This window comes from Scyliorhinus torazame, chromosome 17 (assembly GCF_047496885.1).
Source record: "Scyliorhinus torazame isolate Kashiwa2021f chromosome 17, sScyTor2.1, whole genome shotgun sequence".
NCBI lineage: Eukaryota > Metazoa > Chordata > Chondrichthyes > Carcharhiniformes > Scyliorhinidae > Scyliorhinus > Scyliorhinus torazame.
In genome coordinates, this window is record NC_092723.1 from 143,944,547 (window position 1) to 144,088,725 (window position 144,179).

The 144,179-nt window shown below is 51.0% G+C and overlaps 1 protein-coding gene across 1 annotated transcript; it reads left to right on the plus strand.

The window, feature by feature from the left end:
* Positions 1–22,633: 22,633 nt before the first annotated feature.
* LOC140394208 (uncharacterized) lies at positions 22,634–89,695 on the plus strand. Its single transcript, XM_072481197.1, has 10 exons — positions 22,634–22,994; positions 66,325–66,457; positions 69,909–70,050; positions 70,442–70,587; positions 72,449–72,597; positions 73,984–74,131; positions 75,465–75,555; positions 76,729–76,807; positions 80,897–80,976; positions 88,569–89,695. The coding sequence occupies exons 2-10, from the start codon at positions 66,400–66,402 to the stop codon at positions 89,605–89,607; spliced, it is 1,932 nt and encodes a 643-aa protein (XP_072337298.1). The 5' UTR covers positions 22,634–22,994; positions 66,325–66,399; the 3' UTR covers positions 89,608–89,695.
* The last annotated feature ends 54,484 nt before the right edge of the window (positions 89,696–144,179 follow it).

Below are 144,179 nucleotides of genomic sequence, written 5' to 3' on the forward strand. Positions count from 1 at the left end.
CGGTGGATTCCTTGGACTTTGGGGGGAGGGATGTTATAACCTGCCTGCTTACCACTGGCTGGGGACTGATGGCAATCCCACAATCCTTTGAGAGTATGAGCTTCCCCAATGAGGGGGGCGGAGAAATCATTAGCAGATTCCCTGCATAAATAAAGCTGGCCAGTTTGGAACCAGCTAGAGGAGAGTGAGCAGCAAGGAGTTGCTGCTGCTGTTGTGTATATATGTTATTGTAAATAAATGTTATTTCTTTCTATCCTTCAACTCGTGCTGGATTCTTCGTGGTCCTCACAAAATGGCCAGCGTATCAAACTTTGTTCTCTTAAATAAACGCATACCATGAGAACGTTTTTCAATTTACTAGCCTCCTCTAGACTTTCCCCATAATATTAATGCCAGATTGAAACATTCCATTGAATTTCACCCAATATACCAATTCCCATTTCCTGTTTTGGTTTCCTGTCTCAATTGGCTACCCTCAATTACTTAATCCTATTTCAACCATGAGCCCTGGAAAAATCTTACAGTCCAATAAAATATCTTTATGTTTAAAACAGAAATCGGGGCGGCACGGTGGCCCAGTGGTTAGCACTGCAGCCTATGACGCTGAGGACCCGGGTTCAATCCTGGCCCCAAGTCACTGTCCTTGTGGAGTTTGCACATTCTCCCCGTGTCTGCATGGGTTTCACCCCCACAACCCAAAGATGTGCACGTTAGGTGGATTGGCCACACTAAATTGCCCCTTTATTGGGAAAAAAATAATTGGATACTCTAAATGATTTTTTTTTTAATTTAAAAAAAACAAAAATTAAACACTTCCATTTGATTCCAAGCAGTAACATTTTGATTTATTGGTTGTAAACGTAATTTGCTAAATTACATTGCCTTTCTACATCCTGGGATTTCCCAAATTCAACCAACAGTGTTGTTGGCTTTCAGATTTTTATTAATGTCCAGTTCATCTCTTCTTTATCTTAAGTTGTAGAATCTCTTCTTCGAAAGAGGCTTTGTCCTTTTGTCCATGAACACCAGCTAACTGCAAATCTTTTACCACTTGCAGTTACCTGAAAAGTAAAACACAAAAATCCATTCTGCTTGGGGCATAAAGCGAAACATATCTGACAATTCAAACTTAAAATTTGTAATTCCCAATTCCTGTAAAAATATAAATACATCTTCAGCTGTTAATAGGCAAGGGTTGATCCTCGGCTCGTTGAAAAAGGCACAAAGTAAAAGTTTTCAACTGGTCATCACTACATTTCTCTCTTTGTTTCGACCTGAGGAGAAAACATGATCAGGGGACCCCTGATCTCAGAATTTTTCTGTCCTTCTTCTTGTGTCAGTTGTGTTAGGAATAATTCTTTTTTGAACATGACAAGAAGTTTTAACACAAGATCAATCCAACACATAATCATTTTGGAAAGCATCCGATATCACAGCCTGGTATGGCAACTGCTCAGCCCAAGACGACAAGAAACCTCAGAGAGTCATGAACCAGTCCATCACACGAACCTGCCTCCCATCCATTGACTCCATCTACACCTCTCGCTGCCTGGGGAAAGCGGGCAGTATAATCAAAGACCCCTCCCACCCGGCTTACTCACTCTTCCAACTTCTTCCATCGGGCAGGAGACACAAAAGTCAGAACACGCACAAACAGATTCAAAAACAGCTTCTTCCCCGCTGTTACTAGACTCCTAAACGACTCTCTTATGGACTGACCTGATTAATACTACACTCCTGTCTGCTTCACACGATGCCGGTGTGTATGTATTTATATTGTGTTCCTTGTGTTGCCCTATTATGTATTTTAAATGATCTGTTTGAGCTGCTCGCAGGAAAATACTTTTCACTGTACCTCGTTCCACCATGACAATAAACAAGTCCAAATCCAAATATCCCAAATTCCAATAAATCCCTTGAAATTAAAATTATCTCACTCTTACCAGTAACCCCACCCAACACTAAGGGCAATTTATCATGGCCAATCCACCTAACCTGCACATCTTTGGACTGTGGGAGGAAACCGGAGCACCCGGAGGAAACCCACGCACATATGGGGAGGATGTGCAGACTCTGCACAGATAGTGGCCCAAGCCGGAATCGAATCTGGGACCCTGGAGCTGTGAAGCAATTGTGCTATCCACAATGCTACTGTGCTGTTTGCTCAAAGATGACAATTTTGACAGAAAACGTCAACACTTGAAACAGACACACACAAATATCATTCACACACAAGTAGCAAAATATATAACATGCTTTAAAATAATGAATAAATTACATCAATGTCCTTTTGTTTCTATTGTAATATGCCATGAATGTCTGTAATTAAAAAAACTCCAGACATGGTTAATTCCCCTTAAAGTTAAACCTTAACAATAACATGGCAAAGGAAAGCATTAAACATAAAAGCATAAAAAAAGAAATCACAAACAAATAGATGATTCAGGAAGGCAGGAATTCATGAATGAAACTTTGACCACAAGGTCTTATTTTTCAGGGAATCCTTATCTATGGTCTAATTCCTCATTTACTTTCATTGGCTTCTAATTCTCATCTGATTTGTTCAAGTGGATGTCTGTTACTTAGAGGATGATTCAATAATTAAACATTGGCCATTACTTAAGATTGATGGATATCCATCAAGGTTAGTGCAGGGTAGTCTCATGAGAATAAGTTTCTCACGCCGCTGCTGACCACAGACCTTGATCTTACTAAATAATTGATACATTTTTATTACTAAGTGCACTGAATACAATAGTCCTTTCAGTTTATGAAACATTCACTGATACATTATACTGCAGTCAATTCATTATATGAGGCATTCATTAAAACAATGTCTGTATTTCTACAGACAGGTCCCTAAAGTTCAATAGTTTATTCATTATCTGAAACAATGACTATCTTTTCGCTGTCATGACCTATTGAACAACTTTATTCTCCAGCTATGCACTCAATCAGTACCTAAAGACATCAATAAATCAATAACCCATCAGCGAGGGAGCCGGTAATGTTGAGAATCTTGTAGGGGCTCATTTCTGGCACTAAGTGCTGTTGAATATAATCCACGATCTCGCCAACATGGCCATCATGAAACACCCCGCCAAATACACCCAAAACTGGACTTTAACTTTGGTCTGCTGAATCGCGCCGAATCAATCAAGGTTGTTTTTTAAGGACTTCCGGTGGTGGCATGTGAGAAGGGGGTCACACTCAAGATAGCTCCCTCCACAGGCCTTTGTTTTTAGCCCAGTTCCCGGGGTAATTTGTGGACAGACCCATTCCATTTGATAGTTCTTTACAAGAAAATGTCAAAGACCGCAAAGAGAATACTGTAAAGAAGGGTAACAGCGGTAGCCCGTCAGAGGAGCTGGGGAAAGTGCGGAGTCCATTGGGAACAAAGATGGGAGAGGCAAGCTCATCGGGTGGGGCTGCAACTATTACTGTGGCTAATCTGAAGGAGGTAATGGCGGCCGAATCTGAGAGACAAATCGGCAAGCGTTTTGAGAGGCCTGGGAGAGAGATGGTAGAGACCTCAGAAAGTCAGTGGAGGACCTGTTGGGCCCTATAAAGGGGGCATTGGAAAAATCTTCAGAGCAGTGCAGGAGCATGGTGAGGTGCTGAAGGAGGTGGAGGAGCCCCTGTCCGTGGTACAGTAACCCGTTAACCTCAAGGACCTGGAAAATAGGTTGAGGAGACAGAAACTCAGGATTGTGGGATTGCCAGAGGGGTGGAGGGCCCGAGGCCGACTGAGTACTTTGATGTGATGTTCGCAAAGCTGTTGGGGGAGGAGGACCAGGTCCCCCCCCGTCGAGAGGAGAGCCAGATTCCCCCTTCGGGCTGAATAGGACCCACAGGTTGCTCCGGGTGAAACCACGGGCGAATGAGTCACCACAAGCGGTGACAGTGTGCTTTCACAGCTATCGGACGAAGAAGAGGGTCCTGAAATGGGCCAAAGAGAATCGAGAGGTGCAGTGGGAAGGCAGCAGCATTCGAATGCACCAAGACGTCGTGGCAAAGTTGGCAAAGATGCATGCGGCCTTCAACAGGGCGAAGTCGGCACAGTATAAGAGCCGTGTGCGTTTTGGTGTGGTGTACCCTGCGAGGCTGAGAGTCAGGCACAATTCCAGAGATAATTTTTTCGAGACGGCAGAGGAAGCGGAGACTTTTGTTACAGCACAAGGACTTGGACTGAACTGAGGGGGTTTGAATGGGGCTTTTATGGTGGTTGGGACAGGGGTATTTGGGGATGTTACACTGTTTTTCCTTTTTGTACACAGAGACAGTTAATTAAAATTTTATGCTCTTGTATTGAGGTAGTATATGTTTTTGTGGGTGGAGGGGGGCCGAGGATGTTGGGGATATGGATATGGAATCCAAGTATTATGTGTCCCAAAATGGAGGATGGGGATGCTCGGGTTTGGGTTTTGGTTATTCCTTTGCAGCGTGAGGGAGCGGAGGAGCTTTGGTTCTTTACTGTGCCTCATTTGATGTGGGCCTGGCCAGGGGGGGGGAGGGGTACCTCACGAGCAGGCAGAGTTTAGCAAGTGAATGGGAGTGAGATGAGGGGGAGGGGCTGTGGCCTCTTGGACCTGTTTAGGCAGGTTTCAATGAGCCTAGAAGGTGTGAATGGAGGGGGAGAGTGAGGAGAGATAATTGTTTGAAAGGAAATAGTTGGGGTATTCCTGGGGTAGGGGGAGGTAGGGGGGAGGGTAGATTGCTGACGGTGACCAGGGATTTTTTCTTTGTCTCATCTTGCGGGTGGGGTTGGTGGCCATCGTGGGTGGGCCCCGGTTGATGTGCCATCAATTAACACAAGACGAGTAGTGAACGAAACTGTGGCTTTAATAAACTAAACAGAAAGCCTCCTGGCCACTGATCCCGAACTGGGGCAGGGCCGGAGGTCAGCCACCTTTATACCGAGCCCGAGGGGAGGCGGAGCCATCAGGCAATGGTTTACCACAGTACATGTAGTACAGTAACAGTTTACCACAATACATACAATACACTAACAGTGGTTTACCATATTCACCCTTGTTAAAAAAAAGAGTCCAGTGGGGGTGAAGTGGACTTAAAAGTCGAGTCTGTCGGGGGCTTTGACCTTCCGCCGTGATCGCCTCAGTCCCGGCTGTGGTGTGTGCACTGGTGTCAAGACCTGCGCGTCCGGGAGCGTGTTGTCTTCTTCTTCGCCCAGCAGTTGAGTCGGTGGAGGGGGAGGTGGTGTAGGGGCGGGGGTGGTAGTGATGGTCGCCGGTGGGCCTGTGGGTGCCAAATCTCGAAGTAGCCTGGTAGTGGTGGAGGGATACGGTGTAGGGTCGGGGGTGGTGGTGATGGTCGCTGGGGAACCTGCAGGCGCCAAATCCTGGAGGGAGACTGTGTCCTACCGCCCGTCATGATGTGCCACGTAGGCATATTGTGGGTTGGCATGGAGGAGCAGGACCTTCTCGACGAGGGGATCCGATTTATGTCTCCTCACATGCTTCCGGAGGAGGACGGGCCCTGGGACTGTCAGCCAGGACGGGAGCGAGACCCCTGAGGCGGACTTCCTAGGGAAGGCAAACATACGTTCGTGAGGGGTCTCATTGGTGGCAGTGCACAGGAGCGACAGGATGGAGTGGAGCGCATCGGGAAGGACCTCCTGCCAGCGGGAGACTTCTAGACTGTAGGGCCAGAAGGACGGCCTTCCAGACCGTCGCGTTCTTCCTCTCCACCAGTCCGTTTCCCTGGGGGTTGCAGCTGGTCGTCCTGCTGGAGGCAGTGAACTGGCTGAGCAGGAACTGACGCAACTCGTCGTTCATGAAGGAGGAACCCCGATCGCTATGGATGTAGGTGGGGAAACCGAACAAGATGAAGAGACTGTGCAGGGTCTTGATGACGGTGGCAGAGGTCATGTCAGGGCATGGGATGGCGAAGGGGAATCTTGAGTACTCGTCAACAACGTTGAGGAAGTACATGTTACTGTCAGTGGAGGGGAGGGGCCCTTTGAAGTTGATGCTGAGGCGCTCAAAGGGGCGGGAGGCCTTTACCAGATGTGCTCTGTCTGGCCGATGGAAGTGCGGTTTGCACTCCGCGCAGACCTGGCAGTCCCTGGTCATGATCCTGACCTCCTCGATGGAGTAAGGCAGGTTGCGAGCCTTGATAAAATGAAAAAAAAACAGGTAACCCCCGGGTGACAAAGGTCATTGTGGAGGTCCCGAAGTCGGTCTACTTGTGCTGCTGGCACATGTACCATGGGATAGGGCACCTGGGGGCTCATTGAGCTTCCCAGGACGATACAAGATATCGTAGTTGTAGGTGGAGAGTTCGATCCTCCACCTCAGAATCTTGTCGTTCTTGATTTTGCCCCGCTGTGTATTATTAAACATGAAGTAACCGACCGTTGGTCAGTGAAGTGAATCGCCTGCCGGCCAGGTAATGCCTCCAATGTTGCACAGCTTCTACAATGGCTTGGGCTTCCTTTTCAACGGAGGAGTGTCGAGTTTCGGAGGTATGGAGGGTACGGGAGAAGAAAGCCACGGGCCTGCCTGCCTGGTTGAGGGTAGTGGCCAGCGCAAAGTCCGACGCATCGCTCTCCAGCTGGAACGGGATGGACTCGTCCACAGCGTGCATCGCGGCTTTGGCAATATCTGCCTTGATGCGGTTGAAGGCCAGACGGGCTTCAGCCGTCAGGGGAAAAATGGTGGATTTAATGAGTGGATGGGCCTTGTCCACATAATTGGGAACCCACTGGGCATAATAAGAGAAGGACCCCAGGCTTCTGTTCAGGGCCTTGGGGCAGCGGGGGAGGGGCGCATGCGGTCGGGGTCGGGCCTTAGGACTCCGTTTTACACAACGTAGCCAAGGATGGCTAGGCGGGTTGTGCGGAAAACGCATTTCTCCTTATTGTATGTGAGGTTAAGGAGCTTAGTGATGTGGAGGAATTGCCGGAGTTTTGCGTCATGGTTCTGCTGGGCATGGCCGCAGATGGTGACATTATCTAGGTACGGGAACGTGACCCGCAGCCCGTACTGGTCAACCATTCGGTCCATTTCTCGCTAGAAGACCGAGACCCCATTGGTGACGCCGAAGAGAACCCTGAGGAAGTGGTAAAGGCGGCCATCTGCTTTGAAGGCAGTGTTTTGCGGTCCTCCGGGCAGATAGGGAGCTGGTGGTACACGGACTTCAAGTCAACTGTGGAGAAGACTCGGTACTGCGCAATCTGATTGACCATGTCAGATATGCAGGGGAGGGGGCACCATCGAGCTGCGTGTACCGGTTGATCGTCTGACTGTAGTCAATGTCCATCCGGTGCTTCTCCCCAGTCTTGACGACCACCACTTACTTGGGCTCTCCAGGGGCTGGTATTAGCCTCAATGATCCCCTCTCGTAGGAGTCGCTGGACCTCCGACCTGATGAAGGCCCAGTCCCAGGCACTGTATCATCTGCTCCTAGTGGCGACGGGCTTACAGTCCGGGGTGAGCTAGGCGAAGAACGAGGGTGGGGCGGCCTTAAGGGTCGCGAGGCTACAGACGGTGAGGGGGGGGCAGGGGTCCACCGAACTTTAAGGTAAGGCTTTGAAGGTGGCACTGAAGTCGAGCCCCAGTAATAGGGCAGCGCAGAGATGGGGGAGGCTGTAGAGCTTAAAGTTAGTGTATTCTACGCCTTGTACCGAAAGGGTCATGACACAGTACCCCCGGTTTTCAACGGAATGTGATCCAGAAGCCAGGGAGATTTTCTGGGTTGCGGGTAAAATTGGGACGGAGCAGCGCCTTACTGTATCTGGGTAGCTAAAGCTGCCTGTGCTCCCGGAATTGAAGAGGCAGGTCGTCTCATGCCCGTTGATCCGGATGGTCATCGTGGATTTCGTGAGATGATGAGGTCGAGACTGGTCGAGTGTGATGGAGGCGAGCTTCAGAAGGTGGTGGGTGGGCCGGTCAGAGGTAGCGGTGGCCAGCGTACGACCGGGTGAGCAGGGGTCCCGGGAGGCGGCAGAGTGGCTCCAAAATGGCGGCCCCCATGGTTCGTTCGTGGCGGGTGGAATCAAAGATGGTGGTGAAGATGGCGGCCCCCACGGGTCGCACATGGCGGGTGGCAGCGAAGCTGGCGGCGCCCATGGGTCGCACAGGGCGTGGTAGATGGGGGCGGTCCCGACAGACACCAGGCAGCGCTGCTGGGCCTAGGAACTTTAGGGATAGGTCGGGCTTGGCAGACTTTGGCGAAGTGGCCCTTCCTCCCACACCCGTTGCAAATCGCGTTCCGTGCAGGGCAGCGTTGTCTGGGTGCTTACCCTGGCCGCAAAAGTAGCATTTCGGGCTTCCGGCGTTGGCGGGGTGCTGAGCGGCACAGGCGTGCGCCGCACTCGAGTCGGGTGGTGGCGGCGCCCATGACGTCCACGAGGGTGCCGCGTGGTCGGAGGTGTAGGGCTTCCTGTTCTGGAAAGCCACTCCCAGCGAGTTTGAGAGCTGCACTGTCTCTGGGAGGCCGAGTGTACCCCCTTCTAGCAAGCGCTGGCGGATGTAATTGGATTTAATGCCCGCGACATAGGCGTCCCTGATCAGCAGCTCCGTGTGTTGGACAGCCAATACCGCCTGGCAAGCACAGTTTCGGCCGAGTACTCGCAAGACACGCAGGAATTCGGCTTGTGATTCTCCGGGGCGTTGTCGCCTCGTGGCAAGGAGCTGCCTGGCGTACACCTCGTTTACAGCCTGTACGTACAGTCCCTTCAGCAGCATTATCGCCTCCGTATACGAGGGGGCGTCTCTGATAAGGAGGAAAACTTGCGGGCTCACCCGTGCGTTGAGTATTTGAAGCTTTTGGAGGTCGGTGACATCGTCGGTGGAGGATCCGAGGTAAGCTTCGAAGCAGCTTAGCCAGTGCTCGAATGTCATAGTGGCATCAGCTGCTTGTGGGTCCAGCTCCAGGCGATCAGGCTTGAGTGATGAATGCATCTTAAACGTTTAGCTTATTAAATTGATGTGCCATCAATGAACACAAGACGAGTAGTGAACGAAACCGTGGCTTTAATAAGCTAAACAGAAAGCCTCCTGGCCACTGATCCCGAACTGGGGCAGGGCCGGAGGTCAGCCACCTTTATACCGAGCCCGAGGCGAGGCAGTGGTTTACCACAATACATGTAGTACAGTAAGTTTACCACAATATATATAATACACTAACAGTGGTTTACCACACTGGTATTACGTGTCTTGGAAATGGAGGGGATAATTCCTTGTGGTGGAAATGGTTGACTTGAGGGTGGGGTGGGGTGGTGAGAGACCCCCGATTAGATTGGTCACATGGAATGTTTGGGGTTTAGGGGGCACAGTGAAGCGAGCAAGAGTTTTCTCTCATTTGAAGAATTTAAGGGCCAATGTGGTGCTTTTGCGGGAGACCCACCTGCAGGTGAGGGACCAGATTTGGCTTCGGAAGGGTTGGGTGAGCCAGGTGTTCCATTCAGGTTTTGATAACAAGGCCCTGGGGTGGGGGGCCTGGGGGGGGGGGGGGGGGAGGAGGGAGGGTTAGCAATTTTAATTAATAAGAGTTTGGTTTCAGATGGGGAAGTTTGTAGTGGATCAGGGAAGTAGGTACGTGATAGTTACTGGGACATTGGAAGGTAAGTCAGTGGCATTGGTAAATGTGCACATTCCAAACTGGGGCACGTAGCATTTATGAAGAAGATGTTGGTCGCCAAACCAAACCTGGACATGCACCAGTTGATTTTGCAGGGATATGGAATTGTCTTTTGAATCCAAAGTTAGACCGGTCTAAGCTGAAGTCATGGCCCCTTTGGGGCTAGCAAAGGTATTGACAGCGTTTATGGAGGAGCTGGGTGGAGCGGATCCGCGGTGGTTTCTATACCTGGAGGTTAGGGAATTCTATTCTTTCCTCTGGTGCATAAAGTATGTTTGCAGATTGACTCCTGCATGATGGGGAGTTCTCTGTTGCCAGGGTTGAGGAAAGTGGAATATTCCACAATAGTTATTTTGGATCATGCGCCACATCTGGCAGATATGGTATTGGAGACGGGGCCGGTTCAGCGACCGGCATGGAGTTTAGATGTGGGGATGTTGGTATATCTGGGGTTTTGTGTCAGGATATCAAGGGTGATCGATGAGTCTGTGGGGTTTAATAAAAATGGAGAGGTTTCACCCTCGAGGCCCAGATGGCGGTGGTGAGGGGGAGATAATCTCGCAAAAGGTGCAGATAGATAGGGAGGCAAGGGAGGAATGCAAAAGGTTGATGGATGAGATCACAGAGGTAGATGGTAGTTACTCAAGTGATCGCACCCCAGAGATCCTGGCTAGCAGAAAGATGCTACAGATGCAGTTCTATTTACTCTCCACAGATAAGGTGGTTGGCCAGTTAAGGCACTTGAGCGGGGTAATGTATGAATATGGGGAGAAGGCCAGTTATCTCTTGGTTTGCCAGTTGAGGCAGCAGGCAGCCTCCCGAGAGATTATTCAGGTTCGAAACCCGGGTGGCAGGTTGGTGTCTGCATCAGATAAAGTTAATGGGGCGTTTGATGTTTTCTATAAGAATCTTTATCGGTCGGAGCCACCTGGGGAGTGATGTGTTGGATGTTCTGGATCACATACAGGTCACCAACACTTGAAGTAGTGCAACACTATTTTATTAAAAGGTTAACTATTGAAACATACTTGAACTGTGGGTAAATACGATACTAGCTTTAACTAAAGACCTTTGCCTTGTCCTAACCAGTTGATGCACTCAGCACATGGTGAATGTCTCTGTTGCAGGCTGTGAGCTCTGTGCTCCGAGCTAGCTGCTACTCGAATGAGCGGGAACTCTGATGCTCCCTGTTTTTATAGTGCATGTGCTCTCACTGGTGATTGGCTGCGGTGTTGTGTATGTTGATTGGTCCAACTGTGTGTCCATCAGTGTGTGTCTGCACCATGATATACTGGTGTATATTATGACAACCCCCCTTTTATATTAAAAAATGTGCCTGCGTGACAATAAATAGTGTGTGGTGAATGTTCCTGACTATGTGTGTGCGAAATATTTACGGGACTATGTACATATAACTAAGCTATTTACATGGGAAGGTGCCTGGTGCAGAAAAAACAGTGTGTCACACAAATAACGAGATGAACAGTATTTACAAACCACTTGAACGATTAAACGGAAGAACAGAACAGACATGAGAGTCCATTAGTGCACAAAGTTCACAAATTAAGTCTCTGAGGTGGGCGACGAATTCTGGTTGACTGCCTCAAGGGTGGGTCAGGAGCCACCGGCTGAGGAGCGGGCTGGACTGTGTCAGAGTGAGGAGGATGCAGAGTAACCGGAATCTCCGCATAGTCCAGGTCAGCGACAACAGGAGGGCGTGGCTCTGGCGGAGGATCACGTAGCGAGCATGGAACGAGACGAAGGGCACGACGAGTACGGCGCCGAATGGAACCATCCGGTAGACGAACCAGGAACGAGCGGGGAGCCACCTGCCGAAGAACCACAGCAGTTGCGAACCAGCCACCATCCGGAAGAGGGATGCGGACGTAGTCATCTGGAGCCAGAGCAGGGAGATCAGCTGCACGGGAGTCATGAGCCGCCTTGTGCTGTGCACGAGACAGTTGCATTCGTTGAAGGACCAGAACGTGGTCGAGGTCTGGGACGTGAATGGACGGCACAGTCGTCCTCAGGGTGCGACCCATGAGCAGCTGGGCTGGCGACAGGCCAGTGGACAGTGGGGCCGAGCGATAGGCCAGCAGGGCGAGGTAGAAGTCGGATCCCGCATCGGCAGAGTTGCAGAGGAGCCGTTTGACTATGTGGACACCCTTCTCCGCTTTGCCATTGGATTGGGGGTACAGGGGACTGGATGTCACATGCACAAAGTTGTACCTCCTGGCAAAGTTGGACCATTCCTGGCTTGCGAAGCAGAGGCTATTGTCCGACATCACAATGAGTGGGATGCCGTGACGAGCAAAGGTGTCCCTTACAGGCACGGATGACTGCAGACGATGTGATGTTGTGCAAACGTACCACCTCCGGGTAGTTTGAAAAATAGTCTACAATCAGAACACTGACCCTGCCCAACGCGTCGAACAGGTCGATGCCGACCTTGGACCAAGGGGACGTGACCAACTCATGGGGCTGTAGGGTCTCACGTGGTTGGGCCGGCTGGAACCGCTGACAGGTGGGGCAGTTGATTCACTGTGTTGGCGATGTTGTCATTGATGCCGGGCCAGTACACTGCCTCTTGGGCCCGTCGGCGGCACTTCTCCACGCCAAGATGGCCCTCGTGTAGCTGTTCCAAGACAAGCTGGCACATGCTGTGCGGGATAACAATGCGGTCCAGCTTCAGGAGGACACCATCGACTACCGCCAGATCGTCTCTGATGTTGTAGAACTGCGGGCATTGGCCCTTGAGCCACCCGTCTGTTCGATGGCGCATGACACGCTGTAGCAGGGGGTCAGCCGCAGTCTTGCGGCGAATTTGGACGAGACGTTCATCCGTGGCCGGTAGATTGGAGGCCCCAAAGGCCACATGGGCGTCAACCTGGCAGACGAAATCCCGCTGAGTCACACGGGGTGTTGACTGCCCTGGACAGAGCGTCGGCTGTGATCAGGTCTTTGCCCGGGGTGTATACGAGCTGGAAGTCATATCGCCGGAGTTTGAGCAGAATGCGCTGGAGGCGAGGCGTCATGTCGTTCAAGTCTTTTTGTATTATATTGACCAGCAGGCAATGGTCGGTCTCGACGGTGAATTGAGGAAGGCCGTACACAATCATGAAACTTGACGACACCGGTCAAAAGGCCCAAGCACTCCTTTTCTATCTGCACGTAGCGCTGTTCCGTGGGGGGCATGGCGTGTGACGCATATGCAACGGGAGCCCATGGTGTGGCCTCATCGCGTTGCAGGAGCACTGCCCCAATGCCAGATTGACTGGCATCGGTCTAAATTTTTGTCTCTTTCGCTGGATCAAAAAAGGCCAATACCGGGGCCGTGGTAAGTTTGGTTTTGAGTTCTCTCCATTCGCGCTCGTGTAGGGACCCATTGGAAGTCTGTCGTCTTCCTGACCAGGTTCCTGAGAGCCGTGGTATGAGAGGCGAGGTTAGGGATGAACTTCCCTAGGAAGTTGACCATGCCCAGAAATCGGAGGACCGCCTTCTTGTCCTCTGGCTTTTTCATGGCTGTGATGGCAGCCACCTTGTCCGCATCCGGCCGCACACCCAACTGGGAGATGTGGTCCAGAGGAACTTGAGTTCTGTCTGGCCGAAGGAGCATTTGGCTCTGTTGAGGCGTAGGCCCTGCTCCCGTATGCGTTTGAACACGCGCTGGAGGCGACTGATATGCTCCTGTGGACCAAATGATTATATCGTCGACATAAACGCGAACACCTTCAATGCCTTCCATCATTTGTTCCATGATCCTGTGGTACACTTCTGACGCCGATATGATCCCAAATGGCATCCTGTTGTAACAATGTCTGCCAAAAGGGGTGTTAAAGGTACACAGTTTACTGCTGGATCTGTCCAGTTGAATTTGCCAGAATCCTTTCGAGGCGTCAAGTTTGGTGAAGAGCTTGGCGTGAGCCATCTCGCATGTGATCTCTTTGCACTTGGGGGTTGGGTAATGCTCCCTCATTATGTTGCAATTCAGATCCTTTGGATCAATGCAGATTCTGAGCTCGCCGGAAGGCTTTTTTACGCACACCATGGAACTGACCCAGTCGGTTGGTTCCGTAACTCTGGAGATCACTCCTTGGTCTTGGAGGTCCTTCAGCTGCTGCTTGAGGCTGTCCTTGAGGGGTGCTGGGACTCTGCGAAGTGCATGCACCACAGGCTTGGCATTCTGTTTGAGTAGGATCGTGTAAGTATATGGGAGCGCGCTCAAGCCTTCGAAGACATCACGGTGCTGGCCGATGATGGCGTTGAGTTGCGCCCTGAAGTCAGCATCCTGGAAGGCAGACGTGTTATCAGGAGAGAGAGAGTGAACTCTTTGAACGAGGTTTAGCAGCTTGCACGCCTGTACGCCAAGCAGAGAGTCCTTCGAGGAGCCCATGATCTCGAAAGGAAGGATGGCTTTTCATGACTTGTGCATCACTTCGAGTTGGCATGAGCCGGTAGCAGGAATGATGTTGCCATTGTAGTCCAATAGCTGGCAGGCTGATGGAAGAATGGTTGGTTTGACACAAAAGCTTTGGAAAGCAGACCACGCCATGAGATTAGCGGAGGCACCAGTGTCCAGGCGGAATCGTATTTGGGACCGGTTGACCGTCAGGGTGGCACACCACTCATCGTCTGGATCAATGCTGTATACCGACAGTGGCTGGTGTCTTTGCTTCGGGGACAGCCTGTTTTTCGTTACGACACCGACTCGAAAAGGCGCCTTCGGGTCCTCGGTGTCACTGCTGTGCGGGAGGTTGGAATCAGACTCGGTGACCGTGGGTTGAATTGCCCGAACATTCCTGCGAGGCTGGCTGAAGCGATATGAATTGGAAGGCTGAGCTGCTCGACAGCAGGCAGCATAGTGGCCAAGTCTTCCACATCGTAGGCATTGTCGAGATTTTGCGGGGCATTGCTGCTTTAAATGGGCGGAGCCACAGTTGCCGCACGTCGTCACATCAGCAAGTTCACTGCGCCACCGCGCATGCGCGGTGCGGTCATGCATGGTGCACTCCTGCGCATTATGTTCCTCCACGTCGCCGTCCCCTCGTTTGGTGCGTACAAGCGCGGGAGTCCGCGAAAAGCGCGCAAAATGGCCGCCCTCATCCAGGCTGAGGCCCTGGAGGTGCTCAATCACTTGGACCTGTTCCACCTCGTGGGGACCTTGCAGCGCCGCTTCAGCCACTTGTATATGGGAGTACCGACTGGTGGCATTTTCATGTAGGACACAGGTCGCTAGGGTGAGTTGCTTTACTTTGAGGAGCTGCTGACGTAGGGGGTCCGACTGAACACCGAAAACGATCTGGTCGCGTATCATGGAGTCGGAGGTGGGCCCGTAGCTGCAAGATTGTGCAAGGATGCGGAGGTGCGTTAGAAAGGATTGGAAAGGTTCGTCCTTACCCTGCAAACGCTGCTGGAACACGTAGCGTTCAAAACTTTCATTCACCTCTACGCTGCAGTGAGTGTCAAATTTGAGGAGAACCATCTTGAACTTTGTTTTGTCTTCGTCATCTGCAAAGGTGAGAGAGTTGAAAATGTGGATGGCATGATCCCCGGTCGTGAAGAGGAGAAGAGCAATCTTTCTGGTGTCCGAGGTACCCTCCCTGTCCGTGGTTTCGAGGAAGAGCTGGAAGCGCTGTTTGAAAATCTTCCAGTTGGCCCCGAGGTTGCCAGCGATGCGGAGCGGCAGCGGCGGGCTGATGTTGTCCATGTTGCAGGATGACGGAATATTGGCAGAAGGCAGATCACTTGCAGGTAGGTCTAAGAAGTGCTAGTATGCAACCACTCCTGGTATCATGATGTGTTGGGTGTTCTGGATCACATACAGGTCACCAACACTATTTTATTAAAAGGTTAACTATTTAAACATACTTGAACTGTGGGTAAATACGATACTAGCTTTAACTAAAGACCTTTGCCTTGTCATAACCAGTTGATGCACTCATCACATGGTGAATGTTTGTGTTGCAGGCTGTGAGCTCTGTTCTCCTAGCTAGCTGCTACTCGAATAAGCGGGAACTCTGATGCCCCCTCTCTTTATAGTGTGTGTGCTCTCACTGGTGATTGGCTGCGGTGTTGTGTATGTTGATTGGTCCAACTGTGTGTCCATCAGTGTGTGTCTGCACCATGATATATTGGTGTATATCATGACATGGAGGGTTAGGTTATGGTGGAGTTTTTGGAAGGCTTGGAGTGTCCAAAGGTGGAAGAGGAAGATCGGGAAGGGTTGGAAGAGCCTTTGGGTGTGGAGGAGGTCCTGACAGCTATTGGGCGAATGCAGACTGATAAGGCCCTGGGGCCTGACGGGTTCCCGGTGGAATTTTGTAAAACGTTTGCAGGACGGTTGGTTCTGTTACTTGTTTTTTTAACGTATTTTATTACAAACATGCATCAAAGTAGGTTACAGCAAATAAACACCCCGGGAAACATACTTACCAACAATCAACTATACAGTCTGTACAGATTTTTCCCCTTTTTCATCCTCCCCTGTGACGAACAGCTCCTCAAGCACGGTCACAAGCATCCCTCACTTTTTTTCAAACTCATCTGCTGAGCCCCTTAACTCATACTTTATCTTCTCTGACTGCTAGAAATCGTACAGGTCACCCAACCAAGCCGCTACCCCAGGTGGTGATGCCGACCGCCACTCCAGTAAAATCCGCCGGCGTGCAATCAGAGAGGCAAAGGCCACGACATCGGCCTTCCTCCTCTCCATGAGCTCCGGCTTCTCTGAAACCCCAAACATCGCTACCAAGGGGTCCAGGTCCACCTCCTCCTCCACTATATGGCTAAGACCACGTACAACATGGCGCCGGCCACGCACAGCCCGGGCCCAGAATCTTCCCAATTTTTCGCAACCCCAAAGTATGTGTGCGTGATTCACTGGCTCCCGCCCACACCTCTCACACTCATCTGCTACCCCCTGAAAGAACTCACCCATTGGTCGGTACCATTACTGATGGAGATGTTTGAGGACTCAGTAACACGGGGTTCCCTGCCCGAGACGTTGATGCAAGCATCCATTTTGCATCTCTTGAAGAAGGATAAGGACTCAGTGGAGTGTGCTGCTGAGGTGCTTTGGCTCTTTTTCACGGTACAAATTGAACCTAAAGAAAAGTGAGTGTTTCGCGGTTAGTCTCCCGGGGACGGGAGTTAATTTGGGAGTATTGCCCTTCCACTTAGCGGGTTCTCATTTCAGATATTTGCGGGTTCAGGTGGCTCAGGATTGTGCCTGGCTCTGTACGTTTAACTATACGAGCCTGGTGGGAAGGGTCAGGACTGTTTTGCAGAGGTGGGATAATCTCCCTCTGTCCTTGGCGGGCAGGATTCAGTCGGTCAAGATGAATATTTTACCAAGATTTCTGTTCCTGTTCCTGTGTTTTCATGTTTTTCTTCTAAAGTCCATTTTTGGGGGAGTTGAGAAACTGATTTTGTCCTTTATTTGGCCAGCAAAGTGGCGAAGGTTCGGAGGACAATCCTTCAGAGGGGCCGACGATCAGGGGGCTTGGCATTGCTGGCGTTACTGGCCAGCAAATGCGGAGAAAGTGTTGGATTGTGTGGGGATCTGGAAGCTACTTGGGTATGAATGAAATGGAAATGATGTAGTGGGTCTGGGTTGAGGACACTAGCAATGGTCTCACTCCTGTTCTCACCGGTGAAATATTCGGCAAATCCGATGTTTGTCTCCACCCTGAAGATATGGAGGCAATTTCGACAACATTTTAAATTGGGGGAGAACATTGCAGTGTTGATGTAAGCCTACTTGTGACACTAATAAAGATTATTATTTTATTATCGAGGCTGGCTCCAATCTGCACGAATCATGGGTGGGATTCTCCGGTCGCCGACACCGAAATCACAATCGGCCGGAGAATCCCCGTTTGCGCCGAAATTGGGGGCAATGCTCCGCTCCCTCGAAAACAGTGCACTCGAGGAGTACGCCTCACACCGTATGGACGGCCTCAGGCTGTCACCTGAAGCCCTCTCCCGATGCTCCGTCCTCGTTGGGCCGAGTTCCCGAAGGCGTGAGTCACTCATGCTATTTTATTTCGGGAGCCTCGCATGGCAGCTGTGGCCTGTGTCCAGCGCTGCCACAGTCGGGGGGGGGGGGAGCCATTCCGCTGGCAGGGGAGCTTTGGCAGTGACTGGGGTCACTGGTGGGGGGTGGTCCGGGGGTGACAAGGCTGGTTACAGGGGAGCAGTTTTTGGCAGGCCAGTTCCGAGCACGGCTAGCACCATGTTGTACGGCACGGCCACAGACCCATCAATTCTCCGGCCATATCTGCAGGTAAAGCCGGGGGCTTTATGCTGCCCGGCTGCTGGCCCCCCACCAGAGGAAGGATCGGGCAACTTTTGCACCTTTCTTTCTGGCCTAAAACGCCACTGTTCACACGCCGGCGTCAGCATTTCATCTGCAAATCAGAGAATCCAGCCCCATATGTTTGAACCCGGGAAGTTAGATGCCACTTTCAGGGGATGGGAAGAAAAGAGGTGGGAAGGAAGGGGGGATCTGTTCTTGCAGGGACGGTTTGTGAGTTTGCAGGAGCTGTCGGAGAACTTTGAGCTCTCACGATCTGACTTGTTCAGATACCTTTCACAACTTTGCGAAACGGATCTTTCCAACATTCCATGTGACGCCGGCAACCTCGTTGATGGAGAGGGTTCTTCTGCTCGCAGGGTCGGAGGAGGGGAGTCCCTCAGGTACCTTATGGAAAGGATTATGCACTAACAGTGGAGGGGGTTAAGGCCAAGTGGGAGGATGAATTGGGGCTGATGTTGGAGGATGGGGTGTGGAGTAAGGCCCTGCGGAGGATGAATGCCACATCCTTGTGTGAGGCTAAGCTAAATACAGCTTAAAGTAGTGTATAGGCCTCATTTGACTTGGCCCAGGATGAGGAGGTTTTTTGCCAGAGTGGAGGACAAATGCGAACTTTGTGGGAGGGGTCCGGTCAATCATGTACACATGTTCTGGTCATGTTCTAAGGTCGTGGGGTTCTGGGTCTCCTTTTTTTTTTGTTATAAATTTAGAGTACCCAATTCATTTTTTCCAATTAAGGGGCAATTTAGCATGGCCAATCCACCTAGCCTGCACATCTTTGGGTTGTGGGGATGTGGTGAATACCACTAGTGGTATATTATATGTATTATGGCACTGCCCGTATATTAGAGGTACATTGGTAAATCCCTGCCTGCTGGCTCCGCCCGGCAGGCGGTGTATAAATGAGTGTGTTCGCCGGTGCTGCAGCCATTCTGGTTCCAGCTACAGGAGGCACAACATCTTGTTCAATAAAGCCTCGATTATTCCACGACTCTCGTCTTGTGGTAATTGACGGTGCATCAGGTGGCAAAACGCAGGCAGACACGGGGAGAATGTGCAAACTCCACACGGACAGTGACCCAGAGCCGGGATCGAACCTGGGACCTCGGCGCCGTGAGGCCGCAGTGCGAACTACTGCGCCACCGTGCTGCCCTCTGGATCTCCTTTTTGTCGGAGATTCTGAAAATTGAACTGGAGCCCTGTCCATTACTGGCCATATTTGGGGTGTCAGACTTAAGGAGCTGCAGGCGGCTGAGGGGGCCAATGTCCTGGTTTTTGCGTCGCTGATTGTTCGGAGGTGAGTGCTGACGGATTGGAGGTAAGCTTCTCCACTCAGTGCTTCAGTATGGCTGGGAGATTCAATGGAGTTTCTATACCTCGAGAAAGTCAATGACACTTTGAGGGGAGAAATTGAAGGGTTCTCCCAAAGATGGCAGTCCTTTACTCTGCATTTCTTCGAATAGTGCAGTGGGATCTTTTTTAACTTCCATCTCAGAGGGGAGAAGGGAACTCGGATTAACATTGCATCCAAACTCCTATGATGCAGAGTTTCCATCAATACTGCACAGAATGTCAGTCTACGTTATGTACTCAAATATCTGGTGTGGGAGTGTTAGTTGCTAAAGGGAGGTAGGAGGCAGAGTGTAGAGGGGATGAGTCCAGAGGGGTTGGTTTTTTTTCAGTGGGCGGGGAGGGGGGGGTTGTAGGGGTTCTTTGAGTGGGAGGTGTTATGGTGTTATGCATAAAATGGAATAAAAATATATATCTTTTAATTCTGTTTTTAAAATGAATCCTGTTCTTCCTCAACTTTCTCCAATCCTTTCATGTGGGCTTTGACCACTTACCAACTTATGACTCAGCTTCTTGTCTTTATCTGAACAAATCAAGTGATATAAAATTAATAGTTGTGTTTTTATTGCTGCATTCATTGAATGATACAGAAACACTGCAGTGATGTAAATGAAAAAGAAAAACTTGCATTCCCACAGCACCTCAGCCTTGAAACGTAGCAAAATGTTTTAAGGTCAATTAATGACTTGAAATTAGTCACTGTTACAAAGCAAGAAACTTGACAGCCAATTTGTACACAGCAAGCTCCCAGTAAACAGCGACATGTTAATGATCTGTATTCGTGACAATAGACCAAGAGACAAATATGGGTCAGGACACCATGCAGAACTCTGCTGCACTTCTTCAATAGTGCATTTTTTTTTAACTTCCATCTGACGGCACCTCCAACAATGCAGAGTTTCCATCAGTACTGCACCGAATGTCAGTCTGGGTTATGTACTCAAGTCTCTGGTGTGGGAGTGAACTCACCACCTATTGACCGACAGTGTGACTCTCTGAACCATACATAACAGGCAGGCATCTGGCTAATTTAATGTTGTTGATCTTTTTAAAAATGTGGCCAGTTCTTTTGATTTTGCGGTTATGATTTCATCTTTAAACACGAACTAAAATTAAATGTCAGTCAGCAAGCCAAAAAGATGCCTTTGTCTCTCACCAGCTGCGTTCCAGCTGTAAATTGTGTTTTTGAAATGCAGCTCTCATTCCGTTATGCTGCTGGAGTTTTTAAAGATTTAAGGAGATGCGATTTGCATTGCTGTCACACATTGTGATGTACATAGATGTCCTCATTCTATTAGTATCTTTATTTATTCCACTGACGTAACTGCTGGCATATTGGGTGTGGCTGAAGTTCACTAGCGGTATGTTCAATGCTTACCTTACTCCCATTGTTTCTTTGTTTTTACTTATCATATGAGAAGCTATTGGATTTCAGTTTCGATAGGAAAACAAACTGGATTGTGAAACATGATCTCAAAATGCAAAACAGATCTTGCAAATCCCAACCTAACTGAAAAGAGTTTAGCTAAACCAGTCGACTTGAACAGTCAGTTTGATCACAGGCCACAATTCAGGGCAATTATTCAGTCTCACTTTGCCTTTTGTGATTGGCATCCTTTCTGAAACTGTCCCAAATCAGCTGAATCTGTTGGTCAACTTTGCTGAGTTTGTATTGGCGAGTAAACATTCACAATTGACCCAATGACTAAATGTATGTTTGACAGGGATGCAGATGCATTATAATCTCCCAATGGTTCGGGTGGTCACAGGGACTATAAATAGGTTAAGTGAGTGGACACATTTTGGCAGATGTGGCAAAATGTGAGGTTGTCCATCCTGGCAGGAAGAATAGAAAAGCTGAATATTATTTAAATAGAAAGAGACTACGAAATCTGGGTGCCTTTGCACATGAATCACAAATAGCCAATATGGAGATACAGCAATTAATTAGGATGGTAAATGGAATTTACCTTTGGTCGTGGCGCGCATGCGCAGGAGCCCGGGAAAAGCGCGCGAAATGGCCGCCCTCATCCAGACTCATGCCCTGGAGTTGTTCTACGGCCTGCACCCGCTCTGCATCGTGGGGGCCTTGCCGCGCCATCTCTGCCGCCTTGATATGGGAGTACCGATTGTTAGCGTGCTCGAGGAGGACGCAGGTTTCGATGGCGATGGTATGGGTGAGCTGCTTAACTTTAAGGTGCTGCTGGCGAAGGGGATCGGAGTGGACCCTGAAAAAGATCTGGTCACGGATCATGGAGTCGGAAGTGGAGCCATAGTTGCAGGACTGCGCGAGGATACGGAGATGGGTTAAGAAGGACTGAAAAGGTTCATCTTTACCCTGAAGCCTCTGCTGGAACACATAGCGTTCAAAGCTCTCGTTGACTCGATGTCACAGTGGCTGTCGAACTTCAGCAGGACTGTTTTAAACTTTGTCTTGACCTCGCCTTCAGCAAAGGTGAGGGAGTTGAAGATGTGGATAGCGTGGTCCCCGGCTGTAGAGAGGAAGAGAGCGATCTTCCTGGCATCCGATGCAGTTTCGAGGTCGGTGGCGTCAAGATACAGCTGGAACTTCTGCTTGAAAATCTTCCAGTTAGCACCGAGGTTGCCGGCGATGCGGAGCTGCGGGGGAGGGCGGACGCTGTCCATGTTACCGGATGGCTGATCGCTGGTCAAAGGCAGACTATCTCAAGGTAGGTCCGTCAAACCCGAGCATAACTCACTGGTACCATGATGTGTTGGGTATGCCGGATGTGCGAGGACTGCGTTTACTGCAGCAGTGAGGGAGACAGGCTTCCAACACTTGAAGAAATGCAACTCGATTTTATTGAACTCTTAACTATCATACATACTTTAACTGTGGGTTGACACTATGCTGCCTTGACTGGAGACCTGAGGCTAACCTGACCAGACTATCTTACTACCACATGGTGTATGTTCTAGTTGCTGCTCACGGGCTCTGACTGTCTCAGAGGCTGGATCCCAAGAGAGCGGGAAAACTAGTGCTCTCTGGCTTTATAGTGGTCGTATCCTGTACATGGACAAACCCCTAATCCAGCTCCTTGCCTGCTCCAAAAACCAATTCAAATTCAAATTGAATCCAATCCATGGTCCCCACACGAGAGACATAACCAGATCTGAGCCAAAAGGCAGAGCAGATACTCCATTTGATCTTAACCAAAAGACCCAGGGGAAATAAAATTCTCATAATACAGGTCAGCCATGACACCCATTTCCAGGGATTTATTTATTTTTAAATCATGAAACAACTCGGCAAAAGCAGAAAATCTTGCAATGCAGAAGCCGGTCTGGTGTGCGTCTCCAGCTTCCAGTCAATGCTTTAATTATTTACGCAGGCAGAAAATTAGTCATTGAACTGTCAGAACAGGAGTGAATTTCGAAACCCACACACAGGCTCTGGGAAACTACCCCCATCATTCGTCTCCGTGACTGCTGGATCGGCCCCTTCGCAGTTTGATTGCTGCTCACAGAGGGGGGGCAAAGGAAAACAAAGGGCACAGCCTCCTGTCGTTGGGCGCACGTTTGTTGACTCGATCGCCAGGACGAGCTCGGCAACAGGATAAAGCTGTTGCCGGGGCAAAGTCCGTATGCAAATCTCGCAGGTTCAACTGGAACTCTTTTTTTTTACACTTTGGACTTCCTCAAAGCGAGAGGAGACTCGCTGGGCAGGGACACACCTGGAGGCTGAAGCAATCAGATATCCTCTCAGGTACTGGATTTAAACTTGTTTTCAGTCTGATGATGGGGGGGGGGGGGGGGGGTAGATTGGCAGCACCAGCTCCAACTGAGAGGAATGGGCTAAACAATGTGCCGGGTTCTGACCTGACAGTCACACCGGGCTGGCTGGGTTACCGGGAAAAGTCCCCACTGACACTGTGACCCTCACCCAGGAGCTGCTGTGTCCCCATCAGCTCCAGCACTTTCCAGACTGACCTTTCATTTCAGCCCCCCGGGTGTCTGTGACCCCGACCAGAATATTATGTCCTGTGGTAAGGAGGACGGTCTGGTCCTGTTGGAGCAGTCATTCCTCACAAGGTTGTGGTTTCAAATTCCACTCCAGTGAGGGAGAGGGGGGGAGGGGAGGGGGGGGGGCAGGGGGGAGGGAGGGGAGGGGGGGGGGGCAGGGGTGAGGGAGGGGAGGGGAGGGGGGGGGGCAGGGGTGAGGGAGGGGAGGGGGGGGGCAGGGGTGAGGGAGGGGAGGGGGGGGGCAGGGGTGAGGGAGGGGAGGGGGGGGGCAGGGGTGAGGGAGGGGAGGGGGGGGGGGCAGGGGTGAGGGAGGGGAGGGGGGGGGCAGGGGTGAGGGAGGGGAGGGGGGGGGCAGGGGTGAGGGAGGGGAGGGGGGGGGCAGGGGTGAGGGAGGGGAGGGGGGGGCAGGGGTGAGGGAGGGGAGGGGGGGGGCAGGGGTGAGGGAGGGGAGGGGGGGCAGGGGTGAGGGAGGGGAGGGGGGGCAGGGGTAGGGGAGGGGGGGCAGGGGTGAGGGAGGGGAGGGGGGGGCAGGGGTGAGGGAGGGGGGGCAGGGGTGAGGGAGGGGGGGCAGGGGTGAGGGGAGGGAGGGGGGGGCAGGGGTGAGGGAGGGGGGGCAGGGGTGAGGGAGGGGGGGCAGGGGTGAGGGAGGGGGGGCAGGGGTGAGGGAGGGGCGGCAGGGGTGAGGGAGGGGCGGCAGGGGTGAGGGAGGGGGGGCAGGGATGAGTGAGGGAGGGGGGGCAGGGGTGAGTGAGGGAGGGGGGGGCAGGGGTGAGGGGGGAGGGGGCAGGGGTAAGGGAGGGGGCAGGGGTGAGGGAGGGGGGGGAGGGGGCAGGGGTGAGGGAGGGGGGAGGGGGCAGGGGTGAGGGAGGGGGCAGGGGTGAGGGAGGGGGGCAGGGGTGAGGGGGGGGGCAGGGGTGAGGGAGGGGGGCAGGGGTGAGGGAGGGGGGAGGGAGGGGGGAGGGGGGCAGGGGTGAGGGAGGGGGGGCAGGGGTGAGGGAGGGGGGGCAGGGGTGAGGGAGGGGGGGCAGGGGTGAGGGAGGGGGGGGGCAGGGGTGAGGGGGGCAGGGGTAAGGGGGGGCAGGGGTGAGGGAGGGGAGGGGGAGCGGTGAGGGAGGGGGGGGCAGGGGTGAGGGAGGGGGTGCAGGGGTGGGTGAGGGAGGGGGGGCAGGGGTGAGTGAGGGAGGGGGGGCAGGGGTGAGTGAGGGAGGGGGGGCAGGGGTGAGTGAGGGAGGGGGGGGCAGGGGTGAGTGAGGGAGGGGGAGGCAGGGGTGAGTGAGTGAGGGAGGGGGGGCAGGGGTGAGTGAGGGAGGGGGGGGCAGGGGTGAGGGAGGGGGGAGGGGGCAGGGGTGAGGGAGGGGGCAGGGGTGAGGGAGGGGGGGAGGGGGCAGGGGTGAGGGAGGGGGCAGGGGTGAGGGAGGGGGCAGGGGTGAGGGAGGGGGGGCAGGGGTGAGGGAGGGGGGGCAGGGGTGAGGGAGGGGGGCAGGGGTGAGGGAGGGGGGGCAGGGGTGAGGGGGGGCAGGGGTGAGGGAGGGGAGGGGGGGCAGGGGTGAGGGACGGGAGGGGGGGGCAGGGGTGAGGGGGGGGCAGGGGTGAGGGGGGGGCAGGGGTGAGGGGGGGGCAGGGGTGAGGGAGGGGGGGCAGGGGTGAGGGAGGGGGGGGCAGGGGTAAGGGAGGGGGGGCAGGGGTGAGGGAGGGGGGGCAGGGGTGAGTGAGGGAGGGGGCAGGGGTGAGTGAGGGAGGGGGGGGCAGGGGTGAGGGAGGGGGCATGGGTGAGGGAGGGGGCAGGGGGGAGGGGGCAGGGGTGAGGGAGGGGGGGAGGGGGCAGGGGTGAGGGAGGGGGGGAGGGGTGAGGGAGGGGGGGAGGGGGCAGGGGTGAGGGGGGGGGCAGGGGTGAGGGAGGGGGGGGCAGGGGTGAGGGAGGGGGGGGCAGGGGTGAGGGAGGGGGGGCAGGGGTGAGGGAGGGGGGGGCAGGGGTGAGGGAGGGGGGGCAGGGGTGAGGGGGGGGGCAGGGGTGAGGGAGGGGGGGCAGGGGTGAGGGAGGGGGGGCAGGGGTGGGGGGGGCAGGGGTGAGGGAGGGGGGGCAGGGGTGAGGGAGGGGGGGGCAGGGGTGAGGGATGGGGGGGCAGGGGTGAGGGATGGGGGGGCAGGGGTGAGGGAGGGAGAGGGGCAGGAGGGAGAGGGGGCAGAATGGAGAGGGGCAGGAGGGAAAGGAGGCAGAAGGGAGGGGTGCAGGACGGAGAGGGGTGGGTAGGACGGAGAGGGGTGGGCAGGTGGGAGGGGGGATAGGAGGGAGTGGGGTGGGTAGGAGAGGCGAGGCAGATGGGAGGGGGCAGAAGGGAGAGAGGGCAGGAGGGAGAGGGGGCAGGAGGGAGAGGGGGCAGGAGGGAGAGGGGGCAGAAGGGAGGGGTGCAGAAGGTAGATGGGGTCAAGAGGGAGCAGAAGGGAGAGGGAGCAGAAGGGAAAGGGGGGCAGCAGGCAGAGGGGGGCAGAAGAGACGGAGGGCAGGAGGGAGAGGGGGGTAGGAGGGAGAGGGGAGGCAGAAGAGAGGGGGCAGGAGGGAGAGAGGGGGCAGGAGGGGGCAAGGGGGACAGGAGAGGCAGAGGGAGGGGGCAGGAGGAAGAAGGGGCAGGAGTGAGGGAGAGGGGTTCAGGAGTGAGGGGAGGGGGGTCAGGAGTGAGAGAGAGGGGGGCAGGACTGAGGGAGAGTGGTACAGGAGTGAGGAAGAGGGGGGGGCAAGAGTGAGGGAAAGGGGGTAGGATGTTGGGAGAGAGGGGCAGGATGGAGGGGGAAAGGGGGCAGGGTGGAGGGGGGGAGAGAGGACCGAAGGGGAGAGGGGCACGGCCAAAACGGGCAGGACCGAGGGGGGGAAGACTGAGGGGAAGAGGGGGGCAGACCGAGGGGAGATGGGGGCAGACCCGAGGGAGAGGGGACAGACTGAGGGGGCAAAGGGGGGCAGGACTGAGGAAGAGGCGGGCAGGACTGAGGAAGAGGTGGGGGCAGGACTGAGAGAGGGGGGGGGGCAGGACTGAGGAATTGGGGGGGAGGACTGAGAGAGAGGGGGCAGGACAGAGGGGGAAAGAGTGGGAAAGTGGTACAGGACTGAGGGAGAGGAGGGCAGGACTGAGAGTGAACCACAGTCTGTGCAAGTGCCAAATTCAATGACTGGTTGCTGTAGCATGGCTGTGTGTGGATATAAAAGATTATCCCACTATTAGGGGCACTACATGCTGATTAAGGGCAGGAGCATATCCCCCCGCTGGAGCAGGAAAAATAAAACAAATTTTATTGCACATAACATGGACCAAAGTATGAACCCAAAACTAACATCACAACCTTTGGAGAGGTGGTCACACTCTTGGGGGTGATGTGCATGTTCCATGTAATTCTGGTGTTGTGATTGCTATAGACTGTTTCAGTATTATGGTCGCTGTGGATTGTTCCCAGTACTCCCACTTACAGTGGACTGTTCCCAGTACTCCCATTTACTGTGGACTGTTCCCAGTACTCACACTTCCTATGGACTGTTCCCAGTACTCCCACTTACTGTGGATTGTTCCCAGTACTCCCACTTACCGTGGACTGTTCCCAGTACTCCCACTTACCGTGGACTGTTCCAGTACTCCCACTTCCTGTGGACTGTTCCCAGTACTCCCACTTACTGTGGACTGTTCCCAGTACTCCAACTTACTGTGGATTGTTCCCAGTACTCCCACTTACTGTGGACTGTTCCCAGTACACCCACTTACTGAGGATTGTTCCCAGTACTCCCAATTCCTGTGGACTGTTCCCAGTACTCCCACTTACTGTGGACTGTTACCAGTACTCCCACTTACTGTGGACTGTTCCCAGTGATGTGTTATGTACTCTGGGATAACACAGGCTGCAACTGGATGCAGCTTTAACCAATAGACACTCCAGACCTTGAAGCTAGTTCAATCTGATTTATTGAACCAGTAGCACAGTTAGCACAGTTCTCTATGAGTTTGACTCTCTGCTAACCTAAGTGTGGTTACTCTGTCTGACTGAACCAGACTAGCTCTTAGCCATGTGCTGGAGGTGTGATGCTGTACATACACCCTGACTCACTCTGTAGATGTTCATCAGTGGAAAGAGGCGGAGTGTGAGTGCCTCGTGCCTTTTATAGTGAGATACCGCCCCTGAGTGTCCTGCCTGCTCATTGGTCATGTCCTGTTCTCTGTGTTCATTAGCTGCCTGTCTGTATATCATTATCTGCAAGTCTGCAGATCATGACATCTCCCCTTTTCTTTTATGTTTTGTTGGCACATTGAACATACTTACATGTGGTGGCATATATGAACATATTTACAAGCGGTGGCATATGTGAACATATTTACATGTGAAGGAGGGAGAGGGGTGCAGGAGGGAGAGGGGTGCAGGAGGGAGAGGGGGGACAGGAGGGAGAGGGGGACAAGAGAGGGAGAGGGGGGCAGGAGTGAGGGAGAGGAGTTCAGGAGTGAGGGAGAGGGGGTTCGGGAGTGAGGGAAAGGGGGTCAGGAGTGAGGGAGAGAGGGCAGGACTGAGGGAGAGGGGGGCAGGAGTGAGGAAAAGGGGGGCAAGAGTGAGGGAGAGGGGGGTAGGACGTTGGGGGAGAGGGGCAGGATGGAGGGGGGGCAAGTCGGAGGAAGAGAGAGGGGCAGGACGGAGGGGGAGAGGGGGAAAGGGGGCAGGGTGGAGGGGGAGGGGAGAGGACGGAAGGGGAGAGGGGCACGACCGAAACGGGCAGGACCGAGGGGGGGAAGACCGAGAAGGAGAGGGGGGAAGACTGAGGTGAAGAGGGGGCAGACCGACGGGGAGAGGGGGGCAGACCCGAGGGAGAGGGGACAGACTGAGGGGGAAAGGGGGGCACGACTGAGGAAGAGACGGCAGGACTGAGGATGAGGGGGGCAGGACTGAGGAAGAGGGGGACAGGACTGAGGAAGGTGGGGGCAGGACTGTGAGAGAGGGGGGGCAGGACTGAGGAATTGGGGGGGGAGGACTGAGAGAGAAAGGGAAGGACAGATGGGGAGAGAGTGGGAAAGTGGTACAGGACTGAGGGAGAGGAGGGCAGGACTGAGGGAGAGCCACAGTCTGTGTGTGGTGATACACCACTGTACTTCCCTACCATTGTACATAGTATATAATAGTTGTGCGTAACGTGGCCCTGTAATACTGTGTATTGTACTGTAGCTCTGCAGAGGTTCGGTCACTGGTAGGTAACCCGACCTGGCCACGGAGAGCTCCGCCTTAGCCACTCCCCCGGGAGTTACGTATAAGAACCCTCTTCTGGGACCGGCCCCATTCTGTCTGGGGTCGTGTGTGTCGGGTAAGCCTCCCATGTAGTATATTAAAGCCTTAGTTAAAGTCTCACATGTCTTTGTGGTTCTTGACGCTTAGTGCATCACTGTGCAAGTGCCAAATTCAATGACTGGTTGCTGTATCATGGCTGTGTGTGGATATAAAAGATTATCCCAGTATTAGGGGCACTGCATGCTGATTAAGGGCAGGAGCATATCCCCCCGCTAGAGCAGTGAAAATAAAACAAATTTTATTGCACATAACATGGACCAAAGTATGAACCCAAAACTAACATCACAACCTTTGGAGAGGTGGTCACACTCTTGGGGGTGATGTGCATGTTCCATGTAATTCTGGTGTTGTGATTGCTATGGACTCTTTCAGTATTATGGTCGCTGTGGATTGTTCCCAGTACTCCCACTTACTGTGGACTGTTCCCAGTACTCCCACTTACTGTGGTCTGTTCCCAGTACTCCCACTTACTGTGGACTGTTCCCAGTACTCCCACTTACTGTGGACTGTTCCCAGTACTCCCACTTACTGTGGTCTGTTCCCAGTACTCCCACTTACTGTGGACTGTTCCCAGTACTCCCACTTACTGTGGACTGTTCCCAGTACTCCCACTTCCTGTGGACTGTTCCCAGTACTCCAACTTATTGTGGATTGTTCCCAGTACTCCCACTTCCTGTGGACTGTTCCCAGTACTCCCACTTACTGTGGACTGTTCCCAGTACTCCCACTTACTGTGGACTGTTCCCAATACTCCCATTTACTGTGGACTGTTCCCACTACTCACACTTCCTGTGGACTGTTCCGAGTACTCCCACTTCCTGTGGACTGTTCCCAGTACTCCAACTTACCGTGGACTGTTCCCAGTACTCCCACTTCCTGTGGACTGTTCCCAGTACTCCCACTTCCTGTGGACTGTTCCCAGTACTCCCACTTACTGTGGACGTTCCCAGTACTCCCACTTACTGTGGACGTTCCCAGTGATGTGTTATGTACTCTGGGATAACACAGGCTGCAACTGGATGCAGCTTTAACCAAAAGACACTCCAGACCTTGAAGTTAGTTCAATCTGATTTATTGAACCAGTAGCACAGTTAGCACAGTTCTCTATGAGTTTGACTCTCTGCTAACTTAAGTGTGGTTACTCTGTCCGACTGAACCAGACTAGCTCTCAGCCACGTGCTGGAGGTGTGATACTGTACATACACCCTGACTCACTCTGCAGATGTTCATCAGTGGAAAGAGGCAGAGTGTAAGTGCCTTGTGCCTTTTCTAGTGAGATACCACCCCTGAGTGTCCTGCCTGCTCATTGGTCATGTCCTGTTCTCTGTGTTCATTAGCTGCCTGTCTGTGTCTGTCTGTATATAATTATCTGCATGTCTGCATATCATGACATCTCCCCTTTTCTTTTATGTTTTTTGACACATGGGAACATACATGTGGTGGCATATATGAAAATATTTACAAGCGGTGGCATATCATAGAATTTACAGTGCGGAAGGAGGCCATTCGGCCCATCGAGTCTGCACTGGCTCTTGGAAAGAGCACCCTACCCAAGGTCAACACCTCCACCCTATCCCCATAACCCAGTAACCCCACCCAACACTAAGGGCAATTTTGGACACTAAGGGCAATTTATCATGGCCAATCCACCTAACCTGCACATCTTTGGACTGTGGGAGGAAACCGGAGCACCCGGAGGAAACCCACGCACACACGGGGAGGATGTGCAGACTCCGCACAGACAGTGACCCAAGCCGGAATCGAACCTGTGACCCTGGAGCTGTGAAGCAATTGTGCTATCCACAAGGCTACCGTGCTGCCCCTTATGTGAACGTATTTACATCTGAAGACAGCTGTCTAATGTGAGAAAACAGAACATAGCAAACAAAACAAATGTTCATAAGTCCAGTCTCTGGGGCTTGCGTCGGATCCTTGTCGACCGCCGGAGAGGTGGTGGTGGGGACGAAGGCGCCTTGGCAGGCGGGATGGAAGCCTGACTGGTGGCCTCGTAGTTCGAGGTATCAGGAGGTGGCAAAATAACGGACGGAAACGGAGAAGAAAGCGGTTGCGGGCAGGCGACTTTGCGCAGTGCCCTTCTGTTTCGTCGCACAATAGAACCATCAGCCATACGTACAACACACGAGCGGGGCGCAGCCTGTCGAACAACGACAGCTGGAGCAGACCAACCACCATCCGCTATCTTGATCCTGACAGTGTCTGCCGGGGATAACACGGGCAGATCGGTGGCATGAGCATCATAGCCCTGCTTTTGCTGGTTTCGGAGCTGCTGCACCTTCTGCAGCACCGGGAGGTGATCCAGGTTGGGCAAGTGTATGGCTGGAAGTGTTGTCCGCAGGTCCCTGTTCATCAGGAGTTGAGCCGGCAACATGCCGGTGGACAGTGGGGTCGCCCTGTACGCAAGCAGTGCGAGGTAGATGTCAGAAGCAGAATCCGCGACCTTGCAGATGAGCTGTTTCACAATGTGCACCCCTTTTCCAACCTATATGTGCAATAATGTGGACCAGAGGCCTATGATCTGTCTCGACAGTGAATGTCGGCAGGCCGTAGACGTAGTCGTGAAACTTGAGAATGCCAATGAGAAGACCCAGGCATTCCTTCTCTATTTGCGCATACCTTGTTTCGGTGGGCATCATGGCCCTCGATGCGTAGGCTACCGGTGCCCAGGATGAAATGTCATCACGTTGAAGCAGCACCCCACTGATGCCATCCTGGCTCGCATCTGTCGAGATCTTCGTCTCCCTGTCTGGGTCGAAAAATGCCAAGACGGGTGCAGTGGTGAGCTTGGCTTTCAGCTCCAACCACTCTGCCTGATGTGCTGTCTTCCACTCAAATGGCAGTGGACTTTTTCACCAGGTTTTGTAGGGCCGTGGTGTGTGAGGCCAGGTTTGGGATGAACTTGCCCAGAAATTTGACTATGCCCAGGATGCGCAACACCGCATTCTTGTCTTCAGGGACCTTCATGGCTTCGATGGCCTTGACCTTGTCTGTGTCCGGCCGCACACCCTGCTGAGAGATCTGGTCACCTAGGAACTTGAGTGTCGACATGCCAAAACAACATTTGGACCTGTTCAGCTTCAGGCCATTGGCATGGACACGGTGGAACACCTGCTGGAGACAGGAAACATGCTCTTCAGGGGTTGTGGACCATATGATGATGTCGTCCACGTACACACAAACCCCTTCAATGCCCTCCATCATCTGCTCCATGATGCGATGGAAGATCTCCGATGCCGAGACAATGCCAAACGGCATGCGATTATAGCAGAATCTGCCAAACGGTGTGTTGAAGGTGTAGAGCTGGATTTGCCAAAATCCATGTGACGCATCTAACTTGGTGAAAAAACGTGCGCGTGCCACCTCACTGGTTCCTCCCACTTCGGGATGGGGTAGTTTCAGGCATTATATTCTGATTGAGATCCTTGGGATCAATGCAGATGCGCAGGTCTCCCGAAGGCTTTCTAACACATACCATCGAGCTGACCCAGTCAGTCGGTTCGGTTACCTTGGAAATGATGCTCTGTTGCTGAAGATCCTTGAGTTGTGCCTTCAGGTGCTCCCTCAGCGAAGCCGGGACCCGGCGTGGTGCGTGGACCACTGGCTTGGCATCAGGTCGTAGCAGAATCTTGATCGATATGGCAGCATGCCCATCCCGTCGAACACATCCGGATACTGAGCGAGGATGTTGTCAATGCCGGCCTGAAGATCCACATTGGAGGATGTTGTGTAAACCCACTGCATGAGGTTCAGCTGCTTGCAGGCATGCGCGCCAAGTAGGGATGCCCTGTGTGGCTTGAGAATTTCAAAACGTAACCGTGCATGGGTGCTCCGGTTGGAGACGAGTAGATGGCAGGATCCCAGTGCCGTGATGGCATTTCCGTTGTAGTCCAGGAGCCTGCAGGCTGCTGGAAGGACCTTGGGGGGCTTCTTGATGCATTTGAAATCTGCCTGTGAGAGGAGGTTGGCAGAAGCACCTGTGTCCAGCTTAAACTGGATGGAGCAGTGGTTGACCTGCACCACCGCACGCCATTCATCCGCAGAATCCACAGCGAGGATGGATTGAATTTGTGATGAGTTGGATGTGGCATATTCACATTTGGTAATGATGCCCACACAGTAGGCGGAGTCCAGGCATTCTTCCTCTGGATCCGTTGTGCTGCCAGGATCAGAATCCTGTAATCGTTGTTGCACACTCTGAACGCGCCATCATCGGAATTGGGAGCGTTGGCCCCTGACTGGTGGTGCAGACCTGCACAAGGCTGCATAGTGTCCAGGCTTCCTGCAGTTTAAACATCGCCTGCCTCTTGCAGGGCAGTGTTTCTTGAAGTGGTTGCCGCAGTTCGAGCACGTCATGACGTCGGCGTCCTGACGCTCCGCGCATCGTTGCACATGCGCAGTGCGGGTGTCGGCCGCTTTGTTATCCCGTTCACATCGAGCATGCGTGGGGCCCCGGGAAAAGCGCGCAAAATGGCCGCTTTCATTAATGCTTGAGGCGCTGCATCCGGGAGATGGCCGGCACACTCTCTGCCTCGTGGCAGGCAAGTTTCTCATTTTCAGCCGATTTGTACTGGGCCAGCGGTTTTTGGCGTGCTCATGCACTGTGCATGTTCCAATCGCGACTGGCAGGGTCATATGCTTGATTTTCAGTAGCTGCTCTCTCAGAGGATCAGAGTGAACTCCAAAAACGATTTGGTCTCTGATCATGGAGTCAGCAATATCACCAAAGTTGCAAGACAGCGCTAGCAGGCGGAGGTTAGTTAAGAAGGAGATGAAAGATTCATCTTTACCTTGTAGACGCTGTTTGAACATGTAACGCTCGAAGATTTCATTGGTGTCCACTTCACAGTGACTGTCAAACTTGTACAGAATGGTCTGAAACTTTGTCTTGTCCTGGCCTTTGGTGAAGTACTTGAGAGGAAAAGCGCGATCTTCCTTGCATCAGACAAACTCTCGAGGTCTGAAGCTTCGATGTACAGCAGAAACTTTTGCTTGAATGTCCACCAGTTGGCACTGAGATTGCCGGAGGTCCTGAGCTGGGAGGAGCCTGAATCTCCGACATGATGCCGGGATACATTCGCTGGTCGTCATGGAACGGACTGAGGTAAACCACCTAGATTAAGCAGTCTCCTGGTAGCATGATGTGTTATGAAATCTGGGATAACACAGGCTGCAACTGGATGCAGCTTTAACCAAAAGATACTCCAGACCTTGAAATTAGTTCAATCTGATTTATTAAACCAGTAGCACAGTTCTCCGAGTTCTCTGCTAACCCAAGTGTGGTTACTCTGTCTGACTGAACCAGACTAGCTCTTAGCCACGTGTTGGAGGTGTGATACTATACATACACCCTGACTCATTCTGTAGATGTTCATCAGTGGAAAGAGGCAGAGTGTGAGTGCCTGGTGCCTTTTATAGTGAGCTCGCAGCCCTGAGTGTCCTGCCTGCTCATTGATCATGTCCTGTTCTCTGTGTTCATTAGCTGCTGTCTGTGCCTGTCAGTATATCATTATCTGCACGTCTGCATATCATGACACCCAGTACTCCCACTTGCTATGGACTGTTCCCAGCACTGTGATCACTGTGGAAAGTTCCCGGTACTGTGATCACTGTGCGCTGTTCCCAGTACTGTGAACACTGTGGACTGTTCCTGGTACTGCGATCACTGTGGAATGTTCCCGGTATTGTGGTCACTGTGGACTGTTCCCGGTACTGTGGTCACTTTGGACTGTTCCCAGTACTGTGGTCACAGTGGACTGTTCCCGGTACGGTGCTCACTATGGACTGTTCCCGGTACTGTGCTCACTGTGGACTGTTCCCGGTACTGTAATCACTGTGGAAAGTTCCCGGTACTGTGGTCACTGTGGAAAGTTCCCGGTACTGTGCTCACTATGGTCTGTTCCTGGTTCTGTGGTCACTGTGGACTGTTCCCGGTACTGTGGTCACTGAGGGCAGTTCCCGGTACTGTGGTCACAGAGGGCTGTTCCCGGTACTGTGGTCACTGCTGAATGTTCCCGGTACTGTGGTCACTGTGGACTGTTCCCGGTACTGTGGTCACTGTGGGCTGTTCCCAGTACTGTGGCCACTTTGGACTGTTCCCGGCACTGTTGTCACTGCGGACTGTTCCCAGTACTGTGGTCACTGTGGGCAGTTCCCGGTACTGTGGTCACTGTGGGCAGTTCCCGGTACTGTGGTCACTGTGGGCAGTTCCCGGTACTGTGGTCACTGTGGACTGTTCCTGGTACTGTGGTCACTGTGGACTGTTCCTGGTACTGTGGTCACTGTGGACTGTTCCTGGTACTGTGGTCACTGTGGGCAGTTCCCGGTACTGTGGTCACTGTGGCCTGTTCCTGGTACTGTGGTCACTGTGGACTGTTCCCGGTACCGTGGTCACTGTGGGCAGTTCCCGGTACTGTGGTCACTGCGGACTGTTCCCAGTACTGTGGTCACTGTGGGCAGTTCCCGGTACTGTGGTCACTGTGGGCATTTCCCAGTACTGTGCTCACTGAGGGCTGTTCCCGGTACTGTGGTCACTGCCGAATGTCCCCGGTACTGCGGTCACTGTGGACTGTTCCCAGTACTGTGGTCATTGCGGATTGTTCCCGGGACTGTGGTCACTGCGGACTTCTCCCGGTACTGTGGACTGTTCCCAGTACTGTGGTCACTGTGGACAGTTCCCGGTTCTGTGGTCACTGCGGACTTATCCCGGTACTGTGGTCACTGTGGGCAGTTCCCAGTACTGTGGTCATTCTGGATTGTTCCTGGTACTGTGGTAACTGTGGGCAGTTCCCGTAACTGTGGTCACTGTTGACCGTTCCCGGTACTGTGGTCACTGCGGAATGTTCCCAGTACTGTGGTCATTGCGGATTGTTCCCGGTACTGTGGTCACTGTGGGCAGTTCCCGGTACTGTGGTCACTGTGGGTTGTTCCCGGTACTGTGGTCACTGTGGACTTATCCCGGTACTGTGGTCACTGTGGACTGTTCCCAGTACTGTGGTCACTGCGGACTTATCCCGGTACTGTGGTCACTGTGGGCAGTTCCCAGTACTGTGGTCATTCTGGATTGTTCCTGGTACTGTGGTAACTGTGGGCAGTTCCCGTAACTGTGGTTACTGTTGACCGTTCCCGGTACTGTGGTCACTGCGGAATGTTCCCGGTACTGTGGTCACTGAGGGCAGTTCCCGGTACTGTGGTCACTGTGGACTGTTCCTGGTACTGTGGTTACTGTGGACTGTTCCCGGTACTGTGGTCACTGTGGGCAGTTCGCGGTACTGTGGTCACTGTGGACTGTTCCTGGTACTGTGGTCACTGTGGACTGTTCCTGGTACTGTGATCACTGTGGACTGTTCCCAGTACTGTGGTTACTGTGGACTGTTCCCGGTACTGTGGTCACTGTGGGCAGTTCGCGGCACTGTGGTCACTGTGGACTGTTCCTGGTACTGTGGTCACTGTGGACTGTTCCTGATACTGTGGTTACTGTGGACTGTTCCCGGTACTGTGGTCACTGTGGGTAGTTCCTGGTATTGTGGACACTGCAGACTGTTCCCGGTACTGTGGTCACTTTGGATTGTTCCCGGTACAGTGGTCACTGTGGGCTGTTGCCGTTACTGTGATCACTGTGGACTGTTCCCAGTACTGTGGTCACTGTGGACTGTTCCCGGTACTGTGGTCACTGCGGAATGTTCCCGGGACTGTGGTCACTTTGTACTGTTCCCGGTTCTGTGGTCACTGTGGACTGTTCCCGGTACTGCGGTCACCGTGGGCAGTTCCCGGTACTGTGGTCACTGTGGACTGTTCCCGGTACTGTGGTCACGCTGGACTGTTCCCGGTACTGTGGTCACGGTGGACTGCTCCCGGTACTGTGGTCACACTGGACAGTTCCCGGGAGATGGCCGGCACACTCTCTGCCTCGTGGCAGGCAAGTTTCTCATTTTCAGCCGATTTGTACTGGGCCAGCGGTTTTTGGCGTGCTCATGCACTGTGCATGTTCCAATCGCGACTGGCAGGGTCATATGCTTGATTTTCAGTAGCTGCTCTCTCAGAGGATCAGAGTGAACTCCAAAAACGATTTGGTCTCTGATCATGGAGTCAGCAATATCACCAAAGTTGCAAGACAGCGCTAGCAGGCGGAGGTTAGTTAAGAAGGAGATGAAAGATTCATCTTTACCTTGTAGACGCTGTTTGAACATGTAACGCTCGAAGATTTCATTGGTGTCCACTTCACAGTGACTGTCAAACTTGTACAGAATGGTCTGAAACTTTGTCTTGTCCTGGCCTTTGGTGAAGTACTTGAGAGGAAAAGCGCGATCTTCCTTGCATCAGACAAACTCTCGAGGTCTGAAGCTTCGATGTACAGCAGAAACTTTTGCTTGAATGTCCACCAGTTGGCACTGAGATTGCCGGAGGTCCTGAGCTGGGAGGAGCCTGAATCTCCGACATGATGCCGGGATACATTCGCTGGTCGTCATGGAACGGACTGAGGTAAACCACCTAGATTAAGCAGTTTCCTGGTAGCATGATGTGTTATGAAATCTGGGATAACACAGGCTGCAACTGGATGCAGCTTTAACCAAAAGATACTCCAGACCTTGAAATTAGTTCAATCTGATTTATTAAACCAGTAGCACAGTTCTCCGAGTTCTCTGCTAACCCAAGTGTGGTTACTCTGTCTGACTGAACCAGACTAGCTCTTAGCCACGTGTTGGAGGTGTGATACTATACATACACCCTGACTCATTCTGTAGATGTTCATCAGTGGAAAGAGGCAGAGTGTGAGTGCCTGGTGCCTTTTATAGTGAGCTCGCAGCCCTGAGTGTCCTGCCTGCTCATTGATCATGTCCTGTTCTCTGTGTTCATTAGCTGCTGTCTGTGCCTGTCAGTATATCATTATCTGCACGTCTGCATATCATGACACCCAGTACTCCCACTTGCTATGGACTGTTCCCAGCACTGTGATCACTGTGGAAAGTTCCCGGTACTGTGATCACTGTGCGCTGTTCCCAGTACTGTGAACACTGTGGACTGTTCCTGGTACTGCGATCACTGTGGAATGTTCCCGGTATTGTGGTCACTGTGGACTGTTCCCGGTACTGTGGTCACTTTGGACTGTTCCCAGTACTGTGGTCACAGTGGACTGTTCCCGGTACGGTGCTCACTATGGACTGTTCCCGGTACTGTGCTCACTGTGGACTGTTCCCGGTACTGTAATCACTGTGGAAAGTTCCCGGTACTGTGGTCACTGTGGAAAGTTCCCGGTACTGTGCTCACTATGGTCTGTTCCTGGTTCTGTGGTCACTGTGGACTGTTCCCGGTACTGTGGTCACTGAGGGCAGTTCCCGGTACTGTGGTCACAGAGGGCTGTTCCCGGTACTGTGGTCACTGCTGAATGTTCCCGGTACTGTGGTCACTGTGGACTGTTCCCGGTACTGTGGTCACTGTGGGCTGTTCCCAGTACTGTGGCCACTTTGGACTGTTCCCGGCACTGTTGTCACTGCGGACTGTTCCCAGTACTGTGGTCACTGTGGGCAGTTCCCGGTACTGTGGTCACTGTGGGCAGTTCCCGGTACTGTGGTCACTGTGGGCAGTTCCCGGTACTGTGGTCACTGTGGACTGTTCCTGGTACTGTGGTCACTGTGGACTGTTCCTGGTACTGTGGTCACTGTGGACTGTTCCTGGTACTGTGGTCACTGTGGGCAGTTCCCGGTACTGTGGTCACTGTGGCCTGTTCCTGGTACTGTGGTCACTGTGGACTGTTCCCGGTACCGTGGTCACTGTGGGCAGTTCCCGGTACTGTGGTCACTGCGGACTGTTCCCAGTACTGTGGTCACTGTGGGCAGTTCCCAGTACTGTGCTCACTGAGGGCTGTTCCCGGTACTGTGGTCACTGCCGAATGTCCCCGGTACTGCGGTCACTGTGGACTGTTCCCAGTACTGTGGTCATTGCGGATTGTTCCCGGGACTGTGGTCACTGCGGACTTCTCCCGGTACTGTGGTCACTGTGGACTGTTCCCAGTACTGTGGTCACTGTGGACAGTTCCCGGTTCTGTGGTCACTGCGGACTTATCCCGGTACTGTGGTCACTGTGGGCAGTTCCCAGTACTGTGGTCATTCTGGATTGTTCCTGGTACTGTGGTAACTGTGGGCAGTTCCCGTAACTGTGGTCACTGTTGACCGTTCCCGGTACTGTGGTCACTGCGGAATGTTCCCAGTACTGTGGTCATTGCGGATTGTTCCCGGTACTGTGGTCACTGTGGGCAGTTCCCGGTACTGTGGTCACTGTGGGTTGTTCCCGGTACTGTGGTCACTGTGGACTTATCCCGGTACTGTGGTCACTGTGGACTGTTCCCAGTACTGTGGTCACTGCGGACTTATCCCGGTACTGTGGTCACTGTGGGCAGTTCCCAGTACTGTGGTCATTCTGGATTGTTCCTGGTACTGTGGTAACTGTGGGCAGTTCCCGTAACTGTGGTTACTGTTGACCGTTCCCGGTACTGTGGTCACTGCGGAATGTTCCCGGTACTGTGGTCACTGAGGGCAGTTCCCGGTACTGTGGTCACTGTGGACTGTTCCTGGTACTGTGGTTACTGTGGACTGTTCCCGGTACTGTGGTCACTGTGGGCAGTTCGCGGTACTGTGGTCACTGTGGACTGTTCCTGGTACTGTGGTCACTGTGGACTGTTCCTGGTACTGTGATCACTGTGGACTGTTCCCAGTACTGTGGTTACTGTGGACTGTTCCCGGTACTGTGGTCACTGTGGGCAGTTCGCGGTACTGTGGTCACTGTGGACTGTTCCTGGTACTGTGGTCACTGTGGACTGTTCCTGGTACTGTGGTTACTGTGGACTGTTCCCGGTACTGTGGTCACTGTGGGTAGTTCCTGGTATTGTGGACACTGCAGACTGTTCCCGGTACTGTGGTCACTTTGGATTGTTCCCGGTACAGTGGTCACTGTGGGCTGTTGCCGTTACTGTGATCACTGTGGACTGTTCCCAGTACTGTGGTCACTGTGGACTGTTCCCGGTACTGTGGTCACTGCGGAATGTTCCCGGGACTGTGGTCACTTTGTACTGTTCCCGGTTCTGTGGTCACTGTGGACTGTTCCCGGTACTGCGGTCACCGTGGGCAGTTCCCGGTACTGTGGTCACTGTGGACTGTTCCCGGTACTGTGGTCACGCTGGACTGTTCCCGGTACTGTGGTCACGGTGGACTGCTCCCGGTACTGTGGTCACACTGGACAGTTCCCGGAACTGTGGTCACGCTGGACTGTTCCCGGTACTGTGGTCACGGTGAGCATTTCCCGGTACTGTGGTCACTGTGGGCAGTTCCCAGTACTGTGGTCACTGTGGACTGTTCCCGGTACTGTGGTCACTGAGGGCAGTTCCCGGTACTGTGGTCACTGTGGACTGTTCCCGGTACTATCGTCACTGTGGGCTGTTCCCGGGACTGTGGTCATTGCGGACTGTTCCCGGTACTGTTGTCACTGCGGAATGTTCCCGGAACTGTGGTCACTGAGGGCAGTTCCCGCTACTGTAATCAGTGCTGATTGTTCCCGGTACTGTGGTCACTTTGGACTGTTCCCGGTTCTGTGGTCACTGTGGGCAGTTTCCGGTATTGTGGTCACTGCGGACTGTTCCCTGTACTGTGATCACTGTGGACTGTTCCCGGTATTGTGGTCACTGTGGGCAGTTTCCGGTACTGTGGTCACTGCGGACTGTTCCCGGTACTGTGGTCACTGTGGGCAGTTCCCGGTACTGTCGTCACTGTGGGCTGTTCCCAGTACAGTGGTCACTGTGGACTGTTCCCGGCACTGTGGTCACTGTGGGTTGTTCCCGGTACTGTGGTCACTGTGGACTGTTCCCAGTCCAGTGGTCACTGTGGACTGTTCCCGGTACTGTGGTCACTGTGGGCAGTTCACGGTACTGTGGTCACTGTGGGCTGTTTCCGGTACTGTGGTCACTTTGGACTGTTCCCAGTACTGTGGTCACTTTGGACTGTTCCCGGTACCGTTGTCACTTTCGACTGTTCCCTGTCATGTGGTCACTGTGGGCAGTTCCCGGTACTGTGGGCAGTTCCTGGTATTGTGGTCACCGCGGACTGTTCCCGGTACTGTGGTCACTTTGGCCTGTTCCCGGTACTGTGGTCACTGTGGACTGTTCCCCGTACTGTGCTCACTGTGGGCAGTTCCCGGTACTGTGGTCACTGCGGACTGTTCCCGGTACTGTGGTCACTCTGGTCTGTTCCTGGTACTGTGGTCACTGTGGACTCTTCCCAGTACTGTGGGTAATTTAGGACTGTTCACGGGAGTGTGGTCATTGCGGTCTGTTCCCGGCACTGTGGTCACTGTGGGCAGATCCCGGTACTGTGGTCACTGCGGACTGTTCCCGGCAGTGTGGTCACTGCGGAATGTTCCCGGTACTGTAATCACTGCTGATTGTTCCCGGTACTGTGCTCACTGTGACGGTTCCCGGTACTGTGGTCACTGTGGAAAGTTCCCGGTACTGTGCTCACTGTGGACTGTTCCCGGTTCTGTGGTCACTTTGGACTGTTGCCTGTCATGTGGTCACTGTGGGCAGTTCCCGGTACTGTGGGCAGTTCCTGGTATTGTGGTCACTGCGGATTGTTCCCGGTACTGTGGTCACTGTGAACTGTTCCCAGTACTGTGGTCACTGCGGAATGTTCCCGGTACTGTGGTCACTTTGGAATGTTGCCGGTACTGTGGTCACTGCGGACATGTCCCGGTACTGTGGTCACTGCGGGCAGTTCCCGGTACTGTGGTCACTTTGGACTGTTCCCGGTTCTGTGGTCACTGTGGACTGTTGCCGGTACTGTGCTCACTGTGGGCAGTTCCCGGTACTGTGGTCACTGTGGACTGTTGCCGGTACTGTGCTCACTGTGGGCAGTTCCCGGTACTGTGCTCACTGTGGGCAGTTCCCGGTACTGTGGTCATTGTGGGGAGTTCCCGGTACTGTGTCACTGTGGGCATTTCCCAGTACTGTGGTCACTGTGGACTGTTCCCGGTACTGTGGTCACTGTGGGCATTTCCCAGTACTGTGGTCACTGTGGACTGTTCCTGGTACTGTGGTCACTGCGGACTGCTCCCGGTACTGTGGTCACTGCGGACTGTTCCTGGTACTGGGGTCACAGTGAGCAGTTCCCGGGACTGTGGTCACTGTGGGCTGTTCCCAGTACTGTGGTCACTTTGGACTGTTCCCGGTACTGTGGTCATTGTGGGGAGTTCCCGGTACTATCGTCACTGTGGGTGTTCCCGGGACTGTGGTCATTAAGATCTGTTCCCGGCACCGTGGTCACTGCGGAATGTTCCCGGTACTGTGGTCACTGAGGGCAGTTCCCGGTACTGTGGTCACTGAGGGCTGTTCCCGGTACTGTAATCACTGCTGATTGTTCCCGGTACTGTGTCCACTGTGGACTGTCCCTGCTACTGTGGACTGTTCCCGGTGCTGTGGTCACTGCGGACTGGTCCCGGTACTGTGGTCACTGTGGGCAGTTCCCGGTACTGTGGTCACTGTGGACTGTCCCTGCTACTGTGGACTGTTCCCGGTGCTGTGGTCACTGTGGGCTGTTTCCGGTACTGTGGTCACTGCGGACTGTTCCCGGTACTGTGGTCACTGTGGGCAGTTCCCGGTACTGTGGTCACTGTGGACTGTCCCTGCTACTGTGGACTGTTCCCGGTGCTGTGGTCACTGTGGGCTGTTTCCGGTACTGTGGTCACTTTGGACTGTTCCCGGTCATGTGGTCACTGTGGGCAGTTCCCGGTCATGTGGTCACTGTGGGCAGTTCCGGGTATTGTGGTCACTGTGGCCTGTTGCCGGTACTGTGATCACTGTGGACTGTTCCCGGTACTGTGGTCACTTTGGACTGTTACCGGTACTGTGGTCACTGTGGCCTGTTGCCGGTACTGTGATCACTGTGGACTGTTCCCGGTACTGTGGTGACTGTGGGCATTTCCCAGTACTGTGGTCACTGTGGACTGTTCCTGGTACTGTGGTCACTGTGGGCATTTCCCAGTCCTGTGGTTACTGTGGACTGTTCCTGGTACTGTGGTCACTGCGGACTGCTCCCGGTACTGTGGTCACTGTGGACTGTTCCCGGTACTGGGGTCACAGTGGGCAGTTCCCGGTACTGTGGTCACTAAGGGCAGTTCCCGGTACTGTAATCACTGCTGATTGTTCCCGGTACTGTGCTCAGTGTGGACTGTTCCTGGTACTGTGGTCACTGTGGAAGGTTCCCGGTACTGTGCTCACTGTGGACTGTTCCCGCTACTGTCGTCACTGTGTGCAGTTCCCGGTACTGTGGTCACTGCGGACTGTTCCCGGTACTGTGGTCACTGTGGGCAGTTCCCGGTACTGTGGTCACAATGGGCAGTTCCCGGTACTGTGGTCACTGTGGACTGTTCCCGGTATTGTGGTCACTGTGGACTGTTCCCGGTGCTGTGGTCACTGTGGGCTGTTTCCGGTACTGTGGTCACTTTGGACTGTTCCCAGTACTGTGGTCACTTTGGACTGTTCCCGGTCATGTGGTCACTGTGGGCAGTTCCTGGTACTGTGGTCACTGTGGGCAGTTCCTGGGATAGTGGTCACTGCGGACTGCTCCCGGGACTGTGGTCAGTTTGTACTGTTCCCGGTTCTGTGGTCACTGTGGGCAGTTCCGGGTACTGTGGTCACTGTGGTCAGTTCCTGGTATTGTGGTCACTGCGGACTGTTCCTGGTACTGTGGTCACTTTGGACTGTTCCTGGTATTGTGGTCACTGCGGACTGTTCCTGGTACTGTGGTCACTGTGGGCAGTTTCCGGTACTGTGGTCACTGCGGACTGTTCCCGGTACTGTGGTCACTGTGGTCAGTTCCTGGTATTGTGGTCACTGCGGACTGTTCCTGGTACTGTGGTCACTTTGGACTGTTCCTGGTATTGTGGTCACTGCGGACTGTTCCTGGTACTGTGGTCACTGTGGGCAGTTCCCGGTACTGTGCTCACTGTGGGCAGTTCCCGTAACTGTGGTCACTGTGGGCAGTTCCCGGTACTGTCGTCACAGTGGACTGTTCCCAGTACAGTGGTCACTGTGGACAGTTCCCGGTACTGTGGTCACTGCGGGCAGTTCACGGTACTGTGGTCACTGTGGGCTGTTTCCGGTACTGTGGTCACTTTGGACTGTTCCCAGTACTGTGGTCACTTTGGACTGTTGCCTGTCATGTGGTCACTGTGGGCAGTTCCCGGTACTGTGGGCAGTTCCTGGTATTGTGGTCACTGCGGATTGTTCCTGGTACTGTGGTCACTTTGGCCTGTTCCCGGTACTGTGGTCACTGTGGGCTGTTGCCGGTTCCCAGTACTGTGGTCACTGTGAACTGTTCCCGGTACTGTGGTCACTGCGGAATGTTCCCGGTACTGTGGTCACTTCGGAATGTTGCCGGTACTGTGGTCACTGCGGACATGTCCCGGTACTGTGGTCACTGCGGACATGTCCCGGTACTGTGGTCACTGTGGGCAGTTCCCGGGACTGTGGTCACTTTGGACTGTTCCCGGTTCTGTGGTCACTTTGGACTGTTCCCGGTTCTGTGGTCACTGTGGACTGTTGCCGGTACTGTGCTCACTGTGGGCATTTCCCAGTACTGTGGTCACTGTGGACTGTTCCCGGTACTGTGGTCACTGTGGGCATTTCCCAGTACTGTGGTCACTGTGGACTGTTCCTGGTACTGTGGTCACTGCGGACTGCTCCCGGTACTGTGGTCACTGCGGACTGTTCCTGGTACTGGGGTCACAGTGAGCTGTTCCCGGGACTGTGGTCACTGTGGGCTGTTCCCAGTACTGTGGTCACTTTGGACTGTTCCCGGTACTGGGGTCACTGTGGGCAGTTCCCGGTACTGTGGTCATTGTGGGGAGCTCCCGGTACTATCGTCACTGTGGGTGTTCCCGGGACTGTGGTCATTAAGATCTGTTCCCGGCACCGTGGTCACTGCGGAATGTTCCCGGTACTGTGGTCACTGAGGGCAGTTCCCGGTACTGTGGTCACTGAGGGCTGTTCCCGGTACTGTAATCACTGCTGATTGTTCCCGGTACTGTGTCCACTGTGGACTGTTCCAGGTACTGTGGTCACTGTGGACTGTTCCTGGTACTGTGGTCACTGTGGAAAGTTCCCGGTACTGTGCTCACTGTGGACTGTTCCCGGTACTGTGGTCACTGCGGACTGTTCCCGATACTGTGGTCACTGTGGGCAGTTCCCGGTACTGTGGTCACTGTGGACTGTCCCTGCTACTGTGGACTGTTCCCGGTGCTGTGGTCACTGTGGGCTGTTTCCGGTACTGTGGTCACTTTGGACTGTTCCCGGTCATGTGGTCACTGTGGGCAGTTCCCGGTCATGTGGTCACTGTGGGCAGTTCCGGTTATTGTGGTCACTGTGGCCTGTTGCCGGTACTGTGATCACTGTGGACTGTTCCCGGTACTGTGGTCACTTTGGACTGTTACCGGTACTGTGGTCACTGTGGCCTGTTGCCGGTACTGTGATCACTGTGGACTGTTCCCGGTACTGTGGTCACTGTGGGCATTTCCCAGTACTGTGGTCACTGTGGACTGTTCCCGGTACTGTGGTCACTGTGGGCTGTTCCCAGTACTGTGGTCACTTTGGACTGTTCCCGGTACTGGGGTCACTGTGGGCAGTTCCCGGTACTGTGGTCATTGTGGGGAGCTCCCGGTACTATCGTCACTGTGGGTGTTCCCGGGACTGTGGTCATTAAGATCTGTTCCCGGCACCGTGGTCACTGCGGAATGTTCCCGGTACTGTGGTCACTGAGGGCAGTTCCCGGTACTGTGGTCACTGAGGGCTGTTCCCGGTACTGTAATCACTGCTGATTGTTCCCGGTACTGTGTCCACTGTGGACTGTTCCAGGTACTGTGGTCACTGTGGACTGTTCCTGGTACTGTGGTCACTGTGGAAAGTTCCCGGTACTGTGCTCACTGTGGACTGTTCCCGGTACTGTGGTCACTGCGGACTGTTCCCGATACTGTGGTCACTGTGGGCAGTTCCCGGTACTGTGGTCACTGTGGACTGTCCCTGCTACTGTGGACTGTTCCCGGTGCTGTGGTCACTGTGGGCTGTTTCCGGTACTGTGGTCACTTTGGACTGTTCCCGGTCATGTGGTCACTGTGGGCAGTTCCCGGTCATGTGGTCACTGTGGGCAGTTCCGGTTATTGTGGTCACTGTGGCCTGTTGCCGGTACTGTGATCACTGTGGACTGTTCCCGGTACTGTGGTCACTTTGGACTGTTACCGGTACTGTGGTCACTGTGGCCTGTTGCCGGTACTGTGATCACTGTGGACTGTTCCCGGTACTGTGGTCACTGTGGGCATTTCCCAGTACTGTGGTCACTGTGGACTGTTCCCGGTACTGTGGTCACTGTGGGCATTTCCCAGTCCTGTGGTCACTGTGGACTGTTCCTGGTACTGTGGTCACTGCGGACTGCTCCCGGTACTGTGGTCACTGCGGACTGTTCCCGGTACTGGGGTCACAGTGGGCAGTTCCCGGTACTGTGGTCACTGTGGGCTGTTCCCAGTACTGTGGTCACTTTGGACTGTTCCCGGTACTGTGGTCACTGTGGGCTGTTCCCAGTACTGTGGTCACTGAGGGCAGTTCCCGGTACTGTAATCACTGCTGATTGTTCCCGGTACTGTGCTCAGTGTGGACTGTTCCTGGTACTGTGGTCACTGTGGAAGGTTCCCGGTACTGTGCTCACTGTGGACTGTTCCCGCTACTGTCGTCACTGTGTGCAGTTCTCGGTACTGTGGTCACTGCGGACTGTTCCCGGTATTGTGGTCACTGTGGACTGTTCCCGGTGCTGTGGTCACTGTGGGCTGTTTCCGGTACTGTGGTCACTTTGGACTGTTCCCAGCACTGTGGTCACTTTGCACTGTTCCCGGTCATGTGGTCACTGTGGGCAGTTCCTGGTACTGTGGTCACTGTGGGCAGTTCCTGGGATAGTGGTCACTGCGGACTGCTCCCGGGACTGTGGTCAGTTTGTACTGTTCCCGGTTCTGTGGTCACTGTGGGCAGTTCCGGGTACTGTGGTCACTGTGGTCAGTTCCTGGTATTGTGGTCACTGTGGTCAGTTCCTGGTATTGTGGTCACTGCGGACTGTTCCTGGTACTGTGGTCACTTTGGACTGTTCCTGGTATTGTGGTCACTGCGGACTGTTCCTGGTACTGTGGTCACTTTAACTGTTCCCGGTACTGTGGTCACTGTGGCCTGTTGCCGGTACTGTGATCACTGTGGACTGTTCCCGGTACTGTGGTCACTGCGAATGTTCCCGGTACTGTGGTCACTGTGGGCATTTCCCGGTGCCGTGGTCACATTGGACTGTTACCGGTACTGTGGTCACTGCGGACAGTACCCGGTACTGTGGTCACTGTGGGCAGTTCCCGGTACTGTGGTCGCTTTGGACTGTTCCCGGTTCTGTGGTCACTGTGGACTGTTGCCGGTTCTGTGGTCACTGTGGACTGTTCCCGGTACTGTGGTCACTCTGGACTGCTCCTGATACTGTGGTCACTGTGGACTGTTCCCGGTACTGTGGTCACTGCGGACTGTTCCTGGTACTGTGGTCACTGTGGGCAGTTCCCGGTACTGTGGTCACTGTTGACTGTTCCCGGTACTGTGGTCACTGTGGGCTGGTCCCAGTACTGTGGTCACTTTGGACTGTTCCCGGTACTGTGGTCACTGTGGGGCAGTTCCCGTTACTGTGGTCACTGTGGGGAGTTCCCGGTACTATCGTCACTGTGGACTGTTCCCGGCACTGTGGTCACTGTGGGCAGTTCCCGGGACTGTGGTCATTGCGGACTGTTCCCGGCACTGTGGTCACTGTGGGCAGTTCCCGGTACTGTGGTCACTGCGGACTGTTCCCGGTACTGTTGTCACTGCGGAATGTTCCCGGAACTGTGGTCACTGAGGGCAGTTCCCGGTACTGTAATCAGTGCTGATTGTTCCCGGTACTGTGGTCACTTTGGACTGTTCCCGGTTCTGTGGTCACTGTGGGCAGTTCCCGGTACTGTGGTCACAGCGGACTGTTCCCAATACTGTGGTCACTGCGGAATGTTCCCGGTACTGTTGTCACTCTGGGCAGTTCCCGGTACTGTGGTCGCTCTGTGCAGTTCGCGGTACTGTGGTCACTGCGGAATGTTCCCGGTTCTGTGGTCACTGTGGACTGTTCCTGGTACTGTGGTCACTGTGAACAGTTGCTGGTACTGTGGTCACTGTGGAAAGTTCCCGGTACTGTGGTCACTCTGGGCAGTTCCCGGTACTGTGGTCACTCTTTGCAGTTCCCGGTACTGTGGTCACTGTGGACTGTTCCCGGTACTTTGGTCACTGTGAACTGTTCCCGGTACTGTGGTCACTTTGGACTGTTCCCGGTACTGTGAGCTGTTCCCAGTACTGTGGTCACTTTGGACTATTCCCGGTACTGTGATCACTGTGGGCAGTTCCTGGTATTGTGGTCACTGCGGACTGTTCCCGGTACTGTGGTCACTGTGGGCAGTTCCCGGATCTGTGATCACTGTGGACTGTTCCTGGTATTGTGGTCACTGCGGACTGTTCCTGGTACTGTGGTCACTTTAACTGTTCCCGGTACTGTGGTCACTGTGGCCTGTTGCCGGTACTGTGATCACTGTGGACTGTTCCCGGTACTGTGGTCACTGCGAATGTTCCCGGTACTGTGGTCACTGTGGGCATCTCCCGGTGCCGTGGTCACTTTGGACTGTTACCGGTACTGTGGTCACTGCGGACAGTACCCGGTACTGTGGTCACTGTGGGCAGTTCCCGGTACTGTGGTCGCTTTGGACTGTTCCTGGTTCTGTGGTCACTGTGGACTGTTGCCGGTTCTGTGGTCACTGTGGACTGTTCCCGGTACTGTGGTCACTCTGGACTGCTCCTGATACTGTGGTCACTGTGGACTGTTCCCGGTACTGTGGTCACTGCGGACAGTACCCGGTACTGTGGTCACTGTGGGCAGTTCCCGGTACTGTGGTCGCTTTGGACTGTTCCCGGTTCTGTGGTCACTGTGGACTGTTGCCGGTTCTGTGGTCACTGTGGACTGTTCCCGGTACTGTGGTCACTCTGGACTGCTCCTGATACTGTGGTCACTGTGGACTGTTCCCGGTACTGTGGTCACTGCGGACTGTTCCTGGTACTGTGGTCACTGTGGGCAGTTCCCGGTACTGTGGTCACTGTTGACTGTTCCCGGTACTGTGGTCACTGTGGGCTGGTCCCAGTACTGTGGTCACTTTGGACTGTTCCCGGTACTGTGGTCACTGTGGGGCAGTTCCCGTTACTGTGGTCACTGTGGGGAGTTCCCGGTACTATCGTCACTGTGGACTGTTCCCGGCACTGTGGTCACTGTGGGCAGTTCCCGGGACTGTGGTCATTGCGGACTGTTCCCGGCACTGTGGTCACTGTGGGCAGTTCCCGGTACTGTGGTCACTGCGGACTGTTCCCGGTACTGTTGTCACTGCGGAATGTTCCCGGAACTGTGGTCACTGAGGGCAGTTCCCGGTACTGTAATCAGTGCTGATTGTTCCCGGTACTGTGGTCACTTTGGACTGTTCCCGGTTCTGTGGTCACTGTGGGCAGTTCCCGGTACTGTGGTCACAGCGGACTGTTCCCAATACTGTGGTCACTGCGGAATGTTCCCGGTACTGTTGTCACTCTGGGCAGTTCCCGGTACTGTGGTCGCTCTGTGCAGTTCGCGGTACTGTGGTCACTGCGGAATGTTCCCGGTTCTGTGGTCACTGTGGACTGTTCCTGGTACTGTGGTCACTGTGAACAGTTGCTGGTACTGTGGTCACTGTGGAAAGTTCCCGGTACTGTGGTCACTCTGGGCAGTTCCCGGTACTGTGGTCACTCTTTGCAGTTCCCGGTACTGTGGTCACTGTGGACTGTTCCCGGTACTTTGGTCACTGTGGGCAGTTCCCGGTACTGTGGTCACTCTGGACTGTTCCTGGTACTGTGGTCACTCTGGACTGTTCCCGGTACTGTGGTCACTGTCGGCTGTTCCCAGTACTGTGGTCACTGTGGGCTGTTCCCAGTACTGTGGTCACTTTGGACTGTTCCCGGTACTGTGAGCTGTTCCCAGTACTGTGGTCACTTTGGACTATTCCCGGTACTGTGATCACTGTGGGCAGTTCCTGGTATTGTGGTCACTGCGGACTGTTCCCGGTACTGTGGTCACTGTGGGCAGTTCCCGGATCTGTGATCACTGTGGACTGTTCCCGGTACTGTTGTCACTGCGGGCAGTTCCCGGTACTGTGGTCACTGCGGACTGTTCCCGGTACTGTGGTCACTTTGGTCTGTTCCCGGTCATGTGGTCACTGCGGACTGTTCCCAGTACTGTGGTCACTGTGGGCAGTTCCCGGATCTGTGATCACTGTGGACTGTTCCCGGTACTGTGGTCACTGCGGGCAGTTCCCGGTACTGTGGTCACTGCGGACTGTTCCCGGTACTGTGGTCACTGTGGTGTGTTCCCGGTACTGTGGTCACTGTGGGCAGTTCCCGGTACTGGGGTCACAGTGGGCAGTTCCCGGTACTGTGGTCATTGTGGACTCTTCCCGGTACTGTGGTCACTGCGGACTGTTCCTGGTACGGTGGTCACTGTGGGCAGTTCCCGGTACTGTGGTCACTGTGGGCAGTTCCCGGTACTGTGGTCACTGTGGACTGTTCCCCGTACTGTGCTCACTGTGGGCAGTTCCCGGTACTGTGGTCACTGCGGACTGTTCCCGGTACTGTGGTCACTCTGGTCTGTTCCTGGTACTGTGGTCACTGTGGACTCTTCCCAGTACTGTGGTTAATTTAGGACTGTTCCCGGAACTGTGATGACCGTTGGCCCTTCCCGGTACTGTGGTCACTGTGGGGAGATCCCGGTACTATCGTCACTGTGGGCTGTTCCCGGGAGTGTGGTCGTTGCGGTCTGTTCCCGGCACTGTGGTCACTGTGGGCAGTTCCCGGTACTGTGGTCACTGCGGACTGTTCCCGGCAGTGTGGTCACTGCGGAATGTTCCCGGTACTGTAATCACTGCTGATTGTTCCCGGTACTGTGCTCACTGTGACGGTTCCTGGTACTGTGGTCACTGTGGAAAGTTCCCGGTACTGTGCTCACTGTGGACTGTTCCCGGTTCTGTGGTCACTGTGGACTGTTCCCGGTATTGTGGTCACTGTGGGCAGTTTCCGGTACTGTGCTCACTGTGGGCAGTTCCCGGTACTGTGATCACTGTGGGCAGTTTCCGGTATTGTGGTCACTGTGGACTGTTGCCGGTACTGTGTCACTGTGGGCATTTCCCAGTACTGTGGTCACTGTGGACTGTTCCCGGTACTGTGGTCACTGTGGGCATTTCCCAGTACTGTGGTCACTGTGGACTGTTCCTGGTACTGTGGTCACTGCGGACTGCTCCCGGTACTGTGGTCACTGTGGACTGTTCCCGGTACTGCGGGCACAGTGAGCAGTTCCCGGTACTGTGGTCACTGTGGGCTGTTCCCAGTATTGTGGTCACTTTCGACTGTTCCCGGTACTGTGGTCACTGTGGGCAGTTCCCGGTACTGTGGTCATTGTGGGGAGTTCCCGGTACTATCGTCACTGTGGGTGTTCCCGGGACTGTGGTCATTAAGATCTGTTCCCGGCACCGTGGTCACTGCGGAATGTTCCCGGTACTGTGGTCACTGAGGGCAGTTCCCGGTTCTGTGGTCACTGAGGGCTGTTCCCGGTACTGTGCTCACTGTGGACTGTTCCTGGTACTGTGGTCACTGTAGACTGTTCCTGGTACTGTGGTTATTGTCGTCAGTTCCTGGTATTTTGGTCACTGCGGACTGTTCCCGCTACTGTGGTCACTCTGGACTGTTCCCGGTTCTGTGGTCACTGTGGACTGTTCCCAGTAATGTGTTCACTGTGGACTGTTCCCAGTTCTGTGGTCACTGCGGAATAGTCCCGGTACTGTTGTCACTGTGGGCAGTTCCCGGTACCGTGGTCACTTTGGACTGTTCCCGGTTCTGTGGTCACTGTGGACTGTTGCCGTTACTGTGGTCACTGTGAGCATTTCCCAGTATTGTGCTCACTGTGAGCATTTCCCAGTATTGTGCTCACTGTGAGCATTTCCCAGTATTGTGCTCACTGTGGACTATTCCTGGTACTGTGGTCACTGTGGACTGTTCCCGGTACTGTGGTCACTGTGGGCATTTCCCAGTACTGTGGTCACTGTGGGCAGTTCCCGGTACTGTGGTCACTGTGGGCTGTTCCCAGTACTGTGGTCACTTTGGACTGTTCCCGGTACTGTGGGCAGTTCCCGGGACTGTGGTCATTTTGATCTGTTCTCGGCACCGTGGTCACTGCGGAATGTTCCCGGTACTGTGGTCACTGAGGGCAGTTCCCGGTACTGTAATCACTGCTGATTGTTCCCGCTACTGTGCTCACTGTGGACTGTTCCTGGTACTGTGGTCACTGTGGGCAGTTCACGGTACTGTGGTCACTGTGGGCTGTTTCCGGAACTGTGGTCACTTTGGACTGTTCCCAGTACTGTGGTCACTGTGGGCTGTTTCCGGTACTGTGCTCACTGTGGACTGTTCCCAGTACTGTAGTCACTTTGGACTGTTTCCTGTCATGTGGTCACTGTGGGCAGTTCCCGGTACTGTGGGCAGTTCCTGGTATTGTGGTCACTGCGGACTGTTCCCGGTACTGTGGTCACTTTGGCCTGTTCCCGGTACTGTGGTCACTGTGGGCTGTTGCCGGTTCCCAGTACTGTGGTCACTGTGAACTGTTCCCGGTACTGTGGTCACTGCGGAATGTTCCCGGTACTGTTGTCACTGTGGACTGTTCCTGGTACTGTGGTCACTGTGGGTAGTTCCCGGTACTGTGGTCACTTTGGACTGTTGCCGGTACTGTGGTCACTGCGGACAGTTCCCGGTACTGTGGTCACTGTGGGCAGTTCCCGGTACTGTGGTCACTTTGGACGTTCCCGGTTCTGTGGTCACTGTGGACTGTTGCCGGTACTGTGCTCACTGTGGGCAGTTCCCGGTACTGTGGTCACTGCGGACTGTTCCCGGTACTGTGGTCACTTTGGACGTTCCCGGTTCTGTAGTCACTGTGGACTGTTGCCGGTACTGTGGTCACTGTGGGCATTTCCCAGTACTGTGGTCACTGTGAACTGTTCCCGGTACTGTGGTCACTGCGGAATGTTCCCGGTACTGTTGTCACTGTGGACTGTTCCTGGTACTGTGGTCACTGTGGGTAGTTCCCGGTACTGTGGTCACTTTGGACTGTTGCCGGTACTGTGGTCACTGCGGACAGTTCCCGGTACTGTGGTCACTGTGGGCAGTTCCCGGTACTGTGGTCACTTTGGACGTTCCCAGTACTGTGGTCACTGTGGACTGTTGCCGGTACTGTGCTCACTGTGGGCAGTTCCCGGTACTGTGGTCACTGCGGACTGTTCCCGGTACTGTGGTCACTTTGGACGTTCCCGGTTCTGTGGTCACTGTGGACTGTTGCCGGTACTGTGCTCACTGTGGGCAGTTCCCGGTACTGTGGTCACTGCGGACTGTTCCCGGTACTGTGGTCACTTTGGACGTTCCCGGTTCTGTGGTCACTGTGGACTGTTGCCGGTACTGTGCTCACTGTGGGCAGTTCCCGGTACTGTGGTCACTGTGGGCAGTTCCCGGTACTGTGCTCACTGTGGACAGTTGCTGATACTGTGCTCACTGTGGGCAGTTCCCGGTACTGTGGTCACTGTGGGCTGTTCCCGGTACTGTGGTGTCAGCGGGTCCAGCGGGTGCCAGATCCCGGAGGGAACCCGTATCTTGCCTGCCGTCGGGATACTCAACGTAGGCGTAACTGGGGTTGGCGTGGAGCAGCCGGACCCTTTCGACCAGGGGGTCCGTTTTATGGCTCCTCGCGTGCCTCCGGAGAAGAACAGGTCCCGGAGCCATCAGCCAAGGTGGGAGCGAGACCCCGGAGGTAGACCTCCTGGGGAAGACAAACAATCGGTTGTGAGGGGTCTCATTCGTGGCCGTGCAGAGGAGTGACCTAATGGAGTGTAGGGCATCGGGTAGGACCTCCTGCCAGCAGGTGGTTGGGAGACTTCTCGACCGCAGGGCCAGAAGGATAGCCTTCCACACTGTCACGTTCTCCCTCTCCACCTGCCCGTTTCCCCGTGGGTAGTAACTGGTTGTTCGGCTCGAGGCGATGCCTTTGCTGAGCAGATACTGACGCAGTTCATCGCTCATGAATGATGTACCCCGGTCGCTGTGGATATAAGCGTGGGCTATGGTTTGGGATGCGGGATGGGTGCGTGGGGAGCAGCGCCTTACCGTTTCAGGGTTGATAAAGCTCTCCGTGCACCCGGAGTCGAAGAGGCATGCAGTGTCGCGCCCGTTGACCTGGACCTGCATCATGGAGTTCTGCAGGTGTTTTGGCCGAGTTTGGTCGAGGCTGATCGCACCCACTCGCAGGTAGTCAGAGTCCTCAGCCGAGTCAAAATCATAAAATGGCCGCCGCCGTTGGTCGCACGTGTCGGGTCGAGAAGGTGGCCGCTGACAAGATGGCCACTCCCATGATTCGCACGAGGCTGATGACGCATCAGAAGGGGGCGTGTCGGGTCGGTGCGCAGCAGCATTGCGAGGCCTGAGAGCCTGATTTTCTGGCCGGCTGTTCTTTGTTTTTCTGGCCCCTGGGTCTGGCCAGGCAGACCCTCTCAAAATGCCCTTTTTTCCCGCAGTCGCTGCAGATCGCGGAGCGGGCTGGGTAGCGTGGGCGTGGGTACTGGCCCTGTCCGCAGAAGTAGCACGGTGTGCCCCCATGGTGAGCGGGTCGCCGAGTGGCGCAGGTCTGTAATACGGCTGAGTCGGAGGAAGTCCGGGGGGGCTCGCAGAGTCCGCGGGGTACGTACCCAAGTTATGTCGGGCCACCTCCAGCGAGGAGGCGAGCGGTAGCGTGTCCTGGAGGTCATTTGCCCCGTTTTCGAGCAGCCGCTGCCGGATGTAGGTCGAGCGGATGCCGGACACGAAAGCGTCTCTGATGTGCAGGTTCATATGGACTTCCGCTGTCACATACTGATGGTCACAGTCCCTGGCAAGTGCGGTGAGTTTCTCAACAAACTCGTCTAGCGATTCCCCCGAGCGCTGCCGGCAGGTCAAGAGCAGATGCCGGGCGTGCATCTCATTGATGGGTTTGACAAACCGCTTGCGGAGTAACTCGACCGCCTCATCATAAGTCGTCGCCTTTTCGAGCATGGCGGAGATTCTGTGACTCACCTGGGCATGGAGTAGACGCAGCTTGCGTGGCCCCAGGATGGGAGTCTCTGCGGAGTCCAGGTAGGCCTCGAAGCTCCGCAGCCAGTATTTAAAAATTTCCTTCGCCTCCGGTGTTCGTGCTTCCAGATTGAGCTTCTCTGGTTTTAGGCCTGCGTCCACCTGAATCTAGTTTAGTCTAATAAATTGAGGTACCCTCAATAACAAAGCTTAGAGATTAAACTGTAAAGAAGGCTTTGTTATACTAAGAACTATGTTAGAGCTGAGACAAGTGCTGATTGCTACACAGCCCATGAGGCAGCCCTTTATATATGGCTCACAGATGGGCAGAGCCAGAGGCGGATCCCCCAGGGTTCCAAGCCCTGTCTTAAAGGGGACATCACCTTATATGATGATAAGGCAGTAACCGTTCATCACAAAGCCTACTTGTGACAATAAGCGATTGTTATTATTATTACTCGGTGGAGCAGATATGTGAAGAGATCAGATCAGCCCATAAGAGAGTTGTTTAGGAGTCTGGTAACAGCGGGGAAGAAGCTGTTTTTGAATCTGTTAGTGCGTGTTCTCAGATTTTTGTATCTCCTGCCCGATGGAAGAAGTTGGAAGAGTGAGTAAGCCGGGTGGGAGGGGTCTTTGATTATGCAGCCCGCTTTCTCTAGGCAGCGGGAGGTGTAGACTGAGTCAATGGGTGGGAGGCGGTTTCGTGTGATGGACTGGGCGGTGTTCACGACTCTCTGAAGTTTCTTGTGGTCTTGGGCCGAACAGTTGCCATACCAGGCTGTGATGCAGCCTGATAGGATGCCTTCTATGGCGCACCTGTAAAGGCTGGTAACAGTCAATGTGAGCATGCCGAATTTCCTTAGTTTCCTGAGGATGTATCGGCACTATTGTGCTTTCTTGGTCATAGTGTTGACGTGGGTGGACCAGGACAGATTTTTGCCATGATGCTGACAGGGGTGTGTACAATACTTTGCTTCCTGAAGTCAATGACCAGCTTTTTCGTTTTGCTGACATTGGGGGAGAGATTGTTGTCATTACACCACTCCACTAGGTCCTCTATCTCCTTCCTGCATTCTGACTCATCATTGTTCGAGATCCGACCCACAATGGCCGTGTCATTAGCAAACTTGGAGAAGGAATTGGAGCCAAATTTGTCCACACAGTCATGGGTGTACTGGGGGTATAATAGAGGACTAAGTACGCAGCCTTGCCGGGCCCCGGTATTGATGACTATCGTGGAGGAGGTGTTGTTGTTTATCCTTACTGATTGTAGTCAGAAAGTCAAGGATCCAGTTGCAGAGTGAGGAGCCAAGTCCTAGGTATTGGAGCTTTGATATGTGCTTGGCTGGGATTATGGTGTTGATGGTGGAGCTTTAGCCAATAAATAGGAGTCTGATGTAGGAGTCCCTGTTATCGAGATTCTCCAGGGATGAGTGCAGGGTCAGGGAGATGGCGTCTCCTCTGAAACGGTTGTGGCGGTATGCGAATTGCAGTGGATCTAGGCATCCTGGGAGTATGGAGTTGATGTGCCTCATTACCAACCTCTCGAAGCACTTCATTACGATCGATGTCAAGGCCACCGGACAATAGTAATTGAGGCACATTGCCTGGTTCTTCTTTGGCAACGGTATGATGGTGGTCTTCTTGAAGGTAGGTGGGGACCTCATAGCGGAGTAGGTACAGGTTAAAGATGTCAGCAAGCACATCTGCCAGCTGGCCCGCACACGATCTGAGTGCACAACCAGGGACCCTGTTCAGACCCGTCACCTTCCAAGGGTTCACTTTCAAGAAGGCCAATCTGACTTCGGAAGCTGTATGGGTGTGTCCGGAGCTGCTGGGGCAATCAAGAGCGGTTTGATGGTTTCCCGCTCAAACTGAGCATAGAATGCATTGAATCCATTGGGGCGGGGTGCGCTACTACCGGGGATTCTGCTCGGCTTCGCTTTGTAGCCCGTTGTGTTGTTTACGCCTTGCCACAACTGACGAGAGTCTGTAGCGCTAGTCTGTGACTCTAGCTTGGTCTGATATTGTCTCCTGGCATCCCTGGTGACTTTGCGGAGGTCGTACCCGGATTTCTTGAAAAGGTCAGGGTTGCCGGACTTGAACGCCTCAGACCTGTCCTTCAGTAGGGAGTCAATCTCCCGATTAAGCCACGATTTCCGGTTGGAGAACGTACGTACTACTTTCTTTGGCATGCAGTCATCGACGCATTTGCTGATGACGTCTGTAACGGTGGTGGCATACTCGTTTAGGTTGGTCGCTGAGTTCTTAAATATGGACCAGTCCACTGACTCCAAGCAGTCATGCTTCTGTTGCCTCGGACCAGCAATACATGACCTTCTTAACCGGATTCTCCCGCTTAAGTTTCTGCACATATGCCAGGAGAAGGAGCATCGTCTTTATGGTCCGATTTTCTGAAGTACGGACGGGGGATGATCGGTAGGCGTTGGGAAGAATGTTTCCCAGGGTGTTTATTTGCTGTAACCTACTTTGATACAAATTTGAATAAAATGCGTTAAAACATTTTTTTTTTATAACTGTGTACAATTCGCGCAGCACCTTCTTCACTTCTGCCTGGGGTGGGATGCAGACCGCCGTGATAATGGCTGAAGTGAACTCACACAGAAGGTAGTATGGGCGGCACTTCACAGTCAGGTATTCCAGGTCTGGGGAGCAGCAGTTTGCCAGGGTTGCCACGTCCAAGCATCAGGAGGAGTTGATGGGGAGGCAAACCCCTCCACCCTTCGCTTTGCCCGATGATGCCGTGCAGTCCACCCGATGTATTGAGAAACCATCAGGTTGTATGGCGCAGTCCGGTGAGGCAGGAGTGGGCCATGTCTCTGTGAAACCGAACACTCAGCAGTCTCTCACTTCCCTGTGAGAGGTAAGTCTAATGTTGTGTTTGTGAGAATGTCAAGGGGCGATGGTTAGATCCTCTCTTGTAGGAGAGGCCTGGCACTTGTGTGTCACAAATGGAACTTGCCACTTGTCAGCCCAATCATGGATATTGTCCAGATCTTGCTGCATTAGGGCAAGGACTGCTTCATTATCTGAGGAGTCGCAAATGGTGCAGTCATCTGCGAACATCCCCACTTCTGACCTTATGATGGATGGGAGATCATTGATGAAGCAACTGAAGATGATTGGGCCTAGGTCATTACCCTGAGGAACTCCTGCAATGATGTTCTGGAGCTGATATAATTTTCCTCCAAGTACCACGGCCATCTTCCTTTGTGCCAGGTATGACTCCAAACAGCGGAGAGTTTCCCCCCAGATTCCCATGACTCCAGTTTTTCTAGGGCTCCTTGATGCCATACTCATGCAAATGCTGCCTTGATGTTCCTGATAATCTGGTCATTATGGACTCTTTCCACTATCAGATGTTTTGGGGACTCTGCTCATTATGGTCTATTGCTTGTGACCTGTGCCGTACCAGACGAGCTTGTCCACATCCATTAACTCCAATCTAGCAGGGAGAAACATCGGCTACAGCTCCATTTGAACCCTTCCTGAAATGTGTGTGGTTATAAGGAGAATAACCAGGGTTGGTTGTGATGCCTCCCAAGGTTAGATACCTGGATGGAAGGGCAGCACGGTGGCGCAGTGGGTTAGCCCTGGCGCCGAGGTCCTAGGTTCGATCCCGGCTCAAGTCAGTGTCCGTGTGGAGTTTGCACATTCTCCCCGTGTTTGCGTGGGTTTCGCCCCCACAACACAAAGTGCAGGCTAGGTGGACCGGCCACGCTAAATGGCCCCTTAATTGGAAAAATAAATTGGGTACTCTAAATTTAAAAAACAAAGGAAAAAAGAAAAGATACCTGGATACATTAATCCAGCGCTCCTATTCATACATTTTAATGTAAAAAGTGGTGATCGCTGAGGGTCCCAAGTTTGAATCGGTGGTCTGCCGAGAGTTTGTTGACTTCAGTTGCTGTGGAAGAGATCTGTCTGTATGTGACACTTATACATGATCTGTAAGAAGCATTAAATCACTGATCAGTTACTGTTATAATTTAAGATAAATCAAGAGTTAATGTATAGTGAAGCATGAGAAGATGATTTTTGATTAAGGCAATTCAGGAAAAGGTCTCAATGAGTGAGTGAGTGTGGACCAACACCAAGTTGGGGCTGTAAACAAGATTTTCAACTTTTTAAAAATAAATTTAGAATGCGCAATTATTTTTTTCCAATTAGGGAGCAATATAGCGTGGCCAATCCACCTACCCTGCACATCTTTTTGGGTTGTGGAGGTGACACCCTCGCAGACACGAGGAGAAAGTGCAAACTCCACACGGACAGTGACCAACTAAGTTTTCAACTAGACAGGAAGAAACTTTCCCCCTTGGTGGGGGGATCAATGACCAGGGGCATAGATTTAAGGTAAGGGGCAGGAGGTTTAAAGGGGATGTGAGGTAAAACATTTCCACCCAGCGGGTGGTGGTTGTTTGGAATTCGCTGCCTGAAATGGTGGTGGAGGCAGAGACTCTCATAACATTCAATAAGCATTTGGACGTGCACTTGCGATGCCAAGGCACACAAGGTTATGGGCCAAGTGCTAAAAAATGTGATAAGAATGCTAAGGTGATTGTTTTGGTTGGTGTGTACACGATGGCCCAAGGTCAGCACAGGTAGCACAGTGGTTCGCACTGTTGCCTCACAGCTCCAAGGTCCCGGTTCGATTCACGGCTTGAGTCACTGTGCAAAGTTTGCACTTTCTCCCCATGTCTGCGTCGGTTTCCTCCGGTTTAATCCCACTGTCCAAAGATGTGCAGGCTAGGTGGATTGCAAATGCCCTTGGTGTCCAAAAAGGTTAGGTGGGGTTACTGGTTTAGGGTGGAGGCGTGGGCTTCTGTAGAAGGTTCTTTCCAAGGGCCGGTGCAGACTCGATGGGCCGAATGGCCTCCTTCTGCACTGTAAATCCTATGATAGAATTCTATGGTAGAAGGGCCTTTTCTTGGCGCAGTGGTTAGTGCTGCTGCCTCACAGCGCCGAGGTCCCAGGTTCGATCCTGGCTCTGGGTCACTGTCTGTGTGGAGTTTGCACATACTCCCCATGTTTGCGTGGGTTTCACCCCCACAACCAAAAGATGTGCAGGCTCGGTGGATTGGCCACACTAAATTGTCCCTTAATTGGAAAAAATGAATTGGGCACTCTAAATTTATTTTTTAAAAAGGGTCTTTTCTGTGCTGTAGATCTCTCGGACTCTTAAGGTAAGGAATTATTCCAGATGGCTGTGTTAGTATGGGGCTTACAAGGGTCTGTGTGCCTGACACACCATTTGGTAGATGCCAGTCCTCAATTCATCTTCATTCTTGTTCTGACGTTCCCTGAGGAACCCACCCTGGTGTCTGTGTGGGTTTCCTCCTGTGCTCCGGTTTCCTCCCACAGTCCAAAGATCATAGTGTGGTGATGTGCATCAATGTAAATGCATGTAGGCTAGCTAGACACTAGAGGGAGCACCAGAGACATCACACACACACACTCGACCAATAGATCAGTTAGATAGGACACGACCAATGGACATTCACGATACACACACAGGTGACACGACCACAGGAGGGCATTACACCAACCCATATATAAAGGACACCACACACATGATCTGCCTCTTTCCAGTGGAGACAGTCAGTGAATACAGACACAGGGTTGATTCAATATCAATCCCACCACGTGGATTGCAGCAACTGGTTAGTCAGTCTGGGTAGCTATAGTAGGATTAGCAGTAGTGTCGAACCCGAGTAATAGAAGTGTAAATAGTTTAATAAACGTGTTGAAGTTATCTCCATGTCTGAACCTTCCTTTGTCAAGTGCACCACAAGGAAGCCGCTTATGTTACACCTAGAACATAACAAATCATGGCACCAGCAGTGAACTGTTTCAATCCATATAGCCATAGCTCAGCGTACAGTGATATCCAGCAATGATACCCAGGCAAGATGTTCGAGATCTGAGTTCCGCAGCAGCTCCAGTGCCACGGCGATCTCCGCGAAAACTGGTGGGTATTCCGGCAAATGTTTGAAATCTTCCTGGTAGCAGCCGACCTACAAGACGTAGCCGATGCTGAAAAGACAGAGCTTCTCCTCACCATCGCCGGTGCCAGAGCAGAAGAAATCTTTTAAAAATTCAAGTTCTCCAAAGGGGAAAACAGGAGTGACTTCCAGGCAGTCCTGGACAAATTCGGCAAATACTGTGAGGAAAACACACTCCAACCAGCAAGAAAAGGTAAGAGAAACGCCAGTACTCACCACGAGGCCGAGATCCCGGAGCAGAGAACGATTTTGATCGGCGGCCATCTTTCTACAGGGACTGCACTTGCGCAGTTGCGCGAGAAGCGCACAGAACGGGAAGGTCCGTTTGCGCATGCGCGAGACGCCGCGCATGCGCAATCATGAAAACGACCCCGGTACGGGAACAGCGATTTGCGCATGCGCAAACGCTTCTTACGTATGATGTCACATGCGTCATGACGTCAGAGGCCCCGGACCACGCCCATTTAAAGGGGAAACATGCCAAATCAAAGAAAAAATCTTTTATAGCCGTAAAACAACCTTCCTTCACCTGGAATGACAGCACAATGCCTCAATTTAAACCAGGAAATGAAATTAACCTCCAAAGAACCCTGCAACAAGCAGTTACCTACGCCCAAACCAATTATTTCGACCTTGAATACTTCGAAACCGACCTTCACATTTTCTCTGGACCTCGCGAGCCCAATGCCAGCTCTGACGCAAACAGTGGTGATATGGTCCTAGAAGACAACGACTCAGATAAACCTTTCACCTTGGGAGGCTACCCCAGTACCAAATCCGAACCGCAACTAGACGTGTTGCACATTGGCGACCCCCGTATTGAATCCGATGCAGACGCGGATTCGTTCTTCGGATTTGAGGATCTTCAGCCCAGCAGACATGACATCCCGACTCGTGAGTGCAGGATTATGCTGCAGCCTGACACCAAGGGACAGAGAGCGGTACAAGCCCACAAAGAGCAGCCTGCTGCCACACAGAGCGTGGTCCACGCACCGCTCAGGGTTCCCGGCTCAACGATAGAAGACATGCAAGACTCCACACCGCAGTCCTTGCATGAACAAGAAGTGACTCCAGTGTCACAAGCCTCCACAGCGAGCTCGTGGACAGACTCTACATAGGAGAAACGCAAGACTCCAGAGCGCAGTCCTTGCACGAACAAGAAGTGACTCCAGTGTCACAAGTCTCCACAGCGAGCTCGTGGACAGTCTCCACGATAGAAGCAATGCAAGACTCCGACGCGCAGTCCTTGCAGGAACAAGACCATGAGGGTCTAGCAACCTCCTCTGACCAACTAGCGGCAGATGATGCAAGTCTACCATGCTCAAGTAAACAGCAAGAAGACTATGACAGTCTACCACGCTCCAGTGCACAGCAGGATGACCATGAAGGTCTATCATGCTCCAGTGAAGAACAAAGCGACGATGACAGTCCAAGCCCAAATGAACAACACATCGACTATGACACCCACCCACATTGTCTGAGCCACAAGGAGAAGACTGACAGTATACCCAGCCCAAGTGAACAACAAGCAGCTACTGAGGATCTATCCACGGTATGTGAGACGAGTGACAACAGCATCCTACTTCCCATGCAAGATGTGCAAAGTGACAGACCTCAGCTAGTGCGTACAGAGGCACTCGACGATCACTGTGAGACCACTGGTGACTCCGGTGACACCATGATACTTTCACCCTCATTCGCTCGAACCTCTCCACAAGTCAATGCTTTCCTGCATGTTCCAACTCCAGACGTGCAGCTTCCAGAAATCTCAGCTGACTCCAGTGAACCTGCTAAGACTCCGGACGGGGAGCATCAACAAACCAACACTGACTCAGTTAAAACAGACCAGACTCCAGATGGGGAGTAACCAAACGCCGACTCTGATTCACGTAAGCCGGACTTTACTCCAGACAGAGAGTGCCGCAACCTCAGTGATGGCACGCTCAGGGTGACAGCAGTAAAGTAAGGGCCCATGGTATTCGAGGCAAGGTACTAACATGGATTGACGATTGGCTGTCAGGCAGAAGGCAGAGAGTTGGGATAAAAGGTTCTTTTTCGGAATGGCAACCGGTGACGAGTGGTGTCCCGCAGGGCTCAGTGCTGGGGCCACAGCTGTTCTCTTTATATATTAACGATCTAGATAACGGGACTGAGGGCATTCTGGCTAAGTTTGCCGATGATACGAAGATAGGTGGGGGGGCAGGTAGTATGGAGGAGGTGGGGAGGCTTCAGAAAGATTTAGACAGTTTAGGAGAGTGGTCCAAGAAATGGCTGATGAAATTCAACGTGGGCAAGTTCGAGGTCTTGCACTTTGGAAAAAAGAATAGAGGCGTGGACTATTTTCTAAACGGTGACAAAATTCATAATGCTGAAGTGCAAAGGGACTTGGGAGTCCTAGTCCAGGATTCTCTAAAGGTAAACTTGCAGGTTGAGTCCGTAATTGAGAAAGCAAATGCAATGTTGTCATTCATCTCAAGAGGCTTGGAATATAAAAGCAGGGATGTACTTCTGAAGCTTCATAAAGCATTAGTTAGGCCCCATTTAGAATACTGTGAGCAATTTTGGGCTCCACACCTCAGGAAGGATATACTGGCACTGGAGCGGGTCCAGCGGAGATTCACACTGATGATCCCAGGAATGGTAGGCCTAACATACGATGGACGTCTGAGGATCCTGGGATTATATTCATTGGAGTTTAGGAGGTTGAGGGGAGATCTAATAGAAACTTACAAGATAATGAACGGCTTAGATAGGGTGGATGTAGGGAAGTTGTTTCCATTAGCAGGGGAGACTAGGACCCGGGGGCACAGCCTTAGAATAAAAGGGAGTCACTTTAGAACAGAGATGAGGAGAAATTTCTTCAGCCAGAGAGTGGTGGGTATGTGGAATTCATTGCCACAGAGGGCGGTGGAGGCCAGGACGTTGAGTGTCTTTAAGACAGAAGTTGATAAATTCTTGATTTCTCGAGGAATTAAAGGCTATGGAGAGAGAGCGGGTAAATGGAGTTGAAATCAGCCATGATTGAATGGTGGAGTGGACTCGATGGGCCGAATGGCCTTACTTCCACTCCTATGTCTTATGGTCACAACGACAGGAGATGGCTCGCTTAACAATTACACTGGGTCAATAATAACAAGCAGCGGCTACAGTCCAAGAGGAATACACCAATATTCACCACAGCTATATCCACACATTTTTTCCACACCAGCAGTGCAGCCAATGACAACTCATGCTGGACAAACCCAGTATTCAGGCATACAGCAGCCAGCAGTCTATGCAGCATATTCTCAAACAGGCCAGCACTACGGATTGCCCACTAATGGAATCAAGACCGAAGGAGGACTACCGCAAGCGCAATCTGCACTACAGACCGGATTCCTTAGTTATAGCCCAGGATTTGCTGCATCCCAGCCTGGCCAGACGGCATATTCCTGTCAAATGCAAGGTTCTAGTTTCACACCATCACCAGGTATTTATGCGAGCAGCAATTCTGTTTCCAATTCGACAAGCTTCAACGGTTCTCAGCAGGATCACCCTTCCTGCACAGCACGCGGCCAGAACCAGTATGTACAGTCTTATCCAACTTCAACATATGGCACATCCATGACCTCGAATGATACTGTTGATGGTACCTCTTACACGTCAACACCTTATCAGCTACAAGATGCCATCCGACAGCACCATCACAAACATCGAAAAAAGAAAGGGACTCCAAATCAGACAGCGAAGTGATTTGACCACTTCTTGGTTCCTGTGGCACAGGGACGTTGATGGCGTTCATAACCAAGACTCACATTTGACCATGATGATTGATGGTTTGTGGACCAACACGAATGATTTGGACTTATTGTTTAATCACTGTTCCCATGACTTGTATATACCTTACCTTATCTACCTGTTCATTGTTCAATTTTCTTAAAGTGTACAGAAAATATGTAACATATAAAAAAGGCGGGAATGTGGTGATGTGCATCAATGTAAATGCATGTAGGCTAGCTAGACACTAGAGGGAGCACCAGAGACATCACGCACTCAACCAATAGATCAGTTAGATAGGACACGGCCAATGGACATTCACGATACACACAGAGGTGACAGGGGGGCATTACACCAACCCATATATAAAGGATACCACACACATGACCTGCCTCTTTCGAGTGAAGACAGTCAGTGAGTAGAGACGCAGGGTTGATTCAATATTACTCCCACCACGTGGATTGCAGCAAATGTTTAGTCAGTCTGGGTAGCTATAGTAGGATTAGCAGTAGTGTCGAACCCGAGCAATAGAAGTGTAAATAGTTTAATAAACGTGTTTAAGTTATGTCCACGTCTGAACTTTCCTTTGTCAAGTGCACCACAAGGAAGCCGCTTATGTTACACCTAGAACATAACAAATGACATAGAACATACAGTGCAGAAGGAGGCCATTCGGTCCATCGAGTCTGCACTGACCCACTTAAGCTCTCACTTCCACCCTATCCCTGTAATCCAATAACCCCTCCTAACCTTTTTGGACACTAAGGGCAATTTAGCATGGCCCATCCACTAACCGGCACGTCTTTGGACTGTGGGAGGAAACCGGAGCACCCGGAGGAAACCCACGCAGACACGGGGAGAACGTGCAGACTCTGCACAGACAGTGACCCAGCGGGGAATCGAACCTGGGACCCTGGCGCTGAGAAGCCACAGTGCTATCCACTTGTGCTACTGTGCTGCCCAAAGATGTGCGGATTAGATGCTAAATTGCCCTTAGTGTCCAAAAAGAAATGTTAAGTGGGGGTTACTGGGATAGGGTAGATACGTGGGCTTCAGTAGGGTGCTCTCTGTCAGGGCCGGTGCAGACTCGATGGGCCGAATGGCCTCATTCTGCACTGTAAATTCTATGATTCTATCTCGCTCACGGTGAGGAGTGAGGGGTTAAAACCAGGTGCAGGTCAGGACAAGTGACAAAATACCAGCAGTATATACCAAATGGGCAAAGGTTTTGCTGGGTTCAGTTATATTTGAGTATGGTATGCGCTCTGTGTCCAGTCTGTGCTTGAATCGGCAATATCAGTTAACCATCTGAAATAGGAACAGGAGTAAACCATTCAGCCCTTCGAACCTGCTCTGACATTTAATAAGATTAAAGCTGATCTAACACCCACTTTCCTGCCTTGATCCATAACCCTTAATTCTCCTACTGATTAAAAAAGTATCGATCTCAGCCTTGAAAATGTTCAAGGACTCGAACTCCACAACATCCTGGGGTAGAGGCAGCTAACCTTAGACCTGCAACCGGAGTGAGACAGAGCGTTCAGCTGGGGCTTCTGTTCCCAGTCGCTGTCCAGTGATATGTTGGTGGTGGACTTGGTTATGATGGTTTCCATGGTGGAACAGCTTGCAAGCAAGTACCTTATGGGTTCCCTGGACAGTGACAGGTCACTTACACAATGTATCCTTCCTTACAGAATGATCAGTTACCTGCAAGTCGCTGGAGTTATTTTCATCCCGAACTAGACTGGGATATCAGGAGTGGCTACAGAATGAGCTGTATTTCAGTGATTTGGTGTTTGTTTATACTTGGCTTTGGACTTTATCCAGGTGAGTAACTGTTATGATTGGTAACACATATTAAAAACACAATGTTTCTATGTGACTTAAGAGGACATTGTGTTTGGCCAAACTTTGAATCATTAGCCAACGTGATAAAGAAACATATATATTGTTTGTACTGCACATCACCATAATGAAATGGAACATAACTTTTCTCTGCCCCCCAAAACAGTTTTCTAAACCCTTTTCGTAAAGACACTTTCCCTGGAAGGACCACAGCATACAATAAGGTTCAAAAGGTTCATGAATTTCCTGCGCAGTGCTGCCTGTTCTATCCCCAACCCCCTCCCCTCTCCCCCCACCCCCCCCTCCCCACCAAGTTCCAAGTGAGCAGGTGGTAGCTGTGTCCACTGTAGCCAAAGAATGAACATAAGAACTAGGAGCAGGAGTAGGCCATCTGGCCCCTCGAGCCAGCTCCGCCATTCAATGAGATCATGGCTGATCTTTTGTGGACTCAGCTCCACTTTCCGGCCCGAACACCATAACCCTTAATCCCTTTATTCTTCAAAAAACTCTATCTTTATCTTAAAAACATTTAATGAAGGAGCCTCTACTGCTTCACTGGGTAAGGAATTCCATAGATTCACAACCCTTTGGGTGAAGAAGTTCCTCCTAAACTCAGTCTACTTCCCAGTCGGCCTGTAAAACCTTGTTGGGAATTGGGGTGTGGAGGGTTGTGGGGGGAATAATTCGAGGGCTATCTCTTAACCAGTAAATTATGGTGAGACCAAAATCTTCAGTACCTATGAAGTGGGCAACTTCCAGCTATTGGAGGAATGCCTCCCACCCCCTCTGAGCAGGAGGATCTGATAGATACTGGAGAGCCCTACTATGATAGAATTCTATGGTAGAAGGGCCTTTTCTGTGCTGTAGACCTCTAGGACTCTTAAGGTAAGGGATTATTCCAGATGGCTGTGTTAGGATGGGGCTTACCAGGGTCTGTGTGTCAGACCCACCATTTGTGGGTAACTACTGGGGTATTACAACTGTTATGCCGACCACGAAGGCCATGGGGGATCATCGATTGAATTCCCCATGGGATTTGTGGAGTATGAGTTCCCCTATTGAGTGGGCAGAGGCTCACCCAATAGGAACCATTCGGCGGGAGTTTAAAACACGCAACCCAGATCCGGACTGGGGTTCCCGATGGTCCCTGGGCTCGGATGCTCGGATGCAAGCATTATACACCACGGCAAGGGTTCTTTTTGTTGTTCAAATGAACAAAGAGTTTTGTATGAAGTCTGGCCTTGGCGGAGGTATTACAATAACTGGAAGCAAGGGGCTGAAGATCAGATAGCTAGGAATCAACCCGTGCTTTCAACATCCTATGCAAAGTTTTACCAGTGGAAATTTAGAAGGATAAACAGAAAGAGCAAAAGGCAGAGTGCAAATAACGGAAGTTTCTCAGTACAATGCCCTGTGCACTTTACATTTTCTGTAAGCTCACTGTTTTGCCATTAAGATGCATCACACCATCTCTGACTTTCACCCCTTAACCCTCAGTGCCAGATCTATTGAGCTTCTCACAGCCCTCAGCTTTCTGCTTTGGGAGATTGAGGTTACAACTTCCCCCCTCTTGTGCTGACTCCAGGGGCGTCATTCTCCGACCCCCCAGCGGGTCGGAGAATGGCCGTTGGCCGCCGTGAATCCCGCCCCTGCCGGTTGCCGAAGTCACCGGTACCAGATATTGGGCGGGGGCGGGAGTCGGGCCGCGCCGGTTGGCGGGCCCCCCCGCTCGATTCTCCGGCCCTGATGGACCGAAGTCCCGCCGAGAAATTGCCTGTCCCGCCGACGTAAATTAAAGTAGGTGGGCGAAATTCTCCCCCAACGGCGCGATGTCCGCCGACTGGCGCCCAAAACGGCGCCAATCAGACAGGCATCGCGCCGCCCCAAAGGTGCGGAATGTTCCGCATCTTTGGAGGCCGAGCCCCGACATTGAGGGGCTAGGCCGGTGCCGGAGGGATTTCCGCCCCGCCAGCTGGCGGAAACGGCGTTTGTTGCCCCGCCAGCTGGCGCGGAAATGACATCCCCGGGCGGCGCATGCGCGGGAGTGTCAGCGGCCGCTGACAGTTTCCCGCGCATGCGCAGTGGAGGGAGTCTCTTCCGCCTCCGCCATGGTGGAGGCCGTTGCGGAGGCGGAAGGGAAAGAGTGCCCCCACGGCACAGGCCCGCCCGCGGATCGGTGGGCCCCAATTGCGGGCCACCCCGGGGGGCACCCCCCGGGGTCAGATCGCCCCGCGCCCCCCCCCCCCCCCCCCGGAGCCCGCCCACGCCGCCTTGTCCCGCCGGTAAATACCTACTTTACTTTACGCCGGCGGGACAGGCAATTTCTCGGCGGGACTTTGGCCCATCCGGGCCGGAGAATTGAGCGGGGAGGCCCACCAACCGGCGCGGCCCGATTCCCGCCACCGCCCAATCTCCGGTACCGGAGACTTCGGCAACCGGCGGGGGCGGGATTCACGGCGGCCAACGGCCATTCTCCGACCCGCTATTTACGTATTTACCGGCGGGACAAGGCGGCGTGGGCGGGCTCCGGGGTCCTGGGGTGGGCGCGGGGCGATCTGACCCCGGGGGCTGCCCCCACGGTGGCCTGGCCCGCGATCGGGGCCCACCGATCCGCGGGTGGTCCTGTGCCGTGGGGGCACTCTTTCCCTTCTGCCTCCGCAACGGCCTCCATCATGGCGGAGGCGGAAGAGACTCTCCCCACTGCGCATGCGCCGCCCGGGGATGTCATTTCCGCGCCATTTGGGGGAGAATTTCGCCCCTCGTTCTGATCAATTCCCCACTGGACAGCTCAATCGAGTGCCCATTCTGCCCATGTTCAGTGATAGTGAGTGTTCTCGGGTTATTGAGTTAAGTACAGACACCACCACCCAAGTCTGACTCTTTCCTCACAGAACCTGCAAAAGCAAGCATGTTCTAGCAAGAACAACGTGATAGTGATTGGGAAACACTAATCCATAGAACAATCCAGCGCTGAAACAGGTCATTTAGCCCATCATGTCTATAGTGATCTTACCCTCCGTGTGGGTCACCCACTGTAATCCAATCTCCTACTCACACCCCAAACCCACACAACTGCTTCTCTTGGCTCTACATCCAAAAAGTAAGTTTAAAAACTAAAATTACAATGTTATAGGCAACCTTAACAGTCACTCTTGAGAGCGATCAGCTGAATTCTGGCTGTGCAGACTGAACTGTACAACTATTAACAAAGCCATCACGGTAAGAAGATCTGGAAACCAAGCCTGCTATACCTTTCCCTTTCCTTGTTCAGTTATGCTGTTGACAAAATGTGACGTTCTGGTTAGTGCTGTCCTGTGCTCCACACTTCCCTCACATCATCCTGACATAGTTGCATTCTTGCTAATTCTTAACTTGTGCAACTTGACAACTGAGTGGGAACAGGATATGATTGATGCATATTACTAATTTACAGCTGAAGGTGACAGCCAACCAAAGCATCTTGAGTGTTACAATGACTATCTCAAGGAAATTATCTGCACCTGGAATGTAGATCCAAACACAAACTGCTCAACTGACTACAGACTGCAATATACGTTGGTGAAAATGACCGATGAGTAAGTGAACATATTTTTACCTGCACATCTTGCACAATCCTGTGTTGATGAGAATGAAAGGGGGCAGAGGAGTAAGAATGGACAGGCAGAAATACTATGAAAAGAACCCAATATGAAATGATGGTGCCTCGGGTAAATGAGGACAAAGGTCAGCACCTGAACCCTTGTTTGATAACTACTTTTGGATTGCATGTTTCTGTGTAACAGGTGAGACCATCCCCCATTGAAGGTGATATCTGCACCCCATAAACTTCTCCCACAAATCGGTCACCAGGAGCATTCCCAAAAACACTAGCAAAGTTAGACATTTCTGGGACTGGCACAGGAAGAACTGGAAATCAAAATCAAATCAAGAATTCAAAATATAAGCCTCTTTCTTTCTATTTTTCAGGGTAAAGGATATTAAAACGCTTCCCGGATCAATTTGTCAAAGCAGTATCATAACACAGGCGTTGGTGTTTACTGCCATATATGAAATTAAGGTCATCTTCAAAGGAATTGTGTTACTCTCCAAAACCGTTAAACCGTCACAGACCAGTAAGTGGGTTCCTGGTTCAGCATGCGGGTGCAGTTCTAGACATCCCCCAATGAGTTATTATTCATGTGCCGCCTGCAGGGATTAAACTTTCTTTCCAGTGCACCTTTTGTATGATCATTCGTGCTTTCATGCGACGTAGATTGGTTTGGCTTCGCGCCTCCTTCTGCACTGTATGTTCTATGATCTTTGGACTGTGGGAGGAACCCGGAGCACCGGAGGAAACCCACACAGACACCATAGTTACATTCAACACAATAGCACTTTATAGGAGTAGCTAACTCCCTTGTGTATTCATCAATGCCATACTTCTTACAATAGATGTTGAAATTCTGTTCACAACATATAAATAGACAGAGATATGCTGACTGTCCAAAATACCTTTAATACAGTTTCACAGCCTGACAGACCAGATGAAGCTATAATCCACGTACTGCACTTAGTTTTAACAAAAAGCACCATGGAATTCAACAATGAATTTTTTCCGAATTTTTTCTTCAAATCAGAGACACAGCTATGGGTAAGAAATATGCCCAACAGTTGTGAACATATGCATGGCTGAGTGGAAAGAGAGTGTTTTAAAAAAGTTTCCCATGTAATATTATAGATATTTGAATGACATATGGACTATTTGGACTCTTACATAAGCAATATTAGAAGAATTCATCAATACCCCATAACCATCACCCTCCATTGAACTTAATGCCACAGCACATTAATATCCTGGACTGCATCGTATTAAGTTGGCACAAGGAAGCAGAAGGCATAAAATGGATAGCAACAAAACCTTTCTTGCAAAATAACTGACGCGCACACACATACTTCTACACACAAAAAGCCATCACCTTCTGCAGACTTGAGGTCACAACTAATGTGCTGGAAAATTTTAATCAGGCAGTTACTATTTTTGCTACATTAAGGAACACAAAATGGTTCCTCGGTTATTTTGAGAGTGCTAATCAACCCACTATTGCAAATTAGGTTATATACCAGGTCTATCTTTAATTACAACATACTGCACAATTACCCAACAAATAAATATGGTTAAAAATCATTTTGAGAAGTTAAAATGGAATGTTAATTCACTAAGCCAATATAACATTAACATTAATAAGAGGCGGGCAGCATGGTGGGGCAGTGGGTTAGCACTGCTGCCTCACGGTGCCGAGGTGACAGGTTCAATTCTGTCTCTGGGTCACTGTCCATGTGGAGTTTTCATATTCTCCCCATGTTTGCGTGGGTTTCGTCCCCACAACCCAAAGATGTGCAGGCTAGGTGAATTCACCACGCTAAATTACCCCTTAATTGGAAAAAATGAATTGGGTATTCTAAATTTAAAAAGAAAAACATTATAAGAGGCAAAAATCTAAAAGATTAATTGGTCCCCGGCAGTCTCTCTCACCCTTCCCCCTTTCTTTCATTTGTGGCCCCCTTGTTATGGGATCTCTTGTGGGATTTTCAAAGGCTTTCAAGGGCAAATTGCCACTGCGATATCTCCACCCAATGAAAAAACACACTTGAAACTTACTCGGGGGTCACTAGAAGCTAAACAAGAACTGAAACCTTAGCTAATCTCCCCATCCTTCATCCAGGATACTGGACCAGCTGAGATATCAGGTTATGGGACCTCTGGGAGCGAATGGATAGGACTTCGGGTTGAGTGATCATATCAGGAGATGGGACTAGGTGGAGTAGAATCCTTATTTTAACTGACTTGTTCCCTCTAAGTTTGTGGGTAAAGTCAGTGGTTTTTGCAGACTGTCTATCGCCACAGAGTAGAATGGGGTTTTCTTGTCCAGCGCTTTGCTTGTGTTCAGTTAGAATACTGTGACGTTCCCTAAATTATTGAAACATTTTTTCCAGTCAAACCCTTGGCTCCGCACACCCTCAAGATAAACACTTCAGAAAACAACGAGCAGTTCCTGGTCTGGGTTGATGATTACAAGGACAAAAATATTAAAAACAATCTGGAGTATCAAGTCGCTTACATGAGAACAGGAGGAAACTGGAAGGTTTGCATCCCAACTTCAGGCCTACCTCCTCTTGAGCTGTTTTAAATTTGTTCACTGGTCCTTATAATCAAATGTCTTCAAAGTTTAGAGTTTAGCCTATCTCTAAGCCTACCATGGGTCTTTATTGTGCCCCTCCTTTGAGTCTTTTGCAAGACTTTCATGTGAAGAGAACAAAACTTGAAACAATTTGCTTGCTTTGAACCCTCACTGAAGTTGAAAGTTTCACATGCTATGCTTAATTAGCAGCTATGTTTGAGTTTCAGCATTGGTGCTTAAATTTTGTCTGCCTCAGTCAAATTTCAAAACAATCTCTTAGCCTCAGATGGACTATTGGGAAAAGACAGCCATTAGGGACATGTAGAGAAGCCAGCAAATCTGCATTATAAGGTTAATATTCAACCCCTTGTGCGTGCTCTGGTTTAGTGCAGCTGTTTTCTTGTCTTTGATACTTCAAGGCAGTATTCTTCCTGGATTCATTTCCTGTTTAATAAATCCTCTTGGAAACTTGGTCTTGGAGGTGAAGGGGATTCTCCCCTTCGTTTCTCCATTAATTCTGTGCCTCACTGTTACAGTGGATAACGGAAAACTCGGTGGAACTTTCCACCCTAAACCACAACCTTTTGGAAGGTTTAAATGTTGCAGAAGGACATATGAGGATGTGTGATAAAACCAACATGTGGTAAATAGGCTGGGGTGTTGTTTTGTCTCTGGGCTCAGACAAATTGTTAGCATAGTGGACTGATCAAGGAGAGGTTTGAACCCATGAAAAATATCAGGTTTGGGGTGGGGGCTATTGGGAATTTCCCTGTTGCTTTTTATATTTGGAAATTCAGGTAAAGAGTAAATGTCCAATGTTTGGTTTACCACAAGATGTTGAAAATGCCATAAAGGGGTGATTCTGGCCTTTTGAGGGAGGAGTAGGCATTGTGAGAAACCTTTTGATATGTAACTGACGATCACTAGTGGAATATATCCCCACTGGTCACTTTACCCGCTCCCCCCCCAATTATAAGCAAATCGCAGTCACTTTTCTTTCAAAAACAAACTGTGGACGGTGAATTTCCTCAGGATTTCTCTCGTTCGTAGATGTACCTTTGGTGGAATTAAGATGGAAACCAGAATTAAACGTTGGCGGTGACAGGAAAATTCACTCCCAGAAGGTAAATTAGAAAGGGCTGATTTGGTGCCTTCAGTTTGGAGTATAATTTTAAGGCTGTTTATTGTAGGTGAGAGGCTCCACCAGGGAAAGAAGCAGTTGGGATATGAAAGAAAACAAACTTTGTTAATTGTGTAAATGAATGTACATGCTGAGGATGGAGTGAGATCTGTTTTGATATTGGCGGTTTGAGGTTTCCTCAGTTTCTGCTGTTCTTAAATTTGATATAGATGATTAACACAACGAACCAGAAAATACTGGTCCTGCAATCCGTGCTGGATCCTGGATACATCTACCACATAAAGATTCGCTCCAAACCGTTACCAAATTATGCTGGGGTGTGGAGTGACTGGAGCCCCATATGTGTGTGGTCTTACGGTAAGTGTAAAAGTAAAAGGTCAATTGTGCCCACCCACTGAGCCCCGCGGGGGCAGAGGCAGTCCTCGATTGGCTGGCGGCAGGATCTTCCAGTCCCACGCTCTGTCAACCGGGTCTTCCGTTGTTTGCACCCTCTGCCGTCAGGGGACCCGCGATGGGGTTTCACAGTTGGGGGGGGGGGGCCCGGACGATCCCACCGGTGGGAATGATCAGAAAACCCTGTCCATAACCCCTGCTGAAAGGGATACAGCTCACCCCTCAGCAACCTACCCCTGTGGTCATGGTTTTCCCGGCAACTTGCAAAAAGTAAGGTGGAGCCATTGAGGTCAATGTTGAGTGGATTCCAGATCCAGCAGGATCTCCACTGAAAATCAACAGAGCTCACTGAAGACTCTGGGCGTGAAGGTATTTCATAATAAGTTAGACATGTGGTCAAAGGAAAGGGGAATAAAGTGATATGGGTTCAGTGTTTCAGATACTGTTTGTGTGGAGCCTAAATACCAGTACAGACAGCTTGGGCTGGATGGCCTGTTTCTCTATTGCCATTCTTTGTAATCCAAGACGCCCTCAGGAACTTTCAACATTCAAATTTTGTTAATGGAATTTTTCCTTAAAAATCTTCAAGCTTGCCGAAACCTGTTGAGGAATGTCTGTGTACACACTAAAGCCATATTTCCAGCAGCTACTGTCAATTCTTTGAAACAAGCTGAGAGAAAGCATTTCCTGTTAGTTGGCGAATCAATGAGACAGGCCAAGTCTTTTTTTTAAACCTTTCCGAGAAGTGGTGAAGGGTATGAGTCAGCATTGTGATCATGTTACTCAATGTTTTCCGGAGAGTCCCGAGTGTTTTCACCACCCGCAGCCCAGGCTGTTCAAAAATGGCTGTTTAATGGCCCATTTTTGTATGTTTGCTATCACTTTAATCCTGAAGAGCTGTTCTAGTCCTCTCACAAACGCAGGCGGCACGGTGGCATAGCGGTTAGCACTGCTGCCTCAAAGCACCAGAGACCCGGGTTCAATTCTGGCCTTGGGTGACTGTGTGGAGTTTGCATTTTCTCTCCATGACTGTGTGGGTTTCCTGCGGGTGCTCCGGTTTCCTCCCACAGTCCAAAGACATGCAGGTTTGGTGGATTGGCCATGCTAAATTGTCCCTTCGTGTCCAGGGATGTGCAGGTTAGGTAATAGGGTAACAGGGATAAGGTGGGGTGGACTGATGAGTGGACATGGGTAGCGTGCTCTTTCGAAGGATCGGTGCAAGACCCGATGGGCCAAATAACCTCCATGAGAACATCCTTCACAATGACCTATTTTAATTATTTTCTTTTCCATTTAGGTTCCTCTGACTTGATTTCACCTGCATTATTTGTCCTAGTTTCCATCAGCGTCCTTTTAGCTGTGGTTCTCAGCTTCTTCGGTTTCAAGTTGTAAGTGATTTTCAAACTGTACACACAGAGTTAAAACACCCTCTGCACAGGGGTTAGACACAGATCCCTAAGCTCTACAGTGCAGTAATTTCCTTCCACAGTCTGTGCCGAGTTAGCTGATCTTATCAGCCTGGGTGGAAAAATAAATCTTGCCTCCCAATCCCACCACCCCTCCAAATCCCGCCACCCAGTGTCCCAGCAAAAATTGTTTTCCATGTGTAGAAATATTAAAGGGGCCCAGAAAATTGTTTGATTTCACTTGTTGCTGGTGTCTGATGAGAAAGCACGGGCTGGATTCTCCCAAAATGAGGCTATGTCCCCACGCTGGCGTCAAAATGGTGGAGTTTTACTCCCGAAATTCCTATTAAAAGCTTGGACTAATTCAATGCCCTGCAGGGGGCTAGCAGGGACCTGGAGTAATTCCCGCAGCTAAACGGCCTCCGCACTTCCGGTTCGGAGTCCGGGCATGCGCATGGCTGCGGCCCCCAGCTGCCGCGCCGAGCTCCATGGCGGACTCCACACCAAGAAATGGGATAACCCCCCCCCCCCCCCCCCTCCCATCCCCCTGGTTGGCGGCGTGCCCGAGCAGCTAACCCGGCAGATCTAAACCCCGACCGCCTATAAGGCCCGCCCCTGGCCTCCAATCCCCCGGCGCTCGACCAGGGCGGCCGCGGACTGAGTCCACAGCCACCACGCCAGCATCCCGACCGGCAATAGGTGGTTAGTTCCACGCCGTCGGAAACTCAGCCAGTTGGGAGTGGAGGATGTCTGGGCGGGCCTCTGGCAATGGGCACCTGGCCAAGCGCCGTACTCCGCGGTCACGGCGATTTTCGGGGCCTGGAGAATACCCGGACCCGATTACAGCGTGAAAGTGTATTCTCCGTCCCTGCGCCGGCCGCGATTTCGGCATGGGGCTGCGGAGAATCCAGCCCCACATACTTGGTTGAAACCAATTCCCCACTGTCAATCTGGAAATGGGGACCATTTCATACCAGGAGGTATGAAAGAGCAGGAAATCATTGGATCATCCCTCATTTCCCATGCTGTTTTAGGATGGGGAGAACGTTCCCTCTATAGGATCAGCTGAGAGAGACCGTGCGGAGGAGGGAGACGGGGAGATCACTGCTATTGCTTGGAGATTCCCAGATTAATGCCTTTCTCATTTCTTTACAGAGCAAAAAAGAACTGGTGGGAGAATATTCCTTCACCTCGGAAGAGTGCCCTATGTAAGGAAAGCTTTGACAAGTTCCAGGTATTACAATCATTAGTTTATTTGAAATCTGGTTAGCTTCGTGATTTTAGAAAGTCTCACTCCAAGTTATCTGTCTCTCTGTCTGACGTGCACACCCTGTCACACTCTCAGATACCAGCTCCTTCATCATGCAGATAGCCTGCCCCAATTTCCAATACCTCAGCACACGCATACACACATGTGCGTGCACATGCAAGCACATACACAGGCATGCATACAAATACACATGTACACATAAATGCACGTGTGTATATGCATACACACGTGCACATGTAAGCATACATGCGGACATGTGTAACACACGTGAATGCGCACTTAGAACATAGAACAGTACAGCACAGAACAGGTCCTTCGGCCCTCAATGTTGTGCCGAGCATTGTCCGAAACCAAGATCAAGCTATCCCACTCCCTGTCATTCTGGTGTGCTCCATGTGCCTATCCAATAACCGCTTGAAAGTTCCTAAAGTGTCCGACTCCACCATCACAGCAGGCAGTCCATTCCACACCCTAACCACTCTCTGAGTAAAGGACCTACCTCGGACATCCCTCCTATATCTCCCACCCTGAATCTTATAGTTATGTCCCCTTGTAACAGCTACATCCACCCGAGGAAATAGTCTCTGAATGTCCACTCTATCTATCCCCCTCATTATTTATAAACTTCTATTAAGTCGCCGCTCATCCTCCTCCGCTCCAAAGAGAAAAGCCCTAGCTCCCTCAACCTTTCCTCATAAGTCCTATCCTGCAAACCAGGCAGCATCCTGGTAAATCTCCTTTGCACCCTTTCCAATGCTTCCATTTCCTTCCTATAATGAGGTGACCAGAACTGCACACAATACTCCAAATGTGGTCTCACCAGGGTCATGTATAGTTGCAGCATAACCCCGCGGCTCTTAAAGGCAAGCCCCCTGTTAATAAACGCTAACGCACTATAAGCCTTCTTCACGGCTCTATCCACTTGAGTGGCAACCTTCAGAGATCTGTGGACATGAACCCCAAGATCTCTTGTTCCTCCACATTCCTCAGAACCCTGCCGTTGACCCTGTAATCCGCATTCAAATGTTTTCTATCAAAATGAATCACCTCGCACTTATCAGGGTTAAACACCATCTGCCATTTCTCGGCCCAGCTCTGCATCCTATCAATGTCTCTTTGCAGCCTACACCAGCCCTCCACCTCATCCATTACTCTACCAATCTTGGTGTCATCAGCAAATTTACTGCCCCCCCCTTCAGTCCCCTCCTCCAAGTCATTGATAAAAATCACAAATAGCAGAGGACCCAGCACTGATCCCTGTGGTACACCGCTGGTAACTGGTTTCCAGTCTGAAAATTTTACATCCACCACCACCCTCTGTCTTCTATGTGATAGCCAGTTACTTATCCAATTGGCCAAATTTCCCTCTATCCCACACTTCCTTACATTCTTCATGAGCCGACCATGGGGAACCTTATCAAACACCTTACTAAAATCCATGTATACGACATCAACTGCTCTACCTTCATCTACACACTTAGTTACCTCCTCAAAGAATTCAATCAAATTTGTGAGGCAAGACCTACCCTTCACGAATCCGTGTTGACTATCCCGGATTAAGCTCTCCAGTCCTCTGGCACTATCCCCGTGGACAACGAGGACCCAAAGATCAAAGCCAAAGGCTCTGCAATCTCATCCCTTGCCTCACAAAAAATCCTTGGGTTTATCCCACCTGGCCCAGGGGACTTGTCGACCCTCAAATTTTTCAAAATTGCTAATACATACTTCCTCAGAACATCTACTTCCGCCAGCCTACCCGCCTGAATCACACTCTCATCCTCAAAAACATGGCCCCTCTCCTTTGTGAACACTGAAGAAAAGTATTCATTCAACGCCTCTCCTATTTCTTCTGACTTCATACACAAGTTCACACTACTGTCCTTGACCGGCCCTACCCTCACCCTGGTCATTCTTTTATTTCTCACATAAGAGTAAAAAAACCTTGGGGTTTTTCTTGATCCGACCCGCCAAGGACTTCTCATGCCCCCTCCTAGCTCTCCTAAGCCCTTTTTTCAGCTCATTCCTTGCTATCTTGTAGCCCTCAAGCGACCCTACTGAATCTTGTTTTCTCATCCTTACATACTCTTCCTTTTTCCTCTTGACAAGACATTCAACCTCTTTTGTGAACCATGGTTCCCTCACACGGCCATTTCCTCCCTGCCTGACAGGGACATGCTTATCAAGGACACGCAGTATTTGTTCCTTGAACAAGCTCCACTTTTCATTTGTGCCTTTCCCTGACAGTTTCTGTTCTCATCTTATGCCCCCAATTCTTGCCTAATCGCATCATAATTACCCCTCCCCTATATTATAATCTTTGCCCTGCCGTATGGCCCTATCCCTCTCCATTGCAATAGTGAAACACACCGAATTGTGGTCACTATTCTCTCCAAAGTGCTCTCCCACAAACAAATCTAACACTTGGCCCGGTTCATTACCTAGTACCAAATCCAATGTGGCCCCACCTCTTGTCGGCCTATCCACATATTGTGTCAGGAAACTCTCCTTCACACACTGTACAAAAACTGCCCCATCCGAACTGTTCGACCTATAGAGGTTCCAATCAATATTTGGAAAGTTAAAATCACCCATGACAACTACCCTGAGACCTCCACACCTATCCATAATCTGTTTTACAATTTCTTCCTCCACATCTCTATTACTATTTGGGGGCCTATAGAAAACTCCTAACAAAGGGGCTGGTTTAGCACAGTGGGCTAAACAGCTGGCTTGTAATGCAGAACAAAGCCAGCAGCGCGGGTTCAATTCCCGTACCAGTCTCCCCGAACAGGCGCTGGAATGTGGCGACTAGGGGCTTTTCACAGTAACTTCATTGAAGCCTACTTGTGCCAATAAGCGTTTATTATTATTATTACAATGGACTGCTCCTTTCCTATTTCGAACTTCAGCCCACATTACCTCAGTAGGCAGATCCCCTTCAAACTGCCTTTCTGCAGCGGTTAAACTATACTTGATTAACAATGCTACTCCTCCACCTCTTTTACCACCTTCCCTACTCTTACTGAAACATCTATACCCCCGAACTTCCAACATCCTTTCCTGTCCCTGTTCTAACCATGTCTCCGTAATGGCCACAACATCGTAGTCCCAAGTGCCAATCCACGCTCCAAGTTCACCTACCTTATTCCGGATGCTCTTTGCATTGAAGTAGACACACTTCAACCCACCTTTCTGTCTGCCGGTACACTCCTGCGACCTTGATACCCTCCCCAGTACCTCACTACTCTCGACACTGGCTTCTGGACTTTTCCCAGCCCCCTGACAAATTAGTTTAAACCCCCCCGAAGAGCTGTAGCAAATTTCCCTCCCAGGATATTGGTGCCCCTCTGGTTCAGGTGCAAACTGTCCTGTCTGTCCAGGTCCCACCTTCCCCAGAATGTGCTCCAATTATCCACTTACCTGAAACCCTCCCTCCTACATCATCACTGCAGCCACGTGTTTATCTGCACTCTCCCTGTTCCTCACCTTACTAGCACGTGGCACCGGCACCAAACCAGAGGTGACAAAATGGTTTGTCCTTGCTCTCAGCTTCCACCCTAGCACCCTAAATTCCTGTTTTAAATCCCCATCCCTTCTCTTAGCTATGTCGTTGGTACCGATGTGTACCACGACTTGCGACTGCACCCCCTCCCCTTTAAGGATTCTGAAAACACGGTCCGAGGTGTCATGGACCCTGGCACCCGGGAGGCAACACAAACACACACACACAAACACATGCACACGTATACATACTCGCACATCACTTTCAGATGCCAGCTCCTCCATTTCATCCCACTGTCAGTTCCTCCTTCACTAACAGTACTTTGAATCCAGTAGTGAAGAAGAATGAAAGAACTGTGAGTGCTGGATGGTGTATTTAGACCTTGGGAACAATGAGAGGAGCATTCTGTGTCCTCTTGGCCATATACTATTGATTATCAGAGATAAATGTTTGCCGCATGATGATCAGAGATAAATGTAATGAAATTGGGATTTGTGTTTGTCCAATTATCCCAAACTTTGAGCCTAAAATTTTTTTTTTTTCTGAATCAGAAATCTGGACATGTTTTCATTGAACATAAGCTTGACAATTGCGAAGTGGAGAAGGTATCATGCACCGATGAGCTGCCATGGTGAGTAGGGTTAGCTTCATAAATGATTAATCGAATCCCTGTTGAGTTTGCAGTCCATTCAAATGCCATCAATAGAACTTACTTATATAATGGAATCTGATTTACATCACTTAATTTGTTAAAGTAACTCTGAGTTGGATTAACCTGGATGAAGTCACCCAGGATACATTAAAAACTTGTCATCCAATTAGTGATCACACTCTCACCTCTGCTTTCTAATCTCACTCTTGCTGTCACCTCCTGTTTGTATTGATCTTGATATTAGCATTGCTCCTCTGAACTTCCCTTAAAACTGGCTTTGGCGTGCGCCGTTTGGTCCCGCCATTTCTGGCCGGGATCCTGACTTGCATGCCTCGCGGGACTTGGGTGGATCCCGCGAGGCGTGAAGACTTCTGGGAAACCCGCGAGAGGGCTCTCCCAGCATTCACCGGTCACACTGTGCTTGAGGGAGATGCAACGCGACCGGTGGATCGCGCCCAATGTCTCCATGTATTTCCTACCAAAATGATTCACTTCACATTTCTCCTTCTTTTTCTCTCTCCGTTCTCAATCCTTCCATCTGTAAATTTTGAAACTGTGTCATGCACAAGACCTAGATCGTTAATGTATATCAGGAAGAGCAAAGGTTCCAACACCAACCCCTGGGAAATTATACTAAAACCTTCCAACAGTCCGAAAAACATCCATTAAGTCGCTGTTCGTTATCGCTCAGATAGGTTTGTATCCATGTTGCTACTTTAATTCCATGAGGTATAACTTTGTTCATAACTCTAATGTGTGGCATTGAATCAAATATCCTTTGGAAGTCCACATACACCACATCGACAGGTTTGTCCTTATCAACACTTTCTGTCATCCCTTCAAAAAACTCCAGCAAGTTAGGTAAACATGATTTTGCCATAACAAATTTGTGACTTTCCTTTGACCCATATTTGTCCATGTAACTATTCATTTTGACCCGATTTATTGTTTGTGGAGGTTTCCCCAGCACCAAAGTTAAAGTGACTGACCTGTAGTTGCTGGGCTTGTCTTTTTAAAAATAAATTTAGAGGACCCAATTCTTTTTTTTTCTATTAAGGGGCAATTTAGCGTGGCCAGTCCACCTACCCTGCACATATTTGGGTTGTGGGGGTGAAATCCAAGCAGTCACGGGGAGAATGTGCTAACTCCAGCCGGTTCCTTTGTGCCGTGAGGCGGCAGTGCTATTCACTACGCCACCGTGCCACCCCTAGTTGCTGGGCTTGTCTTTATTTATAATAATAATATTTATTGTCGCAAGTAGCCTTCATTACACTGCAATGAAGTTACTGTGAAAAGCCCCTAGTCGCCACATTCCGGGGGAACCTGAGGGAGAATTCAGAATGTCCAATTCGCCTAACAGCACGTCTTTCGGGACTTGTGGGAGGAAACCGGGGCACCCGGGGGAATGTGCAGACTCAGCACAGACTGTGGACCCAAGCTGGGAATCGAACCTGGGACCATGGTGCTGTGAAGCAACAGTGCTAACCACGACATCCTGTTTGGCATATTTGTACATCTCCAGTGCTCTGGCACTTTAATCTAAGGACGACTGAAAAATGATGGTCAGTTTCCTCTCTCGCTTCTCTCAGTATCCTTAGATACATCACGTTTCAATTATCTCCTCTTTCACCATGGCCTGGGTAGCAACTTATTCTTCGGTAAAGACAGAAGCAAAGTATTATTTAAAACCTCAGCAATCCCCCCTGTTTTCATGCTTAAATCCCTTTTTTTGGTCCCTAATCAGCCTTCCCCCTCCTTTTGCCACCCTTTTCCTATTTATATGCCTGGAGAAGACTGAGATTGCCTTTCATTTTAGCTGCCAGTCTCTTTTCATACTGTACTTTTGCTTCTCTTCCTTGTTTTTTCACCCCCCCCCCCACCTTTATATTTAGCCTGATTTTCCATTCTGTCCACTTGACATCTGAAATAAGCACACTATCTCTTCTTTATCTTTATCTATCTCTTTTTTCATCCAGGGGTCTCTGGATTTGTTTGCCCTTCCTTTCCCCGAAGAGGGAATATACCTTAACTGTACCCAAACGATCTCCTCTTTGAAGGTAGCCCATTGTTCAGCTGTAATCTTTCCTGCCAATGCTGGTCCCAATTTATTCGGCCCAGATTTATCCTTGCCCATTTTTAAAAAAAGTTAATTTTACGGGATATGGGTCTCGCTGGTTAGGCCAGCAATCATTGCCCATCCCTAATTGCCCTTGAGATAGCGGTGGTGCGCTGTCTTCTTGAATTCCTGCAGTCCCTATAGTGTAGGTACACCCACTGTGCTGTTAGGGAGGGAGTTCCAGGATTTTGACCCAGTGACAGCGAAGGAACGGCAATATATTTCCAAGTCAGGATGGTGAGTGACTTGGAGAGGAACTTTCAAATGGTGGCATTTCCAGGTACCTGTTGCTCTTGTCCTTCTAGATAGTAGTGGTCGTGGGTTTGGAAGGTGCTGCCTAAGGAGCCTCAGCAAGTTGATGTAGTGCACTTGCAGATGGGACACACGGCTGCTATTGTGTCGGTGGTGTAGAGGGTGAATGTTTATGGAAGCGATGTCAATCAAGTGGGCTGCTTTGTTCTGAATATTGTCAAGCTTCTGGAGTGCAGTTGGAGCTGCACTCATCCGGGCAATTGGAGAGTTTTCCATCGCACTCCTGACTTGTGCCTTGTAGATGGGGGACAGGCTTTGGGGGAATGGTGACAGAGTGGGTAGCCCTGCTGCCTCACAGAGCAAGAGACGCGGGTTCAATTCCAGCCTTGGGTGACTGTATATGCGGAGTTTGTACTTTCTACCCGTGTCTGTGTGGGTTTCCTCCAGGTGCTCCGGTTTCCCCCACAGTCCAAAGATGTGCAGGTTAGGTGGATTGGCCATGCCAGGTTAGGTGGGGTTACTGGATAGGACAGGGGAGTGGGCCCAGATGGCCCACTCCATCAGAGGGTCGGTGCAGACTCGATGGACCGAACAGCCTCCTTCTGCACTGTAGGAATTCTATGGTTCTATGGAGTCCGGAGGTGAGTTACTCGCCGCAGGATGCCTAGCCTCTAACCTACTTGGCAGCCACAGTATTTATATGGCTGGTCCAGTTCAGTTTCTGGTCAATGGTAAGCCTCCAGGATGTAGATAGTTGGGCATTCAGTGATGGTAATACCATTGAATGTCAAGGAGAGATTGATTAGCTTCCCCTCACTTAATTATTCTTACTCTAGATTGCTCTTTGTCTTTTTCTATAGTCAGCCTAAACCTTATGATGCAAAGTTCACTGTTCCCTAAATGTTCTCCTATTGACACTTGATCCACTTGCGCTGCATCGTTTCAAAGAACCAGATTTAGTAATACCTCCTTCCTCATTGGACAAGAAACATAAGGTTGAAAAAAACTTTACTGAAGACACTCCATGAACTCTTGCTGCTGTTTTCCCTTTCCACTAATACTCTCCCAGTCTATATTCAGATAATTCAATTCTCCATTATAACTACTCCATAATTCTGTCTGTAATTTCCCCACAGATTTGTTTCTCTACATCCTTTCTGCTAGTTGGTGGCCTATAAACTACACCAAGCCATGTGATTGCACCTTTTTTGTTCCTTAGCTTGAGCCAAATGGATTCTGTCCATGACCCCTGTGGGATACACTCTCTCCCCAGCACTGCAACACTCTGCTTAATCAATACTACCAATCCTCCCTCTCTTATCTTTCCTGATTACCTTGGATCGAGAAATATTTGGCACCTAGTCCTGTCCTCCTTTGAGTCAGGTCTCTGTTATAGCCACAAAATCACATTTCCACACATCAACCTATGCCAGTAACTCACCAATCTTACTAACCAAAGTTGCATTTACATGCATGTACAGTAATCCTGATTGAGGCACTATTAGTCTCTCCGTCCTGGCTCTATACAGACAGAACCTGTTTAGCCTGTATAGGTCCCATATCTCCCAGAGCCAATCCCAATGTCCCGAACATCAGAAGTCCTCCCTCCTGCACCAGCTTTCCAGCCTTCCATTCACCTGCTTTTTATATTCACTTGTGCATAATACTGGGAGTAATACAGATATTACTACTTGAGGTCCTGCTTGTATTTTTCCTATCTAGATCCCTAAATTCTTGCTGCAGGACCCTCTTTCTGCCTATGCTATTATTGCCAATGTGCACAGTGACAGCTGGCTGTTTACCTTCCCCCTCAAGAATGTTCTGCAGCCATTCAGTGACACTCTTGACCCTGACAGCAGAAAGGCAACATACCAGCCCAGAACTGCAGCCGCAGAAAGGCCAGTTTATTCTCCTAATTGTTGAATCACCTGTCACTATTGCTCTTCCAGTCTTCCTTCTACCCTCTGTATTGCAGAGCCACCACTGGTGCTATATTTGGCCCTGGTTGCCCTCCCCATCCCTTTCACCAGCATACAGAACTGAATACTGGTTCGAGAATGGGATGTACTCGGGGAACTCCTACACCACCTGACTGTCTGGTGGTCACCCATTCCCTCTGTCCTTCTGTACTCTTAAGTTGAAGGGTGCGATTCACGAAGCTCTGAACCCACATTCTGACTCCCGCTGCCAGCTCAAAGCCCTGCTTCACTCTCGCTGTTTCCCACTGCTCACCAAGTGAAGTCTTACGCTCTCTGCACTGTTTTAAGCTCCACTCTTTTCTTGCTGTTTTCTGTTACGTACCACACAATGTGCTACCCTTTCTGCGCTGTTTGGAGCCCCATTCTGCCCTAGTTGTTTCCCGCCATTCACCCAAGTTTTCTTCCGTGCACCAATTCAATCTTACTCAAGATCTCAGAATCATGAATATCTTCTCCCTCAGTCATTCCTTCAAGTGACAGCCCACAGCTTCTTAATAGCTCAACTCATTGATTCAGTTAGACTTCCCTTGTACTCTTTGCAACCTCGTTCCTCTTTTGCTCAATGAAGTCAGCCATGGCTCAGTGGGTAATAGTCTCCCCTCTAAATTAGAAGGTTAAGAGTTCGAAACCCATGCTGGAGACTTGAACATATGATTGAAATTGACACTGCAGTGCAGTACTGAGGGAGTGCTGCACTGTTGGAGATGCTAACTTTCTGATGAGGCAATAAACAGTGGACCTGTCTGCCCCCCGGTGGATATGAAGGATCACATGGTGCTACAGAAGAGCTGGTGAGTTCTCCTGGGCAATATTTACTCCTTGACCAACATCGCTAAAACAGATGATGCGGCCATTGCCATTTGTGGGATCTTCCTGTGCACACATTTGCTAAACATTTCTGACATTAAAACCGTGACTACACTTCAAAAAGTACTTCACAGGCAGAAATAATGTTTTAGGGCGCGCTGAGCTTGTGAAAGGTGCTGGAGAAATGCACATCTTTCTCTCCCATGGCCATTTATCTTGAGGTTTCAGAGTAAAGTAAAAACTAGAAGCCGAAGCCTTAGTTCCACTTTTAGTGGACTTCAATCTGTGCAATGCATTTATTTTTGGGTAGTGCTGTCACTTAGTCCTGTGAGTGTTGCCTCACTCGCAGTCCACCTTTAATATGTGTGAATATTGCAAACAGAAGTACAGAAATCATTAAACTTTGCATAAAGGTTGTTCAATTGTTGCAGGGACATTGTCTGCATGCAAATGTTTTTTGATAAGGCTTTGTTTGTTTGGGGGCTTTGCAAGAGGAGTTGATCTCTCCATGCTAATCTTTAAAATTAATCCCTGGGATCTGGGTGTTGCCGGAAAGGCCAGCAGTTATTGCCCATTCCTAGTTTCCGTTGAGCTCATACGAACATATGAATTAGGAGCAGGAATAGGCCACTCAGCCCATCAAGCATGCTGCGCCATTCGATAAAATCCCACTTTATATGCCATTTTCCTAATTTTTGCCAACTTCCTTAACTTATCTATATTCTTACGTCTTCTTCGCGTCTTCTTTACTTTCTGACGTATCTTTGTGTCATCAGCAAATTCAGCAACCTTCGGTCATCAAAATCATTTACTAAATTGTAAAACATGATGTGGAGATGCCGGCGTTGGACTGGGGATGAGCACAGTGAGAAGTCTTACAACACCAGGTTAAAGTCCAACAGGTTTGTTTCAAATCACTAGCTTTCGAAGAACTGCTCCTTCCTCACCTGAGGAAGGAGCAGTGCTCCTAAAGCTAGTGTTTGAAACAAACATGTTGGACTTTAACCTGGTGTTGTAAGACTTCTTACCAAATTGTAAAAGGTTGAGGCTCCAGCACTGATATCTGTGACACTCCACTTGTCATATCCTGCCATCCAGAAAATGACCTATTGTGTCAACTCGGTTTCCTGTTGGCAAGTCAATCTTCTATCCATGCCAATTTTGTTACTCTCTACACACAAATGTGGACAGGCGGAACAGCACCTGGGGGGTCTCCTGGGCCAATGGAGGCCCCAGAGTGGCCAGGGATAGTGCAGGGCCTAGTGTATCCCACTGGCCCTCCCCCTGGAATGCGGGAACCTTGGCACTGCCTAGCTGGCACTTTGGCACTGCCATCCTGACACTGCCAAGATGCCCGAGTGGCACTGCCAAGTTGGCAGGAGCACTGCCTGGATGCCAGAGTGGCAGTGCAAGTGAGGACACCCTGCTATGGGGACCCTGGAGGTCCCCCCTCTTCAGGCCCCCATGCACTGCCAAGGGTAAGGGGCTGAGGGGGCCATGCCCATGAAAGGGTAGAGAAGTGGTTTGAAGTGTGGGGAATGTATGGCAGGTCAGTAGGGGCCTCTGGGAGGTTGGCAGGGGTGACGGGTGTGGGTCCTGGAAAGGAGGGCCTGTAAAGGGGCATGGGGGCCTGAAGAGGGGGGACCTCCAGGGTCCCCATAGCAGGGTGTCCTCACTTGGGGGCCGGGGTAGTTCCCATGTGTGTGAGGGGATGACATTGCCCATGAATGGGGAGTGTGGGGGACCACAAGCTCACTTAGAGATCAGGGCGCCCTTTCAAAATGGCGGCCCGATCTCTGAGTTCAGTTCCCCAGTGTGAAAAAAAAATTCTAAGTGTGGGCTAAACCAGTGAGAAACACCCCAGGGCCTAAAAAAGTGACTGAGTGTCATTGAATATTGGTGGGGAACTCGCCCACAGAGTCGACGGGAAACTACCTGAGAAACCCACCATAAATTAACTGAGAAATGTTTCCATTGAATTCCGCCTTGAATCTTCAGTTATAAAGGCAGGTCAAAGGTGGCCTGGTTCAGTACGGAGTTCCTTGCCCCCTGGGGCCTGAGATTCAACCCAGCCAAGATGAATAAAGATTAAAAAATTCTTCCTTTCTAGACTGTGAAACAAATCATGTTAGTTACATCAATTACAAAACACTCAGCAGGTTTGACACTAACTCTCCCAAAATTATCAGATTCACTGAGAGAATTACAGGGACTAGTTCAATGAGTCACAGTTACACCGGATCACCTATACCTGGCCCGAGTGGCTGGGAGGGTACTGGGCTGTACAGTACTCCCCATACCTACCACGTATAGGGGAGGAGCTTATTTAATATTCTCAGAAATGAATTGGATAGTTTGATGTTCAAATACAGTTTTGCATTAAAAATTGCTCATTTTTACTCATTTATTTCACCTAGTTTCAGGGCGAAGAACAGGATTGAAAGTCCCGATGACCAGCTTTGCACCATGCGCATCAACTTTCCTGCCCTTCAACCCTTGATGGAGGTCTCCAGGTTCAACGAGAAATTCCCCTTTCCTCATTTTCCAGATTTCAATTTCCCAGTTTTGACAGAATCCATGTCCCCTTTCCCGTTGTTCCCTGAGGATTTGTCTTTGGACATCTCACATAATCCGGGTTACTCCTTGTTTAACAGTGTCAGCAAAGAGCAATGGGCAATAGACGAGGAAGGCGAGTACCGCCCTTTCGCTGGAAATGAACACAGGGACTCGCCGCTCACACTGAGCACCTACTCACTTGGCCCATATACTGATAATAAGGGGGCTGGACCTTCTGAGCAAGTTGGTTATAAGGCTTTCAGCAGCTGTGTGTCTGCATCCTGGAACCCAGAAGATCAACAGAGCTCGAAGACAATTTGGACTCACCCGGTGTCCGGTGACATTGAGTCATCTGATTATTTGTCTTCTGATAAACTGACATTCAAGTCAGGCAACGAGGTAATGCCAAACTGGGAATGGGCTAAATTTCACAACACATCGTGTGATTTCACTCCGGGCAACGGGACTCATTTCCCCGTGGATCCCTTCCCGATGTTCTGTGAAAGCCTTCAGTCTTTGACCTTCCATTTGAACGCTCAGGAAGAGCCGGGGTGGTCGCAGCCCTGCTCCATCCACAGGGTACCTGGCACAGCTGTGAACCTGGCAGGTTCCAACCTCGACTCGCACCTTATGCCCTCTCAGGATTGCTCCCTGAAGTTGGAGCCAGCCTTGGGCTCACTGAGCCAGGGAGATGTGGGTCAAGCGGAGCCGGGCACTGAGGCCAATACTGCAGTGAAGAACCAGATGAAATACATTGTGGTCCCAGAGAACGCTAATTTAGGCATGAGTGAGCTGACACCCTACATGAAACTGTCCCTACTCAATGTGCAAGCGACGGATAAAAGTCAGGGTGTGGAACCAATTCATCCCCTAACCAAACAAGCACATCTTAAATATTAAGGAAAAGATTTTTAGAAGTGGAATACTGGGGATATATATTGCCAGTATTTGCAACGGTGCTTTATTAAATTACAACCTGAACCTTAAAGCCATACTGAGAGATGTTAACAAATCAAAATGCTATGGTTGCTGAAATCTGACTTAAAAATAGAAAATACTAGAAATACTCAGCAAGACTGGCAGCATCTGTGGAGAGAGGTCCTTACCTTAAGCATTAACTTTGTTTCCCTCTCCACAGAGAGATTAACCTCAGTGAGAGTCACACTGTGTCTATAATCCGCCTTTGTATAGGCACTGTTTCCCTCTGCAACATTTACAGCTCATTTTTAATGACAGAGGAAGAAAGAAAGCTACTCAGGAGCTTTGTCACCTTTTGAATCTGGAGAACAGCGAATACTTTGTGTGAGAGAGAGAGAGGGAGGAAGAGTGAGAGAGGGAGGGACGAGTAGAGGGAGGAAGGGGGGAGGAGAGAGGGGAAGGGGGAGGAGAGAGAGGAAGGGAGGAGGAGAGAGAGGGAGGGAGAGACGGGGCAAGAGGGGTGAGAGACGGGGCAAGAGGGGGAGAGATCGGGTGAGGAGGGAAGGGGCAAGGAGGGAGGAGAGACGGGGCAAGAGGGGGGGTGGTGAGACGGAGCGAGGGGGGTGAAGTGGGAGGAGAGGTGAGGGGGAGAGGAGAGATGGGGCGAGGGAGGAGAGATGGGAGAAGGGAGGAGGGGAGGGGGAAATGGAGAGGGGAGGGAGTGGGAGAAGGAGAGGGGGGAGGAGGATGAGAGGGAGAGAGGAAGAGAGAGAAGGTGCGGAGGGGGGGTGGTGAGAAAGGGGGTTGGAAAGGAGAGAAAGGGGGCGAGGGGGCAGGAGAGGGTGAGATAGGGAGGTGGCATGAGAGAGAGAGAGAGAGGATGAGATGGGGGTAGAGAGAAAGGGGGCGAGGTGGAGACAAAAAGGGTGAGTAAGAGGGAGAGCGGGAGGGGAGAGCAAGGCACAAAAATCTTGTCTCTCAGTGGAGCTGAGATTTGTAAATTGAGACACCGAACAGAATTTTCGTCATTAAAGTCTGGAATGTTGTGTTTCCAACGTGTCACCTGTTAGCTCCACCCAGGGAGAAATTGGTTTTGTGGCCATGTGTAGATTGCACCTTCACCCTGGAATAGGGTGTTGGCACATGACGATGTGTCACTGTGCATGAGACAGGGGGGTGGGAGTGAATGGATGGAGGGACTGAGCTGAGGGTGTGAAGGGAGTAGGTGTGGCTGGGGAGATGGGAATGTTGGGGTGGAGGAGCTGAGCTGTGGGAGTGAGGAAGAAGCTGAGGAAGTGAGAAGAGGGAGTGAGAGAGAATGAAGAAAGGTAAGGAGAGACAGAGTGAGCTGAGGAAATGAGAGAGTGCGTTGGCTGAGGGGTGGGAGTGGGTGAGGGGGGTTGAAGGGCTGAATTTTGCACAAACCTGCTGCATTTTTGAATGTTTCTGGGGATTTTATTACAAAGACATGTGAATTATCTGGAATTATCACAGCCCACCGACACATTCTGCTAAAAAGAGGGAGCGATTCAGTTAATGAGCTGGAAATGTCCATGTGGAATCCATATACTGGGTTCATGGGGCTGAATGTCACATTCAGCATAAAGGGCTGTTTAGCACAGGGCTAAATCGCTGGCTTTGAAAGCAGACCAAGGCAGGCCAGCAGCACGGTTCAATTCCCGTAACAGCCTCCCTGAGCAGGTGCCGGAATGTAGCGACTAGGGGCTTTTCACAGTAACTTCATTAAAGCCTACTTGTGACAATAAGTGATTTTCATTTCATTTCATTTCATCTCAAACCAGATTACCCGGTTAATAACTGGTGACATTATTGCAATTGTGCTTTATTCAGACGTTAAATCATCTCGCAAACACTGAACGCTGTCCAGTGAACCCCAGCATTATAATCTTGTATTCCTCCTGGTGTAAAACCAGCCCCAATCTGGGGCACTTATTAATGTTATAACTTTATTGTATTTGTGTTTTACAGGCTCACAATAAATCTGTTTCAATTTTTAGCCACTGAGATTAGAAAGTTTTACAGACACCAATGCCCTGGTCAAACTCTCTTAAGGTGGCCATAATGGAGATCTAGCTTTAAACATGGGTACGAATGGGAACAAAACATTCCTAGTTGCCATGCATTCAGGAGGATTAGGGAAGGAGAAGGAAGGGGAGTGGGAGTATTTATCAGAAATAATGATAGTTCTACAAAGGGGCAAAATTAGTTCAAAGGTTTATTTGTTGGGTGTTTAATACAGACCTCCAAATATTGAGAAAGAGATGGAGAAACAAATCCATAGACAAATTTCTGAGAAGTGTAAAAATAATGTGGCAGTAATGGTAGGAGACTTCAATTGCACTAAGAAAGACTGGTTGAGGTGTGCAAGGGGAATAAAGTCGAGAGCAAAGAAGACCAAATTTGCTAAATATAGTTGTATTTTTGGCTCTTAACACAAACATACCAAACATTATGTTGATTGGTGATGTACAGGGTTCTCTATTGGAGAATAACGGGATTCCAGGAGAGTTTTTCATACATGTGGGGTGGGATTCTCCCTTGGCCGACACCGAAATCGGGAAAGGCGATTAGGTGGAGAATTGGTTCCGACAGCAAAATCGCAGCAGGTGCCGTTTTGACACCAAATCGTGATTCCCCATCACCTTGACAGCGGCACCAATGCGTTCCGGAACGCACGTACAGTAAACACTGTTTGCATGCCATTAGCGGGCCTGGTATTCTCCGGAGCCTCCGTGATTCTCCGCCTCCGATGGGCCGAGTTCCCGACGACGCGGTTCACCTCTTTTAAAAGTCATGAAACTGGCCTGATGGTACTGTGGGGGAGAGAGGAGGTGGGACAGGGAGAGGACTGACTGTGATGATCTTTGTTTGTATAAATTAATATTATTAAGGTTGTAGTGTTGTTACAAAGAGCGTGCAGACTTTATACTAAATGAAAGTCAGAGGGCTGGATTCTCTGATCCCCGACGCCGAATGGGGCGGAGAATCCCCGATGATGCTAAAATTGGGGGCGGAGAATCCCCGATGATGCCAAAATCGGGGGCGGTGCCGCTTTTGCTATGCTCCACCCCCTGAAAAGCAGTGTATTCTAGGAATACGGCGCGCACTGTATCCATGGCCTTAGGCCATTGCCCATCCCCATCCGGCCGAGTACCCGACGACGTTGGACTCGTGTGGTCTCACCCGTCGTGAACTTAGTATTGCGGCTGCAGACTCAGTCTGTCGCTGCCACAGTCGGGGTAGGGCCGATCCGCGTACAGGGAGGGCTTTATTCGGGGCTGGGGGCGCTGTGGGCGAGCGGTCTGGGGCGCGCAAGCGGCTATTCGACCGCTGCACAACCGTGCGCATACACGGCCACGGACCCGGAAATGCTCAGGGCCGTATCGGCAGCTGGGTCTGGGAGCTCCTCGCTGCCTCCCTGCTGGCCCCAAGCAAAACGGCGAATCGGTGGCCATTTTGCGCCAGTTTTCCTGGCATAAAATAGTCTCTCAAACGGAGAATCCAGCCCTATTTATTCACACTAAGCTATAAATTGTGAATTCTTATGTATGCCAAAAAAAAAATCTAAATATTAGATCAATACACAGAACCACTAAAAAACACGACTGTCACCAACCCTCTCTCCTAACTCACTCCAAGAGCAAGTGGACCACCGTGTGGGTTGTGAGATGTGCTCTTACTCCATTTAGTGGCTGGATGCTGTAATTACACACTATTCTACATGATGTGGAGATGCTGGCGTTAGACTGGGGTGGGCAAAGTGAGAAGTCTTACAACACCAGGTTAAAGTCCAACAGGTTTGTTTCGATGTCACTAGCTTTCGGAGCACTGCTCCTCCCTCAGGTGAATGAAGAGGTATGCTCCAGAAACATATATCTAGACAAAGTCAAAGATGCAAGACGATACTTTGAATGCGAGTCTTTGCTGATAATTAAGTCTTTACAGGTCCAGATGGAGCAACTGGAGAGAGGGATAATCACAGGTTAAAGAGGTGTGAATTGTCTCTTTAACCTGTGATTATCCATCTCTCCAGTTGCTCCGGGGGGAAGGCAGAAAACGACAGTGTCGGACAGTCTGACGCATGCAGTCCAGGACCTGGGTAGTTGGTGGCCTCTGTGGCCAGGGCACCTGGCCATGGCGGCCGGTATGGGTACCATCATATGTCTTTGGACTGTGGGAGGGAACCGGAGCACCCGGAGGAAACCCATGCAGACACGGGGAGAACGTGCAGACTCCGCACAGACAGTGACCCAGCGGGGAATCGAACTTGGGACCCTGGCACTGTGAAAAAACTGTTCTAATCACTGTGCTACTGTGGAAAGAGCGAGGTGTTGCAGGAGAGGAGGTTCAGGGAATTGCTGTTTAGGGTGGTGGGGAGCAAGCTTTAGATATTTGGGTGTCCAGATGACTCGGGTCTGGGCACAGCTGCACAAGTTGAACCTGACTCGGTTGGTGAAGGAGATGAAAGTGGATTTCAAGAAATGGGATGTGCTTACACTGTCACTGGCAGGGCAGGTGCAGACAGTAAAAATGACGGTGCTGCCAAGGTTTCTGTTTGTGTTTCAGAACCCCCCAATTTTTGCCCCAAAGTCATTTTTTAAGAAGGGTCAATGCACTGATCTCTGGATTTGTGTGGGCAGGAATGACCTGCGGGTTGGGAGGGTTTTCCTGGAGCAGTGGTTGTGAGGGGCTGGTGCTGCCGAACATGATGAACTGCTATTGGGCGGCGAATATTGTTATGGTTAGGAATTGGGTTGTGGTGGAGGGGTCGGCGTGGGGTCGAATGGAGGCAGCATCGTGTAGGGGAACAAGTTTGAGGGCTTTAATATCGGCGCCTTTGCCGTTCCTGCCGGTCGGTAAGTACTCCGTGAGCCCCAGTGGTGATGCCGGCCCTAAGGCTGTGGGGGCAGTGGAGGCAGCATTTGGGACTGGAGGGTGCCTCGGCATGTGCACTGATCTGTGATAACCATAGGTTTGCGCTGGGGGGGGGGTGTTGGATGCAATGTTTCGACGGCAGGCAGGGGTTGAGCGATATGGCGATCTGTTCATAGGGAGCAAATGTGCGGAGTTGGAAGACCTTGAGGAAAAGTACGAGTTACTCAGGGAGAACGGTTTTAGGTACCTGCAGATCTGGGATTTTGTAAGGCGAGAGGTACCGTCCTTACCTGGGCTGCCGCCCCTGGGGTTGTAGGATAAGTTCTGTCGAGGGACGAGATTGGGGAGGGGATGGTGTCCGATGTCTGCAAGGAGTTGATGGACTGGTACGGGGCCCTGGTGTGGGATATAAAGTGCAGGGGGGAGGAAAAGCTGGGAGGGGAGGTGGGGGCGGAGGCATGGGCAGACGTCCTGCGAAGGGTGAATGCATCCTCGTCGTGTGCGAAGTTAAGCTCATCCAGTTTAAAGTAATACATAGGGCGCATATGATGGTAGCAAGGATGAGTAGGTTCTTTGAGGGGGTAGAGGCCAGGTGTGGACGGTGCGCGGTGAGGCCCGCCAATCATGTCCACATGTTCTGGACGTGTCCAAGTCTGAAGGGGTTCTGCCAAGAATTTGCGGATGTAATTTACGAGGTGCTGGGGTGAAGGTGGCCCCGGGTTCAGCGGTGGCGATATTTGGGGTGTTGGAAGACCCGGGAGTCCAGGGGGTGAGAGAGGCCGATGTTCTGGTCTTTGCCTCCCTGATAGTCCAGAGACAGGTTTTGCTTGGACTCGGAGCCGCCGAAAGCAGGGGTGTGGGTGAGCGACCTGGCGGAATTCCTGCGGCTGGAGAAGGTCAAATTCATCTTGAGGGGGATGGTTGATGGATTCACTCGGAGGTAGAAGCCATTTATTGATTTCTTTAAGGAGGTTTGAGGGGTCATCAGGGAGGTAATGGCGGGAGTAAGGGGGTTAAAATGGGGAAGGCGGGAAATGAGGAGAGGGTGGTATTAGAGGAGCAGGGTGGGAGTAGGGGTGGGTTGTTTATAATGTTTGGTTGTTTTTCCGCTTTTGTTTCTATGAAAATGCCTTGAATAAAATATTTTTTTTAAAGAAACATCATGGGCAAAAATCATTTGCTGGGGTGGTATACAGACCACCAAACTGCAGTGGTCATGTTGGGAATCGCATTAGACAGGAAATCAGAGATGCGTGTGTTAAAGGGACATCTGTGATTGTGACTTTAATCTGCATATAGATTGGGTGAGTCAAATTAGTCACAGTATAATAGAGGAGGAATTATGGGGTCTTTACGGGATGGTTTTACCAATGCATTGAGGAACAAGGGAACAGGCCACCTTGGACTGGGTGTTGTGTAGTGAGAAAGGATTAGTTGGCAACCTAGTTGTGAGAGAACCCTTGTGGAAGAGTGACCATAATATTATAGAATTTTTATCATGGTGGATATTGAGGTAGTTGATTCGAAGACTTGGTCCTGAATCTTAAGAAAGTTAACTATGATGGTATGAGGCATGAGTAAGCTTCTTGGGAAACATTACTGAAAGGAAGGACAGCGGACAGGCAATGGCAGACATTCATAGGTGAATAGGTGAACTCCAAAAGTTTATTTCTATTTGGTGCAAGAGTAGAAAGGGAACCGTGGCCAATCCCTGGTTTACAAGGAAAATTAGAGATTGTATTAGATTCAAAGAAAAGGCATACAAGTTAGCAAGAAAAAGCAATAGACCAGAGGATTGGGAACAGTTTAAAATTCAGCAAAGGCAGACTAAGGGATTAATTAGGAAAGGGAAAATATGAAATTAAGCTACCGGGAACATAAAAACTGACAGTAAAAGTTTCTACAGGTATGTAAATAGAAAAGGATTGATTAAAAACTAATGTAGGCCCCTTACAGTCAGAAACAGGGGAATTCATAACAGGGAGCAAAGAAATGGCCGAGGAACTAAATTCATACTTTCCTTCTGTCTTCACAAAGGAAGACATGAATAATGTACTGGAAGTTCTGAGAAACACAAGTTTTAGTGAGGAGCTGAAGGAAATTCATAGTAGTAGAGAAATAATTTTAGGGAAATTAATGGGATTGAAGGCGGATAAATCTCCAGGACCTGATTATCTTCATCTCAGAGTACTTAAGGAAGTAGCCCTAGAAATAGTAGATCCATTGGCGGTTATTTTCCAAAATTCTTTGGACTCTGGAACGCTTCCTAAAGATTGGAGTGTAGCTAATATAACCCTGCTATTCAAAAAGGGAGATAGAGAGAAACGAGGGAACTATACATCTGCACGCCTAATGTCGGTAGTTCAGGAAGCTGCTAGAGTCCATTATCAAAGATTTCATAGCACAGCATTTGGAAAGCAATGGTATAATCAGACAAAGTCAGCATTGATTTATGAAAGGAAAATCATGCTTGCCAAATCTACTGGAATTATTTGAAGATTAACTAGTAGAGTTGACCAGTTAGACCTGGTGGATGTGGTTTATTTAGACTTTCAGAAGGCTTTCGACAAGGAATCGTTGGATGCCAAATACCAGTGCTAATCTTTCGCATTCAATATTTGAATAAATAGCTTGGGCAGTGGACACAATCTTGGAAGCAAAAGCAATTGGCTTCTTTTTCTGGAGAAGGCTCGCTCCAAGTCCTTTTTGGGATGCATCAACCTCCAGTGTCATTTCCTCAGTTGGGTCATCAAGCTGTAAAGTTCACAAAGAGGATGTTGCATTACTGACTGTTAAACACATTACTTTCTGTACATGCAGCTTCCTGTGCCAACAACAGCGATGTTGTCTACTAGACAGCTGCATTGAGGAATCTAGGATGTGATCCAGTGCTTATGTTGTTGGAAAATATTCTGGTTTAAGGAGATCTCGAATGGTAACCTTTGGAAACAGTGGGCTGGATTCTTCAATTTTCAGGCTATGTCCTGACGCCGGCGTGGGAACGGTGGCGTTTTATGACCGACAAATCGGCGCAAAACGGCCACCGATCCACCGTTTGGTGGGGAGCGAGCAGGCAGGCAGTGGACACAGTGAAGGGAGTGAGGGGGGAGGACAGTGAAGGGAGGGAGGGGGAAGCACAGTGAAGGGAGGGAGGGGGAGAAGCACAGTGAAGGGAGGGAGGGGGAGAAGCACAGTGAAGGGAGGGAGGGGGAAGCACAGTGAAGGGAGGGAGGGGGAAGCACAGTGAAGGGAGGGGGGGTGAAGCACAGTGAAGGGAGGGAGGGGGGAAGCACAGTGAAGGGAGGGGGGGGGAAGCACAGTGAAGGGAGTGATGGGGGGAGCACAGTGAAGGAAGTGAGGGGGGAGCACAATGAAGGGAGTGAGGGGGGAGCACAGTGAAGGGAGGGGGGGAAGCACAGTGAAGGGAGTGGGGGGGAAGCACAGTGAAGGGAGTGAGGGGGGGGAGCACAGTGAAGGAAGTGAGGGGGGAAGCACAGTGAAGGGAGGGGGGAAGCACAGTGAAGGGAGGGGGGGAAGCACAGTGAAGGGAGGGAGGGGGGAAGCACAGTGAAGGGAGGGAGGGGAGCACAGTGAAGGGAGGGGGGAAGCACAGTGAAGGGAGGGGGGAAGCACAGTGAAGGGAGGGAGGGGGGAAGCACAGTGAAGGGAGGGAGGGGGGAAGCACAGTGAAGGGAGGGAGGGGGAAGCACAATGGAGGGAGGGGGGAAGCACAGTGACGGGAGTGAGGGGGGGGGGAAGTACAGTGAAGGGAGGGAGGGGGGAGCACAGTGAAGGGAGGGAGGGGGAAGCACAGTGAAGGGAGGGAGGAAGCACAGTGAAGGGAGGGGGGAAGCACAGTGAAGGGAGGGGGGAAGCACAGTGAAGGGAGGGAGGGGGGAAGCACAGTGAAGGGAGGGAGGGGGAAGCACAATGGAGGGAGGGGGGAAGCACAGTGAAGGGAGGGAGGGGGGAGCACAGTGAAGGGAGGGAGGGGGGAAGCACTGTGAAGGGAGGGAGGGGGGAGCACAGTGAAGGGAGGGAGGGGGGAAGCACTGTGAAGGGAGTGAGGGGGGAAGCACAGTGAAGGGAGGGAGGGTGGGAAGCACAGTGAAGGGAGGCCGAGGGGGAAGCACAGTGAAGAGAGGGAGGGGGGAAGCACAGTGAAGGGTGGGAGGGGGGAAGCACACTGAAGGGAGGGCGAAGGGGAAGCACAGTGAAGGGAGGGAGGGGGAAGCACAGTGAAGGGAGGGAGGGGGGGAAGCACAGTGAAGGGAGGGAGGGGGGGAAGCACAGTGAAGGGAGGGAGGGGGAAGCACAGTGAAGGGAGGGGGGAGCACAGTGAAGGGAGGGAGGGGGAAGCACAGTGAAGGGAGGGTGGGGGGAAGCACAGTGAAGGGAGGGAGGGGGAAGCACAGTGAAGGGAGGGAGGGGGGGAAGCACAGTGAAGGGAGGGAGGGGGGGATGCACAGTGAAGGGAGGGAGGGGGGATGCACAGTGAAGGGAGGGAGGGGGGGAGGGAAGCACAGTGAAGGGAGTGAGGGGGAGAAGCACAGTGACGGGAGAGAGAGGGGGAGCACAGTGAAGGGAGGGAGGGGAAGCACAGTGAAGGGAGGGAGGGGGGAAGAACAGTGGTGTGAGGGAGGGGGGGAAGCACAGTGAAGGGAGTGAGGGGGGAGCACAGTGAAGGGTGTGAGGGGTGAAGCACAGTGAAGGGAGGGAGGGGGGAAGCACGGTGAAGGGAGGGAGGGGGTAGCACAGTGAAGGGTGTGAGGGGGGAAGCGCAGTGAAGGGAGGGAGGGGGGCAAGCACAGTGAAGGGAGGTGGGGGGAAGCACAGTGAAGGGAGTGAGGGGGGGGGAAGTACAGTGAAGGGAGGGAGGGGGGGAGCACAGTGAAGGGAGGGAGGGGGAAGCACAGTGAAGGGAGGGAGGGGGAAGCACAGTGAAGGGAGGGAGAGGGGGGAAGCACAGTGAAGGGTGTGAGGGGGGAGCACAGTGAAGGGTGTGAGGGGGAAGCACAGTGAAGGGAGGGAGAGGGGGGAAGCACAGTGAAGGGAGGGAGTGGGAAACACAGTGAAGGGTGTGAGGGGGAAGCACAGTGAAGGGAGGGAGGAAGCACAATGAAGGGAGGGGGGAAGCACAGTGAAGGGAGGGGGGAAGCACAGTGAAGGGAGGGAGGGGGGAAGCACAGTGAAGGGAGGGAGGGGGGAAGCACAGTGAAGGGAGGGAGGGGGAAGCACAGTGAAGGGAGGGAGGGGGAAGAACAGTGAAGGGAGGGAGGGGGGAGCACAGTGAAGGGAGGGAGGGGGGAAGCACTGTGAAGGGAGTGAGGGGGGGAAGCACAGTGAAGGGAGGGAGGGTGGGAAGCACAGTGAAGGGAGGCCGAGGGGGAAGCACAGTGAAGAGAGGGAGGGGGGAAGCACAGTGAAGGGCGGGAGGGGGGAAGCACAGTGAAGGGAGGGCGAAGGGGAAGCACAGTGAAGGGCGGGAGGGGGGAAGCACACTGAAGGGAGGACGAAGGGGAAGCACAGTGAAGGGAGGGAGGGGGAAGCACAGTGAAGGGAGGGAGGGGGGAAGCACAGTGAAGGGAGGGAGGGGGAAGCACAATGGAGGGAGGGGGAAAGCACAGTGAAGGGAGGGAGGGGGGAGCACAGTGAAGGGAGTGAGGGGGAGAAGCACTGTGAAGGGAGTGAGGGGGAGAAGCACAGTGAAGGGAGGGAGGGGGAAGCACAGTGAAGGGAGTGAGGGGGAAGCACAGTGAAGGGAGGGAGGGGGAAGCACAGTGAAGGGAGGGAGGGGGAAGCACAGTGAAGGGAGGGAGGGGGGGAAGCACAGTGAAGGGAGGGAGGGGGGGAAGCACAGTGAAGGGAGGGAGGGGGGAAGCACAGTGAAGGGAGGGAGGGGGGAAGCACAGTGAAGGGAGGGAGGGGGGAGCACAGTGAAGGGAGGGAGGGAGGGAAGCACAGTGAAGGGAGTGAGGGGGAGAAGCACAGTGACGGGAGGGAGAGGGGGAAGCACAGTGACGGGAGGGAGGGGGAGAAGCACAGTGAAGGGAGGGAGGGGGGGAGCACAGTGAAGGGAGGGAGAGGGGGAAGCACAGTGAAGGGTGTGAGGGGGGCAGCACAGAGAAGGGAGGGAGGGGGCAGCACAGTGAAGGGACGGAGGGGGAAGCACAGTGAAGGGAGTGAGGGGGGAGCACAATGAAGGGAGGGAGGGGGGGAGCACAGTGAAGGGACGGAGGGGGTAGCACAGTGGAGGGAGGGAGGGGGGAAAGAACAATGAAGGGAGGGAGGGGACATTGGCACAAAGGTGCATTGTCACCACGATTTGCAAGGGCGTTGCCCAGTTCGATATCAACCTCTTCACCACTTCACACCTGACGCCGTGGTGTTTGTAACTTTAACAAAGGTGCTTGCTGGCTCTCTGGGACTGTCGCCTGTCAAACTGGACCAGTCTCTTTCTAAGTTCAGGTCTGAGGCAATTAATAATATGATACCTGGATCATGTTTGCTCACAGAGGTTGCTCCCTTGTGAATAGCCTCAAAAGAAGCCTGCCCTGGATCCTCCGGCTCCATTGCCGAGCGAGCCTGCTGTGACCCGTCCGGTCTCTCTCGACGCCAACATTCCAGATGTTGTGTCTTCCGACTCCGAGATGGCGGTGTAGACCTTGGACGGCAACTCCCTAGTTCAGCCGCTTCCTGACGATCGTCCGCCATGTTGTACCAGCAAGGTGCCGCAGTGGTTAGCACTGCTGCCTCACGGCGCCGAGGTCCCAGCTTCGATCCCGGCTCTGGGTTACTGTCCGTGTGGAGTTTGCACATTCTCCCCGTGTTTCGTTGGTTTCACCCCCACAATCCAAAGATATGCAGGGAAGGTGGATTGGCCACGCTAAATAGCCCCTTAATTGTAAAAAGTTAATTGGGTACTTTAAATTTATATTTAAATAAAATGTTGTAGCTGCCGCAGATGGCGTTCACCGGCATTGTACATGCTGACTGATCTGGCACATCAGCTCCATGAGGACAAGCCGGAGCTGAAGGGACACCGACGTCTTCCGTTGCTCCTCCTTCTCCGTCTCAACGCTCTTCGAGGAGGCCTTCGAACTTGTGAGGGAGGAGGGGACAGAATGTAACATCCCGCAAGAGGAGCGAGGAGGGGATGCACAGTGGAGGGAGCGAGTGTGGTCTAATAAGGTCATGGGGTGTCCACATCGAGTAAAAATAAGAACAAAGTTTTCTTTACAAAGAATATATATGCACTTCCCGATAGACCACTACCAGGTTCCTGCCTATTCGGTGCCTTACTGGCCGACCTTATATACACAGAGTAATTGAACTACCCTCCCCCTAGCGGGGTAGCTAGTACTCCGCAAGGAGCATGGGGAAGACAAGCATTCCCACCCTATATGCCTCTTGCGGGATGTTATATTCCTCCCCCTCCCCCCTCACAAGTTCGAAGGCCTCCTCGACGAGCGATGAGATGGCGAAGGAGGAGCAGGCAAAGACGTCGGTGTCCCTTTGGCTCCAGCTTGTCCTCATGGAGCTGATGTGCCGGATCAGTCAGCATATACTACGCTGGTGGAAGGGAGCGTGGTCATGGGCGGAGAGGGGGGCCATCTTAGATGGTCCAGGGCAGTATTAAAAGGAGGTAGAACCACTGGGGTATGATGTCAGACGGTAGAGGGGAATGGAGGCGTACGAATTGTAACGTGGAACAAAAGGGCTGTGTTGTGTTGGGCGCTCTGGATCCGTGGAACACATACAGGTAACCAACACTTGAAATAGTGCAACACTATTTTATTGAATCATTAACTGTTTAACATACTCTCACTGTAGGTTAACACGATACTAGCTTTAACTAAAGACCTTTGCCTTGTTCTAACCAGTCGAAGCACTCAGCACATGGTGAATGTCTGTGTTGCAGGCTGTGAGCTCTGTCCTACTAGCTAGCTTCAGCTCAAATGAGCGGGAACTCTGATGCCCCCCCGTCTTCATAGTGCGTGTGCTCTAACTGGTGATTGGCTGCGGTGTTGTGTGTGTTGATTGGTCGGTCCCACTGTGTGTCCATTAGTGTGTGTCTGCACCATGATATACTGGTGTATATTATGACAGGCTGGTTTAGCTCAGTGGGCTAAACAGCTGGTTTGTGATGCAGAACAAGGCCAGCAGAGCGGATTCAATTCCCGTACCAGCTGAGAATTCTGAATTCTCCCTCTGTGTACCCGAACAGGCGCCGGAATGTGGCAACTAGGGGCTTTTCACAGTAACGTCATTGCAGTGTTAATGTAAGCCTACTTGGGACAATAAAGATTATTTACATTTACGAGGGTTAAACGGGCCCATTTAGAGGTCCGGGGTTTTTGTGCAGCTGAGGAGTTTGAAGGCGGAGGTGATTTTGTTAAGAGACGCACCTCCAGGTGAAGGATCAGGTTAGGTTGACGAAGGGACGGGTGGGACAAGTTTCAGGGTTTGAATCAAAGTTGCGGGGCTGGCCTTTCTGTTGAGTAAAGGACGGGGTTTGTGGTGGCTAAGGAAGTGTAGAACCCGGGGTTAGATATGTGATAGTGAGTGGGGTGCTGGAGGGGATGCTGGCCAACTTATATGCGCCGTATTGAGATGATGTGGAGTTTATAAACGGTTTATACGGCGTGATCCCGGACTTAAGACACATACTAGCTGATTATGGATGGAGATTTTAATTGTGCGATGGAACAAAAAGGTGGACAGGTCGAGCCCCAAGTCAATGGGAAGGTCAAGGATGGCGAAAGAGTTGGGAGGGTTTATGGAACGTATGGGAATGGTTGAACCGTGGAGATTCAGGAACCGAGGGGAAGGCGTATTCCTTCTTACACATGCACAATGTGTGCTCTAGAATTGGTTTCTTTGTGGTGAGTCGAGTGGTGCTGATGGTGGTGGTGGGGGCGGAGTATGTGGGAACCGGGATTTCAGATCCTGCGCCGCATTGGCTGGAGGTGAGGATTAGCTCGGGGCAAGTGCAGAGGCCGGGATGGAGGCTAGATTCAGGTCTTTTGGTAGATAAGGGGTTTTGCGAAAAGGTGAGGTCGGCGATTGGAGATTACGTGGAGTTTAATCAGAATGGGCAGGTATCGCCGGCCACATTCTGGGAGGCGCTGAAGGCGGTGGTTCGAGGAGAGATTATCTCGTTCAAGGCGCACAGGGATAGGAGGAAAAGGGAGGAGCATGGACCGCTGCTGGACGAGATAGTGTAGGTGGATTGGAGATACTCAAGGGCTCCTATTAAAAAGCTGTTGGCGGATAGGAAGAGTTTGAAAGGGCAGTTTGATAGGTTGGCGATGGGAAAGGCGGAGGGGCAGTTACGAAGGGCAGTGGGGTGCAATATGAGTACGGAGAGAAGGCGAGCCTTATGCTGGCCTACCAGCTGCGGAGGCAGGCGGCATCTAGGGAATTCTACGGGTTCGGATAGAGAAGGGAGATGGTGGTGCCAGAGCCTGGGAGGATAAACGAGGTGCTCAGGGGGTATTATTTTACATGTTTGGAATAAAGCACATTTGAAAAAGAGAAATTTCTGCGTGCATGAATGAGGCTTTACCGCCTGCAATGGCTATCATGCCAATGGCTGACGAGTTACACATAGCCTGTAGACTCTGTCTACCTGATAGTATGGCTTCTTACTTGCATAGGGACACAAGACACAGGAGCAGAAGTGGACTATGTGTTCCGGTGAGTCTGCTCTGCCAATCAATACTATCATGGCTGATCTTGAACTTCAACTCTGTGGTGTCTTTGTAGGACAAAACGAGACTGGTGCACGGAGTTCCAGTATCTAACTAAACTGGCTTATTGCAGTTTGCTAATTTACACTAATGGCCACAAGAGGATGCTATTGCACACATCCCTCCTGAATGAAAACTGTTCAATATTCCATACAACGTACCTACATTTTTTGTTTATTTACAAATCTATTGATTTCCTAGTCCTAAGATGGTACCTCCTTTCTGGATCCATACTTTCAGAATTTGGAGAAGGATCTTGAAGTTCTCTGCAACAAATACTGATTCTTCCCTTGACCTTCAGCTGAATTTTCCACTTCATCAGATATGTCTGTCCGACTTGGATCTGAATTGGTTAAGAAGCAATTGGTAATCTACTCATATCCAAGTCAACCGGCTCATTTGATTCTTCTCAACTCCATTCTTCTTTTTGAACTTCTGAAATTAAAACATCTATATGTAAAAATCTAGGGCGAGATTCTCCAGTTGCCGTCACCGAAATCGCGTTCGGGGATTGGCCGGAGAATCAAAGTTTACGACCAAATTGGGGGCGGCGCTTCTTTCGCGATGCTCCGCCCCCTCCAAAGCGATGTACTTGAGAGTACTCCTCTTTTCATGGTATAGCAACTCCGGAATCACGCTCCATGGGGTTTCATCCAATGTTATTTAGACTATGATGCCCTGAGAATTTCCATTGGGCATCCTTGTGCCTCAGATCGTATGGAACAGTCAGCCAATACATCAGTGCCACCAGCCGCAACAGCCCTGGTCACACCCATACCCACTATTACAGCCTCAGAGGTAAGAGCTGCCTTCTTGAACTTGAACCCATGGGAAGCGTCAGGCCCTGACGGAGTCCCTGGGCGAGCACTCAGGTCCTGCGCAGACTAGCTGGCGAGTGTATTCACAGACATCTTCAGCACCTCGCATATCCGCTCTGAGGTCCTCACCTCCTTCAAGAAGACCACCATAATACCCCAGTACCAAACAAGAACATGGTAGCATGGCCCTGATGTCTGATATCATGAAATGCTTCGAGCGGCTAGTTATGAGACGGATCAGCGTCAGCCTCCCAGACGGTCTCGATCCATTGCAGTTCGCCCATTGCCGCAACCGGTCCACAGCAGATGCTACCTCCCTGGTCCTACCATCAACACTCGAACATCTCGACAACAAAGACACCTGCGCCAGACTGCTGTTCATAGACTACAGCTCCACCTTCAACACCATTATCCTAACAAGACTTATAACCAAACTCTGCAATCTTGGCCTTGACCCCTCCCTGTGCAGCTGGATCCTTGACTTCCTCACCAACAGACCGCAATCTGTCAGGATAGGCAACAGCACCTCCTCCACAATAGTCCTCAACACCGGGGCCCACAAGGATGTGTGCTCAGTCCTCTTCTGTACTCCCTATACACACACGACTGTGTGGCATGATTTAACTCCAATTCAATCTATAAGTTTGCGGATGATATGACTGTGGTGGGTCGTATCTCAAATTACTGTGAGATAGATCACTTGGTTGCATGGTGTACCGAAAACAATCTCTCTCTAAATGTCAGCAAAACCAAGCTACTGATCATCGACTTCAGGAAGCATAGCACGACACTGCACCCCCCCCAGTCTACATCAATGGCTCCGAAGTGGAGATGGTCGATAGCTTTAAGTTCCTGGGGGTCACCATTACCAACAGTCTGTTCCGGTCCACTCACGTTGATGCAACAGTCAAGAAAGCACAACAATGTCCTACAGAAGCTAAAGGAATTCGGCATGTCTGCATCGTCTCTCACAAACTTACACAGATTTGCCATAGGGAGCATCCTATCCGACCGCATCATAGCTTGGTATGGTACCTTCTCGGCCCAAGATCGCAAGAAACTGCAGAGTGTGGTGAACTCAGCCCAGCGCATCACACAAGCTTGCCACCCTCCCATTGATTCTATCTACACCTCCCGCTGCCTCAGGAAGGCAGACAGCATTATCAGAGACTCCTCACACCCAGGCTTTGCCTCCTTCCCGACCCTTCCATCAGGCAGAAGAAACAGAAGTCTGACGACCCGCACATCCCGACATAGGAACAGCTTCTTCCCCACAGCTACTAGACTCCTCAACGACTCCCCCTCGGACTGATCTGTTCCCTGTAAGAACCCTATTCTGACGCCCTATGCTGCTCTTGCTCATGTATTTGTTTTGTTTGGCCCTTGTTCAGCATTGTAACCAATCACTATTTGTTGATGTACTTTGTCGATTATTATTTTTGTCTACTGTGCACGTACTGTATACATTCCTTAGCCGCAGAAAAATACTTTTCACTGTACTTCGGTTCATGTGACACTAAATCAATCAATCCACCCCTCATTGACCTGGTGATGTTCGGCAATGATATGCATTGACTCCACCAGCATTTTCTCTGTTTACATTTTTGCGATATGCCTCAGGGCAGCTGAAGCACTCTGACATCACAAATGGACAATTCTGTGCCCAATGATGGCCTAAGCAACAGCAACATGACTTTGCCTTTCCTTGGCTACTACTAACTGCCGTTGTTGGGTCTTTACTCAGGTGCAGCTTATTTACTTCAGCAGATGACTGGCGGTTGTTAACTCTGGCTTCTTCTCGAGCCACGTTCCGCCATGTTCATGGGTAATGCTGTTTGGCAAGGACAGCAACCTCCAGTGAATGTGTTCAATTTTGAGCCACATGCAAATCTATCCCTTTGTTAGCAAAACAAAGGTAGAGATGCCATTTAAGGTGGTGGGAGGGAGCTTTAGGTATTTGGGTATCCGGGTGGCGCAGGAGTGGGAGCAGCTGCACAAGCTGAATTTGGCTGGGTTCGTGGAGCAGATGAAAGGGGACTTCAGAAGGTGGGATATGCTCCCGTTATCAATGGCGGGGAGGGTGCAGACGGTAAAGATGACGGTTCTCCCGAGGGTTTTGTTTGTATTTCAGTGCCTGCCTATTTTTTCCCCCAAGGCTTTCTTTAAGAGGGTGAATGTGGTGATCTCTGGGTTTGTATGGGCGGGTAAGACCCCGTGGGTAAAGAAAGCGCTGCTGGAGTGGGGTCAAGGGGAGGGGTGGATGGCCCTACCGAATTTCAGGAAGTATTATTGGGCAACGAACATAGCAATGGTTAGGAAGTGGGTAGTGGGGGAGGGGTCGGTATGGGAACGGGTGGAGGCGGCATCACATCGGGGCACAAGTTTAGGGGCACTGGTAACGGCACCTCTGCCGTTCCCACCGGCTCGGTACTCCACAAGCCCGATGGTAGTGGCAGCTTTGAGGATGTGGGGACAGTGGTGGAAGCACATGGGAGTGGAGGGGGCATCGGTATGGATACCTATTTGTGGCAACCACCGGTTTGCACCGGGTGGGGGGAGGGTTGGTTGGGGGGTTTTGGAGGTGGCATCGAGCTGGGAACTAGCAGTTTGGGTACCTGGTTATTGACGGCGGCTTTCCCGGCTTGAAGGACTCGGAGGAGGAGTTTGAAAAGCCCGCGGGGAATGAGTTCCGCTGTCTGCAGGTGAGGGGCTTTGGGCGGAGGCCTTTCCGCACCTGCCGCCCCAGGGGATACAGGACAAGGTAGTGTCCAAAACGGGAGTGGGGCAGGGGATGGTCTCAGAAATTTATAAAGAGCTCATGGAGTGGGAGGGAGCCCCAGTAGGGGAGCTAAGTGTAAATGGGAAGAAGAAGTGGGCAGATAATTAGAGGCCGGGTTGTGGGAGGTTGCCCTGAGTAGAGTCAACGTGTCCTCATAGTGAGCCAGGCTTAGCCTGATACAATTTAAGGTGGTCCAGAGGTGCATACAACAGTGGATAGGTGTGGGCCCATGAATCGTGTCCACATATTTTGGGCATGTCCGAGGGGATTTTGGCAAGGATTTGCCGATGTCATGTCAAAATTACTGAAGGCACGGGTTGTACCGAGTCCAGAGGTGGCGATTTTTGGTGTGTCAGCAGACCTGGGTGTCCAGAGTGCGAGAGAGGCAGATGTTTTGGCCTTTGCCTCCCTGGTAGCCCGGAGACGGATCTTATTGGCTTGGAGGGACTCGGAGCCCCCAAAATCAGGCGTATGGAACAGTGACGTGGCCGGGTTTCTCAGGCTTGAAAACATCAAGTTCGCCCTGAGGGGATCGGTGCTTGGGTTCGCCCGGAGATGGCAGCCGTTTATCGACTTCTTTGGGAAAAATTAAGCTGTCAGCAGAAAGAGGGGGAGGTAAAGGGAAAGAGGGAGGCATAGGGGGCTGATTGAGGTGGGAAATAGTTAGTGGGAAGGGGGGATTGGGAATTGTGAATGTAAGCCATGTTGGCTGGAGTTGGTTGTTGGTTTTTCCTCTTGAAAATTGTTAAAATTATATATGCCTTAATAAAATATTTTCCAAAAAAAAGGAAAACCAGGGTAGTTTTAAGGGATTAATATATATCAGTAAACATTAGAAATCGGGTTTTGTTTTATGTTGGTTTAATTTAATGTTTCTGTGCCTATAGGGCAAAGCCTATAGTTAGATTCATGCTGGACAAAGGCATTTTTTATGTGTGGGGGTTGATTAAGTTCTAACTGGGATTCTATTATGCTTCGGAGGGCTAAGGAGTGCAGAATAAATAAAAGGCATAAGCATGTGTGGGTTGCTTAGCAAGTGGGGACTTATAAGGCAGAGAAGCTTCTAAATTTTAATTTAGCTAATTTGATTGGATTGTAGTTGGAGATATGTAGTGAGAGAGAAGCAGCTCTCATGGCTTTGCCAGAAGCAGTTGGTTTAGAAGGCTAGAGAGGGAACATTTCTCTCCGCTTTGCTAGAAGAAAAGTTATACCATAGTTAAGAAAACAAGTGCAAACAACACCAACACCAGATCCATTCTCGTATGGCCCTCTCTGTATTGGACATAACTACTGTAATTGTTTCTCCGGCACCCAAATGTATATGTACTTCCCCAGTCCCCGCCCCCCCCCCCCCCCCCCCCACAAACAGGTGCCTACTTACTTGTTGAACATAATATTGCTAACTGTACAGAGTTGCTGTTGTTGAGCTAGTGCACAATATCCTACCAGTTTATTTTTATTTCTTTTTTCTCTTCTATATATATATATTTTTTAATCTGTGTACATAAATGTAAATATACTATGTTCAAAAACCCAATAAAAAACATTTATAAAAAAAAAGCAGCCAACAGCACCGTGCCGAAAGCACCGCACAAAGACCAGCTAGGCGCTGTGCAAACGACTACTAGTAACATCTATGCAGCCATTTTCAGCTGGCCTTGACACCATAAACAAGAGAAATGTATGACCATGTCAAGAAATCCTTTGGGCCATCAAGACTACCACCTCCCTCAAGTCAGGGAAACAATCACTCACCAAAGCAAACAAATGAACTGGTGGGTGGAGCACTATCTAGGACTGTACTCCAGGAAAAACGCCATTGATGCCCCCCTTAATTTTTCTTTTAAATTGAAGAGTACCCAATTACTTTTTTCCAATTAAGGGGCAATTTAGCGTGGCCAATCCACCTACCCTGCACATCTTTGGACAGTGGGAGGGAGCACCCAGCCGAAACCCACACAGACACGGGGAGAAAGTGCAAACTCCACATAGACAGTCACCTGAGGCCGGAATTGAACCTGTGACCCTGGAGCTGTGAGGCAGCAGTGCTAACCACTGTGCCACCGTGCCGGCCCTGAAGTAAAATTCTATTCACACTGAAATCTTATAATTTTCAGTTACTGCCCTAGAAAAATGTGCCATTTAAAATGAAGAGTTATCACTCATTTCTTTAAAGCAAAACACGCATCTGGAAATTTTAGTCTTCAACTGGAACAACCACCAGCAGTGCAGCTCGTTTACATATTCACCAACTAGAGAGTTGGCACTGAAGAGTATTTTGCTGAATCGAACAGTGAGGTAAATGTTGATATTTACAATAACAGCATGACAAGGAGTGTATTGGCATAACATTAAAGCATATGAACTCAAGTGTCGCAGTTTTCCTAAACTGTTTCAGTATCACGTAAACTCATGGTTTTAGGCACGTGAATTAATGTTGTATTTATTTGGTACATTAATGTATGCTTGTCACTCCATTCAGTGGAGTAAAATTAAAATGAGTTATTTGTGGTTAAAAAAAAAACAGGTGCAGAGATCTGAAGAGCAGCTAGTTAAGGAAACTAGAGAAATTAAGAAAAGTGTCCAAGAAGTCCCGAGTTAAGTGGACCGAGACCAAGGAATTCTTCAGATGCATTCAAGGAAGAGTAAACTAAGTTAAAGAGACAATTGCAGTAACAAGATTTAAACTGGATGGCAGCCTTCAGAGGTAAAACAAACATCTGATGCCATTTTAATACAGTCAGGGAATCCAACGTTCAAGCAATTGTGAGCAGTTTGTACAGCAGTCAAGACAAATAAATCCTAAAGGGATCCTGGACTGTATTCACTGTTAAAAGTGGAGTGAAAGTTTTGTTTAGTGTCATTTGGAAAACCTGGTCTGGAGTTTGGAATGCAAACCACTAAGGAAAAGCATACTTATGAGAGAAGATGTTAAAGTGTGTTTTTGGGAGTGGAGTTTGGAAACTCTCATGTGACAATCATCTGCGGGGAATTCTGAGGAAACGTCCACAAACATTCACTTGGCATTCAAAGTGGAAAGTATATTTGACCACAGTCATCTTGTCTGCTTAAAAGGGACTTTTTATATTAATGAGACCATTGCAGCTTAAGATGTACTTTGTATTCCATGTTAATCCGAAAACCTGTGTGTAGTTGTTAAGGTAAGGGGGAGTAAAGGAGTATTGTATAATAATTCAACTTTTCATGTTTAATACATTTTTTTTCCCTTGTTAAAACAGATTCTATTGCAGGCAAATGGGGTTAGCTTACATGGGCGTTTTGGTTGGCATGGCCAGTTTGGGTCGAAGGGCCTGCCCATGCGCCGTAGATTCTATGATTCTAATGAGCGGTCCTGTCACTCAGTTCCTCCATGTTTTATATTAAAAATTAAAAGGTACAATCTTTTGAGCCAGGCTTTCATTCTGGGATTTGCCCGCCCAGTTATAACACCTACTGGGATCGTAACAAAAGTGGGCGCTCTTGTGGGATTTAAAATGTGGAGAAAGGGTTTGTAATTTGTTGGGCTATTTTGAAATGTGAAAAGCAAGTTACTGGAGGCTGGAGAGTAAAATTTGGTGTGAGATTTATGGTTAAATGGTGGGACTGATGAATGTTAAAAATAAAAAGTAAGTGGGGTACTGAGGTATCGGACAAAAGAATTGGAGTTACTGTGAGGTGTATTGTACAGGTTAGAATCCAAAGTGGCGTTGGAAATTGCTGAGACTTTTCTAAAGATGGAAGATGTAACTCTGACTGGTTTACAGAAAGGAACCAAGAATCTGTTAACTGAATTGGCAGATACATTGGAATTAGGATTACCTGCAGGGGTAAGAAAAGCTGACATTATTTAAAGTTTAGTGAAACATTTAAAATTGCAAGGTTTGTCAGATAGACCAAGAATTTTGGTAAGTGGGGAAATTCAATTTGCTAAAATTCAAATACAAATGAAAGAATTAGAAATGAAGGGCAGCACGGCGGCACAGTGGTTAGCACTGCTGCCTCACGGCGCCGAGGTCCCCGGTTCGATCCCGGCTCTGGGTCACTGTCCGTGTGCAGTTTGCACATTCTCCCCGTGTTTGCGTGGGTTTCGCCCCCACAACCCAAAGACGTGCAGGTTAGGTGGATTGGTCACGCTAAATTGCTCCTTAATTGGAAAAAATGAATTGGGTACTCTAAATTTAAAAAAAAAGAAATGAAGGAAAAAGAGAAAGAAGTAGAAATGAAGAAAATTGAATTGGAGGCAAAGGAAAAAGAGAAATAAATAGAACTGGATACATTTGAAATGCAGGAACAAGAGAGAGCTTTTCAAAAGGAATTGGAAATGGAGAAACATGCAATGGCAGAAAAGGAACAGGAGAAAGAGAGAGCAGTTCAACTTAAAATGCTGAAACTTAAAGCAGAGAAACCAGAGCAGGCTAAGGAACCTAGTGGGTAAATGTTTAAATTTATACAACCTCTTCCTTAATGTGAGGGAAACTATGTGGAATCATCCTTTATTTCTTTTGTAAAGGTAGCTAAACAGCCAAAACAAAATTTGACATTACTTTTACCAAGTAGACTGGTGGATAGAGCTAGTGAGGGGTATTCATCATTGCCAGAAGAGGTATCTGTAGATTATGATGTAGTCCTTCGTGTTTATGAGTTGGTTCCTGAGGCTTACAGGCAGAAATATTGAAACACATGAAAACAGCAGGGACAAACTCAGAGTGAATTTGAGAATTATTTGAGAGTGTGAGAATATATGTGTGCATGAGAGAGGGAGGTGAGGGTCTGTGCGTGTAACAGAGAGAGTTGAGTGTGCGTGAGAGAAAGAGGTGCAAGTGTGTATGTGAGAGAAAGAGAATGAGAGTGTGTGTGTGAATGAGGGAGATGAGTGTGTGTGTGAAAGAGAGAGGTGAGTGTGCATGTGAGAGAGAAAGAGGTGAGTATGTGTATGTGAAAGAGAGTGAGGTCAGTGTGTGTGTGAGAAAGGGAGAGGTGAGTGTGCATGTGTGTGAGAGAAAGGGTGAGGTGAGTGTGCGCGCAAAAGAATGGGTGAGGTGTGTGGTAAACCACTGTTGCACCTATATAAGGTGATGTAAGGTAGGACCTGGACTACAGGTTCGCCGGTAGTCCCTGCCTGCTGGCTCCGCCTAATAGGTGGAGTATAAATATGCGTGTCCTCCATTCAGCAGCCATTTCGCCAGCTGCTGTGGGAGGCCACACATCTTAGAGCACTAAAGCCTCAGTTGTATCCAACCCTAGTCTTTGTTCAATTGATCGTGCGTCAATTTATTGCTCTACGATTTTCTGAAAGATGGACCTCCGAATCAAACCAGATCGCCTGCAGCTGGATCCGCAATCAAGCGACGCCAAATAGGACTTTAATCACTGGCTAGCTTGCTTCGAGGCGTACATCAACTCAGCGACCACCCCTGTTCCGGAGGCTCAGAAGATACAGATCCTGTACTCAAGGTTGAGCTCCAACGTGTTTCCGCTGATCCAGGACGCCCCAAACTACGCCGCCGTCATGGCGCTCCTCAAAGAAAACTACGCACAGAAAACGAACACGCTCTTCGCCAGGCACGTACTCGCCACTCACTCTCAACTCCCTGGTGAGTCCACAGCATACTTCTGGAGGGCCCTAATCCCACTCCTCCAGGACTGTGACAGTCAGGCCGTTACGGCCACTGAACATTCGAACCTCCTTATGCGGGACGCCTTCGTTACGGGGATTGGGTCAGACCTCATACGCCAAAGGCTATTAGAAGGGGCCACACTCGATCTAGCTGAGACACACAATGGGCGTCGCCATCTTCATCTCCCCGGACCACGCGGCCAGTGGGCGCCGCCATCTTCTCCCCCTCAGTCCATGTGCGGCCCATGGGCGCCGCCATCTTGTCCAACCCCCGCAACGTGCGGCCCAAGGGCGCCGCCATTTTGTCCCCCGCAGGATCTTCAGGCGCTGCCATCTTGTCTCCCCCACGGGGCATGGACACCGACAGCATTCCAGGACCTGGGCCCCCCAGGCTCCCCATTATCCGACGTCAGCGACGACCGACCACGACTCGCCTCAGTAACAATCGACCAGGACCCAGGACAGGACCTTCATCAGGTCCGAGGTCCAGAGGCTGCTTCGGGGAGGCATCATCAAGGCCAGCAACCCCCTCTGGAGAGCCCAAGTGGTAGTCGTTAAAACTGGGGAGAAACACAGAATGGTCGTGGACTACAGCCAGACCATCAATCAGTACACGCAGCTCGATTCGTACCCCCTCCCACGCATATCTGATATGGTCAATCAGATTGCACAGTACCGGGTCTTCTCAACGGTAGACCTCAAATCTGCCTACCACCAGCTCCCCATTCGTAAATCGGACCGTCCATACACTGCTTTCAAGGCGGACGGTCGTCTCTATCACTTCCTCAGGGTTCCCTTCGGCGTCACTAACGGCGTCTCAGTCTTCCAAAGGGAGATGAACCGAATGGTCGACCGGTACGGTTTGCGGACCACCTTCCCCTACCTAGACAACGTCACCATCTGCGGCCATGACCAGCAGGACCACGATGCCAACCTTGCCAAATTTCCCCACACCGCCACTCTCCTCAACCTCACCTACAACAAGGAGACGTGCGTGTTTAGCACGACCCGCTTAGCCATACTTGGCTATGTGGTCGAGAACGGAGTTCTGGGGCCTGATCCCGACCGCATGCGCCCCCTCATGGAGCTCCCCCTTCCCCACTGCCCCAAGACCCTCAAATGCTGCCTGGGGTTCTTCTCATACTACGCCCAGTGGGTCCCAAACTATGCGGACAAGGCCCGCCCACTCATACAGTCCACACACTTTCCCCTGGCGGCCGAGGCACAACAGGCCTTCGCCCATATCAGAGCTGATAGCGCCAAGGCCGGGATGCACGCAGTAGAGGAGACACTGCCCTTTCAAGTAGAGAGCGACGCATCGGACGTCGCCCTAGCCGCCACCCTCAACCAGGCAGGCAGGCCCTTGGCATTCTTCTCCCACACACTTCATGCCTCAGAAATTCGGCACTCATCCGTCGAAAAAGAGGCCCAAGCTATTGTTGATGCTGTGCGGCATTGGAGGCATTACCTGGCCGGCAGGAGATTCACTCTCCTCACTGACCAACGGTCGGTAGCTTTCATGTTCAATAACACACAGCGGGGCAAGATCAAGAATGATAAGATCTTGAGGTGGAGGATCGAGCTCTCCACCTATAATTACAAGATTTTGTATCGCCCCGGCAAACTCAACGAGCCCCCAGACGCCCTATCCCGAGGTACATGTGCCAGCGCACAAGTAGACCGACTCCGGGCCCTGCACGACAGCCTTTGTCACCCGGAAGTCACACGGCTGTACCATTTTGTCAAGGCTGGCAATCTGCTCTACTCCATCGAGGAAGTACGGACAATCACCAGAGACTGCCAGGTCTGTGCAGAGTGCAAGCCGCACTTCTACCGGCCGGACTGTGCGCGCCTGGTGAAGGCCTCTCGCCCCTTTGAACGTCTCAGCGTGGATTTCAAAGGGCCCCTCCCCTCCACCGACCAAAACACGTATATTCTCAGTGTGGTCGATGAGTACTCCAGATTCCCCTTCGCCATCCCATGCCCCGATATGACGTCTGCCACCGTCATCAAAGCCCGAAACACGATCTTCGCTCTGTTCGGTTTCCCCGCCTACATCCACAGTGACAGGGGATCCTCATTCATGAGCGATGAGCTGCGTCAGTTCCTGCTCAGCAGGGGTATCACCTCCAGCAGGACGACCAGCTACAACCCCCGGGGGAACGGGCAGGTAGAGAGGGAGAATGGAACGGTATGAAGGACCGTCCAACTGGCCCTATGGTCCAGGAACCTCCCAGCCTCTTGCTGGCAGGAGGTCCTCCCTGATGCACTCCACTCCATTCGGTCACTGCTGTGCACCGATACTAACAACACACCCCATGAACGTCTTTTTGCCTTCCCCAGAAAGTCCACATCTGGGGTGTTGCTACCGACTTGGCTCGCGGCTCCAGGACCAGTCCTGCTCCGTAGGCACGTCCGACTCCACAAGGCGGACCCGTTGGTGGCGAGGGTGCAATTGCTCCATGCAAACCCCCAGTATGCCTATGTGGTGTTCCCTGACGGCCGCCAGGATACTGTCTCCCTCAGGGACCTGGCACCAGCAGGTTCCACACAAGCACACCCCTCCGGCCTGGCGCCACCCTCCCCTCCCCCGGTGCTCCCAGCATTAACCCCACCAGGACCATCCGTCCTTCCCCTGCCCACGCCCGAGGATGAAGAGGATTTCGGCACGCTCCCGGAGTCACCGAACATCGGGCTAGCATCGACATCGCCGCTACCACTACATTGCTCCCAGCGGAACATCAAGGGACTGGACCGGTTAAACCTCTAACTGGTATGCCGGACTTCAAAAGACATTTTTCTTCTGCTCAAATGCTGTTAATATAGATTCATTGTTATATATATTTCTCCACCACCCCGCCGGACTCAATTTTAACAGGGGGTGAATGTGGTAAACCACTGTTGCACCTATATTAGGTGATGTAAAATAGGACCTGGACTACAGGTTCGCCGGTAGTCCCTGTCTGCTGGTGCCTCCCAGTAGGCGGAGTATAAATATGCGTGTCCTCCATTCAGCAGCCATTTCGCCAGCTGCTGTGGGAGGCCACACATCTTAGAGCAATAAAGCCTCAGTTGTATCCAACCCTAGTCTTTGTTTAATTGATCGTGCACCAAGGTGTGTGGGTGTGTGAGAGAGAAAGAGTGAGGTGAGTGTTTGTGTATGAGAGAAAGGGTGAGGCGAGTCAGTGTGTGTGAGAAAGAGTGAGGTGTGTATGTGAGAGAAAGAGGTGCGAGTGTGTATGCGAGAGAAAGGGTAATGGGTGAGTGTGTGAGAGAAAGGGTGAGGTGTGTGTATGCGAGAGAAAGGGTAATGGGTGAGTGTGTGAGAGAAAGGGTGAGGTGTGTGTGTGTGAGAGAAAGGGTGATGGGTGAGTGTGTGTGAGAAAGGGTGAGGTGTGTGTGAGAGAAAGGGTGATGGGTGAGTGTGTGTGAGAAAGGGTGAGGTGTGTGTGTGAGAGAAAGGGTGAGGTGTGTGTGTGTGAGAAAGGGTGATGGGTGAGTGTGTGTGAGAAAGGGTGAGGTGTGTGTGTGAGAGAAAGGGTGAGGTGTGTGTGTGAGAAAGGGTGATGGGTGAGTGTGTGTGAGAAAGGGTGATGGGTGAGTGTGTGTGAGAAAGAGTGAGGTGAGTGTGTGAGAGAAAGGGTGATGGGTGAGTGTGTGTGAGAAAGGGTGAGGTGTGTGTGTGAGAAAGGGTGATGGGTGAGTGTGTGAGAAAGGGTGAGGTGTGTGTGTGTGAGAGAAAGGGTGTGGTGTGTGTGTGAGAGAAAGTGTGATGGGTGAGTGTGTGTGAGGAAGTGTAAGGTGTGTGTGTGAGAGAAAGAGTGAGGTGTGTGTGTGAGATAAAGGGTGATGGGTGAGTGTGTGTGAGAAAGGGTGAGGTGTGTGTGTGTGAGAGAAGGGGTGAGGTGTGTGTGTGAGAGACAGGGTGAGGTGTGTGTGTGAGAGAAGGGGTGAGGTGTGTGTGTGAGAGACAGGGTGAGGTGTGTGTGTGAGAGAAGGGGTGAGGTGTGTGTGTGTGAGAGAAAGGGTGAGGTGTGTGTGAGAGAAAGGGTAAGGTGTGTGTGTGTGAGAAAGGGTGAGGTGTGTGTGTGTGAGAAAGGATAAGGTGTGTGTGTGAGAGAGAAAGGGTAAGGTGTGTGTGTGAGAGACAGGGTGAGGTGTGTGTGTGAGAGACAGGGTGAGGTGTGTGTGTGAGAGACAGGGTGAGGTGTGTGTGTGAGAGAAGGGGTGAGGTGTGTGTGTGAGAGACAGGGTGAGGTGTGTGTGTGAGAGACAGGGTGAGGTGTGTGTGTGAGAGACAGGGTGAGGTGTGTGTGTGTGAGAGACAGGGTGAGGTGTGTGTGTGAGAGAAAGGGTGAGGTGTGTGTGTGAGAGAAAGGGTAAGGTGTGTGTGTGAGAGACAGGGTGAGGTGTGTGTGTGAGAGAAAGGGTGAGGTGTGTGTGTGAGAGACAGGGTGAGGTGTGTGTGTGTGAGAGAAAGGGTAAGGTGTGTGTGTGAGAGACAGGGTGAGGTGTGTGTGTGAGAGAAAGGGTGAGGTGTGTGTGTGAGAGAAAGGGTGAGGTGTGTGTGTGAGAGAAAGGGTAAGGTGTGTGTGTGAGAGACAGGGTGAGGTGTGTGTGTGAGAGAAAGGGTGAGGTGTGTGTGTGAGAGAAAGGGTGAGGTGTGTGTGTGAGAGACAGGGTGAGGTGTGTGTGTGAGAGAAAAGGTGAGGTGTGTGTGTGAGAGAAAGGGTAAGGTGTGTGTGTGAGAGACAGGGTGAGGTGTGTGTGTGAGAGACAGGGTGAGGTGTGTGTGTGTGAGAGACAGGGTGAGGTGTGTGTGTGAGAGAAAGGGTGAGGTGTGTGTGTGAGAGAAAGGGTGAGGTGTGTGTGTGAGAGACAGGGTGAGGTGTGTGTGTGAGAGATAGGGTGAGGTGTGTGTGAGAGACAGGGTGAGGTGTGTGTGTGAGAGAAAGGGTGAGGTGTGTGTGTGAGAGAAAAGGTGAGGTGTGTGTGTGAGAGAAAGGGTAAGGTGTGTGTGTGAGAGACAGGGTGAGGTGTGTGTGTGAGAGACAGGGTGAGGTGTGTGTGTGTGAGAGACAGGGTGAGGTGTGTGTGTGAGAGAAAGGGTGAGGTGTGTGTGTGAGAGAAAGGGTGAGGTGTGTGTGTGAGAGACAGGGTGAGGTGTGTGTGTGAGAGATAGGGTGAGGTGTGTGTGTGAGAGAAAGGGTGAGGTGTGTGTGTGAGAGACAGGGTGAGGTGTGTGTGAGAGACAGGGTGAGGTGTGTGTGTGAGAGACAGGGTGAGGTGTGTGTGTGAGAGAAAGGGTAAGGTGTGTGTGAGAGACAGGGTGAGGTGTGTGTGTGAGAGACAGGGTGAGGTGTGTGTGTGAGAGAAAGGGTAAGGTGTGTGTGAGAGACAGGGTGAGGTGTGTGTGTGAGAGACAGGGTGAGGTGTGTGTGTGAGAGACAGGGTGAGGTGTGTGTGTGTGAGAGAAAGGGTGAGGTGTGTGTGTGAGAGACAAGGTGAGGTGTGTGTGTGAGAGAAAGGGTGAGGTGTGTGTGTGAGAGACAGGGTGAGGTGTGTGTGTGAGAGACAGGGTAAGGTGTGTGTGTGAGAGATAGGGTGAGGTGTGTGTGAGAGACAGGGTGAGGTGTGTGTGTGAGAGACAGGGTGAGGTGTGTGTGTGAGAGACAGGGTGAGGTGTGTGTGTGTGAGAGAAAGGGTGAGGTGTGTGTGTTAGAGACAAGGTGAGGTGTGTGTGTGAGAGACAGGGTGAGGTGTGTGTGTGAGAGAAAGGGTGAGGTGTGTGTGTGAGAGAAAGGGTGAGGTGTGTGTGTGAGAGACAGGGTGAGGTGTGTGTGTGAGAGACAGGGTGAGGTGTGTGTGTGAGAGACAGGGTGAGGTGTGTGTGTGAGAGACAGGGTGAGGTGTGTGTGTGAGAGACAGGGTGAGGTGTGTGTGTGTGAGAGACAGGGTGAGGTGTGTGTGTGAGAGACAGGGTGAGGTGTGTGTGTGAGAGACAGGGTGAGGTGTGTGTGTGTGAGAGACAGGGTGAGGTGTGTGTGTGTGAGAGACAGGGTGAGGTGTGTGTGTGAGAGACAGGGTGAGGTGTGTGTGTGAGAGACAGGGTGAGGTATGTATGTGAGAGACAGGGTGAGGTGTGTGTGTGAAAGACAGGGTGAGGTGTGTGTGTGAGAGACAGGGTGAGGTATGTGTGTGAGAGACAGGGTGAGGTGTGTGTGAGAGAAAGGGTGAGGTGTGTGTGTGTGAGAGACAGGGTGAGGTGTGTGTGTGAGAGACAGGGTGAGGTGTGTGTGTGAGAGACAGGGTGAGGTGTGTGTGTGAGAGACAGGGTGAGGTGTGTGTGTGAGAGACAGGGTGAGGTGTGTGTGTGTGAGAGACAGGGTGAGGTGTGTGTGTGAGAGACAGGGTGAGGTGTGTGTGTGTGAGAGACAGGGTGAGGTGTGTGTGTGAGAGACAGGGTGAGGTGTGTGTGTGAGAGACAGGGTGAGGTGTGTGTGTGTGAGAGACAGGGTGAGGTGTGTGTGTGTGAGAGACAGGGTGAGGTGTGTGTGTGAGAGACAGGGTGAGGTGTGTGTGTGAGAGACAGGGTGAGGTATGTATGTGAGAGACAGGGTGAGGTGTGTGTGTGAGAGACAGGGTGAGGTGTGTGTGTGAGAGACAGGGTGAGGTATGTGTGTGAGAGACAGGGTGAGGTGTGTGTGTGTGAGAGAAAGGGTGAGGTGTGTGTGTGTGAGAGACAGGGTGAGGTGTGTGTGTGAGAGACAGGGTGAGGTGTGTGTGTGAGAGACAGGGTGAGGTGTGTGTGTGAGAGACAGGGTGAGGTGTGTGTGTGTGAGAGACAGGGTGATGGGTGAATATCCGCCTCGCTGGGGGTTGTCACCCAGTACCAGGCTGACCTTGATGAGGTTCTGCGGGACATGTCCCGCTCTCAGATGGACACGGCCGAGGCGCTGTGGTGCTTGTCCCAGTCACAGGTGGGCATTGCTGATGCACTGTCGCGCATAGCCCAGTCACGGAGGAACATCACAGAGGGCGTGAGCCTGGGCTCCCCGGCCCCAGAGCCCCCAGAGGACGCCCACCAGGGACATCGAAGGCCATGGAACGAGGTAAGCAGCTGGCTGTCTCCACCTCAGATGTGCATCCTGGGGACACACCTATACATTGAGGATCACTGAGGGCCCCGGGAGAGGAGGGGGTGGGGAGTGTAGGTATGGGATTGGGGGGGGGGGGGGGGTATGGGGGAAGGAGGGTGGCACTATTGGGAGAATGGGGAATTGTCAGACACAATAAACACCTTTGTGCACAACCAGAATGATGCCTCTGTCACTTTCTTCCACAATGCGGTCTGATCTCCGAACCCTTGGCCCATCTCTCCAGGCATTCCCCCTCCCCGTGGCACCCACTCACCCTCCAGCCGTGGACATGTCCCCGGAACTGTGTCCCATCCCCTGGGTGTTCGGATATTGGCTGTTGCGTGTGTGGTATTGCCTCCCGCAGTGTTCAAGCACAGTGTCCAGGCATCAAGGATGTTAGGTAATGACTCCCATATGCTACATGGCTCGCCCACCCACGGGAATCCATTTAGGTTGTGGTGAAGTGCTTACTTAACCACGATTGCCAATTCCCTATTAGCAATGGCCTCCAGCTTGGTGGCCAGAGGCCTCGGCAATCAGTGGGAAGTTATGGGTGGTTGGTGGGGTTGATGGGCAGGGACAAGGGTTGCCCCCGAAACGGGTAAACACGATCCAGGGATTGGCATGGCGGTGCCATGCGCGGTTGCCCCCCGGTTGCCTCTCTCCTTTACCATGGTAATGCACCCCTGCAGAGGGTCCCCAACACCCAGCCAAGGGTCCCCCACCCCCATCACTGTGCACTAGGGTGGCAAGCCCAGCACCCCCGGGCTCTTTGCCTGTGAGCAAAATAAACTCCTCCTCTCCTCAGTTCCCCACAGAAACTGTTCCGCCAGGTTCACGTTTTTCAAAAGGAGTACTAATCGGCACCAGCGTGACCGCTTGCTGTTGAATGATGGGAGTGCGTTGGATATGGGGTGGCTCTTGTTAATCGTATGGAAATTGAGCTTAAGTGTCGATAATTGGTTTCTCACCACACTACGGGGAGATCCCGATTTCGCCTACGGGAGCGGGCTGGTTGCATCGCAAACTGTTTGGCGCGGTTCTCGTTTTGGCCTCTCCCACTATTCAACGGCCTCGGTTCGCCTCAGCGAGAGCATAACGAGGCTAGAGAATTGTGCCCTCTTTGTGAGAGAGAGAGGTGAATGTGTGAGAGAGGGAAAGAGGAAAGTCAGTGTGTGGCTGTGTAGGTGAGAGAGCGAGAGGGAGGGAGGCTGGAGTGTGAGCGTGCACGCGTGAGTGTGTTTGAGAGCGTGGTAAGAGTATGAGCGCGTGTGCTGTGTGAGAGAGAGGTGTGTGTGTGTGTGTGCGCACGCGCGAGAGAGGTGAGAGTGTGTGACAGAGAGAGAGGTGGGGAGGTGAAAGTGTGTATGTGTGTGAATATGTGTGAATGTCTGTGAGAGCAAGTAACACAGTCACTGGCAAACGGAAGAGAAACCACCACACATGGCATCCCCCAGAGGATAATGACAGACAATTCTCGGCAGTTCATCTCCAGAGTGTTCCAGGACTTGGTAAAAAACATAGGACTTTGACCACAACACAAGTAGTGCCCTCTACCCACAATTCACCGGTCTAGAGGAACAGGCGGTATGGCCAGAAAAACATCTCCTTGAGAAATGTGTCCAAAGATAACAGGACTTAAATGCTGCACTACTCAACCTGCAAAACATGCCGAGACAGGACCTGACTTTGACAGCCCAGAGAATGTTCTCCAGGCGTTTCAGAACCATGATCCCTATCACCATGGCCCTTCTGCAATCAAAGGTGGGTGCCAATCTCATGAATTAGCACCAGGAGGTCAAAAATACTATGACTGCAATGCCCGCAGACTCTAGATCCAGGCCAAACAGACAAGATCCAAACCACACAGCCACGACAAACTGACGGGTGGTACACAGCTGTGTCCCCCAACCACGCACTATGTGGTAGTCTCGGATGGCACTCTCTGCGACAGGAACCGGCATCATCTGCTGCAGGTACATGAACCAGCACCACAAACCATCACAAAATCCAACTCAGCAAGTCAGCAATCTGCATCTTGTGCACTGGTTGAAATGGAAGCCTCATGTGAGGCCAATACAACAAGCCCTGCACCCACTGGGCACACCGCAAGGATGGCTGAGGCCACCACCCTGAGGACAACAACCCGAAGGCATGCCAAGCACAGCCTGAGCAGGCCACATTCAATGTTCAAGGAGTATGCACTGACCTAGTCTACGTATGGACTGCTTTTTGAAAAAATGTGGGGCCCTGATGCTCTAGCTTATCTGAGGCACCAAGTTTAACGATTAAACGGAACCGACTGGGTTGTTGTCCTCCTGTCTGTTGTGTTATGCTTCTTCATGTAGCATAAGCTGCTTCCTTGATGTATGCTCTGACAAAGGAAGGTTCCGACTTGGAGATAGGTTTAACATATTTATTGAACAGTTAATAATTCTCCTACTTGAGTTCGACTCTCCTGCTAATCTTGCAATAGTAACTCAGTCTAACTAACCAGTCTGCTCTAAGCTATGCGGTGGGTGTGATGCTTCTGGCCTGCCCCTGTCCTTCACTCTGAGTGTGGCCTGTGAAAAGAGAAAGAGCATGTGTGCCCTGTCCTTTTATATGGGTTGCCCCCTTGTGGTAGTGTCACCTCTGGGTGTCTTGACTGCCCATTGGTCGTGTCCTATTCTATGTGTTCATTAGCTGTATGTCTGCATGTCATGATGTCTCTGGTGCTCCCTCTAGTGTTTACTTAGTCTTAGTGTATTTACATTAACCCCTTGTGTATTTACAGTGATGCATATCACCACACTGTCTTTTTCTGTATTCATATCTGCTGAGGCACTTCGTTTGCCGTACCAATCCTGAGGAGTTGCTGCATTATTTGTAAAAATGAAAAGCTCTAATAAAAATAGATATTTAAAAAGGGGGAAAAGAGACGTGGTGGGCTATGCGGCAGGTGTAGCAGTCCAAATCAGAGCTCTGTACATTGTAAAAAGTTTATAACCTGTCACTGCTGTCCTACTTTGTCAAATGCCTGTAGTACCAATTGTCCCAACTTAAACGGGAAAGACGTTGACCGGGTGATCACGTGTCTATCGGGATAATGTGGACACAGGAAGTGACGTGTCGGTAATGTGGGCATTCTTCCCCAGCGCAGGCAAGACACACACCATACAAGAGCTGCTAAGCTTGTTGAATAGCCCTTCTGCTTGTTAGTCCCTTGTCATCAGTCTATACAACCGAGTAACTTCTACAAACAGTAAAATAAATGATATAGACTTCAATTCGCCACAAGGGGGAATCACTCCTCCATCTGTTGCTCATCAATTAAAATTCCCTCAATTTCTGAGAAACACTCAGTTATCATGTAGCCAGTCGGTAAACAAGTCCAAGATCACCAGCTGGTCCTTCTGTGTATCATTATAAATTTTAATGTTTAAACTATGTTTGGTCTAAATCAGGTTCAAAGCGAGAAATGGAAATTGAGGGCTGATATTAGGAACATTCAACTTTGTGTGATGGTGTAAAATGGGTGATAATGAGTTGGCAGTCAGTTTTACTTGTCTCCTCATTTTTATTTCCTTCTCAAGATCTGTGATCATCACAGGTAGCACCCCTGAAATCATTGCTGTTTTAAATTGGGAGGAAGAGGATTGTAGGGTTTATAAATTGTCTGTGGGAGTGGGACAGTGTAGAGGGAGCTTTCGTGTACTCTGTATCGTATCCATGCTGCAGCTGCCATCCAGTGTGTGCCCTGTCACTCGTGCAGGATAGAAGCTGGGTGCAACAGCAGCCCAGCCATCCTTCACAGCAAAGAGACAATTATGGAGACATACAGTCATATCTAAACCAACATATCGAGGAAGTCATAAAGAGAAACACAGGGACAAAGATAAACTCATACAGAGAAAAAGAATGAGAGAACGTCAGTCAGACATAGATTGAGAGATAAATACATCCAGACAAACCAGTTCAAGCGCATGCCTTCTCTTTACCTCCCCTTCCTGGTCTAAACCGAGTTATATTTGTGGGAGCGGTGGTGCTGCTAAAATTGAGTCGGGGACCTCCTGACCTTCCCTCAGCTGCTGGAGTCCTCTTTAAATATACACTTGTACCTCTGGGAATGGCATTAAGAACTATCTGAGCAGTGGTGTGGTGAAGGGAGGGAAGACTAGCTCTCAGACCCAAATCTAGTCTCTTGCTGCAAACTATCCTCAGTAAAAAGCAAGGTGGGATGAGGTTTCATCTTTGGGGACATGGCAATGGGCATTATGGTAGCCTTTACTCTAGTTTTTCAAATGCCGCATTTCTAGGGTTGCCAACCCTCCAGGATTGGTCCCGAGTCTCCAGGAATTGAAGATCAATGTCCAGGTCACTCACTGCTCTGTGCAGTCCCAGAGAAAAATGATAGGGACATGAACTTTTTTTGTTGGCATTTTCTTTGAACATTTCTCTTTACCAGATAAAAAATATAGTAAATGGGGGGAAAAAGACTGACAGTCAAGCATCATCCAATTGGGTAATGAGTCTTTTTGCTTTCCAATTGATGTAGGAAAGCTGTGCGTCAACAGGGTGGATGTGTTGGCTGACTACTGGCTGGAGTGTGGGTTAAGTCATGTATTGAAACCTCCAGGAATACATTTAAACACAGTTGGCAACCATACAGATTTCCTGTTCTTCTCCAGAAAAATACACCCATCACCAATGTCATGATATTTGGGGCTGGTTTAGCACAGGGATAAATAGCTGGCTTTGAAAGCAGACCAAGGCAGGCCGGCAGCACAGTTCAATTCCCGTACCAGCCTCCCTGAACAGGCGCCGGAATGTGGCGACTAGGGGCTTTTCACAGTAACTTCATTTAAAAAGCCTACTTGTGACAATAAGTGATTTTCATTTCATTTCATGATATGCAGACATGCAGATAATGACAGTCACAGACAGGCAGCTAATGAACACAGAGAACAGGACATGACCAATGAGCAGGCAGGACACTCAGGGGCGGTATCTCACTATAAAAGGCACCAGGCACTCACACTCTGCCTCTTTCCACTGATGAACATCTGCAGAGTGAGTCAGGGTGTATTTACAGTATCACACGTCCAGCACGTAACTAAGAGCTAGTCTGGTTCAGTCGGACAGAGTAACCACACTTAGGCTAGCAGAGAGTCAAACTCATAGAGAACTGTGCTAACTGTGCTACTGGTTCAATAAATCAGATTGAACTAACTTCAAGGTCTGGAGTATCTTTTGGTTAAAGCTGCATCCAGTTTCAGCCTGTGTTATCCAAGAGTACATAACACAACATGCTACCAGGAGACTGCTTTATTTAGGTGCTTTACCTCAGTCCGTTCCATAATGACCAGCGAATGTATCCCGGCACCATGGAGAAGATTCAGGCTCCTCACCAGCTCAGGACCTCCGGCAATCTCAGTGACAACTGGCGGACATTCAAGCAAAAGTTTCTGCTGTACATCGAAGCTTCAGACCTCGTGGGTGCGTCTGATGCAAGGAAGATTGCGCTTCTCCTCTCAACAGCGGGTGATCAAGCCATCAAACTCTTCAACTCTTTTCACTTCACCAAAGGCCAGGACAAGACAAAGTTTCAGACCATCCTGGACAATTTTGACAGTCACTGTGAAGTGGATACCAATGAAATCTTTGAGCGCTACATATTCAAGCAGCGTCTACAAGGTAAAGGTGAATCTTTCAACTCCTTCTTAACTAACCTCCGCCTGCTAGCGCTGTCCTGCAACTTTGGTGATATTGCTGACTCCATGATCAGAGACAAAATCGTTTTTGAAGTTCACTCTGATCGTCTGAGAGAGCAGCTACTGAAAATCAAGCATATGACCCTGCCAGTCGCGATTGAAACATGCACAGTGCATGAGCACGCCAGAAATCGCTATGCCCAGTACAAATCTGCTGATAATGAGAAACTTGCCTCCCACGAGGCAGAGAGTGTGCAGGCCATCTCCCGGATGCAGCGCCTCAGCATTGATGAAAGCGGCCATTTTGCGCGCTTTTCCCGGGGCCCCAAGCGTGTGTGATGCGAATGGGAAGCGGCCGACACCCGCACTGCGCATGCGCGATGACGCGCAGAGTGCCAGGACGCCGACGTCATGACATGCTCGAACTACGGCAACGCCCACTTCAAGAAACACTGCCCTGCAAGAGGCGGGCGATGTTTATACTGCAGGAAGCCTGGACCCTATGCAGCCTTGTGCAGGTCTGCACCACCCGTCAGGGGCCAACGCTCCCAATTCTGACGACGGCGCGTTCAGAGTGTGCAACAACGATTACAGGATTCTGATCCTGGCAGCACAATGGATCCAGAGGAAGAATGCCTGGACTCCGCCTACTGTTTGGGCATCATTACCAAATGTGAATATGCCACATTCAACTCATCACAAATTCAGTCCATCCTCGCTGTGGATTCTGCGGATGAATGGCGTGCGGTGATGCAGGTCAACCACTGCTCCATCCAGTTTAAGCTGGACACAGGTGCTTCTGCCAACCTCCTCTCACAGGCAGACTTCAAATGCATCAAGAAGCCCCCCAAGGTCCTTCCAGCAGTTTGCAGGCTCCTGGACTACAACGGAACGCCATCACGGCATTCGGGATGGGATGGGCACGCTGCCATATCGATACAAGATTCTGCTACGACCTGATGCCAAGCCAGCGGCCCACGCACCACGCCGGGTCCCGGCCCCGCTGAGGGAGCGCCTGAAGGCACAGCTCAAGTATCTTCAGCAACAGAGCATCATTTCCAAGGTAACCGAACCGACTGACTGGGTCAGCTCGATGGTATGTGTTAGAAAGCCTTTGGGAGACCGGTGCATCTGCATTGATCCCAAGGATCTCAATAAGAATATAATGCGTGAACACTACCCCATCCCGAAGCAGGAGGAACTCACCAGTGAGGTGGCACACGCATGTTTTTTCACCAAGTTAGATGCGTCACATGGATTTTGGCAAATCCAGTTGGATGGGTCCAGCAGAAGGCTCTGCACCTTCAACACACCGTTCGGCAGATACTGCTATAATCGCATGCCGCTTGGCTTTGTCTCGGCATCGGAGATCTTCCATCGCATCATGGAGCAGATGATGGAGGGCATTAATGGGGTTCGTGTGTACGTGGACGACATCGTCATATGGTCCACGATCCCTGAAGAGCATGTTTCCCGTCTCCAGCAGGTATTCCGCCGTGTACATGCCAATGGCCTGAAGCTGAACAGGTCCAAATGTTGCTTTGGCATGTCGACACTCAAGTTCCTAGGTGACAAGATCTCTGAGCAGGGCGTGCGCCTGGACACAGACAAGGTCAAGGCCATCGAAGCCATGACGGTCCCTGAAGACAAGAAGGCGGTGCTGCGCTTCCTGGACATGGTCAATTTTCTGGGCAAGTTAATCCCAAGCCTGGCCTCACACACCACGGCCCTACGAAACCTGGTGAAAAAGTCCACTGCCAATGAGTGGAAGGCAGCACATCAGGCACAGTGGTTGGAGCTGAAAGCAAACTCACCACTGTGGTGATATGCATCACTGTAAATACACAAGGGGTTAACATAAAGACACTACACCTATATAGACACTAGAGGGAGCACCAGAGACATGACACACAGACATTCAACCAACAGGTCAGTAAGGTAGGACACGACCAATGGGTAGTCAAGACACACACAGAGATGACACTACCACAAGGGGGCTACCCATATAAAAGGACACAGCACACATGATCTTTCTCTTTCCAGTGGAGACACTTAGTGAGTACAGACAGGATTGATTGAAACACATCACACCCACCACGTGGATTGTAGCAGACTGGTTAGTTAGTTTGAGTAGCTATAGCAGGATCAACAGGAGAGTCGAATCCAAGTAGGAGAATTGTTAATAGTTTAATAAATGTGTTAAAGCTATCTCCAAGTCTGAACCTTCCTTTGTCAGAGTGTACATCAAGGGAGCAGCTTATGCTACGCCAAGAACATAACAAAACATGGTACCAAGGAGTGACCTGTTGAATCCCTATAGCTGAACTCAACAACTTTGTGACAACCAGCAACAGCACCCAGGCATGATGTTCGAGATTCCAGTTCCACAGCAGTTCAGGTACCAAGGCAATCTCAGTGAAAACTGGCGTACGTTCAGGCAGAGATTCAAGATCTACCTGGTAGCGTCCGACCTAGATGGTGTGGCGGATGCAGAGAAAATAAAGCTTCTACATACCTTCTACTGGGTGAAAAAGCAGCAGAAATCTTTGAGACCTTCAAATACTCAAAGGGGCAAAACAAGAGTGACTTCCAGGCAGTCCTGGACAAATTCCAAGAATTCTGCGAGGAACATACAAGAAAAAACAGTAAAAGAGGCGCCAGTACTGACCACGAGGCGAAGGTAGGCTTTCCATTGCAGAAACCGGCAGTTTTGATTTGCAGCCATCTTGGAAAAGGTGCCGCACATGCGCAGTTGAGAGAAGGGCGCAAAGTAAAGGAACAGCGATCTGCACATGCGCAATCGCTTTCTACGCTCTACGTCACAAGCTTCGTGACGTCAGACGCCCCCGGACCATGCCCACTTAAAGGGGAAATGTCCCAAAACAAGAAAACATTTTTTTAAAGCCTCAAAACAAGATTCTTTCACCTGGAACGACAGCACAATGCCTGAAATTCGACCAGTAGCTGAAAGTAACCTCCGCAGAACCCTGCAACAAGCAGTTAGCACCGCCCTAGAAGATGATATGGTCTTTGAAGACTACGACTCAGATGAAGATTTCATCATTGGACGTGGCGACCCCAGTACCAAATCCGAACCGCAACGAGAGGTGTTGTACATTGAATACCCCGACGACGAGTTCTTCGGATTGGGGAATCCTCAGCCCAGCATATATGACATCCCGACTCGTGAGTGCAGGATTCTGCTGCGGCCTGACGCCAAGAGACAGAGAGCAGTACAAGCCCACAAAGAGCGGCCTACTGCCACACAGAGAGTGGTCCACGCACCGCGAAGAGTCCCCGACTCCACACAGAAAGCAATGAAAGACTCCACAGCGAGATAACTGCACGTCTCCACACAGAAAGTGACTCCAGTGACGCAAGCCTCCACAGCGAGCTCGTGGACAGACTCCACGATAGAAGCAACGCAAGACTCCAGAGCACAGTCCTTGCATGAACAAGAAGTGACTCGAGTTACACAAGCCTCCACAGCAAGCTCGTGGACAGACTCCACGATAGAAGCAACGCAAGACTCCAGAGCGCAGTCCTTGCATGAACAAGAAGTGATGACAGTCTCAACAGCGAGACCAATGCACGATTCCACACAGGGAACGCTGCAAGACTCTACAGAGGGAGTGACACAAACCTCCACAGCGAGCTCGTGGATAGGCTCCACGATGGAAGGAATGCAAGACTCCAGAGCGCAGTCCTTGCATGAACTAGACCATGAGGGTCTAGCAACCTCCTCTGAGCAACCAGTAGCAGCCGATGCAGGTCTGCCACGCTCAAGTGAACAACAGAAAGACTATGACAGTCTGCCACACTCAAGTGAACGACAAGAAGACACTGAGGCTCTACCCACTGTATGTGTGACAAGTGACGATGGCATCCCACTTCCCATACAAGATGTGCAACGTGACAGACCTCAGCTAGTGTGTACAGAGGCACTCACCAATCACAGTGAGACTACTGGTGACTCCGGTGATACCACGTTAATTCAATCCTCATCCGCTCGAGCCTCTCCACAAGCAAATGCATTTCTGAACGTTTAGACTCTGGTCGTGGAGCATCAAGAAACCTCAGAAGGTGCAAGTGAAGCTGAAATGACTCCAGACGGGGAGCATCAAGAAACCTCAGCTGACTCAAGTGAGCCTGCAATGACTCCGGACGGGGAGCATCAAGAAACCTCAGAAGGTGCAAGTGAAGCTGAAATGACTCCAGACGGGGAGCATCAAGAAACCTCAGCTGACTCAAGTGAACCAGAAAGGGCTCCAGACGGGGAGCATCGACAAGCCAAAACTGACTCAGGTGAAACAGACCAGACTCCGATGGGGAGCATCGACAAGCCAAAGCTGATTCAAGTAAGCCCGACATGACTCCAGACGGGGAGCGCCGCGGACTCAGCGACGTCACGCTCAAGGAAACAGCAGATGCCACAAAGGACGCTGACACAAGTAACTGTGTGAAGGACTCGTATTATCCACAGAGTGTTGTCCTTGAGCGCAGAAAAAAACGACAACAAAACCAACCAACACAACAACACAACCTATGAAAACCACATCAAAGAAACGTACCAAAGGCAACAACGTCGACAACAAGTGCGACGAAAACATCAACAATGGCACTACGACTGCTACGACGTGGCACAACTCTGCAAATGCGGGACACTGTTACTGCTCAGCTCAGTACAATGACATACCATGGCAGGACAACACAGATTGCATACATCGCTACCACAAGCATCAAAAGAAAAAAAGAGTCCACATCAGACAACAAAGTGACTTGACCACTTCTTGGTTCCTTAAGCACAGGGACACTAATGGCATTCACAAGGACATGCCACCATCAACATCACCACCTCACCACAAAACAAGAAAGCCACTCGACCATATTAATTTATGAACTTTGGACTCATACATATGATATGGACTTATTGTTTCATAATCACTGTCATCATGATTTGTACATATCATCATTTATCTATCTATTTTGTTCAATTTTCTTTCATCGTGTACAGAAAATATGTAACACGAGAAAAGGGGGGATGTGGTGATATGCATCACTGTAAATACACAAGGGGTTAACATAAAGACACTACACCTAGATAGATACTAGAGGGAGCATGAGAGACATGACACACAGACATTCAACCAATAGGTCAGTAAGATAGGACACGACCAATGGGCAGTCAAGGCACACACAGAGGTGACACTATCACAAGGGGGCTTACCCATATAAAATGACACAGCACACATGATCTTTCTCTTTCCAGTGGAGACACTTAGTGAGTATCGTTGGATCATAGGATCATAGAATTTACAGTGCAGAGGCAGGCCATTCGGCCCATCGAGTCTGCACCGGCCACTGGAAAGAGCACCCCACTTAAGCCCACACCTCCACCCTATCCCCGTAACCCCACCAAACCGTTTTGGACACTAAGGGCAATTTACCATGGCCAATCCACCTAACCTGCACATATTTGTACTGTGGGAGGAAACCGGAGCACCCGGGGAAATCTCACGCTGACACGGGGAGAACGTGCAGACTCCGCACAGACAGTGATCCAAGCCGGGAATCGAACCTGGCACCCTGGAGCGGTGAAGCAACTGTGCTAACCACTGTACAGGCAGGGTTGATTGAAACACACCACACGCACCACGTGTATTGTAGCAGACTGGTTAGTTAGTCTGAGTAGCTGTAGCAGGACTAACAGTAGCGTTGAATCCAAGTAGGAGAATTGTTAATAGTTTAATAAACGTGTTAAAGCTATCTCCAAGTCTGAACCTTCCTTTGTCAGAGTGCACATCAAGGAAGCAGCTTATGCTACGTTAAGAACATAACAAAACAACCACTGCACCCGTCTTGGCATTTTTCGACCCAGACAGGGAGACGAAGATCTCAACAGATGCGAGCCAGGATGGCATCGGTGCGGTGCTGCTTCAACATCATGACACTTCATCCTGGGCACCGGTAGCCTTGACGCCCACCGAAACAAGGTATGCGCAAATAGAGAAGGAATGCCTGGGACTTCTCACTGGCATTCTCAAGTTTCATGACTATGTCTACGGCCTGCCGACATTCACTGTCGAGACAGATCATAGGCCTCTGGTCCACATTATCCACAAGGACCTGAACAACATGACGCCTCGGTTGCAGCGCATCCTCCTCAAACTCAGAAGGTACGAGTTTGACTTAGTGTACACGCCTGGCAAGGAGCTCATCATCGCTGATGCATTGTCCCACTCCATCACATTGCCTAGTGAACCGCTGGAAATCATCCGGCAGCTTGAATCACAGGTGCAGCTGTGTGCTAACACCCTCCCGGCGTCTGATGAGAAGGTGGTTCATATCCGCGAGGAGACAGCCAAAGACCCCCTCTTGCAGCGTGTCATGCACCACCTCGCCAATGGCTGGCAGAAAGGGCAGTGCCCTTAATTTTACAATGTAAAGGACGACCTGACGGTGATTGATGGTACCCTCCTCAAGCTGGACCGGATTGTCATCCCACTCAGTCTCCAGAGCTTGGTGCTCCGCCAAATCCATGAGGGACACCTGGGCATCAAGAAGTGCAGACGCAGAGCCAGGCAGGCTGTCTACTGGCCCGGTATTAGCCAGGACATCTCGAACATGGTCCTCAACCGTGCGACCTGTCAACGCTTCCAGCCAGCGCAGAGCAAGGGGACATTCCAGCAGCATGAAATCGAGACCTCCCCGTGGTCCAAAGTTGGCATCAACCTCTTTTGTGCGAATGGTCGTGACTACGTGTTGATTATTGACTATTTCTCCAATTACCCTGAAGTCATGTAGCTCTAAAACCTCACATCTTGGACCGTCATCAAGGCCTGTAAGGAGACGTTCTCCAGCATGGTATCCCACTCACTGTCATGAGTGACAATGGCCCGTGCTTCAACAGCCACAAGTGGTCTATGTTTGCCAAGTCATACCATTTCAAACACGACACTTCCTGTCATACACTTGCCCAACCTGGATCACCTCCCGGTGCTGCAGAAGATGCAGCAGCTCCGAAACAAGCAAAAGCAGGGCTATGATGCTCATGCCACCGATTTGCCCGTGTTATCCCCGGCAGACACTGTCAGGATCAAGAAACCGGATGGTGGCTGGTCTGCTCCAGCTGTCGTTGTTCGACAGGCTGTGCCCCGCTCGTATGTTGTACGTATGGCTGATGGTTCTGTTGTGCGACAAAACTGACGGGCACTGCGCAAAGTTGCCTGCCCGCAACTGCTTTCTTCTCCGTTTCTGTCCGTTGTTTTGCCACCTCCTGATACCTCGAACTACGAGGCCACCAGTCAGGCTTCCATCCCACCTGTCAAGGCGCCGTCGATCCCACCACCACCCCTCCTGCGGTCGACAGGGATCAGATGCAAGCACCAGAGACTGGACTTATGAACATTTGTTTTGTTTGCTATGTTCTGTTTTCTCACATTAGACAGCTGTCTTCACAGGTAAATATGTTCACATATGCCACCGCTTGTAAATATGTTAATATATGTAACCACATGTAAGTATGTTCCCATGTGCCAACAAAACATGATAAAAAAAAGGGGAGATGTCATGATATGCAGACATGCAGATAATGATATACAGACAGGCACAGACAGGCAGCTAATGAACACAGAGAACAGGACATGACCAATGAGCAGGCAGGACACTCAGGGGTGGTATCTCACTAGAAAAGGCACAAGGCACTCACACTCCACCTCTTTCCACTGATGAACACCTACAGAGTGAGTCAGGGTGTATGTACAGTATCACGTCTCCAACACGTGGCTAAGAACTAGTCTGGTTCAGTCAGGCAGAGTAACCACACTTAGGTTAGCAGAGAGTCAAACTCATAGAGAACTGTGCTAACTGTGCTACTGGTTCAATAAATCAGATTGAACTAATTTCAAGGTCTGGAGTATCTTTTGGTTAAAGTTGCATCCAGTTACAGCCTGTGTTATCCCAGAGTACATAACACGACAACTAACATTAAAGCCAGCTGGCTCCATTCTGACATATCTGATGGGGTAAGCACTTCCTCTGCTGATACTGCCTGTTCTGAAAGGGGGATTTTGTCTGTTCCAAGAACTGTCCAAAAATGGTTCTCTTTTTATGCAGAGCACAATCTGGGGTCTGATTATCCAAAACCGCAGGATCTCCAGGGTTTGAAAACGGGGGCTTGATATAAACCGGAAATCCCCTGGTTTTGCATGGCTGGATAACTGTGCGTGCAGCATTGCAAGCTGGTCCACTATCGAATGCTTTGCCCCAGTTACGGAAAGTACAATTACATCAGCGACAGAGTTTGGTTTATTGTTACCTAAAGCGGATGGATGAATAGATTACAGGCTCAATGTTAGCAATTCTGCACAGCGTACTGTCTCTCAGGCATCCATGCAGAAGTTACAATTGTCTGTTTCTTCTTTTGTTCGATGTCCCTGCTGTTCTATACATTCCTGCTTTGTTCCTACACACTCTCCCCTCACTGTCTCCTTGATGTGCTGGAATTGACTCATTACCCTACCTCCTACTCCAACTCATTCTTTCCAGCGACCTCAAAACTGTTCAACAGCTCACCGCTCTAATTCTTCAATCCCTCCTACAAACCAGATTAACAAAAATAATACTAATTATCTCTCCATAACTAACTACATAACTCCAATTATCCTAAACTTTTTAAATGCAATACTGAGATGCTACGGCTGACAAACTTTCTGTCCCCATAATTCAACTGCTTAGTGCAGGCAAAGTTAGTGTGATGAGATACCTATTTATCCGAGAGCTCAGCTCACAGGGGAACTCCTAAGAACTTCTGTTTAATACGCAGAAGGGCCTGTTTGTATCAGTTCCCAGCATCAATTCATTCAAACTGGCTTCTCCACCTACACAGGAGAAATTAGTTTCAAAGTGAATGTTTTATAATTAATGAGATGAGATCATAGCCTGTACTGCATGGAGAAAGATCGCTGGCAGTTTAGATTCATAAGACTGACTGAAATCCACACCAACACACACACAGTGAAAACATGCAGACAACACACAGACAGATTGATAAAAGATACATATTCAAAGACAAAGGCACACAATGGGCTGAATTTTATGCTCTCAGCCAGCAGATTTGAAGGGGGACCCAGGGCACTTAAAATCCAGTGGGTGGCCTGCTTGTCACCTAACCATTTACGAAGTCTGAAATTTTACAGGAGGCAGGGGAGGCATCAAGCAGCCATCTCACCCTTGAGCCTTGGGCGGCATTGTAGGACAGTGGTTAGCACTGCTGCTTCAGAGTGCCAGGGTCCAGCGTCGATTCCCGGCTGGGGTTCTGAATTCTCCCTCTGTGTACCCGCACAGGCGCTGGTATGTGGCAACTAGGGGCTTTTCACAGTCACTTCATTGCAGTGAAATGTAAGCCAATTATTTAATAATAAAGATTATTATTATTATTGAGGTGCTGAAGTGACCATTCATGGCCACTTGAAGACCTGATCCCACCGTCACCACCGATATTTTATGCATTGCAGGTTGAGTTCCATGCCACACAGGAACCTGGCAGGTTTAGCTGCACGGGCTCATGTTGAAAAAGGGCCCTGGAGGGTCTGCATTTCATTTCCCCTGTAGCTATTGGAAGCACCTTCCCTTTCAAGGTCACCCCTCCCCTTTTAACCCTAGCCCTGGCTTCTTGAACCTGGCCTTTTAACCCCCACCCCACCCCACCCTTCTTACTGAGACCAGACCTATCCGGGCTCCTTGGCATAGTCCCAGAGGTGGCCATCACTCCCAGCTACCACTGTTTGGACTACAGTGATCCAGCTATCAGATTTTCTAACAGCTCCCTACATTGAAAGTCCTCCTGAGATGGCGGGGGTGGGGGGGGGGATCTTATTTTAAAGCAATTAATGCTGTTGCTTCCAGCATTAAATTGCTGTAGGGCAGCTGTCGGGATAATGGGCAGTCTCCCCCCACAACCTCATTTTGCCAGGGGTTGACAAACTACAGGATGCACAGCAGCAACCCGCCAAGGTCAGTTCCTTGAACCTTGAAGGACAAAGGCAGCAAGTGCATGGAAATACCACCACCTACTGCTTTCACTCTCTCTCCCTCTCAGCTTCTCTGTTTGAAGACAGGCCCTTGCTGATTATTTGCCTAACTGCAGCAAAGTGCCATTTTTTAAAATACTGGGTAGGGTGGGGAGGCAGGCCCCAAATCTACATCGCCCGGACATACGTTGAACGCTGTGCTGACGGTGTTAATCTGGTCACAAACCATCTGGATTCGGAGATACTTCCTGTGATGAATGGGTAATGTGCCTTTAAGATCATGCAAGTAATGTCCCTTTAAGACCGGGTTTGGTACACTGGGGGACTCCGCCTCCGGCTCCACCTCCCAGGGGCCGGATATAAGGTGATGTCCTGTGGGCGGCGCTCAGTGGGCCTCATCTCTCCGACTGGCGAAGTTCTCTGTTTATTTAAGCCTTTGTTTTACGAGTACACTCTCTCGTGTCATAATTCAGGATACATCATTTCCCATTACGCTTTGTAATTATCTTGGTTTGTAGGATTGTGGAAGACATTCCCAGTTGGGAGTTGTTGGTTTTTTGGTAATGTCACTGGATTAGTGATTCAGAGGCCCAGATAATGCTCTGGAGAAATGAGTTCAAATCTCATCATGGCAGCGAGTGTAATTTTTTAATTCAATTAATAAATCTGGAATATAAAACTGTTCTTAGTAAGGGCGACCTTGAAACTATCATTGATTGTTGCAAAGACCCATTTGGTTCACTTGATGCCCTTTAGGGGAGGAAATCTGCTGTCCTTTACCGGTTTGGCCTACATGTGACTCCAGACCCACAGCAATACATTTTTGGTAGGCAAAGGTATTAAGGGATATGGGCCAAAGGCAGGTATCTGGAGTTAAATCAACAATGATCTCATAGAATGGCAGAGCAGGCTCGAGGGGCTGAATGGCCTACTCCTGTTTCTATGTTCAATGTGTGTCATAATATACACCAGCATATCATGGTGCAGACACACACTGATGGACACACAGTGGGACCAATCAACATGCACAACACCGCAGACAATCACCAGTGAGAGCACACACACTATAAAGACAGGGGCCATCAGCGTTCCCGCTCATTCGAGTAGCAGCTAGCTTGGAGCACAGAGCTCACAGCCTGCAACACAGACATTCACCATGTGCTGAGTGCATCAACTGGTTAGGATAAGGCAAAGGTCTTTGGTTAAAGCTAGTATCGTATTTACCCACAGTTCAAGTATGTTTAAATAGTTAACCTTTCAATAAAATAGTGTTCCACTACTTCAAGTGTTGGTGACCTGTGTGTGATCCAGAACACCCGACACATCATGATACCAGGAGTGGTTGCATACTAGCACTTCTTAGACCTACCTGCAAGTGACCTGCCTTCCGCCAGCATTCCGCATCCTGCAACACGGACAACATCAGCCCGCCGCTGCCGCTCCGCATCGCCGGCAACCTCGGGGCCAACTGAAAGATTTTCAAACAGCGCTTCCAGCTCTACCTCAAAGCCACGGACAGGGAGGGCGCCTCGGACACCAGAAAGATTGCTCTTCTCCTCTCCATGGCCGGGGTCCATGCCATCCATATTTTCAACTCTCTCACCTTTGCAGATGACGAAGACAAGACAAAGTTCAAGACGGTTCTCCTCAAATTTGCCACTCACTGCAGCGTAGAGGTGAATGAAAGTTTTGAACGCTACGTGTTCCAGCAGCGTTTGCAGGGTAAGGACGAACATTTCCAATCCTTTCTTATGCACCTCCGCATCCTTGCGCAATCTTGCAGCTACGGGCCCACCTTCGACTCCATGATACGCGACCAGATCGTTTTCGGTGTTCAGTCGGACCCCCTACGTCAGCAGCTCCTCAAAGTAAAGCAACTCACCCTAGCGACCGCCATTGAGACCTGTGTCCTACATGAAAATGCCACCAGTCGGTACTCCCATATACAAGCGGCTGAAACGGCGTGGCAAGGTCCCCACGAGGCGGAACGGGTCCAAGTGATTGAGCACCTCCAGGGCCTCAGACTGGATGAGGACGGCCATTTTGCGCGCTTTTCGCGGACTCCTGCGCTTGTGTGCGCCAAACGAGGGGACGGCAACGTGGAGGAACGTAATGCGCAGCTGCGCACCACGCATGACCGCACCGCGCATGCGCGGTGGTGCAGCGAACGTGCTGACGTCACGACGTGCAACAACTGTGGCTCCGCCCATTTAAAGCGACAATGTCCCGCAAAATCTCAACAATGCCTACGATGTGGAAGACTTGGCCACTATGCTGCCTGCTGTCGAGCAGCTCAGCCTTCCAATTCATATTGCTTCAGCCAGCCTCGCAGGAATGTTCGGGCAATTCAACTCATGGTCACCGAGTCCGATTCCGACCTCCCGCACAGCAGTGACACCGAGGACCCGAAGGCGCCTTTTCGAGGCGGTGTCGTAACGGAAAACAGGCTGTCCCCGAAACAAAGACACCAGCCGCTGTCGGTATACAGCATCGATCCAGACGATGAGTGGTGTGCCACCCTGACGGTCAATCGGTCACAAATACGATTCCGCCTGGACACTGGTGCCTCCGCAAAATCTCATGGCGTGGTCTGCTTTCCAAAGCCTTTGTGTCAAACCAACCATTCTTCCATCAAGCTGCCAGCTATTGGACTACAATGGCAACATCATTCCTGCTACCGGCTCATGCCAACTCGAAGTGACGCACAAGTCACGAAAAGCCATCCTTCCTTCGAGATCGTGGGCTCCTCGAAGGACTCTCTGCTTGGCGCACAGGCGTGCAAGCTGCTAAACCTCGTTCAAAGAGTTCACTCTCTCTCTCCTGATAACACGTCTGCCTTCCAGGATGCTGACTTCAGGGCGCAACTCAACGCCATCATCGACCAGCACCGCAACGTCTTCGAAGGCTTGAGCGCGCTCCCATATACTTACAAGATCCTACTCAAACAGGTTCTGTGGTGCATGCACCTCGCAGAGTCCCAGCACCCCACAAGGACCGCCTCAAGCAGCAGCTGCAGGACCTCCAAGACCAAGGAGTGATCTCCAGAGTTACGAAACCAACCGACTGGGTCAGTTCCATGGTGTGCGTAAAAATGCCTTCTGGCGAACTCAGAATCTGCATTGATCCAAAGGATCTGAATCGCAACATAATGAGGGAGCATTATCCAATCCCCAAGCGCGAAGAGATCACATGCGAGATGGCTTGTGCCAAGCTCTTCACCAAACTAGACGCCTCGAAAGGATTCTAGCAAATTCAACTAGACAGATCCAGCAGTAAACTGTGTACCTTTAACAATCCTTTTGGCAGATATTGTTACAACAGGATGCCGTTTGGGATCATATCGGCGTCAAAAGTGTTCCACAGGATCATGGAACAAATGATGGAAGGCATGGAAGGTGTTCGCATCTATGTCGACGACATAATCATTTGGTCCACCACCCCGCAGGAGCATATCAGTCGCCTCCAGCGCGTGTTCAAACGCATATGGGAGCAGGGCCTACGCCTCAACAGAGCCAAATGCTCCTTCGGCCAGACGGAACTCAAGTTCCTCGGGGACCACATCTCCCAGTTGGGTGTGCGGCCTGATGCAGACAAGGTGGCTGCCATCACAGCCATGAAAAAGCCAGAGGACAAGAAGGCGGTCCTCCGATTTCTGGGCATGGTCAACTTCCTAGGGAAGTTCATCCCTAACCTCGCCTCTCATACCACGGCTCTCAGGAACCTGGTCAGGAAGACAACAGACTTCTAATGGCTTCCTGCCCACGAGCGCGAATGGAGAGAACTTAAAACCAAACTTACCATGGCCCCGGTACTGGCCTTTTTTGATCCAGCGAAAGAGACTTCATCATGGGCCCCCGTTGCATATGCGTCCCGCGCCATGACCCCCACGGAACAGCGGTACGCGCAGATAGAAAAGGAGTGCCTGGGCCTTTTGACCGGTGTCGTCAAGTTTCATGATTATGTGTACGTCCTTTCCCAATGCACCGCAGAGACCGACCATCGCCCGCTGGTCAAGATAATACAAAAAGACTTGAATGACATGACGCCTCGCCTCCAGCGCATTCTGCTCATACTCCGGCGATACGACTTCCAGCTCGTATACACCCTGGGCAAAGACCTGATCATAGCCGACGCTCTGTCCAGGGCAGTCAACACCCCGTGTGACCCAGCGGGATTTTTTTTCAGGTTTTCGCCCATGTGGCCTTCGTGGCCTCCAATCTACCGACCACGGATAAACGCCTCGTCCAGATTCGCCGCAAGACTGCGGCTGACCCCCTACTACAGCGTGTCATGCGCCACCTAACAGACGGGTGGTTCAAGGTCAGCATCGACCTGTTCCATGCGCTGGGCAGGGACTATGTTCTGATTTTTCTATTATTTAGACTATTTTTCAAACTACCCGGAGGTGGTACGTTTCCAGACATCACATCGTCTGAAGTCATCCGTGCCTGTAAGGACACCTTTGCTCGTCACTGCATCCCACTCACTGTGATGTCGGACAATGGCCCTGTTTCGCAAGCCAGGAATGATCCAACTTTGCCAGGAGGTACAACTTTGTGCATGTGACATCCAGTCCCCTGTACCCCCAATCCAATGGCAAAGCGGAGAAGGGCATCCACATAGTCAAATGGCTCCTCTGCAAGGCTGCCGATGCGCGATCCGACTTCTACCTCACCCTGCTGGCCTATCGCTTGGCCCCACTGTCCACTGGCCTGTCGCCAGCCCAGCTGCTTATGGGTCGCACCCTGAGGATGACGGTGCCGTCCATTCACGTCCCAGACCTCGATCACGCTCCGGTCCTTCAACGAATGCAACTGTCTCGTGCACAGCACAAGGCGGCTCATGACTCCCGTGCAGCTGATCTCCCTGCTCTGGCTCCAGATGACAATGTCCGCATCCATCTTCCGGATGGTGGCTGGTCTGCAACTGCTGTGGTTCTTCGGCAGGTGGCTCCCCGCTCATTCCTGGTTCGTCTACCGGATGGTTCCATTCTGCGCCGTAATCGATGTGCCCTGCGTCTCGTTCCGTGCTCGCTACGTGATCCTCCGCCAGAGCCACGCCCTCCTGTTGTCCCTGACCTGGACTGTGCGGAGATTCCGGTTACTCTGCATCCTCCTCACTCTGACGCAGTCCAGCCCGCTCCTCAGCCAGTGGCTCCTGACCCACCCTTGAGGCGGTCAACCAGAATTTGTCGCCCACCTCAGAGACTTAATTTGTGAACTTTGTGCACTAATGGTCTCTCTGGTCTGTTCTGTTCTTCCGTTTAATCGTTCAAGTGGTTTGTATATAGTGTTCTCCTTATTTGTGTGACACACTGTTTTTTCTGCACCAGGCACCTTCCGATGTAAATAGCTTAGTTTTATGTACATAGTCCTGTAAATATTTTGCACACACGTAGTCAGGAACATTCACCACACACTATTTATTGTCCCGCACGCACATTTTCTGTATATAAAAGGGGGGATGTCATAATATACACCAGTATATCATGGTGCAGCCACACACTGATGGACACACAGTGGGACCAATCAACAGACACAACACCGCAGCCAATCACCAGTGAGAGCACACGCACTATAAAGACAGGTGGCATCAGAATTCCCGCTCATTCGAGTAGCAGCTAGCTCGGAACACAGAGCTCACAGCCTGCAACACAGGCATTCACCATGTGCTGAGTGCATCAACTGGTTAGGACAAGGCAAAGGTCTTTAGTTAAAGCTAGTATCGTATTTACCCACAGTTCAAGTATGTTTAAATAGTTAACCTTTTAATAAAATAGTGTTGCACTACTTCAAGTGTTGGTGACCTGTATGTGATCTAGAACACCCAACACATCAATGTGGTTGACTCTTAACTCAGTTCAAGGGCAATTAGGGATCTGAAACTAATGATGGCTTTGTCAGTGACACACACATCCCATGAAACAATAAGAAAACTCCTGGGGCGGCACGGTGGGGCAGTGGTAGCACTGCAATCTCACGGAGCCGAGGTCCCAGGTTCGATCCCGGCTCTGGGTCACTATCCATGTGGAGTTTGCACATTCTCGCCGTGATTGCGTGGGTTTCGCCCCCACAACACAAAGATGTGCAGGGTAGGTGGATTGACCATGCTAAATTTGCACTTAATTGGAAAAAATGCATTGGGTACTCTAAATTTATATTTTAAAAAACTCTTGGCCTGAATGTGTCTGTGAGTTTCATGATGTCCACCTCTATAAGGTTTATGAGGTACATGGACACATACCCATATACAGAGAATCTCACATTTTCCTCATAGTGAGCTGAAGAAGAATGTAGTCAGGAATAAGGTCGGCATGGTGGCACAGTGGTTAGCACTGCTGTTTCACAGCACCAGGTTCAATTTTGGTGATTATGTGGAGTTTGCACATTCTCCCCGTGTCTAGGTGGGGTTCCTCCGGGTGCTCCAGTTTCCTCCCACAGTCCAAAGATGTGCAGGTTAGGTGGATTGACCATGATAAATTGCCCCTTAGTGTCCAAAGGTTAGGCGGGGTTACAGGGATAGGGCAGGGGAGTGGGCCTAGCTAGAGTACTCTTTCGGAGAATCGGTGGGCTGAATGGCCTCCTTCTGTACTGTAGGGATTCTGTGATTCTATAAAGGTGACGTGCTCTGTACGAGTCCTTATGCATTATTCAAGCTTGGTTCTAGAACATTCAAATGAGGCGAGAATACCATTTTCCTCACCGGTTCTTATGGGTGAAAGCTTTGTGTGATTGAGAAACTGTTTTTAGCACGAGGTTTGGTTCATCCCCTTCTGCTTATATTTTCTGGTATTCCCCTTTTCTCTGGTAGATTGATTTCAGTGCAATATATAGGATTTAAGTTAAAATTAAATAAAATATAAAAAATGCAATTTTCTATTTGATGAAAACATGGCCATTATTTTGCTTTTTTTCTCCCACATCCTCATCTGCCTGTACATTGTGGATCTGTGTGTCAATGAGGAACTGGACAACAAATGTCACAACACAGCACCCAGCGTAGGGAAGTAAATGCCTTTAAAAGAAGTTGTTCTTGCAACGTGGGTGACATCAGCAAGGCTGCAATTACTGTCATTCCTGTTTAGCCTGAGGGCAATAAGAATCAATCAAGTAATGTGGTACTGTAGACATGCAGGCCAGGCTGAGTAAAGGTGGCAGTTTTCATTTCCAATGCAATCCAACAGTCATCAATTAATTTATTCTGGTGCCGTTCCGGTGACGGTGATGTGCTGAGCGGACGCACGAGAGGTGGCTCTCCTCCAGGAAACTCAAATGTAGCCACTTTCGGCCCAAAATCGCCCGCTAAAACAGGGAGAAAAACTCCTCACCCTCCTCCAACACCATCAAGACAGACAAGCTACCAGCAGCAACTCCAGGGGCTGAAAAGGCAGCAAAGGCAGCAAATGTCTTGAGAGAAAGACCGAGACGATGCCAAGCACGTGGGGCGCCGAGGTCCCGGCCACATCTGATTGGGAAGGACCACCAGACCACACACTGGACTCTCCCCCGATGAATGAATAGAGGGAGTTCCTAACGCAGGAACTCCAGGAGGTCAAGGATGTTATCAAAACATAGGTGATAGCAACGGTAAAAGTGACTGTGGCGGAGGTGCTGGTCACCATGCAAGCGGCACTGGAAAAGACAGAAAGGCGACTGGTGACTCAGGAGGAGACGATCAATGGGCTGGCGAAGGCCTCGACTGACCTGAGTGACCGAGTCGCCGAACTGGAAACAGAAAGAGCAAGGTTGGTGTCAACGCAAGGGTTGCTAAAGGGGAAGGTCGAGGACCAAGAAAAGCGGTTGGGGTCCCAGAACCTCCGCATGGTGGGC

What these genes read in the sequence shown, in the direction of transcription:
- LOC140394208 (XM_072481197.1), top strand. Translation starts at nt 66,400, where the DNA reads ATGAGCTGTATTTCAGTGATTTGGTGTTTGTTTATACTTGGCTTTGGA. An exon ending in AGCTTCTTCGGTTTCAAGTT is followed by an intron (nt 75,556 to 76,728) that starts GTAAGTGATTTT and finishes ATTTCTTTACAG; the next exon opens with AGCAAAAAAGAACTGGTGGG. An exon ending in TGCACCGATGAGCTGCCATG is followed by an intron (nt 80,977 to 88,568) that starts GTGAGTAGGGTT and finishes TATTTCACCTAG; the next exon opens with TTTCAGGGCGAAGAACAGGA.